The 122,605-nt window shown below is 53.5% G+C and overlaps 1 protein-coding gene across 2 annotated transcripts; it reads left to right on the top strand.

Moving 5' to 3' along the window:
• Positions 1-63,081: 63,081 nt before the first annotated feature.
• Positions 63,082-100,626, top strand: RUNX3 (RUNX family transcription factor 3). 2 transcript variants are annotated; one of them, XM_074926163.1, is made up of 6 exons: positions 63,082-63,342; positions 64,436-64,592; positions 69,447-69,551; positions 87,745-87,909; positions 98,411-98,459; positions 99,960-100,626. In XM_074926163.1, exons 1-6 carry the CDS (start codon positions 63,082-63,084, stop codon positions 100,624-100,626), a joined length of 1,404 nt encoding a protein of 467 aa, XP_074782264.1. The 2 variants fall into 2 exon arrangements, with proteins under 2 accessions (XP_074782264.1, XP_074782265.1); XM_074926164.1 differs by lacking the exon at positions 98,411-98,459 and having other exon boundaries at positions 100,103-100,626.
• Positions 100,627-122,605: the final 21,979 nt, after the last annotated feature.

Genomic DNA, 122,605 nt, shown 5'->3' with positions numbered 1-122,605 from the left:
ACCTGCCACATGGGCTTTTTGCGTGTCAGGAGGGAGCCGGGAGCGTGCTGGGGGATGTGATAAGGCCCCGGCATGCGGTGGCGTGAGTACAGCTCTCCTGCGCGGGCCCAGCAGCTGCAGGAGCCGCTTCCACTTCCTGCCCGGCCCTGCCTGTGCAGCGCAGCTCCATGCTGTTCAACAGCTGCTGCGCTCCATCCTGTTTCGTGATGAAAGGTGCTTTAGAAGCGGAAGAAAGTTATGATGATCAGGAGAAATAATGTACAGGCAGGGCTGGAGACAAGGCAAGCCTGCGCTCATCCTGGTCCCAGCCCTTGGGATGGGTGGTGGCGGCGGGGGAATGGACATCTTCAGCCAGGCAGTGGCACAGGGACCCTTCCCCACCTCTGAATTTGGGGGAGACCACAGGGGTGAGCATGGGTGGCACATACAGGGTTGGTTTGTTGTGCTCCCACTGGGCCAGCTCACTGCCGTGCCATCCGGTGGCGTGCTGACATCTGGGAATCTCAGACCCGTGGCCAAATCTCCTTTTGTCACCGGGATGAAGACTGGGGGGCAGGAAAAGAGGCAGCACTGGGGATACCCGCATGGCTGAGAGCCCCGGGGCTGGGACTGGCGGGGTGCTGGGATCACCCACACTTGGGAGGCCCTTTGCAAGCAGAAGCGCTGGTTTGGGTAAAGAAGAAGAAAACGAGACCTAAAACTTGCATAGGACCAAATCAAACTTGTAACTGCATTAATCCAGTGAAACGGGTGACTTACTAGTGTGTTGGAAGATAAGATTAATCAGAGCATATTTACATATTGGAACAGAGCTAATATACTGCATATTGCGTGTAGTCATTAACCATGAAGAAACTTGGCGAGAGGGTTAATGTGAAGATTGTTTGGTTTTGAGGTAAAAGAGAAGCTGGTTTTCTTTCAGTCCGGTTCCTTTCAATCACAGACAACCGTTTGTGTCCTGTTGGGTTGCAATTATAATCTTTCAGATCAGACACATAATCATTGGGCTGGAGAGCAAAAAGTACCTGGGTAATGTGCTTAACAGAAATTAACCTGGTTACATTCGTACTCTATTGAAAATGAGAAAGTGCTGATGGTCAAAATCAATTTCTCCCCAGCCAAATTACTGCAGGGCTGGCTTAGGGTTTCAGCTAAATGCTCAGCCCTCAAACAGTGAGCCTGATTGTATTGAATTAGGCTCCTGATCATATAGTTCAAATGATGGCAATGATTTGCCTTTAATGCTAGCAGCGAGCGGGTGGGCAAAATGGAAAATCCACCCCATTTTCCCCCTGGGACAGCACGGGGGGTCCCTCTGGGTGTCCCTGGTGCCGGCCAAACGCGGGGCTGCGGGCAAGCTTTGCCCAAGCCTTCCGTGTCTGTGTTATAGCCTGTTGGTCTGGGATCGTAGCTTGAACTGGGACAAGGGGCTGGGGGACGGGGGGTGGGATGGTTTGGGATTTGCAACCCTAAGGGCTGATAAATCACAGCCTTCCCAGGGCGGGGGGGAGGGGGGCAGTGGTGGTTCTTTTGGAGACTTCTTAAGTGCCTGGAGAGCGGGGCAGCTCTCCGCAGCACTTGTCAACTCCTGCCCGGTTACATCTTTTCCCTTAAAAGCCGGAACCTAGCAGAGTTTCCTGGATGAGAGCACCTCAGTCATTAACTGTGAATTTAAAATGAAGCAGATTTACAGTATATATCACAGAAATATGCCGGTGCGAGACAGCAGGAGAGCAGCCTGGGGCACTCACCTCTGTGTTTCTCCCCTCACCAGGCTCTGGCTGGGAAACAGCCCTGCCGAGGGGCGACCCTGGAGCATCACCTGCTGGCACGGCCACCCCGGTGCGGCAGCACGGGGCTGCACCCTGGACACAGCCATTTCAGGAGGTGCCAGGCTGCTTCTCCTTCATCCTGCGGGATGGGGACGCCTTCGAGGCTCCCAAAACCCAACAGCAGCAGGGATTGATTGCAGGGGGCAGACACCTCCCCGGGGGGGAATGTGACAAGTGGCAATTAATTAGCTGTCAATAATGGGGAAGGATGGGACCTGTGGTCCCGCTGTTGTGATTAGGAGGGAGAAGGAGGCCGGAGGGAGGGATGCTGCGAGCTGAGCAGCGTGGTGGGGGCCACTCCTGCTGCTGGTCCCAGCATGAGTATAATATGATGTCCACAGAACGTGGGAAACTCGAGAGTCTGCCCTGGATACTGGGGATTTGCTTTAATCCCTGCTGGGGGACACGGGGCTCGGTCATGGCCATCCCGCTGGGTGCACCCCAGGGATGTGCCAGGATGGACCCATCCCCGGAGGGCAGCAGGGCAGGGGGTGGCTGTGGGGGAGCAGCCTCTCTGGGTGCAGAGGGAGGATAACGTAACGTTTGCCCTGATCAATGAAGATTTTGGTTTGTGAGTTATTAGCCTGGTGTCATAAACTATCTCAAAACCACAAAAGTAAAATAATAAATCTCCCTGTTTACCTCCTGCACGTTGTTTTTAAGTACCAAAGTCCCTCCAGGCATCTGTTCAATATTGCATCGGCCAAACGCGAACACAAATCACAAAGATGAAGCTGGATTTTGGGGAATATTAGTCAGTCTTTGCTGTTTTCCAGCTCTTGGCAGTGTGCAGAGAAGCTCCCACGGGCTTGCTGGGCATCACGAGCAAGTGCTGACCTCGTGCTGAGGGCAGGGGGGCCAGGGCTGAGTGGGGCTGGGGAAGGGCTGGGCGAGGGCAATGCTCTGTGGCGCCTGGGGGATGTGTCCCTGTCCCATGTGGGCCCTATTTTAGATGACTCTCAGCCCTGCCTTGCTGTCCCCCGGCTCGTGCGCTTCTGCTGCTGCAGACCCTCCCAGTCTGATCATCGCTTTCTTGTAACCCCGCGGCGAACCCCCCCTGTGTGGGAAGCACACTTTAGCCGTCATTAAATATTAAAGGACAGCCGGTGCTGGTAAGCAGCAGGTACCTCACCCCCAAGCTGCTGTTCATCAGCAATGCTGAGGGGCCAGGGGCCAGCTCCCCCCAGAACTCCCAGTGCTCCCAGTAGACCGCCCCTGGGCGCACAGGGCAGTGCTGGGGGTCCATAGGGCGCCGATGCCAGCAGAGAGGCTGTGCCTCTCTCGCTCCCATCCTCTGCCCAGTGCCCCAGGGAGCCTGGAGGTGTTGGGGTGTCTCCTGACCCCCCCCAGCCTCCCTGCCCCTCCTGTCAGCCACAGGTTTTCTTTTTAAAGATGCTTCTGGTTGCTCTTCCCAGTATTTTTGTCTCCTGGCCACAGCCGCTGCATCCTCCCTCATCATTAACTGCCTGGGTTGGGTTGCTCCGTGGTTTTCCCCTATTCCAGCGGTCTCCCCCTCATTACCCACCAGAATAAACCATTCAAAGAAGAAGAAGAAAAAAAAAAAAAAAATGGTAAAGGCTATTTCAGGCAGGGCCAGGGCCAGCGGGTTCCCCTCCGCAGCCCTGGGAGCCAGATCTGGGGAAAACTTCCAGCTGCAAAGAGAAACCTGCCTGGCCACAGCCGAGACCTGGGAGGGAAAAGCAGATTGCAAAGGCAGGGAGGGATGATGGGGAGTGCGGGGGCTCGCCCTGGTGTGCTGCACAGCTCCGGGGAGGGGTGCTGGAAACCCAGCCTGCCTTTCAGGTGTGAAGCAATTAGGGTTGGGGTTTGATGGCTTTAGTGAGAGGAGTTCAAAGAAGAGAGATGGGGCCGCAAGGTCTCTTTCCTGGGGAGATGGGAGATGCACTTTGGTGCGTCGCCGTGCATCGGGGCACATCGCTGCCCGTCGTGGCTGGTACCCAGCACCGCGAAGGAGTCGGGATGCAGGCTGCTCCCCGCGGGACACCCCCAGCCCCACACACGGCCTCTCTCTTTGCAGCTGGCAAACACGGCGTTTCCCATCTCCACACCTGGATTTCAGGACCCCCCACACAGTTCAAAGCCCGAGAGTGGAGGAAGTTGGCCCCTTCCCTGACCACGGGGAGCCGGAGCGGGGTCCTGCTCCCTCCGTGCCCCACAAAGCCACCCCGTAGCTGGCGCGGGGTTTGGGTTCACAGGGCTTGAAAACCAAAAGGAGCTGAGTGGGAGGATTTTGGGGGTGCAAAGCTGAACTCCCCATGCTCCCTGGCCCCGTGCTCTCTCCAGCCACTGGCAGCGGGATGCTCCCCAGCCAGACTTGTGTCTGACACACCATAGCAAAGCCCCGCTACTATACGAGGGGTTTTTTTGTGGTTGCGGAGTCGGATTCTGCTGGGATGTAAACAGGTGCAGCTTATTGCATTTCTTCTGAGGCCTGATTTTGGCCCCTAAAGTGTTAAGTGAGTGCTAAGCCCCATAAAATTACCCTTTCAGCTACTATTTCTGCACAAAAGGCTTTCAGCAACAAGATATGCCAAAGCATCTGATGAAGTAATATGTCTATTCTCATTTGTGACATTTATTATTAACAGGGAAAAGAAAAAAAAAAAAACACCAGCCAGAAAGAACTCTTAATTGAAGGACTATTGTGCCGTGGTAACTGCTATTAAATTAATCTGCTGCATTCCTTTCCACCCACACACTTTAAAACTTCCTGGTTATAATTAGAACCATTTAAAACCAATTTGACACTCCTTGGATGATGCAGTTCAGCTGCTTAATATGGTGAAACTTTGGTGAAAGGAGCAGAGAGGGGCTGCGAGCAAGCTGGGTTTGCCCAGCTCTTGTGGAGGATCAAACCCAGGAGCTGCTGCTCGTGTACGGGGGTGTTCAGTCCTGTGGGGAAATTCAAGCTTCGGTCTGCTCCCCTTGGGGGCTGTAGGTCCCCCCTGAGCTGTGGCCTGTCTCAGTCATCTGCAGTTGTCCCATGGGAGATGCTCCTGCAAGAGCTGCCCAGAGCAGCCTTCACCCATGGGTGCTGGGAGGGTTGGGTGATGCTGGTCTGTGCTGGGGGGTACAAATGCCTTTCCCCTGTTTTGGGAGGCACCTTAAGTAGTTGCCTCCTCCTCTGTGCAAGGTGATAAATGCACCGAAGCAAAAAAAAGTGCCCGATGCAAAAGCGTTTGGATGTTCAAGTGTGGTAAAAAGGTATCTAACTGCAGGACCAAAAGGTTATTTTTGGGCAGTGGGAGACCTTAGAGGCGTGCTGATGCCTTGCACCGCTGCACCAACGCTCTGCCTGCCTCAAAACCTCGCTTGGGGTGAGGAAACCCTCAGAGGGTGCTAGTCCAGGGCTGGATTTGGGAAGGGATCTCTGGCTGTGTGGGAGCTGGGGCATAGCTGTTTGCTGGGAGAGGAAACAGAGAAACCACCAGGCCTGGCTGAAAACTGGTGCTGAGCCTCGGCAGGTGTCACTTCTGCAAATCTGTTCCTGCTCGGCTGCCTTTATCTGTCATTCTCGTAACCACCTGGGTGGCATTTCGATGGTATCTGCAGGGCCGTGCGTAGCTCTCGAGCACATCCCCAACCACCTCAAGGCAAAGCCAGTTCCTCTAACCGGCCTTGGAAGATCCCGTTAGTCACGGTATCTTTACTGTCACCTTCTGTTTCCTTCTCCATTTGGCTTTCAGTTTTGCAACATGTGTTAACCAGGACTGTGTGCCGGATCCAGACCCGGCCCTGCAGCTTCCTCACCCGCCGCTGGGACAATTTCCTCCTGGCACCCACCTTGCACCCTGTCCACTCAGCGACCAGGGTGTGATGGCTTCAACTCATAGGTTTTGGGGACAAAATAGGGTGTTTTGTGCTCTATACCCTCTGTTCCACGTGTTTTCCCTCTGGGGAAGGGCTGCAATGAAAACCTTGAGGGCTGGAGTGTTGTCCCCTGTTCCCTCTGCTGCAGCTCAGTTTCAGGTTCCCGCTCGGACGTTGGGGCCGTCACTTTTTGGACGTGCTCTGTGCAGAAATTCAGGCTGCCGAATTCTGCCAAAAGGCCCCAGCAGCTCCACAGAGCCTCTTAGTGGGAGCCAGTAACAGCTCCTGCTCCTGCTCACTGCTGCTGCCAGCTCACCCCCTGCACTGCGTACAGCTCCAAGCACATATTTAGCCATTCTGACCAGCACTATTCACCCCTTCCCCAGGGCCAGACCCCTTCCTTCCCATGTCAACACCTTCCCTTTTCTTTTACCTCACTGCTCTCCCTCTTGCCAATGTTTTACATCTCTCGGATGCCCTTAATCACCCTCAGCTCATCTTCATCTCCCTCCCTTGTGCTGCCCCATCCAGGGCTCAGCACAGTGGCACGAGGTGGGGACATGCTCTCATGCCCCATCCAAGTGAGTGCTGGGGTAGATCTACGAGGAACAACAGGGAGAAGGAAATGGGAATTTTTTCCCTCAAGCCTCAAAACCTCGCTCGGGGTGAGGAAACCCCCCGCTGTGGGGCAGGGACCCCCAGTTGGGGCTGGTGATGGGGAGCTGCAGCCGACAGGTCGTCTCTGCAGGGACGGAGCATGATGGGGCTGGCGTCACCGTGTGTGCAGATTTGTTTGTTGGTTGTTTTTTTTTTAATGAACAAACTCCAGTTTTTCAGATTTTGAATTTCCTCCCTCCTTCTGTCCTCCCCCTTCTTCCGCTCTGGAGCACGATCAACCCCCAAAGAACAGAGGTTATTTATGCATTTGTCTAATCTGTCTTGGTTGGGTTGGTTGGTTGCTTGGTTGGTTTTTTTTTTCCCTCTTGCTACTTTGTAATTTTTTCCCAACTTTGGAAGCGCGACAGAGTGGCCAAAGGAAAAACAAAACAAGGATATTTCTGCTACCCTGTAAGTTTGCAAAAATGCTGCGTGCCTGCGCTGGTGCGCGGCGGGGGGCGTAACGAGAACCAGGGGCTGCGAGCTCCGGCCAGACGGAGTAAAATTAGCCGAGGAGGCGGGAGAGGGGGAAACATCTTCATCCCGGGAAGCCTCCGGAGCCCAGATGGGTTTGTACGCAGCGAGCGGGATGCGGACTGCGCTCGCCCCTTGCAGCAGGGCCGAGCCGAGCCCGAGCGTGATCTACGAGTCCCCTCTGAGCGTTTAGCTCTGCTCGTTACAGCCTCCCCATCTGTCTCCCTTTGCCAGCTCTCCTCCCTTCAAAACCCAAGCCAGGGCTGGTTGTCTTTTGCTTCCCTCCAAGCTGCAGCATTTCCCCAAACTGGGCAGCTCAAGCCCTTCCTTCATGGTTGCACAAAGAGGAGCTCCTGGAAGGAGCCGCTCACCCACGGCCACCTCTCCTGGACCCCCATCTGCCCGGGGCCAAGGGGACCCCGTGGAGGGGAGAGGGGACGCCGAGTCCTCCCTGGCCACCCAGGGAAGTTCTTTCACTTGTTGTTTACAAGTGGTGCCTTGGCAGGAGGCGTCAGCTTGGCGGCTCTGCTAGCGTTTGTCACCGCGCTCACGCCCGCTGCTCGGCGGTGCCCATCCCGTCGGCGGTGGCAGTCCCTCTGCATTCCCACAGGCGGCTGGCTGTCCTCGGGCTTGTCTGCGTGTGCCTGTAAAATGTACTTGGATTTGGGTCTTGAGAAAAAAAAAATGAAACTAAAAACTAATCCAAGCTGTATAAGTTTAGGCGTAGAAATCTCTCTGGGTTATGGACACGGGGCTGTGCCAGTCTCTGAGACTCATGTGCGGCACTTGCTGGGGGCTTTCTGATTATTTCAGAGAAACATCATGGGCTGCGCTGTTATTCATATATATACATGTCCGTTAAAGTAAATGTAGAGATTAGGATGTGGATAAACGTGATTAGAGAATCGATGCTGCCAGGTCAGAGGTCCTGGCAGAGGACTCTACTGGAACTGATTTAGGCATGACAGAGGGTAACTGAATAGGATAAAAAGCCCGTGCTTTTTGGCAGGGGGATGGTAATTAAGACACATGGGTGCCCCGGCCAGTGCCTGGGTGGCACCGTGGCACTGAGGGTGCAGGAGTGGTGGTGGGAGCACAGCGCTTCCTTCCTTCCTTCCTGGGAATGGAAAAGAGGGATCAGTTGAAATCAAGGGGGACAAGGAACCAAACAAGCCTGTTCAAAAGCTGATTCGATCTGACATGGTCTTCTGAGCTCTCTGAGTGGCGTTTACTGCTAAAGATACAGCAGAGAAAATAAATCTCCCGGGCATGACAGCTTGCTTTAATTAATAACATAACCAACCGCTTGGCCAAGCAGCATGGGAGGGTCTTGGCACCGGAGGTACCGAAGTGGGGCTGGGTGATGGGTTAGCAGAGGGTTCATCAGCCCTGCTGCTGGGCCCTAGGGTGGGAAAAAAATAGCTAAATAAAAAGGAAAAAAAAATAAAAAGGAAAAAAAATTAAAAAGCTATGAGTGGACACTTGCGATGAGAAGTGCAAAGGGCTTGGATCCAGGCTGTGCTGTGTAGGCAGCTGGGCAGCCCCTGCCGACAGCGTGGGGCGGGAGGAAGATGCTCCATCATTCGCCTCCCGCAGCTGGACGCGCTTATTGATCACCGCCGCTCGCAGCCCGGCCCAGGGCAGGCGGAGCTGCTGCTCCAGACGGGGCAGCTTGGCTGAGCTCCCCGGGAGAGGGGGATAATTTATATTGGAAACAAGATGCTGCTGAAAGGGAAGGGGCCATCACTGGGAGCGTCCGGGTGCTGGGACACTCAGGGCTCCTGAGGCATTGAAATTCCCAGCTGCTACATCCTGCTAAAACCTGGGAGAAGTCCAGACCTGAGCATTTAAATAAATGTAAAGACCTGATATTCTTGTTTTCTCCCCTTGGTTCCAGCCCCACCGTGGTGCTGGGGCCCTGCAGCCCTCGCAGACCTGCCCAGCACAGGTGGATGCTGCTGTACTCCGGGAGCCAGCACATCCCTGGGCTTGCACAAGGCAGCTTCAGCCCCTTGGTCGCTTTGGGGCAAATTTTCCTTTCTCATACATCACAGCAGGGTGGGAAGGGTGCAAAGCCAGTGGTGTGCTGCGGTCTAGCCCCTTCTTAACCCCTTTAGGGTCCTGTGGACTCATATATTAGGCCCAGACCCACAGCCTGGAGCTGGCACAATTCAGGGGGTGACAAGAAGCAAGGTCCAACGCCTGGCACCTGGGCTGCCCTGCAAGGCAGCTCCAGCGGGATGGGGTGGAGGCAATTAGGGATTAATCAACTGCAGGCAGTGGGAGGGAGGGGAGTCGGTGGCTGCTCGGGATCCTGGCTGTGCTGCATGCCAGCATCTCTCCGGAGAGCTGGTGGAGGAGCTTTTGGCTGCTCCTGTGCTGCAAACCACGGGGGATGCTTTGGCATATGTGGGTCTTGAAAAGCTGTTGCTGCTTCTTGGAGCTGTTGTGATGCTGAAGTATCTCACGATACACTCAGGGTCTCTGTGCGTCAGAGCGCTGGGAAAAGCAAGGGCTGGCGGGCAGCAAAAGGGTAAAATTTGGACTGTTCTGGCCCAGGGCTGGTGCTGGGGAGCGGAGGAGGAATCAATTCATCCTTTGTGGTCTCTGGTCCAGCAGCTTTAGGGGGTCTCTGCCCACTGGGATGGGGTGGCCAGAAGCTAACCTTGTATTTGACTCCCTGGAAATACCTGCAAAGCTTTTCAGCTGACTGAAAAAAAAAAAAAGTCAAAGTGTTTTCTTTCAAACTGGTTGGAGAAGGCTTCTGGGCCGCTTTACAAGGCTGCTAAGGAGTTTTTCTAAGCATAAAAAACCCCAACATCTTTTCCATCAGAAAGTGGGAACAGCTTTATTTTGCAATGCTGACATAATGTGCTTGACAGTTTTTACTTTTAAGACAATCGCTCAGGAAACAGAGAGAAACTTGCAGAGTATTTGGATGTCACTAAATGTGCAGGTTCAGCCCAGCAGCTCCAACTGGAGCATCATCTGCAGCCGGCGTGTGGGGCCACACCAAGCCGCTCCCCTGGCTCTGACAAACCTCCAGATGAGGAGAGGGGGAAATATCAAGGAACCCGCTTATTTATTTGAACAAGGCTCTTCCATAGGACCAACTCCATGATGTACTTGGGCTGGAGAAACTTTGCCCCTTGTCTCTGAAGCTTGGCCGGTCCCAAAGGTTGTCACCCAGCGCGATGACACCCGAGCACTTAGTGGCCTGCTGTCAGTCCCCAGATGAATGATTTCTTTTTACTTTTCTTGAGTCGGATTCTCTCCATTTGGTCTATTGATTTGAGTTCTAAAGTGAGGGGGATAATGTTGTTTTTATTGTGCTGAGCGTGGAGCTGAGGATGCTGGCGGGGGGCGTGGGCACTGCAGAAATAAATTGAATTATTATTGTGTTATGGTGAACGTGAAGCTGCCGTGGTGGGGGAGTGAAGGTGATTTGGGTGGTTCAGCCTTGCAGAACTCTGGGGTGGTGGGATGAGATTTTCCCTGCTGGAAACCCAGTCTCTCTTGGATGTCCATAAATCCCTTTCGTCCCACATGAGGACCATGGGAGCAAAACCAACCCAACAAAGCCCTGCGCACCTTGGGTGGCTTTGGCATTAAATATATATGGTGAGAAAATTAGCTTAATCAAGTCGAAACAGAATTGATTAATATTTTAGTAAAAATGTCAAACTCATGTTTAACATACTGGTTAAATCTCAGCTGGAAAAAACCACTGTGGTTCTCCACTGTCTTTTTTTTCTTAAACCCAGGCTGGTTTCCATGGCCCCATCTCTGCCTACGGGGGCTATTGGAGCTGCCGACCTCCAGTGGGGTTGCTGGAGAGCATTAGACGCACGCAGCTTGCCGAGCTGTTTGCCCTTTAGCTGAACAGATAATTAGTAGCGGTTTAAAAAGGCCCTTTCTCCCCCTCCCTGCTCCCTTTTATAGGTACAATAATCAGATAAAATATTTCTGGAAGACTATTTACAAACTTCCCCATCCCCATCAATCTTACCGTTAAGAAGGAACGGAGGAAGATATCTAACCTCAAGAAGCTGCTAATGCAACCGAGCTATTTAATGGTGGGGTGGAATTTTTTTTTTTTTTCCTGCTGCCATTACTATGGAATACATAATAACATCAATAATTAAATATAAATTGGATTTAATATTTTATGCTGGCGACATGTAATTTACACTCTACCCGAGAAATCAAAAGGTCATGTCTGAAGTAAAGGCAAGAAGTAGGGGGAGATGGGCTCGTCCGTGAAATGGGTCCTGCCGTCCCTCTGACAGGCTCTAACCCTGCTGAAAGGGAGGCTCAAAAATTTCTCCAGGGAGGGAAATAAGAGCTTTGTTTGGGGGTAAAAAAGGGAGAGTTAGTGGTTGGATTGCAAGGTTGCATGATTCTTCCTTCTGTATGTGGTCCTGGATCTGATGGTTCTTGATGCAGTAACGCTCTTAGCTTGATTTTAAGCGTCTGCCCTAGGGCTGGGCTGAGAGGCAGGAGCGTGTGCTCCCTTGCAGTGCAGCCCCCTCGCTGCTGCTCCTGAGCATCCTCAAGAAACGCTGCTCAGGAGCCCGAGAAGATGCCGACGGTGTGGCAGGCTGGCAGCGCTCTCGCTGCATTGATTTTTGTGGGATTACGGCAGATTTCGGTGGCTTGCCAGCGGAGCAGTCTCCATTAACGCAGTGGTAATTCAGGAACTGCCTGTGTTATTTCTGGAATGTTTGAAAAATTTTCTTTTTTTTTTTTTTTTCTTTTTAGTCCCTCAGGTCATCGAACACCTTGTCTAATTTTCACATTCGTACATGGGATTTTGCACCCGCGCTGGGTCTCGGCAGCCCCAGCTCTCTTTGCCATTTGCTTTACATCTTTAATTAATTGAAAATCGAAAAAAATCAAACATCTCTTAGGCAGATGTGGGCTCTTCCAGCTTTCCAACTGCCGTTTTGCATCTCCTCCCTCATTCCCCTGGGTTAGGAGCGCCCTGGCAGCATCATGCCCTGGTTGCAGGATGAGGACCCCCTCAACAAGCCCTTAGAGCAGCTGGATGCACGAGCAAACCTTGAACCTTCCCAGGGGCTGGGCTGTGCTCGTCTCGCTGCGGTGTGATGAGAGAAGATCCCCATCGTGGCTGGGATAAATTATTGCTCAAGACTGTGGGCAGAGAGGTTTGGGGTTCGTCTGAGCTGCCCAAAGCAGGTTTCTTTGCAAGTGAGGCTTCTCCTTTTTTAAAGGTTGTGCAATGCATCTGGGCAAAGCCATTCTTGATTCTTCTTCTTCTTCTCCCCGGAGTGGGTTAAGCTCTCGGGTGAGACGAGGAAGTCGGGGGAAACCAGCCCAGATGGTGGTTGCTTTGGGTGTCTCACCTGGCACGAACATGGGGGAGGCAGGTAGCGCCGGGACGGGGCTGCACAGAGAGAGGCAGCGCCAGCGGCCAAGTGATGGGGGCTGCTTCTTACGTGGATGTGAAAGGTTCTGAGCCTGAAAATAAAGGTTGAAGGCTGGGAGGGGGAATAAATCCCTTTTGTGTGTTGGGGGAGCAGCTGCCCAGAGCTGCTGGCTGAGATTTGGCCGTCGCCTTGTGCAGGATGAAGTTCAGCTGCCTGTTAAAAGGAGGGCACGGCTGAAAAATGTGTGTGCGGATGCACTTCGAGGGAAATGCTGTAAAGGGGCCGTGGACAGGCGAGGAAAACCCATCCACACACGGGCACTGTGGGGTGGCCCTTGCAGGACGGGCAAGGGAGGATGAGGGTGGCACATCACCCACCACCCACTCGGCTTTCCTCCTTGGGGAGCATGAGATGCGATGCTAGAAATGTCTCCATTTTATTTTGGGTGTATTTTGTCCGGATTTAGTTACTACCATCAAATTGATGAGTGGAGCCTGTCCAACAGGGTGTGCTGCCTGTGACCGAGATGGAAAAATCCTCACTGATGCCTGTGTTAATTGAATGTCTATTTTGTTTTTTTCAGTCTCCACTGCCAAGTTAAATAAAAGCCCGCGATAGCCGACTTTCCACACCCTCCAGGAGTTATAAACCTGTGTTATGGTTGCTCTGAAGTGGGCAGAAAATGCCCTGTTTAATTTGGCAAGCCACGGATGTGGCCAAAACGTCTCTGTTTGGCTTTGTGCCGAAGCAGACCCCCACTGGCCGAAAGGACCTCAGGGGAGCTCAGCCCCGATGGAGACATTTGGGAAACTGCGCTGGCTGGGGGGGCTGGATCCTGCCTCCAGACCTGGATCCCCTGATGGGGTTAAACCTCATTTAGCTTTTTTCATCACCAGAAGGGTGGCAATTGCTGTCTTTTAGGGGCAAAGCCATTTCGGGTACCTTGTCGGGTGGCGTGGTCAAAGCTCAACAGCCCCCAAAGGTACTTGGGGCTGAGGTTTATAAGGTTGTTCCACTTTCAGTACCTTTTTATGAGGCTTTGGAGTCCACTTGGAAAAAAAGCTACTTGTTTTTTGTCGGGGCTAAATGGTTTTGATCAACAATGAGGCATTTTTTTATCCCTCCTTCCCTTGCCCGACCCACGGGTGAGATCAGCACCTGCCTCCGGAGGAGGAAGGATCTAATGAATTGCAAAAGGATGCGACTGTACCTGCCTTCTCAGGGCTACGCTTTAGTGGGCTCCTTCCATTTATTTTTTTTTTCCAAGTCAACTATGGAAAATCTATATAAATCCCCTATTCTTGTTTCTTATGGTGCCCCTGAAAGTGAAAACACCTGGTTTCAAAGGGCAATCCTGACTCTTAATTGCTCTTAATAGCATATTTTGATTTTATGGATAGGATAATGCGACTTGGGGGCTTGTTTACTTGGCAAAGGAAACACTGGGTTTTTCTGATGCTTTGAAGTTTGAGTTCAGGAAGGTTTTTGCTGGAGGAGGAAGGTTTTTGGTGGAAGATTCTGGGCCCTTTCCAGAGTGTCTCTGTCCCCTGTACAGGCTGCAGCAGCTTTTCAGGGACACAATCACAACAGACTCCTCAGTGGGGACAGGTCAGAACAAATTTCAGACTATAGTCTTCCACTTTTAATGCTTTGAAATCCAGAGGCATCTCATTCCATTCCTGTTGTGAAGGGCCGAGCAACTTTAATTCTTAAAAGATTAATACAGCAAAGTTGCAATACCATCGACATACTATTATTTTCCATCTTTATTCATCCCCAGATGCAGCAAGAATGGCTCCCTTCAGGCCATTCATAATTGGCAAATGCTTTTAAGACCTTTAACAGTCGCACACTCCATTTTGCAAGGTGCCTGGTTTATTGTCTGAAAGAGTCGCTCTGAGAAATTACTTCACTAATGTTTTGCAAGGGACCAAACTGAGTGATTGATGGACAGGATTCAAGTCACTGATAGCCAGTCACTTAATCTGCAATCAGGACTGTCCTGATCAATTTGAGAGGCAAAGGGCTCATGCGCAGCGAGGAGGAGATGTGCAGATTTACCTTTGCTGTGGTGGCTACTGAGGGATCATTGGCCAGAGCAACCAAAACCAGGGCCAGGTAGTCTGCAGGAGTCGGTGAGGGTAATCTCAGCAGAGGATCTGGATTTTTGCCTTCTATATTTAGGTTTAAGGATGCCGATAGCAAGGATGCTCTACTATGTCTTTAGCTGTGCCAGCAACACTGCTCTGCTCACCTGTTGCTCGTGCTCTTCTGATGCCCATAGACTCCTACCCCAGGTAAAATTTTTTCCATCACCTCTGCAAACTCCCCTTTGCTTTGCAATGAGTCTTTGGGTTAGAAATTTGGTGAGTTTTGACTTCCCTGCTGCTGTGAAAAATTCCTGGGCTGAGACAAGCGGGCTGGGGTGCAAGTACAGACCCAACAGCTGGACTCTTGCCTGCGCTGCTGGATTTTTCACCTTGATTTTTGAAGACTGCCTCAGAGGGGCTGAGGGACAAATTTTTTACTGCAGCACCATTGTCTCACCCTTTTTAACTGAGCCTCAAAACCAGTCCAATTTGCCTGCAACTCTTTCATTTAAAAACCAGCGGAGGGTGCGGGTAGCTGGGGATGCTGCAGTTGGTGTAGCTGGAGCTCTCAGTGGCCCCAGGAAGGTGCAAATCCATCCCCAGAACTTCTGCAAGGGTGGAATTGATGCCGAATTTCTACAGCAATTCAGGCACAGACCCCATCGGACACTTTCTGCTGGTGTTTAACTCTTCTTCCCCTTTGCAAAGAGAGATAGTCCCTGGCTGGGATTACTCCCAGACAAGAAAAGTTCAGCAGCTCTTTGTTTGGCCGCTGCAATCTTTTGCAACAGAAAGCAATTACAGCTAACGGCTCTAAGGCTTTACCTCCCCAACTTGATTTGCCTTGTCACGTCCCATTAACTTTGAATTCAGCACTAATCCCTGCCCTGAAATATATAATGAAAGACATTCAAAATATATCAAAATGGCATTGGTATTGATTTATTAATGCTAGGGAATGCTGCCCTAATTGAATTTAGGTCCAGGAAGTAAGTTAATGCAGCTGACAGTGATACAGGAATCCAATCTCCCCAGCGCACAGAGTTAGGAGGTTTTTTTCTCTCTTTGTTGTCAGTTGGATAAATAACAAATCAATTTAAATTTCAATGAGGTTGCTAAAAACAAGGCAGCACCTGCCTGGGCCAATCACTCGGCCGGGGTTTCGGCTGCTGGCGAAGGTCAGGGAGGTTCAGCAGGAGATGAAGGATGTCCTTGGGTCTTGCTGGGGGTTTCTTGGTGCCAACGCCTCCCTGGAGGCTGGGGACCGTGTTTCTCACTGGGGTCTGGATTCTGGCGATTTTGTTGATAAATTCTGCTGTAGGTAACAGTTGTTTTCCCGTTGCTCCTAACTCAGAGCACTTGGAGGCTTTTCCTCCTCCAAACCCCACCTGGACCTGGACCTGCAGATGCTGCCCATGGAGGCAGCAGATGTGGGGCTGTGCTGGGGCAACACGATCCCTTCCCTGGGCTCTGGGGTTGTCTCTCTGCCTGACCTGCCCAGAAACTTTTTTTTTTTTTGGGGGGGTACAATCAGAGGTCTCTGCAAAGCAGCAGGAGCTGCCATTTAGTGCTGCCTCAGGAGATGCCGTGAGCATCCCCATGGTTGTACCTTGACTTTCAGCTGTTGAACACATTCATTAACACTTGGTTCAAGTTGAGGCTAAACAAGTCACAAATGCTTGTTGCTAATCGGGTTTAGGACTAAGCAACCAGTATTGCTACCCTGGAACTGCAAAGCTCAGTCATTCAGAGTCATTTTTTTTTTTTTAAGCCCTGAGTATTCAGGGCTTGTGTTTGAAATTCAGCCCTGCTGGGGTTGGTATGGTCAAGAAGGCAGAGGAGCCTGAGTTAATTAAATCAACAGCTAACAGTGGAGGTTACCCACAAAAGTGAACCTTGGTGCCCCTAAAACCACTGACCAGAGAATGGCTGGAAAAAAACAAAACCACAGTTGGAGTGAAATGGAAAAAGAAATCTTCAGCTCTATATCACTTCAGCTAGCCACAGGTATCAGAATATTAATTGCTCTTTGACTTGATTTTGTTGTGGGATTAAGGGCACATTGTGGCTTATGAAGATATTCTAGGAGCCACAAGGATGGATGCAAAATCCATCTGTTAAGCATTTCTTTGCCTGCTGAAATCCAGGATGCTACTGCAGTAGCTCCAGCCTCCCGCTGCAGCCACTCTCCCGGGCACGGAGCAGCCGCCTCGTCTCTCCCGAACAGCCTGTTCCCCTCCGACAGCTTGAAGCTTCTTGTCCCTGATGGGGGAGATCGGGTACTGAGTGTAATTCTCCCTAAGGTTTCGAATGCAGCATTGATTTGCTTCTTTTGCCTGCAGTGAAAACTCTGGTTGGTGCAGGCTGGTGCAGGGTCCTGCCTCCTCCCTCTGTTCCCAGAGGTACAAATCGCTATGGATGGACAAGCACAGAAATTTGCAGGGAGGTGCCTGTGCCCGGGAGGCTATAAAACACGTGGGACACTTTGAGACTGGGATGAGCTATGCAATGGGTTTTCCTCTCTCCTGAGGCAGGCTGTCCCCACCTCTGGTACCGGTTGGTGCTGGACCACCCATCCCTTCTCCCCCAGCATCCCCATCCCTTCTCCCCCAGTGTCCCCATCCCTTCTCTGGCATCCCCATCCCTTCTCCCCCACTGTCGCCATCCCTTCTCCCCTGGTGTCCCCATCCCTTCTCCCCATGTTCTCATCCCTTCTCCCCCAGCATCCCCATCCCATCTCCCCCGGTGTCTCCATCCCTCCTCTCAGGCATCCCAGTGATGCTCTGCTCCATGCCAGCCACCCTGCACAAACGTGTTGATGGATGTGAAAAACGATCACAGCCCGAGCACTGCTCGGGCCAGCACACGGCCGGCAATGGGGAGGTTTCCTGAGGACAGAGGCAGCACGGAGCTGCTGAGCTGCAAACTGAGCTGCCTCCAGCCCTGTGTTTGCCAAGCTGGGAGCTGTGGAGGGAAACGGGCACCTCGGGGCCATGTGTCGCTCCCTGCCCAGTGGCTGGGTGCTGGAGGCTGCCGCTCAGTGCCTTTTTCAAACTCATAAATCCAAGAGATCAGAGCAGGGGGATCCAGTCCAGCCCATAATTCACGGGATGTCAAATAAAACCGTAGACGTTAAAACTTTACTGCAGTGAATAGTTTTAATTTCCTGGGTATAACAGCTGGGTTGACGCTAATGGCAGATGAAAGCAGAGATTTCCTGGTCGGTCCAGCCCCAGCCTGGATGGATGAAGCCAGGAGCACGGGCTGTTAACAATGCCGCTCTTTATCCCCTGAAACTCGGATCCATTAACCCCAGAGATGTTAATTACAACAGAAATTACCTATGAAAGACCTTGCTCAGGAGCATGAACATTTGCAGCCAGTAATAACTTTAGTTTTTCCATAATGCTGGTGCCATTTTTTTGGTGGGGCTTTGGGGTTGTTTTCATTGTTGGTTGAGGAGGGGTTTGGGTGTTGTTTTGTTGGTTTTGTTTTAAGTGTGTTTCACTAATGTAATAATTAACATCTTCTGCCTGGCTCTGACTGTGGCCCAGAGGCTTTGTGTCTGCCTCGGGGGTTCGCTGCAGTAGCCTTTGTGCCCTTCAGCAGCCTTGGAGGAAGATGATAAATGGGTATTTGGTGGATACAGAAAATATGTTGAGTATTTTGGGGTTTGCAACTGCTGGGAACTGCCATGGAAGCACCAGGGAGGTTTGTGCCACCGGCTATGCCGTGGGTAGCCCACAGGGATGCTCTGCAGCAGCATCGCCTGCGCCCTGGCACAGCTCCACGTGCAGCTGGGGCAGAGCAGGTTCAGGCTGGGCCGGGGTTGGCATGCAGGGTCTGGGGAGAGCTCAGTGTCCCCGAGAAGCCTTAGGGTCAAGTTCCTGCTCTGAGTCCTGTCCCTGATCCATATTGGGCCCTTTGTGCCACGAAGGACTTGCCCTTTGCAGGAGCTCTACAACCGTTTAACAGTTGGGGTGAGAGGGAGCTGCACATCCCGGCTCTCACCCGGCCACTTCTTCTCTATCGGGATTTTAGTGCTTCTTTTCATCTCAAAAGCCTGTGGGCTTAGGGCAGAGTGTGCAACCTGGGCTGTGCCCTGGCATGGCACTCTTGGCCGCTCTCAGCTCTGCCACTGGTGAGAGATGGTGACCAGGAGATGGCAATCGTGTGAGAACACCTTATCTGACAGCCTTTGGAAGAGGTGCAAATCTCCAGCTGACAACAGGGCTTGGGTCACACCCTCATTTCCTCCCAGACATGGGGGATGCTCAGAGGTGACCTGCTGTCCTGAAAGATGGACTGTTCGGTGGGTTGAGGTTCTCACCGGGCCTGTTCCACCCATGAGCAGAGAGGATGCTGCTTATGGAAGTGGGAGAAGAGCCGAGACACTAAAGAAGAAGTACAACGTCGGCAAACCACCTCGTCTGCCTTTGTCTCAAAGCACAACCCCGAGAGGCGGCTGCGTGGTGGGCGATGGTGACCCCGTACGCTGTGCGCTCGCTGGCGCGGCCGAGGGAAGTCACGTCAGTGCTCAAGGACTGGTTTTGGGTTCGTGGTGGCCCTGTTGTGCTCTTGTCCTGCTGAGCAGCCGTGGGTGATTCTTGGGACCAGTTCTCTTGGGCAACGGAGAAGAGAAACCCTTTTCAGAGGGCGCCCTGGCAGCTGCTCTCACCCTTTGCCTGTGCAAAGGGAGCCGCTGGGAGTGGGGAAGCCATCGGGTCGTGACACCTGCGGAGCTGGGGACAGGCGTCATCTCGGGCCAAGAGCAAAGGGGGAAGAAGGGAAAGGCCACCCCGCAGGGTGACCACTGGTGGGAACAGGAAAACAGAAGCGAGTGGCTGTCGCACGGCTGTGAGGGCTGCTGGGACCCGGTTCCTGTACTGGTGCTTTCCTCGCTCCAGCAAATGGGATGCAGGGTTTGGGACAGGCCAGTGGCCACGGCTGTGGCCAGCCCGTTCCGGGAGCAGCATGGTGGTGAGGGCTGGGTCTGTTCCAGGCAGGCCCTGCCTGGCTTTCCCAGGGTTTCCCAGGGCCGAGGGCAACCTTTGACCCAGCTCAGTGATCCCAGTGACTTCTCTTGGCCCTGGGGAAGGGACCTTGCTGTCCCCACACTGTTGGGGACAGGCAATGGGAGTGGTAGCACAGAGGCAGAGGTAGTCCTTGTCTAATTCTCTTCTTCCTCTTCACTCTCCCATTGCCACTTCTTGGGTGACGTTTCCCCTGCAAGTCCTTGTGACTCCAAGCCTGGTGTGAAGTGAAGGTGTTGATGTGCACCCAGCCCTGCCCTCTGCAGACGGGCATCGGCGTGGTGTCAGGTGATGCCATTTTACACCCAACCCCTAGTTAACAGACAGGGTCTCTAGCTCCTGGGAAAAGGGTACAACGTGGGCTCTGGAGACACGTGATCCTTGAAGCTGTGGCAGAAGGTGGCGGCCCAGACTGCCCACATCTTGCTGAACAGGACGGGCCCTGCCCACTCTCCTTGCCAGTGAACAAAGGCAATTCTCAGCCAGTACAAGCAGGATGACACACATACCCCATCGTTTTTCCGACAATATCCCCCTGTTATTAGAATACTGTTGCAGCTGGCTCTTCATTAGGTGCTCCTCTACCTTCCCGTGTGGCCGCAGCCTCCTTCCCCCGGTGCTGCAGACAGGTTCCCCCGTTGCAAATGCGACTTCAACCCCACTCGTTGGGAGTTAAAGGCTGATCTGCTCCTGGCGAAGCCGTGACGTCTCCCCTGGTAGACAACCTGGTCTAAAGTACTGACCCCAGTCAAACCAGTGAGGGTTCCAGCATGGAGCAGTGCTCAGCACCCGATGCAGAGCTGCACTGGCTAAATCATCAGTGGTTGTTAATTTTACCTTGTCAATTTTGGCTTTATTTTTTTTGGTAAGTAAAGTTTGCCTCTCTGGAAATATTGTCTGTGTGCCTGTGTTAAAATTGTGATTATGCACCTGAAAGTTGAGCTGCAGCACCGCTGTGACCTCCTGGTCCTGGATAGTCAGGACAGCAGCAGGAGGCACCTCCCCGTTCCCTTAGGTGATCACCTCATCCTCCACATGTGCTGGATATGGCCCCCACTGCCTGATGAGCGATTCCTGGTGATTTGGGGTGGTGAGAAGGGATCTGGCGTTCCCCAGCACCATTTGGGTCCTCCTGGCTGCTGGTGCAGGGCAGCAGAGCCTGACTTGTCGCTTGGGTTTAAGCATTAGCATCTACTATTGCAGAGCCCCCGGGGAGCTCGGAGTGGAAAATGTTGTGTTCCTCATCCCAGCCCACCCCTCACTTAATGAACGCATTAACAACAAGCCTCTGTTTATTTATATCAATTTCAAAATCTCCGAAGACGCTCCTATATATAAGCAGGGCATCGGATCCCATCCCTGTAATGGGTCATTAATGTATTTTAAGCAAGAGAGGCAAGTTTGCGTTGGCAGAGAGGAGGATCAAAAATGCTTTTATAGCAAAACGACCAAGAGTGCCTTTTTGATTGCCTCTAAATTCCCAGTGAATAAATGAATAATAGAAAAATAAATGAATAATAGATATATCAGTGGATTAGATATTGCAATGCAAGGATAATAATTCACCCTGTACCCCTGCCAGAATATTTGTTTAACAGGACAAACTGGCAAAGTCAATACAGAAGGTGTGTGGGGACATAAAGCTCTCCTGGTTGCATCACTGTAGGAGACAGAACTCCGGGTGCTGCTTCAGGTGGGAGATTTCTTGGGGTCCTGTGTCCAAACTGTGCCCTAAGAGGACGGCAGCCCCCTCTCGGACACGTTCCCCTGCGTCGGGACCAGCCGGACACGCCGGACAGCCCGTGAGTGCTGCTGTTACACTGCGGCAAGCTTTGCTCTGGGGAAGCGGCGATGCTGGCCAGTGCTGTGGGCGACAGCCAGCGCGGGTTCAGTGGCCAGCTGGCGGGCAAGGTGCCGGCCTTGGGGCTCCGGTCGCATCCAGGGGTGCCCCGGTCAGCGCGTCCCATCGCCGAGCTGCTCTGGAGCGATGTGCACTAGAGGGAGACAAAGCCCCACGCTCCGCTGGTGGGTGCAGGGTGCGCGGTGGGACTGGGTGCGTGATGGGACTGGGTGTCCCGTGGGATGGGGGACCCCAGTCCTGCTGCCACAGACACATGGCGAGCGCCGATGGGGATTTTCCCAGCCCAGGGTCCAGCCGGTTGCACCGAGGATGCTCCCACATGGGGCCCCGAGGCTCCTCGAGGGCTCAGGTGGGGATTTGCAGGTGGCCTGAGCTCGGCCCCGTCGCCCCTCGGATGGTGGCACCCGCCACCGTGGTCCCTTGGCAGGGTGCGCGATGGCACACGGCTTTCCCGTGCGGTGCCGGTGCCCCGGCTGCGGTGCCGGTGCCCGGGCTGTGCTCCCCGTGCAGCCCCATGCGGCCTTGGCTGCTGCTTCCACTGTGATGGCGATCGATGTCCCCAACCGCGGGGCACCCCGCGGGGCTCCTGGTCGATAGGCATTAGGGGCCAGGAGACGGGGCCGTTTGTGGCTTCCCCGTCGGAGCCGCTGGCCACGGCCGGCAGCGGCTCAAGGCTCTGAAGCCACATGGGAAACGCGGTCGGGGCCTCCGCGGCCACCAGCCCTGTCCTCTCCCCCCTCAGAGCACGATCCCTGATCCCCGCCTGCCCATCCTGCCCGCCTGTCCTGCCCGCACTCCAGTGAGGTTTTCCTGGGGTCTAAAGGGCTGAAAACCTGCGGGATTGGGTTTCTGCTCAGCCCAAGAGCGAGGCAGTCCCTTGGCAGGAGGTCGTCCCCACGTGACAGTTTATGACTGCTCTGCCAGAGGGATGCTCTTTTTCCACAGTGTGTTTTATTCCAAATAAATACAACAGGTATGGGTAAGAACAAAAATATTTGATTTTTCACTGAAATCCCTCTACACCTGACATCTCCCTCTGGTGCAGTGAGGCTGCCCATTTACCTGGCGCTTGGTTTGCTTGTGTGTAGATCACATGGTTAAATAAATACAAGTTTATTTATTTATTCTTTACGCCTCCACTCCCCCCCCCCCAAAAAAAAAAAAACAAAACCAACAAAACAACCAAAACAATCTAGAAGTTAGTCAAGGAGGTGGTGTTTCTCACTGCAGCACTCCTGGGTCGTCCCCCCCCAAAACACTTGTGTAAATTTGGAGCTTCAGAGAGTAATGCTGGACGTCACTTACTTTGACTTCAAGGAGGGTGATGCCGACTCCTCCCTTGGCTGATGGATGGATCATTTAATGAGATCCTTTACATCTTCCTGCTGACGAGTTCACCGGGCCGGTGTTTGTCAGCAGCCCCTTTTCCAGCATCTCCAAGGCCTGAATTGTGTCTGCGGGGATGTGCACTGAGAGAAACCCCAGGCAGGCTGTGCACGTGTTTCGGTCTGGTAAGGAGCAGAGCTGGCTCCAAGGAGCAACTTTCTCTGATCTGGGGGGGGGCTTTTGCCATTGGGAAAAGGCTCCTGAAGGGACAAGGGCTATCTGTATGGTGGAGGGCTGGAACTGCACCCCATGAAACCAGGGTCAGGTCTCTGCTTCACGTTCTCCATGTGAAGCCCTTTGGGGTTGAGAGCTGTTTTCCCACTGGCAGTGCTGGATTCAGTCTGAGCCTGTCCCCTCCTGAGTGCTCTGTGTCAGTGGGGTTGGTTTGGTTATTTTCTTGCTTTTTACTCTATTTCTGCTCCATAGAAAACCCACTTTCTCTTCCTGAGGCCGCAGTGTTGTCACCCTGCACGCTCAGCCACCCAGGGTGGCCTTAAAGGAAAAAAAAAAAAAATCACCCAGAAAGATGAGTAAAGTAAGCAGAGGCTGTTCTCCTTCTCACAGCTGAGGCTTTTCCCTTCTTTTTTCCACTCTTTGCCCGTGACCACAAGGTCAGAAACTGGCTCTCATTTCTGAACCTCTGTTCAGATGCTCAGGTGATGCTCTGCCATGGGGCCACGGCAAAATCGTGCTCCACCGACTGCAGCGCCGGGTTGCAGCAGCTCTGCTTGGCACGATGCAAACCCAACGCTGCCGGCAGTGCTTTGCTCCTGCAAGTAATAATTAAAGCAACGAGCACGTCCGCCGTGCCACAGCATCCAGGCGAGAGAGGTGGAAATGGCCCTCGGCAAGTTTTCTGGGGAGGGTTTGGAAGCAGCAGCCAGGCTGGTGTTTGGGGCACGGGGCACCCTGAGAGCAGGATTCAGTCCAGGTGTTAGACGCTGTCTCTGCGTTTCAGCCGAGAATATCCTCTGTGGTTTGTTTGAGGGCTGAGGGATGCAAACGAGCTCTTGCTTTAGTTTGTTTATTTATTTAGAGCTACAGTCTGTCGTTTTCTGCCTTCTAATTTGGACTCGTCCGAGCAGCCTCATTTGTTTAGACGCCCCATCTGTACCGGAGCTTGAAAAAAACCTTTTTCTGGGATGTTTTTCCTCAGCACTGAGCTCACCAGTGAAGCTGCCAGCTCCTGCAGGCTCCGTGTCAGCCATGTACCAGTTGGGGAGGACACAGGCTGCAGCGACTCCTCCAGCACCAGTATCCCGGGCCCTGGTGCCAGCTGTGGGTTTTTTGGACACTTAGAGAAGCCACATGAAAGCCCAGAGTCCCCGTGGCACAAGCAGTCCCCCCCCAGCACCTACCTGGGGTGGTGGGGATAAGAAACATCATTAAGACACCTCATTAGTCACAACCAAGATCTCCAAAGCAGCTCTTATCAGCCACCCCGTGTCCTCGTGTCCCTCCAGCCTTGTTCTATGGGACCGCCACGCCGTGGTGTCTGCTGGTGCCATCCTGAAGCCTTTCCCTTTCCCATCGCTGACGTGCTGGTGGTAACATCAGGGAGGGGTTTTCTAGCCAAGTCGAGGAAGTCATGGTGATGCTCAAAGCCTCTGTGCAAGAGAGCTCCCTCGCCGCGAGACCTGGGCAGCCTCACCTTGCATTTCAAGGAAAAAATCCCCACGTTGAGTCAGGGGAAAAGGCTCCGGTTTTCTATTTTCTTAATAGTTTGTTTGTACACTTGATGAAAATGGCTGTGTCATTAGAAACCACAGGTTCCCCACTGTTGACATCTCCATTAATGAAGAAATCATTTCTATTTGCAGGTCAAGAGCTGTGGTTTGCAACCAGTTACGCTAATGAAGACTGTGGCATGCCCAGCCTCATCTGGCTCCGCGCCAGCACCCGTGGAGAATTTGACCCACGCCACTGAGTGCTTTCCCCAATTAAATGGTGCGGCGGTGGGACTGGCGCTTCCCCAGTACCTCCCAGCAGGAAGGCTGGAGGTCGCAGCCTGGTTTCTCACAACCCCCGAGACCCCCGATGCATCCTGAGCCACGTGGCCGCGTGGGATGGTTTCGTGGCTGGCAGGGAGCAGCCATCCCCATCCTGACCTCGGTCCTCAGTGTGCTGTCAGTGGAAGGAGCTCTCGGGTAGGTTGAACCAAGGAAATAGTGAAGCGATGCTGCAAAATCAGCTTTTGAGGGGCTTCCCTGGGGCTTGGCAGCTGGGAGGTGGATGGAGAGGAGTGTGCAGCTCCTGGCCCCACGGCAGCTCCACTCATGGCCCTGGCACTGCTCTTGCTGCTGCCCATGTGGCAGAGTGCTCTGCTGGCAGGGACACCTGTGCTGGCCATGGCCTGGGGAGTTCCTCTACAACTGGGCTTGGCAAGAGGTTTCTTTAAACCACCCCATTCACCCTGTGTGTGCTGGTGGCATGGGGAGACATCCATCCACCCATCCACCCGTCCATCCACCCATCCACCCGTCCATCCATCCATCCATCCATCCGTCCGTCCGTCCGTCCATCCATCCATCCATCCATCCACCCATCCACCCGTCCATCTACCCATCCACCTGTCCATCCATCCATCCATCCATCCATCCATCCATCCATCCACCCGTCCATCCATCCATCCATCCATCCATCCATCCATCCATCCATCCATCCGTCCGTCCGTCCATCCACCCATCCATCCATCCATCCACCCATCCACCCGTCCATCTACCCATCCACCCGTCCATCCATCCATCCATCCATCCATCCATCCATCCATCCGTCCATCCATCCATCCACCCATCCACCCGTCCATCCACCCATCCACCCGTCCATCCACCCATCCATCCATCCATCCATCCATCCATCCATCCGTCCGTCCATCCATCCATCTACCCATCCACCCATCCATCCACCCGTCCATCCATCCATCCATCCATCCATCCATCCATCCATCCATCCACCCGCACATCCACCCATCTGTCCATCCATCCATCCATCCATCCATCCATCCATCCATCCATCCATCCTCCAGGTAGCAACAAAAGCCACATTCATCCCAGTGATTTTAAAACTTCATTTCAATCCACTGAGGACGTTTTCTCCTCTCGTTTCTCCTTTGCTGCTCCAGGCAGAGTTGGAGGCAAAGCAAAGCAAGCAGGTCTGCATCCCTGGGTCCAGCAGCCCTCAGCCCCCTCGCCATGGTGGGACATTGCCCCAGACCGCTGGGTACCTGCACGGGAAGCAAACCAAGCCCTGGGATTTGGGATCTTAATATTTAAGATTAAATACCAGTCACCCATTAGCCACGACCCGTGGGGTGTCCTGTGGGGAGGGGTACAGCCGGGGAAGTGACAGCTCCTTCTGTGATGTCCCCCCTGAGCCAACAGTCCCCTGCAGCACCCCAATGCTGAGACCCACCAGAACCCGACCCATCCCGACCCCCTCAGCCCCCCCAGCGCTGCGTTTCCTTGGGCAGAAGTGGAGTGAAGCCTCCACCACACCAACGTTTTCCTTCTCTTGGCGAGTGATTTGGGGCAGATCCACCAACCCCTGATGGGAAAGTTTCTTCTCATGGTGGGTTGGCACTTGGGGCCGATGGCTGGGAGAGATCTGGGGGGAGGCAACAGCTTTCTGTCTTATATCAGAGAATATAATTATGCATTTTCCACCCCTGTTTCTTAACACAAAGGAGGAATGTGCAGTTATGTGATCACAGTTTGCTGCAGTGAATTATTTAGTCAATCTGTCCTGGAGCATGTTGTTGAGGCTAATGTTGCTTGTACTAATGTAGGAAATCATTAAAGATCAATAAAGAAATCATTAGCAGTGTGACGCCCTTACCGAACCGCCTGAGCTACAGATATACCACTTAATCCGGCCATAAAAACGGCACCATGAGCTCATTTTAATGGGTGTCAGCAAGATTGATTGGCCGGGGGCAAAGGTTATAACAGCAATTTGGGAGCAGGACCGCTAATGCACTTGTAACTCTTTGGTACACTTTAATGCAAGTTAAACAGAAAATGCCCTAGAAACCGCATAGAGTCCTCTTGTGCAGACGGTTTAAAAGACTTTCAGTGTAATGCAAGGTTTAGGAATAGAAAGAGCACAATAGAGCAGATGGATTTTACTTAGTTAAAGCAAAACAAGCCGTAATGCTGCTCAACGGAGACGACTCCGAGCAGCCTCTGGCAGGGCTGAAGCCGCGGGGGATGCGGGATGGGGGTTTGAGTTGGGTCCCTGACTCGGTTGTCCCTTTCCCAGCTGCAATGGGGCTTTGCTTGGTTTACCTGCTGCTTTGGAGGGACGTCACAGGGCGTTCAGCTCTGCTTCACCTTACAGGTGTTTGCTTTTCTGCAAGTGCTGTGAGCATCCAGGAAATACCCCCATTTCTGGTGTGCTTTCACAGCTTTTGCCTTTTCCCAGATGCACGTTGGGCTGTGGGATGACCACAGGCAATTTCTTGCCAGCGCCTCAGTTTCCCCGTCTGTGAAATGGGCGCAGCGATACTTTGCGATGGGTTTTGCTGTCGAGCGGTGTCACCAACAGGTCACTTTGCAGCGCTGATGAACGGAGCTGGAGGTCCTCCAGGCACTGACGCTCCCCTGGCACCGAGATGTTTCCTGCGCAGGGCTGTCTTCCTCTTCTCAACGCTGAAGAAATACTGAAGACTCAGGAAAAAAAACGTATTTACATAACGAGGCCGCATTTCCCTACAATCCTGATGAAGGGCATTGGATTAAGCAGACAAATCCCAATACCGAGGAGGGGAAATTGTGGTGGTACCAGAAGCACACTAAAGCAATTAGTGGGCAGTGTTGCTGGGCTCCACCGTTAAATTCTGTGGTCACTCACATTTAATGAAACCCCATCCCAACGAAGACACATCAGCTGTGACCTCCTCATACTTCACGTTGGCCACAGGCACACCACAGCGGTATCAAGAGTGATTCGAGGCATTAAGGAAAATTACTTATTGCAAGAGAGCGCCTAATGAAAAAGCACAACCCCACTGACCAAACTTAGCAAGGCTGAAATAATGGGAGTGTGGTTTTTCTTTCCTCGCTCGTGAGGTTTAAATGACTGGTGGAGGGATAAAGTCTTCTGTTAATTAGTCTTTTCGTTTAGAGGTTTCTTCCTTTGGGGTGAGCAGTTGCTTTGGGAGGTTTTGCCCCGGTCCAAGATGCACTGGGATAAGTTTGGTTTTATTTTCCATGCCGCGGTGAGCACTCACATGCTGCGGCTCAGTTTCCATCAGGGAAACATTCGTTCCCTTCCCTGCCTTAAAACACATCACGAAACTCCCTTTATTCTCATATATCCTCTTTCTTGACGAGACCGAAGTATCGGAGCCGCGTAACAAATTGAAGATCAATTTGCACTTAATTCACTCAGATGAAATTTATGGGATTATTCCCAGGCAAGAGAAAATCTCAGCCTGTTCCCTGTCCAGATTCCCCTTCCTAATTGTTTCTTGTTAAGTTGCTGCTGCTCTCAAATGTGCTGGGAGTGTCCGTGTGGCCGTTGCTGCTCAGGAGGGGCCCTGGGGTTTGCTGATGCTGGTTCAGATGCAATTTTCAGCCCAAAATCTGAAGCTGGCTGGGTCCTTTCCAGGACAGCATGACCCATGTCAAGGGAAATGTTTCCTGTAGTGCTGCCTTCACCCTCAGCATCATCCCTGGGATGAGCACAAGCACCAACTTTACCTCTAAATCATAATGTCAGCGTCGGGGGCTTAGCAAAATCTGGAGTGGGATGAGCCATCGGCTCACCCATCAGGTTTGTCTTTTTGTGGTGGGGCAGAGAAGGCTGCTTTTCCCTGGGAAAAAATTCTTCCACTTCATTCAGAAATGAGACATTTCTTTTGGGTTAAAATCAAGCGAAACCATCAGGCTGCTCCAGACTGAGGTGCTGCTGTCAAAATGGTCACGTTATGAAAACGGCGCTGCTGGAGAGTGGCTCTGTGGGGTTTGTCCATGAAGACCCCGGGCACAGTGGGGGAGGAAGGCTGGGTTTTGCTCTGGTCTTTGGAGAAGCCCACGAGCATTTAATCTTCCCTGGCCGCTGAGGAAGAGCTGGAAAAACTGAAGAATTAGTCAAATCACCCAGTGGCCAAAGCCATGGGAAGGTGTTTTTGGCAGCACAGCACACACCGTTCACAGGCGGCTTCCCTGATCCTGTCGGCCTGATCGGTGACTACCACCGCTGTTTGCCACACTATATTTTAAAGCATCGAACGTTTAATTATAAATGGCACAATAATCCATGGCTAATGAAGTACAGAGCCCTGCGGATGCAGCGGATGCAGCTTGCATTAGCTGCCGCTCACTCCTGACAACTTAATAAAATACTCATTATCCGCTGCCAGCCAAGAGAAAGGTTAGATCCCTGTTTAATAAGTAATTTCTAATGAAAAGTTTTGGGCTGGTAATCAAGGAAATGCACTGGCCGCGGTTGCAAGTGTTTATGAGATTCTCGGTGAATTATTCGTACGGCGATTGGGCGCTGCTGCGGCTGCAGCCGTCGCTCGGGGTATTTGGGGCTGGTCACTTGTGCGAGGGGAAAAACCTCCCCACCTTGTGACCCGACGGGGAAACCATCCCCAGAGCTGGGGCTGGCGCCTCGTGCCGGGGAGCTGCCACGCTTTGGGCTAAAAGAGCTGCGGTTTTGTCGCCGTTGGCACAGTGCAGCCAGCCCGAGTGAGGCTGGGGGGGGGCTGGCAGCTGAGGAAGCCCCAGCGCCCACCCCCGGCACCCGTCCTCTGCAATCCCCAGGGGTGGGGGTGCAGCACTGGGATGCTTGTGGGGAGCACGGGAGGAGCAGAGACCCCACGCCTCTTGGTTTTGGAAACCATCAAAACCTGATGTTTTGCTTTGTTTCGGGTGGGTGGGGTTTTTTTTTGTTCGTTTGTTGGTTTAGGTGGGTTTATTTCTTTTGTGATGTTCATATCCTTTTGCTTTCTCCTGCAAAGCCAATGCTAGTTTTGGGGTTTGTTCCTCACTTTAGGCCAGTCCAACACCTTGGACCTGTGGTCTTGGGGCTCTGTGATGATCAGAAAGGGCCACCCCAAGTGCCACGGGGGTCCAGCACTGCGTCCTGGCCAGCAAGGGCAAAGCAGGGGGCTGCTGGCCCCCTCCCCACCACCACTGGCCCCCACCACACGCTGGGGAAGAGAGAAGGAAAGTGCGTAAATCCTCGCTAGAAAGAAAAATCCCCTCTGGGATCTACAACATTGACTTTTTCTTCAAGTCCTAGAGACCTGCAGGTGGGGCAGAGGGGGGGGTGTCACTAGAAGCCACGTTTCCTTCCCTCCTGCCAGCCCCCCCTGGCAGCATCATCTCCCATGTGGCCACCCTGACACGTTGGGGGCTGCAAACCACCCCGGGGCCATCGGCCACCGGCAACTTCCCCAGCACGGTGCAGACTTCTGCTTGGGGAGGGCAGCGGGCAGCCGGGGGTGCGTGAGCTGCTGTGCCACGGCCAGCCCCCCCGGCGCCGGAAGCTTCTGCGTGTTGTGTCTGATGCATCGCTGGGAAAAAAAAAAAAAGCAATTTTATGATTTCATGCAGCAACTCTGTCTGCTGGAGGTGGTGGTGGTGAGAAATCGCCCTCCTCCGCTTCCTCCTGGCCGTGGGGACGGGGGTGATGGAGTGGGCAGCACCGGGGGTGGGGGGATGCTCGGCCCTGGGGTCCTGCGTGCAGCCTGGGGGAGCTCCCCCATCCCTTCACCCCCTCTACATGATCCCCAGAGCAAACCCCCCAGCGGTTTTGGGGCAGAAATAGCGCAAAACCATCTTCACACTGGTCTGGTTCCCTGGCACTGGTGTCACCCCAGAGGGTCACCCCGAGCGAAGGCTGGGGGGTCCCACAGCCCTTTGCTGTTACAACTGGGGGGGCTGGATGGCTGCTCAGGGTGAGCCGGGTCCCGGCCGGCCCCTGCGCCGGGCTGGTTTCACATCACTTATCTGGGTCACAGATAAGGTGACTCTTGGCCCGTGTCTTTGTGTCACCACAGGGTTCCTGTGAAGTTCAGCAGTGTCTGCGGCCGCGGGGTTTCGAATCCTTCCGAGCGGTGCAGAGCTGGAGCCGCCATCCCTGTCCCCTCTTGGCACCTGCTCCTCCCTCTGCCACCACCCGCAGCGTCCCCCCCAGAGCACCCCACGTCACCCAGCGGGGCTGGGCTGCCCGCACCAAGGGGGATGTGCAGGTCATGCCTCGAGGGCTTACAGTGAGGAATTTGGATTTCCCTTTAGCCTGGTGGACGGTCTGGGGGAAGTGGCTTCAATAACTAAAAGTTGTTACTTTCTAAATAAAAACCTTAGAAAAATTGGTGCCTGAAATGAAGCATTTCCTCTCAAGCCAAATGCAAACCTTGCTGTAGATATTTTCTCCCCTTTCTCATCTGCTTTGTTGAGTTTGAACCCTCAATATTTTCTCCTGCAGTTCTCAATATTGTTCAGGAACCAGGAATAACTTTATTTTGGGTGGATTTTTGTGCCCACGAGGCTGGAGAAAAGCCAACACCTGTTTGCTGCCTCGGCTCCAGCTTGTTGCTGGAGTTGGCCATTGCCCGTTGCCCATTGCCCGTTGCCCATCGCCCATCGCCACCGTTGGCAGCACAAGGCCGTGTGTGCCCTGACCTTTTCCCTCAGTACCCCCCAAACATGAATGAACTGCTGTTTTGTGATTTACTTTTAGGTTTTTTTTTCTCCAGGTTGAGTCACCTGCAGAGGCCGTTCCAAAATGATTCAGAGCCAATTACAAGAATTCAGAACTTCAATCTGAGAGCGGTTTCGTTTCAGCAGGAGACCTGGCGGTGCCTGCGGGGAGGTGTGAGCCCCCGGCACTGCCTGTGCCCCCCGTGTGCGTCAGCAGCATCCGCTGAAGCCCCCATGACCCCACGGGTGTCTCTGTGCTGACGTTGTCCCCAGGAAAAGCCACCTCCAGGCTCCCGCTGCCGCTCCTCACGAGTCAAAGCCACCTGCTTGATTCCGCTTCTGGGCTCCGAAGCAAAAAGGATCCTGCATTACTCACGATGGCATTGAAAGAGACAGAAATGTGTCTTTTTCACCCAGAAAAAATGCCACTTCAACAGCCGGAGTGGCCAGATCTTAGAGCCACCCCAGGTTTATAAAGATGCTGCCAACCCACGATGAACTGGGAATGTGTGTTGGGTTGTGCCTCGGTTTCCCTTATTGCCACGACAGCAGCTGAAACCCTCTGCAGGGAAGGAAAGAAAAAAAAGGCCTTTAAAATCCTGGATGTGCATCCCTCCCCCAGCCCCCCACTCAGCTCCCTGCGGGGTCAGGGGCAGAGCTGCATTTCCCTGGGGACACTGGGGGCCCTCCTGGCTCGGGGAGGGGGCCCAGCCCTACGCTGGTGGCCGGGACCTCCAGGGTCCCTCCTTGGGGACGGGGTTGGGGATGCTCGACCTCGGCATCTGCCCAAGGTTCCGGAGCCACCCAGGGTCCCCTCGAGGGTCCCCTCTGGGTCAGAGGAGCCTTTAGCACCTCTCCTGCTTTCCTGCCCCCCTCCATGCGATACAATATCTGATAAGAGGTTTGGGGTTTCTTTCTTTGGTGTTTTTGAGGCAGGGACAGTTTTCCTGTTTGAAGACGAAAAAAAAACAACCCCTCTTTGGAGCTTCCTCCTCTTAAAAGATCTGACCTTGATCTGCTGCGCGGGAGATAATTGTGCTGCGGGTCCTCGGAGACAGCGACACTAATTGCCACTGCTGGGGGCTGGGGTTAGTCTTTTTTTTTTTTTGTTTCTCTTTTTTCCCCCCCCCTTCTTTCTTGCTCTGACTGTGACTCACCCGGCAGCAGCGAAGACACAAGTCCCCCCCTTTAGAGAAACCGCACGTCTGAAGAAGTTTCCCACGGTCTGCTCTTTAAATAGCTGCTGCGAGCTGTAGCTGGACCACGCCGGTGCTCGAGCATCGCTTCCCCCATCCTCTTCCTCTCCCGCATGCCTTCCCCTTTCCTCCCATCACCCCCAAAACACCCCACGAGCGAGTTTTTTCCCAGTGTGAACCCACCATCTCTTCGCCCCAAAACCCTCAGGATTGCCCTAAAGCCCCCCGGGACCCTGTGGTGCTGGCCAGTGGTTTCCTGCCCAGGTTGGTTTTTCGTAGCCATCCCCTGCCAAATCCTGCCTGCAGCTCTGCCTCCGTCCATCACCTGCCACCGCCTTCGTGACAAGCGTCCCGCAGTGCCGCTTCCGCCCGGGGCTCACTCATGACGCTGCTGAGCTCTTGCTCAAAAAGTTTTTTAAAAAATAAAAAAAAAAAAAGAAGCAAGCAAAAAAAAAAAAGCGGTGAGAAAGGAAAGAGCGTGCCAGGGGCCCTCTCCGCACCTCCTTCCAGTAAGTGAGAGCGGTGAGCGCAGGGTGGGGGCGATGGGCCCTTCTGAGAAGCCCGTAGTGCTGGGGGAGGTGGAGGGGGCACCCGGGGGCTGGAGGGTTTCTGTGAAAGCAGATGGCAGTGGGGAAATGAGGTGACGGGAGGTGGGGGTGGACGTGTCCCCTCCTGCACACAAGCCTCCCCCCCCTCCATCGCTGTTTCTTCTTGTGAAATGCTTTGGGCATGAAAGGTAAAATTTGGCTGTGTCCCCAGTGGGTGCTGGGGACCCCCAGCCCTTTGTGGGGACTCTCAGCCCTCCCGGGGTACCCCAGCCCCTCGTGGGGCCCTTTGCCCCACACGTCGTCGTGTGGATGCGAAACCCCACGTCTCACGGGGAAAGGCTGGGGGGTCTCGGGGCATTATCACCTCTGCTCACATCTTGGGATGCTGCAGCTAAAGTGCTAAATGCTCCCCATGCTGGCTACAGTGGGGTACCCACAGTAATAATAATAATAATAATAATAATAATAATAATAATAATAATCCCAATTTAGGCCACAAATTACTTTATATATATTTACAGAGGGTGAAATTTCACAGAATTTGGCAGACAGTGGCAAAGAGCCCCCGTCCTGCTGGGAACAGTCTCTGCATCCTGGCTGCTCCCCGGCGGGGATGCTCCTCGCTCCGGGCACATCCCCAGGGCTGGCAGGAGCCGACTGAGATCCCCCTGTCTCGGCACCGGCTGCGGGCTGCGCCCACTGCAGCCCCTCACCCCAACCACACACGGCGTTGGCATCCCCCTGAGCATCCCGCCTTGGTCCTCCAGTGTTTTTCCTGAGGTTGAAAGATGCTCCTCGGGTCTGAGTTGCCCTTTGCCTGTGTCGGTGGGTCTCCATCGCCTTCAGCAGGATTATTTCCGCTTTGCATCGGGGCGAGGGAAAGGCAGGTTTGACTTTTTGCTTTCCTGGTGCCAAGCAAACGCGTCTCTGCAGAAGCTGCCCACCAAACGGCACCCAGGAACCCGCTCGCCCCCGACCGCTGCCGGGCCACCAGCCCGAAGTGTCACGTTCAAACCAAAACCTGCCCGAGGTGACACAGCGATAGCCTCGAAGCGGGGGGATGTGGGGCCGCCTCACACTTCCCTGCCTGGAGGGCTGCAGGCTGGGGTGCAGCGTGGGTCACCCCGGGGTTGCCTTTCCTGGGCACGAGGCGTCAGCTCCCAGCTCGCACGGGACAAAGTGGTGCAGGGAACCTCTTCCTGATCTGCTTTTGGCCTGGCCCTGCTCTGCGGCACGCTGCCCGAGAGCTCAGATCGCCAAAGGTGGAGTAAAGGAAAATAAAAAGAAATCAAGAGTAAGTACCTTGAGCTGCATCTCTCTGTGCTTGCAGCCAGGTCACGGAGCTCCCTGAGGCAGGTGGAGCTGGATCCCACGGCTCTGCAGGTTCGGAGTCGCAGTGGGATGAGATGGGGGGAGGTGGGATCCAGAGTGGGGATCGCTCCCGGGACCTCACCTCAACCAGAGCCTCCTGCTCCCCTTACAGCCCTTCCCTCCCTCCCTGCCGCATCCCGGCTGCTGGGATCACCCCTTCCATTTTTCCCCCCTCTTCTGCACTGTCAGTGGGGGATGAAGTGCAGATTTGCTACAGATGTGGTCAAGAGAAACATCTGCCCATGAGGGGGGAATAAAGGACAAGAAAAGGAAAAAAAAGTAAGAAACAGAGGCAATGTTATTTTGTTTAGCAAAAGGGGTGTTGCGTGAATGGGAACAGAACACCAGGGGTTGAATCCTTTTAAATTCATCCCTGGTCTTTAAGCCATTAGTTCTTCTGGTCTGAATCTCTTCTCTCTGGAGGAAAACAAGTAACTCAGTAGTAATCCTAATAAAGATTTTTGTCTCTGAAATAAAACATAGTACTTGCAATATGGATGTCAGGAAAGAACCGGCGTCCAGCGGGTAATAAATTCTGTGTATTACCAGCATTACAGGAGCTTTTACCCCAACCCAGGAGGAATCAGGCTCCTTTCCGACACCCAGCAGAGTCAGTTGCTGTGTTGGAGGCTCACGCTGGGATTTCAGAGCTGGTCATGGTCAAAGCCTCCCGGGACTCAGAGCTTTGACCCCATCCTGCTCCCCATCCAGCGCTGCTTTCAGGGATGCTTTCTGCAGGGTGGATCTGAAGAGGATCTTGTTTCTGAGAGCAGATGCCCGAGGTCACGGCCGGGCTGGGTGTCAGATCCCAGTTTCTTAAATCCAAACCCACCCACCACCCTAATAAAATTTCACTTATTTTTTTGCTGCGCTGCTTGTACTTTTGAAGCGGGACAGGAGAAAACCTCCAAAACCCCCAGGTTTAACCTTAAAGCAGAGACCACCTCACTCCACTGGGGCAGGGCAGCTGCAAGGACTTTCCTTGCCCGTGGGTCTTTGCCGCAGCCGTGGCCGTGCTTTTCTCCCTTGACATCGCTGGGTTGAGCATCATTTCGGAAGGCAAAATACCGGCAATATCTGGTTAACAGCTCCTTTGGTGAGCCAAATGCACAATGTGCAAGTAGGATCCGAAATGATCGTCATGGCTTAGCCCTGGCAGCTCTCCCAGCACACCTGCATTCTGTACTGGTTTTACTGGCCTTAGGAGAGAAACCCTGAGACAAGTTAAACTAAGGCAATGCCAAATCCATCGTGCTGGGTATCTTGGAGCCCACTTTCAAGTGGATATTCTCCCCGTGGTGGTGTACCAGTACTTGTGGTGTGCTTGGATTTGGGGTGAAAAACCAGCCTGAATATGTTTTTTGTGGAAGTGAGGAGCAGGAGTCCGGCTTTTCTGACACCTTCTGCGCCTTCCCACCCAGGAAAGCATCTTCCAACAGGCAACCTCTCCTCCCAGCTGTGGTGCACTCAGATGTTTGTGCTCCCAGATCACTCCCATCACAAAAAATGCTCGGGAGCAATTGTTCTGTCTGAAAGCTGGGGAGGGACACTCATACAGGTGCCTGTTGGAAGGCAAGATTTGGGCTGAGGTTGCAAATGGAGAAGGCAGCAGCCCCCAGGCTGAGCGATGGCATCTGCAGCTGGCGGTGGGGCTCCTCCTTCGAGGAGGACTTGATTATTTTTAATGACTTGAGCAACAGCTAATTGGCTTTCCTAAACAGACCAAGAAAAATAACTTCAGTTTTCAGTTTAAAAACAAAGGTGAAACTTTCTACTTAAAAGAGAAAGAAATGGGTGGGTGGGTGGGTGTAAAATTAGGTTTTTGTGGAAAAAAACCCGATTCTCAGCCAAACTACAACCTGTGCTCTTTTGTGTTTTTTGTTTTTGTTTTTTTTTTTTTGTTTTTTTTTTTGGTTGGTTTTTTGGTTTGGTTTTTTTTTTTTTTATGAGCCATTTTCAGCTAAAAGTTTTTACTGGAAAAAGACGTTAATCTTATTTATGAGGACACTTTCATTGTGAAACGCTCTATAAATACCAGGTAATAATTCCAGTTGGATCACTTACAAATTCTGTGGAAATTCAAACATCTGTATATTACATATGCACTGTAAGAAGGGGCTGGGTGGCTCCTCAAGGTTTCTCTTCCACAATTCCATGACTATATTAATATACTGGTATTTTCTGGTATTTTCTACTATTTTGTGACCATACATTAAAAAATTTCCCAGCAGAGTTTTGCCTTTTGATTTAGTCATGGATTTTAAAATCAGAGAGAATGACAAGCCTGAGAGATCCTTAAAGCAGGAGGGTTGGGGGCTCTGGGACAAACATCCACCCATCCATGTTTATGTGTATGTGTGGGGGTCACACCTCCACTGCCTCCTTGATTTACTGAGTGTTCAGGGGTTACAGTTTCCACCTTTCCTCTGAAGCCCAGACTAATTACGTTGGTATTTTACATGAATCCTGTCTCCAAGCAGCGCAGGGCGTGCGGGGGGGTTTCCATCACCTGTGGAGGAACGCTCTGTGCCCACCAAGGCCGTGCTGGCTCAACGGCTCTGCTGAGCAACCCCCTAGGTGGTGATGTCTCTGCATCTTGCTCTTTGCTTTTTTCTCTTTTCTTTTCTTTTCTTTTCTTTTCTTTTCTTTTCTTTTCTTTTCTTTTCTTTTCTTTTCTTTTCTTTTCTTTTCTTTTCTTTTCTTTTCTTTTCTTTTCTTTTCTTTTCTTTTCTTTTCTTTTCTTTTCTTTTCTTTTCTTTTCTTTTCTTTTCTTTTCTTTTCTTTTCTTTTCTTTTCTTTTCTTTTCTTTTCTTTTCTTTTCTTTTCTTTTCTTTCCTTTTCTTTCCTTTTCTTTCCTTTCCTTTCCCCTTTCCTTTCCCCTTTCCTTTCCCCTTTCCTTTCCCCTTTCCTTTCCCCTTTCCTTTCCCCTTTCCTTTCCCCTTTCCCCTTTCCTTTCCCCTTGCCTTTCTCCTTGCCTTTCCCCTTGCCTTGCCTTGCCTTGCCTTGCCTTCCCTTCCCTTCCTCTTCCTCTTCCCTTACTTTTCCTTTTCCTTTCTATTTCTTCAAGGTGGAAAATGTCTCCAAATCCACCTCTGCCCCCAGGCTGTGGGGATAATACTCATTTTTCTAACCACTTCAAAAGCTCCCTGATAACGAGCTGTAGCCCACGCCTGCTCTTGCACGCTCTCTGCTCACCAGCAGAGAGAGAAGCAGCGACCGGCTGCGAAACACAAACCTGGCACATCCTACCAAGGGCAGCGGGTCCTTCACGAGAGGCAAAGCCAGGACCCTGACCCTCCTGGGAGCCCCCATCTTCTTCGCTGCTGCAAAACATGCCCTGGCTGAGCCCCAGCCTCCCTACCGGCTCACATCCCAGTCTCTCCTGCTTCACAGGTGCCCCTTGAAATGTGAATTATTGCTTTTGTTTAATAAAGTAAACCCAACCTTGTCTCCTGGGGAGGGAAACAGGAAGCTGGAAGGTGAGGGCAGTTTCCTCCAAGCTCTCCAGATTATGGGTTTTCCTTATTAATGCCCAGTCTTGCAAAATACACTCTTAAAAAGAACTGCCTGAGCCTCTCCCCACGGCCTCTGCTGCAGGACCCCCCTGCTTTTGGTGGAACCCATGGTGGGACCATGCACGGAGCAGGGTGGGGAATGGACCTCAGGCTGCTCCTGGTCTCCTCCGTGCCAGTCGACGTGGGTTGACTTCTGGCATGGGCATCCCTGGTGGGAGACGTGTGAAGTGAGAACCCACCAGTGACTGTCTGGGCTTCCTTGGCTTCTGCAGGAAAGTCTTCTTGGAGAACGTACGCTGCGAGACCACAGACCAGACACAAAAATTCACGTTCTTTGCCATAAATTGTTGTTTGTTTTTGCGTCACCGTTTGCGAGAGCGGCTGTTAAAATGGGTGGGCGATTGCTGTAGGATCCCCTGGGTATTTCAGAACGAGCAGATATATTTAAACCCAAAAGGGAAAGCGAATTTCCCCATGCTCCATGGATGAATTGAGGTTTGGGGGATTTTTAAACTTTCTCTCCCTCTGCGGGGCTGGATGTGAAGTGGCTTTGGCCCAGCAGCTGCATCCATGGGGACCTGCTGTCCCCGCTATTTGTTTGCTCAACCCCCTTGGAAATGCAGCAAACCCCCTTAATGCTGGTGCTGGGCGGCAGTCGGCACTTGCTAGGACAGGGTGTAGGACAAGACAGAGCTGTTGTCACCCAGGACACCGCCTGCCCGTGATCCCCAAGGTCGGGTGAAGGGTGTTGGTGTGACCACACTGTGCCGGCGTGTGACTGCGGCGTGACCCGGCGATGGCGCAACCCCGGCCCATGCGGGGATCTCCCTTCGGCTTCGCCCGTCCTCTTGGCTGAAACATCTCTGCTTGGCTGTTATCTCCAGGGGAGCTGCACGTCCCTCACCCCATCAACCCCCCTGGGGCCCGCTGGGTGCTGGTGGTGCCGTGGCAGAGGGTTGCCAACGGCTCGGCCGGTGCACGGATGGATGTTGTGAACCTCTCCAAGGAGCTGCTGATCGTCCCATGGGTCTGTCGGCATTGCACCCCCTCCCTGGCTGTTTTGGGGTCCCGCAGGAGCAGGAAGGAGCACAGCCAGCCTGTCCCATCCCTCTTGCCCTGCCCCGGTCCCCAGAGCCCTTTCGGACTCCAGAGATATCCAGGCAGACACCAGGTCTGTGCCCAAAGGCACTGCTGATTTGCCTCAGATGTTTGATCCCCTCTTGAATTTTCTTTTTTAATTTCTCCCTTTTTTTCCCCCCCTCGTCCCAGGGCTGTGGTCACCTCTGCGGACAATCCCCTGGACTCTCTGCAGCATTCCTCTGTCTTTACCTCCCAGCTGCCTCTGCATTGCCTCCGACCGCTTCCCATCTCCGGCACTGCCACAGCTCCACGCCAGGGCTCCAGGTCATCTCAGAGGCACCCACAGCTCCCAGGCTCGGGTGCTTTCCCTTGCACCTCCTGGGATGCACAGGGAAAACAAGGCAGCCGTGATGGGAGAGATCCCGTGGCAGGTCCCTGCTCCGGGGTCAGGAAGCATCTCTCTGCCGGCACCGGGGTTACAAGGCCGGCATTGTGCCGCTCGCCACACACGCGTGCCCGCGCGGCTCCGCGTGGCCGGGTGCTGTGCACCGGCTGGGGGCATTCCCAGAGCATCCTGGCGCCGGCGAGGAAGGGCCGGGGTGAAGTTCGGACAATGTGAGTTGTTCCTGGGTCGTGGCAGTTTTTATGGAGCCGATCACATGCCTCCTTTCCCATGGCTTCGGGCAGAGCCAGCGTGGGGCTGGGTGCTGGGACTGGAGGTGGAGCAGGGATGTGCTGCGGTGGCCTCGCGGCTCAGGCAAGCGAGTCCTGCCCTGGTCAGGCTCAGCTGGGGGGGTTGGAGAGGGTCATGAGCAGCCCCTCTGGTTTGGGACAGCTGGGTGAGATGCTGGCAGCTGGGTTGGCGAAAATGCTACATGCTGAAATGACAGAGCACATCACCGACACGCCGGGCTGTGCACTGCTAGGGGCACGACCTACCCGCTTTCAATCATCTCCCCAAATCAACGGACATTTTAGTCCCCATCGCCCCATGCCTCAATTTCCCATCGATAAACTGAAAGCCCCATCCTGCCTCCCTGCCTCGCACACGGTGTCACTGTCTGGGAAACACCGAGCCCTGCAGCAGCTTTCCCTACAGAGCAGACCCATGGGTGCTAAAGCCCTTCATTTTTGCATTTCCCCCCGTGTCTGGGTGCAGGGGGATGTGTGCGTGTGCGTGCATGTGTCCGGAGCTGCCAGACCCGCTGCCTGCACCTTTGGGAGCCGAGTGTGGCCGCCCCGTTCCCGGCGGTGAGAGCTGGTGGTGTGCAGCCAGGGGGGTGGCTGCGCCCAGCCGTGGGTTTTGCTGAGCCGTGGAGGAAGCGGCTGAGCTGCGAAGCCCCTCTGCCAGGCCAGCGCTCAGCACCCGCTGCACACACACACACACACCCCACCTGCTCGCTGCAGGGACTGTCACATCTTTCTTAGAAGCAGCTCTTTGCTGGGGATAAAAGCGGTGGGTTTGCTAAACCAGAAATGCCTGGGTGGTTCCGCGGCTCGCAGGCAGCGGGGTGCAGGCAGCGGGGTGCGAGTGCTGGTTGTTGTACCTGCGCTTTGGTGGGGAGCGTGCAGCTGCAGCCGGGCTGGCTCAGGGCTGGGACTGGTTTTTCAGAGAAGCATTAAATCTTGGTGGATTTTGGGGTTCACCCTTCACTCCCAGCAACGCCCACAAAGCGAATCCAAAGCTTCGGGGTGGTGAGAGCAAGGGAGAAACTTTGGGGCTGGATTCTCCGATTTACTTTTTTTTTTCTATCAGCATTATTAATGGCAGGAAATATTCACCCTCTGCAACGAGCCCGCTTGCCTCTAGCAGTCGCAGAGCTCTCCTTGGACACTCAGGGAACAAACCCACCCAAAAACCAGCCCCACACTGGGGCTGCGTGGGAGAGCTGTGCACCAGGGGCGACCATCCCAGGGGTGGATTAATTGCATGAGAGTTGTTAATCAGTTATTTTTTAAAACATGCCCATTCCCCAGCCATGTTCTGCAAGGACAAATAGAACAGTGTCCTTAATCCCTCCATCAGTTTATATTCCCTTGTACTTTCTACGGGGTAGGTGTTTCACCTCATTCTGGCTCCGTTTTGCAGCTCCTGTGGTAACACTGCTAAAGAAAAAAGGATCCATTTTTGTAACCAGATGTAAAAGAGCAAGAGTTTAACATGGGTTTGGTCCTCATATACTTCTGGAGCCTCCTGGGGCTTTGGGGAGGAATTTTGGATTTCCACAAGTACCGGCGAACACTAAATCATTGGGGATGTCCATGACTCTCACCTAAGATACAAATAAATGTGTGTAATTAAGCGCCTTGCCTGGGCTGGGTGTTAATGTCCCTGACACATGCTGCCAGCACCCCACCATGCCTAGATAACGTCTGGAACACCCTCAGGTTGTGGCCCCACAATGCCCCTTGCATCTGCCTGCGGGAGAAATTGGGAGAATTCTGATTTAAAGCCCCACATGAGGAAAAAGCCATGATTTGAGGGGCAAGAGGAGAAATTCTATGATAAAGGTTGATTTTGTGGATCACATGAGGATGATGACCAGGAGCTGAGGACCATGTCCGTGAGGTGGTACTGCAGTGATTTAGGGAAAAAAAGGGGTGGTGGGAGGATGATGGAGAAGAAAAGCCCCATCCAGAGCCTTCTCCTAATTAGTGCTGCTGAAGGGTGTTTGGTCGGGGTGTAAATGAGGGCAGCTGAATCAGAGCTCCCATCTGGCACCTACCAATGTGGGGACTGGGAAAATACCTTAAAACCACCTTCCTCTTCTCTTTCTCCTTCTCTTCATCCTGATTTTTCTCCCCAGTGGGACCTAAACCAGGTGAGGGCTGAGACTCCCACCCCCTTCCTGCAAGAAAGGAGCCATGAAATCCAAACCCAGCCTGAAAAACCTGAACATTGCCCAGGAGGTTTGTAATTCTGAGGCAGGCAAGGCTGGCAAGCGGGATGCTGCTGGGCTGAGCCACCCCGCTCCCCTCTGGCCCGCAGTGGGGGTCAGGGGACCACATCCCGCCGCTGCTGGGGGGGAGTAATGCCACCGCGCTGCTAGAAACAACCTCGCTGCCTGTAGCCACACATCCCGGGGCTGGAGCTGTGGTTGTGGTGGGTGTCTGGCAAGCAAGACAAGGCGATGCTGTTCAGTGCCACAGACCCCGCTCTGTGCAGCAGCCGGTGTTTTCCAGGCTGGGTTGCTTTTCCCTTTCCTTTTGTGCCAGCATTTGCACAACCTCTGCCCCTTTCACTGCTCTGAAACCACTTTTTCCCCCTCTTTGCTTAAAAGCAGCAGACAAGCAGTTTTCAGTCACAGTAAATATGACCCGCCTTTTTTTTTTTTTTTTTTCCCCAGCCTCTAATAACTCTGCAGAAATCTGTAACATCTTGGCCGATAACATCTTGATACGTCCAACCGCCAACATCCATCGGATGAAAAACTGAACTAAGAATGACAGCGGCGAGTGGCGAGGCGTGATGAGCACCAAACTCTCCAAATACCTTGAAATCGTGGGCCGCAACAGCCAGCCTTCTGCCTTGGGTCTTATTTTCCTGCAGATTTTTGGTCACTTAAGCTTAGTTTGCATTTGTTTTACTCCATCAGAGAGCTCCCTTCGCTTTTTCTTAAGAGAAGAAAAAAAGAAAAGGACAAATATCATCTCATATTTCAATACTACATTTCTTCCCATTTAGGGAAAATTCATCTCCAAGGGTGATAATGGCAATTTTCTATGAGAAAACTCATCAGCCCCAGGCGAGGGGGTCCAATGGCATCTCCTGTTCCACTGGGCACTGGCATTTCTGTGGTCCAGCAGAAATGGCATCTTCAGGTGCTCCTGGAAATCTGCTGTGCCTGCATTACTGAATTAGCTTTATTACTAAACCAAAAATATATAAAAATTGTCTGTTGTCATTTGGGCAAAGCAGGAGGTCAGCCATACCTGCTGCCTTCCTCCTCTTCCTCACCAGCCCTCTCCACCTTCCCTGGTGCCCCCTCCACAGCCAGCGCTGTTTATTCTGCCACATGTGCTTCATATTTTTGCTTAATACTAATTCACATAAAATCCTCGTGAAGAAGAACCACCCATCTACTACACATATGGAAACAGTCTCAGCATGCAGTCCCCATACCCGGCTGGGAGTCAGAAAGCCACGTACAGCTCAAAATTAGGATACAGACAAGTGGTGAATGTGGGAGAAAAGGCAGTTAAAAGGAGAAAACCACGGCATGTAAATGGGTTATTACTTCAATCACCCAATTAGAAATCTACGGGTTCACTTCTTTGTTTCTTCTAAGGCAACAATATAATTAATTAAAGAGAAATGTCTCCTCCGCTCCCGTCTGTCACTCAGCCATGAGTCCGAGCGAGCCTCCCATGAACCACCAGCTACAAACCATAAAATTATTAGTAAGAAAAATATACAGGGGGGGGAAAAAAACCCCAATGCCAGCACCCCGAAGCCGCAGCGATATCGTTGGCCTGTTGACGCCACGGATCAGGTGACGCCGCTCTCCCACCCAGCGGATGCCGAGCCGGCGGCTCTGCCGTGCCGACCACAGAACCACCAGCCAGCCGGAGGCTACCTGTGCCACCGGCGGGGTTTTCCTCTTCCTCCCACTCACTGCTGCCTCTCCCATCCCTCCTCTTCCTCCTCCCACTGGCCAGCAGCTCCTCCAGGAGAGCCGGAGCACGGGACTAGGGGGATGGCAACCAACAGCATCTTCGACTCCTTCGCCACCTACTCCTCCACTTTCCTGCGTGGTGAGTACAGACCGGGCTCTTTCGTTCCTCGGTGGCAGGAAACATTGTTGGTTTTTCTATTTATTTTATTTATTTATTTGCAAAGAAGCAAACTGGCAGCGGGCTCAATGCACCTTTGCTGGTACCTCACTCCTCGCCGGTGCCCACCAGGGTTTTCTGCCATTTCTGCGATACTCCAAGCTGCCGCCGTGTTTGTCCAGGTTTAGTGGGTGGTTTGCTCCCATTTATTTTTTTCCTTTTTCCTGCGTGGTTGCAGTGCTGGGAAGGGTCGGGGGTCCGAGTTGTCAGGCGGGTGCTGCGTGGGGGAGCAAAAATCTGCAGAAACGTGAATTGCTTCTAAAGAGAAACCAGTTTGCAAGGAGGGAAGAGCTGGGGGAGATTAGCTGCTTTCAAGCTCACAGTTTTATATGTTTACTTACATATAATACTCTAAATATGAAAACACACAGCCACAGTATATAGTGCTTTGCTAAATATATAACTCTGTTGGGTGATGAATTTGTTCAATCTGCTCTTCGCGGCCTCTCTGCACACCCCAAGCCACGACGGTTTCATCCATCCCGGCTGCCTCAGGATGGACAAACTGCCCATCAGAGGGGGTTGTTTCTCCCCAGATTTCTCCTCTGCTCAGTCCCAGCAGGGTCTCATGTCCCCAGAGTTGAACCCGCCTTCGTTTCACAACCACCATCCTCTTGTAACTCCTCTGCAGCAGGGCTGCTCGGGGTGAACGGGAGAGGCCGGCGTGGGCTGGAGCTGCTGAGACCAGGTGTATGCTGAAAATTTTTTGGGAAGGAGATGGGAATTTTCTAAGGTGTCAGGCAGAGCCCTGCAAAGCCCTGTCTTTTCCCTTCCTGATGCAGTTCAGGAGCAAAAGCTTGAGCTGGTCATGGCCGTGAGGACCCAGGTCCTGAGCGATGGCTCTGCACGTCCCACTGAACCCAAGCAGATCAGGGGAAGGCAATCATCAGCCCCTACCCAAAGAGCAAAATGCAGCCAGTCATCCGGAGACGAGTCACTGCAGACCAGATTTTGGGGTATTTTTGAGAACACAAAAGGTTACGTGTCCTTTTGAGGCGGGTTGGTGGTGTTAACCTCCATTACGCCAACTCCATGGCTTTGAGTTTTCTTCTGAGCTAGAGGGTGTTGGAGACGCAGCAGAAAGAGGCAGGGATGGGGATGGAGGGGGTGTAAATCCAGACTGGCTTCTCCAGCCCCATCATGGATACACCATGCCGGAGCACAAGGCAGAGAGGCAGAATAGCCACGTTTATCTTAATGCCCTCCACTCGGAGATGGTGGCATTATAAATGTGTCCTTTGTACTCCGTGCAGCTAATTAAAGGCAGTCCCATGGCAAGGAAATAAGAGAAGTTTATAAAAAACATTTGCATGGTTCTTTTTAATCTATACTTCTCCCTCCGCAAGCCAGATGAAGAAATGCCGGGGTTTAACTGGGCTTGCTCATTTAAAAATAAAAGAGAGTGAGCACCAGAAATATCACGTCTTGTATGCAATTTCCATACAAATAGGAACTCATAAAAGCAATAAACATCTTTGTTTCAGACATAATTTTTTATTAAATTGGGGAGAATTAAACGATTGCACCAAGGATGGAATATGGCCAAATGGTGAAACATTTGTTTAGTATTAGGACAAGAAATCCTTGTTTTCTTTAAGGAGCTCAGTGTGTCTTCTCCTGCCCGGCTAGATTTGGGTGAGTACTGCAAAACATTCACAAATGTTCATTTAAATTCCTCCTGGCTTTGGGGGATTCAACCGCATTCATAGTTTTTGCTTGCTTTTCTGGGCACATCCATGAAAATGGGTGTTTGTTTGCGCAAATATTTAAGGAATGAAACGAAAAATCCCAAAGGTATTCACTAGTTAGTCTGGAAACTCTTTTATTATTTTTTTTTTAATAGAAAAGGGATTTTTCAGCTTTCCAAAGGGTTGGGCAAAAGAGCCCCCACGTGGGAGAGCAGCACCAATCCCCGCTTGCACGCGCCAGATTCACAACTGAGTGAAATATCTGGTGGGGACTGAAATAAATTTGCCTCCAGTCAATGGTTTTGGGGATAGAAACCCCATTTTTGGCAGCCAGTGCTGCCTTGGCCTGGGGGCTGTCTTTGCGTCTCCTCGCTTCTCTTGGAGACCAGCCAGAAGTTGTAAGATAAACTGGTCTGAACTGGGGGGACTCTCCCCTGCTGCACCCAACGGCTGAACCCCACAGTCAGTGCCAGCATGAGGGACCCGCGCTCCTCCGCGGGGCTGACAAACACTTTCTATCCCTTTTTGCAAGGAAAAAATAACTACGTCTTTTTCTGCTCCATCTGAGCACTCTGTGGCTCGGCTCCTGGGTCTGGGCCATGCCCTCTCCTGGGACCTCTGGAGCCGCCATCCCGGTGGCAACCGGTTGCCTCTAAGTCATCAAAACCACAAATGTCACATCCGTGAGTCAGTTCTTCGTTACTGATGGCTATCGGGGTGGGGAGGACTCAGCCACCCGGGCTGGTTTCTTGACAGTCTTCAGTGGAAACCTGCAGGGATGGCCACGGGGTGTGATGCTTCATGGGGCCACCGAGAGAGGAGCGAGGTGCCGGTGGCTCGGGTGCTCTCAGACTTTTTGGCTGGAGGCTGGGAGTTATTTTGCCTCGGGGTGAGCCCTGAGAAAGTTTGCTGGTGGCCTAGGCTGGCTCTTCTGCTCAGGGTGCCCATAGCGGGCTCATTCACTTCTCCCTAACTCAGGTCATCAATGTTTGTCAATTTTCCCTTGTTTTTTGTAAATCTAAAGGCACGTGGAAACAGCTCGTAAACTGTCACGGTCTGTCCACGCTCCCCAGTGAAAACAAACCAGTGTTATATCACTATTTTTGCCTGTTTCTCCATCATGTTGGTGTCTTCATGGGTAGCTGCCCCTCATCTTGCAGCCTTCTCCAGGTGGCTTCATGCTCTTGCAAGCAAGGCAAAGGGCACTGAGCCTTGGTTCTGGCATCCAAGAAGGGAATTTTACTGTTTATTTTGCAGATGCATGAATGTAGACACACTCTCAGCCGTGTTTGGCCGTGATGCAGTGCTGCTCTGAAGGAACTGGGACTGATCCTGGGGTTCAGTCCCTGCTTTGCTGCTTCTCCTGGGCTCTCTGGGTCCTTGTCTCTGGTTGATCGTGGCAAATTTCCTCCTGTCTCTGCACCTTCTTCTCTGCTTTGCTAAAGGGAGCAGGTGGTCCATGGGGGTGCAGGGAGCCTGAGGGTCTCTGCCAGCCCTTCTCAGCCTCAGTTAGACTAACAAACAGCGGGGTTCTGCCTAAAGCAGGAGCGGAGGGGCTCAGAGGTCCCTGCAGAGCTGCTCTGCCCCAAGAGAAAGCAGTGGGGTTGTGGTCCCGTGCAGGACAGCCTTGCTGGGGGGGTCTGAGAACGTTGTCTACCCCATAGTGGCAGAAATGAGCTGTGATCCCATGGGGAACCCATCCCATCCCCAAAACATGGCAGCTGGGATGAACAAATTGACTTCTGGCCCTGGCCCTGCCCCAGTAGATGCTGGAGGAGGAGCAGGAGGGAACCCTGTGGTGGCAGAGCCAGTGTCAGTCACCTTCGGCTTCTGAAAGTGGGCAGTGATGACTGCCCTGGTGCGGGAGGTGGCCATCATTTCTTCTCTGGAAGGTCGCTGCGTCTGTGCCTTTTCCCCACAGATTAGTCAGAGTTTCACAACTGCTGTGCTGGGGGCTGTGGGCTTGGCCTGTTGCCACACGCCGAGGCTGGCACATCCCAGGGCACGGGGCAGCCCCCCTGGCCGTGCCCCAGCACGGTGCTCTCCTCGCTGCGCCCCCAAGCCACCAGCAGCTTTCCTCACCTGCTGGGGTACAGATGGTGGCCCCCAGCTCGCCCCAAGCAGAGGTTTCTTTTTCCACCCTTCCCATAGCTGGCCACCTCAGGATTCCCACTCAGCAAACTTCTGTTTAATGGATTTCTGTGTTTCTTCCTAACCACAGAAAACTGTAACCCCGATGGTATTTTGAGGCGTTTTTCCCTCCTCCTGCCACGCCGTGCTCTGGGCAATGCCTCCGGCAGAGAGTGGGTGAGTGGGCACCAAGTAACACCGTGCACGTGTAACGGTGTCACCGAGCTTTGCCATCATGTTTCCCTAAAGGTTTTGTTTCATCTGAGAGCACCCAAAATGTTTTGGGTTTTTTGGGTTTTTTTTTCAATCTCCATGAACGTTTGCATACCTGTGAGCTTTGCAGCACCTGTGGACGTTTGCCCGCCCGTGAGCTTTGCAGAACCCACGGATGTTGGCCTGCTTGTGAACGTCACAATTCCTGAAGGCATTTGCACGCCTGTGAGCGTTGCAATCCCCACGGACACATACACACCTATGGGCATTGTAATACCTGGGGGGATGTTTGCACACCCGCGAGCACTGCACACCCAGGACCTCTCCTACGGGCACAGCTCAGCCAGAGCCTGCTCTCACCCAGCACCCCGGGTCCCTTCACCCCCTTACCCCTGCGCAAGCCCTCCCTCTGCTCCCCCAGCTCTCTGAAGTTGGAGGGCACAGGGAGCCGCGATGCCGCCCCATCCCCGTGCACATGCGCTCGCCCACGTGCCGGGGGCTGGTGTGCAACACCATGTGGCCACGAAATCTGGTTTGCCTCCATTCATCCTCCCCTCCCGGGGAAGGCTTGTGCGCTCAGAGCTTGCTGGCTCCTGATTGACTGTCAGTGGCTTTGCCTTTTCCAAGGGAACCCCGCTGACTGGTGGCATGTCTTTTTTTTTTTTTTTCCTTTTTTTTTTTTTAAATATATTTGTGTATGTGTGTGTGTGGGAACGAGTATAAATCCATTGTCTCTCATCACCTTGTTATGATCTAATAGGGGTAGAGAGACAGTGGCGTTCCCCTTTGCTGAGCACTTTAATTCATGATGATTTCTTAGACTTGATCTCCTCCGATATGTCGTCAGTGTTTGCGGTCCACTGTTTTGGCCGCGTACGGTTTGGGAAACAAAGAATGAGCTGTATGTTTGCAGGCTCAGATCCACACATGGTCAGCATTAGGAGCAAGAATGTGACTTCCCATCCGAAGCGATGAGCCCGAGCCACGGGCCACACCGTAAATACTCCTCTAACGAGGCTGAGCAGCGGAGGGGAGAACATTGAAAAACCTGCCAGGAGGTCTCCAGTGGCATTGGGGTGCTGGTGATGGGGGCTCAGGGCTCAGCCCTGAGGATGCAAATCCCCTCTCCCTCCTGCTGCAGGGTGCATTTGCACCCAATTTTTCTCCCAGGTATGTCCAGAGTGAGAAGAAACTGTTGCTGCAGGGGGTGATGTCCATTAGCTGTGCAAGTGATGGAGGATCCAGAGGGCTGAGCTCTCCCCAAGGGCTTCCCATCACATTTTCATTTTCCTTGGCTCCTGCGTTTCATCCCTGATGTGCCCAGGTCAGGGCCGGCACAAAGGCTGGGCCTGAACCCTCACTCCCACCCCTTTCATCCCAGAGATCCTGGCAGCCTTTAGCTTCAGTTCTTGGCCAAAACCCTTTAGCCTTGCCCTGTCACTGGTGTGACCCCGTGGTGAGGTGAGACCCCACGCTGCCGGCCGCCTTCTGCTGACACCCCCCCAAACCGAGGCTGATCATCTTGCTGAGCGATGCCCGGCTGGGGACGTATTGGGGCGCACCAAGCTGTCGGGTGCTGATGGCAGCGCCCTGGGGTGGTGGCACAGAGTGGGAAAGAAAATTGAGTAAAAACCTGCTGCAAATGTGGTACGGTCCCCCTGGCTGTATGCAGGCTGCCGACATTTCTGCAGCACGGGGAAGCAACCCCAGCGTTAACACTGGCTCAAACTGCAGATGCTTCAGCCTTTTTGGTAGCAAACTCAAATCCTCCTCCACTCTCTAGACCTCTTGCCACTCTGTGCTTCATCTGGAAAAATTTCTCTCTGTTTCCACCCATTTCTGCCTCTTCCCTTTGCTTCCCTTTGCTGCCCCAGCCTTGCCGGGGCAGCTGCCGCGCCGGTGGCGGATGTGGTTTCCCGGCTGGTGGGGACGGCGAGGCCCTTCGCAGAAACATCCTGGGAGGGCAGCTCCCTCCTGGGCACCCCCCAACAGAGAAGGGTGCGTGGGAAAGGGGGGAATGGAGAGCACCCACCTCCCACGCAGGGCACCGGCATCCCGCCTCGGCTGCTTCCGAGAGGGCAGGACGTGGCCGTGGTGCATCGGGTGCTGCGTGGCCCATCGCAGCCTAAAGCAACACCCAGGCTGGCCACGACAGAGTCTGCAGGGTGCCAGGCAGAGCCTTCAACCACAGCATTATCCTCCTCGTCCTCCTTGGCTCTTGTCTTTCTAAAAATGCTTTAATTTTTTTTTTTTTTTTTTTTTCAAGTAAGTGGAACAGCCAACGCGTCTGCAATCTGGGGGTATTTTCCATAACATAAACATATTAAAAAGAAAAAGAAAAGGGAAAATAAAAAGAAACAATGATTTTCCATTCCCACTGGAAGCAGCTAGTGCGTTTGGAACATGAGGAACGTATTACTCAAGCTATTGTAAAATAAAATATAAAAACAACCAAAATAGGAGGAGAAGGGAGAGATTAAAAAAAAAAAAAAAAAAAAAGCCTCAGTTGGGAAGGGAGACACTGAAAAATGGGCTTTTTTTCAACAGTCTCTGCCGTGCCGTAGGGCCCTGTAGAGACGTAACCTTTACCTCTGGGATGGCCAGATCCTGGATGGAGGGATAAGAGGGATAAGAAGCTCTTGGGTTTGTCTTTCCACCTGGGGAGATGCAGCCCTCCCCGTGATGGCTGGGAAGGGACCTCCTGCCACCCCGGATGGCCCCATCACCCCAGCGAGGAGCATCCCACAAGGGATTCATGTCCCTGAGGTGCCACCAGTTTCACAGCCACAATTCAGGGCAGTGGGTGGCAAGGCATATGCTAGTGGTGCCCCAAGTCACGGCCACGTGTCCCCCCCAGCCCACTCCGCCAGGGTCCGAGTCACTGACACCCTGACTGAGGTTTCACCGGTGCCTTTGGCATCGTGGCGGGGTCTGACGTCGTAACCACGAGCTGTCGGCATGGGGAAGTCCGCAGGGAGACCAGATGGGAGGAGGCACCTTCCAAGGGTCTTTTCTCCTGGTAATGATGGGATTTAGGGCTCCAGGTCTGCTTTTTTTTTTTTTTTTTTTTCCAGTCGCTCCTTGTGTGTGTTTATGGCAGCTATATCGGGATGTGATTTCACAAGGCAGCATGGTTTTTGTTAAAATAGCTTCTAAAAAAATCAAAACAAAATGGTAGGAATGATGTTAACGGCACAACCCTGGACCAAAGTCTGCCCTGACTTCTCGCACCCTCTGCGTCTCCTGGGTCCCAGCCAGGGCTCAGTCTGGCACAGGGACAGACAGACAGACAAAGGGTGTCGCAAACTCCCCGCATGCCAATGGAGAGCACGCCAGTGCCCGTGGTTGTGGGATGGGCTGAGCTGGTCGTTAAAAGATACTCATTGTGTTAACAAACCTTGGCCTGGGCTTTGCAAGAGGTTTCCTGCACGGCTCCAGGTGCAGCACCAGCATCCCAGGACGGAGCTGACAGCACAGATTCCGTCAGTCCATTTGATGGGTGTTGGTAAAATAGTACTTCTCTTGCAGCTGGAGGGGAGTTTTCTTGGAGGGAAACTTCAGCAAGTGACTGGAGGGGTTGCTTTCTGATCTCTGGAGCGAGCACGTGGGTTATTCCAGGAGCAGCACGTTTCTTAACCAGCAATGCAGCCCGCGCACGCCTCCCGTCCAGCCGCAGCTGCTAGCGGGGCTGTTGCAGGAATATCCCCAGCTGTAACTCAATTTCTCTCCCAATGAGAAGCCAAAAATCCAGGGAGGAAGCTACACTCAATTACAGATACTAAAAACTCCCACAAAAATTGCCTATTTCCATTCCTGTTTGTAACGCTTACAAAATATTTAAGGGAATATTGCTCCCTGCATCCCCCGCTCAGCGATGGTGGGTGCAAGCGAGTGGCAAGGGGATGCTCGAGGTGGGAGCGGAGCCCCGCATCGGTGGGGGTGCATGGAAAAGCCGGGGAGGCTGTTTCTTCACAGCCTGGCAGACATTAAATGCCAGACATGGGCTGCGCCGTTTCCCTTTAAACTGGAAGCATATGCATGGAGATAATTTAATGACAGAGCGCGGTGCCGTGATTTCAGTGACTTGAAGTCAGGAATAAACTACTGAGCGGGGATTTGCAAAAGGCCGTGCTGGTTTCCCTCATTAGGAGAGAGAAAGTGCCGGCCAGAGAATGTAAAGACTAAATCAGATGTGCTGTTCCAAAATTAAGCCCTTGTTCTGCAGCTCCTTTGCACTGCTCTGCATTTTACTGGCCACTTTTGTGCCCAATTACCTTGAACCCTGTAATTAAACACCTTTTTTTATTAGCCCTGGGTCGGTTTGGAAAATCTCATCGCATGAACGAGCCTACCATGTTTTTTTCCATAAAACTCAACAAAAACTGCTGGGCTGGGAGGAATAGCCCTGGTCCTGGCTCCTTGTCCCTGAGCAGGGTGGTGGGACACCCACCAGCACCTCGGCCCTGCTCCCACGGGAGCTGGATCCCACGCACGGGCTTTAAACCCTCCTGCCTCTGCAGCGAAGAGGGACCGCGAAGAGGCAAAGCCTTTCAGACCCAGAATTACTCCATGTTAGTGCCATGAGTTTGTTTTGATGCCTTGAGCTGGGCACAGAGCTTCACTTCACTTGTTTTATTTTTTTCCCCAAAATACCATGTTTCTACTCCCTGTTAGCTCTGCGTTCACCAAGTCTGGCAGCCCTACGATCACAAGCTTGACCCGCTCTTGCAAGCCTGGAGGCTGCTGAAATCCACCACCGCTTGCTTTCTCGTGTTGATTTGGTGACTTTTGGTCTGTTGTAGGAAGAGCTGAGCTTGGGTCAGGATTACAGCCATGTTTTGTGGTGTGGTGGGTGCTGGTGGGACCTCAGCATGCACCAGGGTGCTGCTGGAAGCCAGAGCTGGGAAGTTCAGTCCTGAGTCCTCCATCCTGCAACACTCCCCATCACCTTCCTCCCTCAGATGGGGGTGGGTGGGATAATAGATGCAAACGAGTTAATTCCTGATCAGACCTCACGTTGGTTAACTCTTTTGAGCCCAAACTGTGCTAGCTGGCATCACCAACACACATTTTTCTCCTGTCATTTGCAGGAGTTCATTCCTGATTTGATGTCAGAGTTCATCTTTATTTACTCTGAGACAGCACTATAGGATATTACTAAAATGCAAAAATATTGCTCACGTTTACTAGAAATATGTGTCTATCCATCCTTTGGGGTTTGTTTTGCCCAGGTAGCCCTGGCCAGGGGGACATTATCCTTGAGAAATGTGTCTCTACATGCCGTGTTTGGATATGGTTGGGTGGAAGATAGATGGAGTGGGTTAACGGTGATGAAGGAAGCCCACAAAAATTTTTGAATTTGTGATGGTGGGAAGGATTGGGACCCACAAAGTTAAAGCTTTGGGTCTGTGGTGGCACAAGCAGGTTGCCTACGATGCTGGCTCCCAGAACCTCCATCCCGGCTGCACCAGAAGGCAGACGCCCTTCACAGAAGGGGTTAAATGGGACCGGCAGTGCTGGGATTCCTCCTGTGCAGCCTAGAAAGTCAACACAGCTTTGGTGTAGGAGGTGGATTCGCCAAACCCTTAAGGTGGCATCTTTAAGTTATTTCAAACTTCTTTGTACCTCGGCAGCCAGCAGGCACCATTTAACCCATTGCACTGCAGAAATCATCGCTCGGGTGGTCGGTCTGACCATCCTGCCCTGTGTCAGAGGAGATGAAATACCTTCATCATGTCCAACAAGAGCAAGGGCACTTGGATATGCTCCTGAGATGGGGAATTCACATTTATCTCCCCAAACTTTCACCAGAGACATCCCACCTCCCATCCCCGACCACCTCTGCAGTTCCACTGCCGCCAGTCAGCGGACAAGCAAAGCCAACCATGGCTGCTGGGAGATGACAAGAGCCCGATTCTGATGAAATCCAACCCTCTTGAGTCCCACTGAGATCAATGGGAGCACGGAGTGCTTGCTGGTGGCAGGATGGGCTTGTCTCCGTTGTATCTTGAATTGTCAAGAACGCGAGTGTGAGCCTGCCGGGGCTCACGGGGCTCTCCCCCAGTTAATGTCACGTCTTGGGGGGCTGGAATCAGAGGCTCCTCGCTGCCAGAGCTGGGATGCACACGTGGTGCCAGGACTGTGTTGTGTGGCAGAGGCTGGTGCGGGGGGTTTGCCACCACCAAGGGGTGGGAGATGCGGGGACTGAAGCACTTGCCAGGGAGCCCCGACACAGCATGTCTGGGGTCCTTGGGGAAGGTTGTGGTGGAGATGTGGATTGAACACAGACATCTTGCTTCCCCCGCCAATGCTTGCTCCCGGAGCCCACGCTTCCTGCCAGTGAGAGCCTGCCGCTCGGTTGGAGGAGAAAATGTAAAAACATTCTCGAGAACCACCCGTTTCGGAGGGTCAGGCAGGTGCCGACTGGCTCAGACCCCAAGACATAGCTGAGGTTGCATTTTGCAGATAAGATCCCCTCTCTCCCCGCAGAGCTGGCTGCTCGCTCAAGACCAAAAGCCGCTACCGTTCTGTCTGGGCAAGTTCTCCATTTCTCTCGTCTCCAGCCCCAACCTGTTGCTGAACCGCCCCAACTTCCCAGGCTGCTGTCTGGGCTGGGGCGAGGAGCCTGCTCGTGGTGTCAGCCAGCTGACCCAGGCAGACAGGCACCTCCTGCTTACATATGAACTTTTATAAGAAACTTCTGCAAAAAAAAAATGAGCTCATGCTGATGAGCACAGGGCTGGGGGTTTGATGGAAGCGATCAGGCGCAGTTCCCTTTCCAAGCTGCTGGAGATGGATAGTGAGTGACCAGTGACTTAACAGCGGTCCCTAAATAACATTGGGTTTGAGTTGTCAAAGTTCATAGTCAGAAACCAGAAAAGTACCTTCTGCGTCATTTTTTTGCCTGTGACTAATTCCCCCAAGTCTGGGATTTGTTCTGTGCCTAAAGGGATGCGTAAGTGCTGGGTGAATCCACAGGCTGAACCCTCTCGGGGGCTTGTTTTCTGGAATGACTCTACAACCACCAGGCTTATTGGTGGGGGATGTCGGGCAAGCTCACATCAGTGAGAGTCTATACAGAAGGGAAAATACGAAAGAAAACGTTTGCACCGGAAAAAAGAATTCAAGGAAGGAGCAGAAGCAACTCAACCCGGAGCCCGTTGAGTCAAAGCGGCCCAGCTGCAAAATAGCGTTGCCCAGATTTATTCATAGAAGTGAAAGTAGTGAATAATTGCAAAAAGCCAATGAACCTGGAAAAAATGGTGTGGGCCTGCAGGACAATTTGCAACTGGAACCAGAAGCCAGTTTTCTCAGAGTTACTTTGCTGTAAGGGGAGTTGTTGACATCAGTTTGAAGTTGCTCCGTGTCACTGCTGGAGGATCTTCACTGTTTCTCCTGCAAGTTGCCACCGAGTCTGGTGGCGATGGCAGAAATCAGGGACTGATCCCGTAGGGATGGTAAACACCTCGCACGGGAAGTGTCCTTGCCCAGCACCTTATTTTTTGTCGAAAACAGCCAATGCATCGCATTGACAGAAATGTTTGGGGTGCGATCCCGGCACTGGCATTGCAAAAGGGCTCTCAGCCAGCCCGAGCCTCATCTGTATCTCCCGCCCTGAGCTATGAAGCAGAGTCAACGAGTCGTGCGTGCCCGTGATTTCATGGGCGAGCTGCCTGAGGAGCAACCCGAGTGAGGCGGGCCTGGGGTGAATGCGGAGCCGTAGGATCTGCCCGCGGGGCTGAGCAGGCAGCTGCCTGCAGGCGCCCTGGGCACTGCCGGCAGCCGTTTGCTCAAGCTCCACACCAAGCAGCATCGCGGTGGGCTGGAGAAACGCCCTGCCAGACTCCTGGGCGCGTTTCTCCAGCTCTGTGCGATGCGGCTCGGTGTAGACCTCGCAGCTTCGCTGGGCTCCATCGCTGCAATCGGTCCCGTTCTTCCCGTCCCCAACTTCTGCCTTTAAATACCAAGTTTGGGGGCTTTTTCAAACCGTTCTCTTGCTGGAGGACAACTACCAGCCACCCTGCGCTGGTGCTGCTCTGCAAAGCTCATCTGCCCGCAGACAGGTGGGGAAAACCCTCGCGTGGATGAAAGCTGGTGGATTAGGCACATCTAATAAACCACGCGTTTATAAAGCACCTCCTGTGATCTGCCTCCCTCCCAACCCGCCGGCTCTGCCTCCATCAGGGCTCAGCCCAGGCAAGAGAAATGGGGTAACCACCTCGGGGTGGAGGCAGGAAGGGAGGAGATGCCCGTGCTGGTGTCACCACCGGCCACTGTGGTTTTGCCAGTGGCTCTCCCAGCAAGGCTGAGGTTTTTTTTGGGGGGGAAACTCTCCACTTCCTACAAAAGGACATTCCAGGAAGGGCTTTGGAAATTTAGCAAAGCTGCTGCGAGGCACCGCCGCTGCCCTCTGGTCAGCCAGCGTGAGACAGCACCACCCCGTCATCCTCTGGGGAGCAAGATGCAAACAACAGCCACTGCAGAGAGCACATCTGTGGGCGGTCTGGCTGAAGGGGTGTCCAGGGCTCCCAAATCAGCGGGGTGCCCTCAGGGTGACCAGGCTGGGTTCCCTTTGCCATACTGATGTCCCACAGTGAAGTTAAACAGATACAGTGCGCTTGCACTTGCCTGTAAAGCTGCTTTTGCTGAGACACGACCCTAAGATGCTCTACCAGACCTGAACGAAAAGGGAAACCGGAGTTCCCTGTCCGATGCCACTGCCCATCGCAGGCAGCTGCCAGACCCCTCCTGCCCTCTCGGGGGGGACAAACACCCATTTCTGCTCCTACATCCGAGAGGTATTTGCAGATGTTGCAGCCCTGAAGCAGCGAAACCTTTGGCTGAGGTTTCTAAGAGCCGGGTGCCCCTCGCAGGGAGGTAGGCGAGCATGCAGGAACGTGAGAGGTTTCCAGGGTTGATTTTTCTCTCTCTTCACATTTGACTTCCTTGAAGGGATCATTCATCAGTCAGAGCCCAGCTCAGCCTTGCTCAGGACCGTATAGATGCTTCACCACACCAGGGCTCAAGCATGAACCCCGGCCGCTGTTTCGGTCTGTGGGTGCAAGACCTTTCCCCAAGGGTCCCTGTTGCCCTGAAAACCTCAGCCTAGCACAGGAGCACTGGGCACCCATTTGATACCCAGCATCACCCCAACATTTTGGGTGAGCCTGTAGGGAACAGAACTGAAAACCACCATTGCATGTTCAGCCACCGTACGGGACAAGAGGTCGGTTCTCCCACCCCACTGGGGATGGGGATGAGCGATGGGGCAGTTTTGCCAATGCACAGCTATTTTCCCAGACAAGAAAACGCTTTCTGTAGTCTTTTTGTGTTGCAAGAGGGCTTTGCTTGGCACGTGCAGGAGGATTTCCCTGTGCCCTGGCCCTTGGTGCTCTGCCTGAGAGCCCTTCTGTGACAGGAACTCCTCTAACCGCCTCTCCTCAAAATTAGAAATCATATCGTGTTTTTCTGCGTCCACCCCGTTGTACTTTTCTCGTCGTCATGTGCCTTTCGGTTCCTCTTTCCACCATCCAGACATTTCCCCTTTTTCTTTCCTTTGGAATTTTTTTTATTTCTCCCCCTGTCGCATTTTGGGTTTTGAAGGGTTTGACGCTGCCCCGGGCCCCGTTGGCAGGGCGGTGGGACAGGCACTGCCCAGGGCCCTGGCGCTCAGTCCCTTCCCTCGTGGCTTTTGGCTGTGCTGGGCTCTGGTGGCTCCAGGGAAGGTCTGTCCAGGAGTCCAGGGAGCTCCCAAAAATGCTCATCAAAACATCAATCATCTGCCTTCCGACGTGGGGAGCGGACACATTGGAGATGTCTCCATGCAAGAAGAGTCCTCATTTCCCACAGGGTCTGGCAGGAGGCATCTCACACCCTCCTAAAACTCCTCCGAAACCCCTGAAGAGAGAGAAACTCCCATGCACTTGAATAGTTCTGAACAAAGCCCAATGTTTCCAGTTGTGTTATCCACCTTTGGGCATTTTTTGAGGAGATGGGATGTCCTTAGGTGCTCCATAACCTTTGCATGAATAGTTCCTTTTCTCTGCATAAGCACATTCTTAAAGGAGCATTGGGCTTTCATTCTCCACTTCAACCGTCGTACTTCTCTGTTCACTTGTTTAAATCAAGCATAAAGCTCTAACTGTTCTTTGAATATTTATGACTAGTTTTTATCTCATGCCATGCATACAAAACATACTTGATTTCTTTCCTAAAAGTTTTTTCAAGTGCAAAGTTTTAAAAACATGTGGCTTTTATTGCAGGCAGGAATGAATAACAGCATTCCACCAGTAACCACATTAAATGGAACAGTAATATTCATATGCGTAAGGGCAAAAGCTGCCTTGTTTCCTATTTGCAGTTGAACTCTGAAATTAATTAAGAACTAAAAGGATCTGACAGTCATTAGGATCTTTTAAAAAGGAGTGGAAGTGGCAGATGGGACCCACGCTCCAAAAAGCTCGGCCGTGCTATCAATAGCACAGAGGATGTGAGCCCTGAACATGCTCCTCATTGTCGGGCTGTTGTGGGGAGAGGAGAATCGCGGTCCCGGACAATGAAGAATGGCACTTTCGTGACTTCAGAACCGCAGGATTCACGTCAATCGCACTCGTGTTCCTAAGTCACTTCGCAGCTTTTGAAAACCCCATCTCATCCCATCGGCACTGCTCACGCTCGAGTATTTGTGCTACGCCCAGAGCGCAGGGCTCCTGCCAAAGGCTGGTGCTGGGGCAGAGGTGGGTCCCAACTCCCTTCGCTCGCTCTTTAGAGAGACAATAAATCCCCTGACAGCAGCGGCATTGCTCCCAGTTCACCCCAGCGTGTGTGTCTGGGGCTCCCCGCTCTGGTCCCCAAGTGGCCGAGGATGCGTGAATGGGAGCACATGCGTGTGGAGTCTACCAGTGCATAAAATCCACTGGTGTGGAGTAACATACCAGTAAAATACACTGATATAAATGGGTGTGTGGGTGCACGTGCATGTGGAGTCTGCCAGTGCATAGAATCCACTGGCATGGAGCAATATACCAGTAAAATGCACTGGTATAAAATGGGGAGAACTGGGAGGACAGGTAAGCCCCAAAGCTGTAGGGACAGTCAACGAGCTTCTCTGGCCGTGGCCTTTTCTAGTCATTCAGACGATGGGGAACAAAACCTGGCCCCAGGCAACCAGGTGGGAATCTCTTATTGATTTTCCCTGGTGACAGCATTTCACACCAGGATCTGAAACTCTTGCTGAAGTCTTCCTCCTCCTCCTCTTGCTGCCCGGAGCAAGGGTTCTGGATGCCAGGCGCCAGGGCCGCGTGTGCAGACAGCGAGGTGGATGTGGGTGCCGTGGCTCCCGCAGAGTTAATGGATGTCCCGCCTCAGGATTTGATGTCAGGCTGCAGCCCTGGCCCCGGGAGCGGGTGCTGAGAAGGGTTTCCCCCACTGCGGGTATCGCCCAACCCCAGGGCGCAGCGACCGCCGAGCAGAGCCCGGTGCAGCCCTGCTGGAGTCGTCAACAGGCCGGTCTCGCAGCTGGGCCCTCGCCCAAGCGCAGGCTTCCCCCTGATTTATGTCTGGGGCAGCCACTGTCTTTTCTCCTCCCCCCCCCCAGTTTCCCCTTATTTCTTCCCCTGAGCCCCACAGCTTCCTCCCACAGGAACCTCTGCCTGCAGCGCCCGTAATTGCCCCATGGGAGCCCGTTTTAGCGGTGACACTCAGGGGTTAAAAATTGTCACCGTCGCGCACCCCATTGGACCCAGCATCTGTTGTTTGATTTATGAATGAATAGCACGCTCCCTCCCTGCATGCTGCTCTCAGATCCCCTTCCCTTAACTACAAAACAGATCCAGACACCCGCATGGCCCTACTGAGCGCCGTGCTCCTGAGAGGTCTGAGGCAGAGCTCGCGATGAATTTTTAATAGAAAGCTTCCTATAAGCCTCTGCGCTCGCTTCCTTGCCGTCGAAACGAGTGGCTCTGCTGCTAAAGAGCAGCTCAAATGAATTAAAAACTACAGAGGAGCCTGTAAGGGAAGTAATCCCAGTGAGTAATGATTTAAAGAGCCGCTGACCTCCCTGTGATGTGAACAGTAGCTTTTAAGTATTTGAAAAGAGGCCCATGCAAATCCTGGGTCTTAGACTCTATTAACCTCCTCTGGAGTGCAGGGAGGGCGGTGGAAGAACAATCCCCACGTGCCGACGTCTCCTGGTTTGCGGGGGCCGAGAGCAGCGTGAGCTTTGCCCCCGGTTTTAGACTCTGAATCCCGCTGTGCTGCAGAGGATGATTTAAATGAAAGATAATTCCTGCGAGGGCACGGTGCTGTGGGTCCCGGCAGCTCGGGGTCGGCTTTGCTCCTTTCAACACCTTTTTTTGCAGAAAAAAAGCCGCTGAGTCGCTTTGCTGGGCTCTGCACCTCGGGGGGGGCGTCACCAGCCAATTTGGGGTTGGGGGGAACCTGCTTCGCCGCTGCCCCTGTGTTTTGGGTCTCGTTTTATTTCGCTGCAAGGCGGCAGCTGGCTTTGCCCCCACGCAGAGGAGAAGAGCGAGGCCATGCGATGGGTTGTGGGGGGGGAGGCTGCGCCCCAGCACCCTGAAGTCAAGAACAAATCAGGGTGGGAGGGCTCAGGGTGCCGGGGAGAGGGGCTTTTGGGGAGGGGGCAGGACGCGGTACCCTGCACACCTGGGAATAGATCAGTGACCGACTCTGGGTGCTTTGGGGAGACATTTCTATGTTGCTTCAAGGTCACCGAGGTGATGTAATTCGGGGCCTTTTCCAACAGGTTGCTCCCGGTATAAAAAGGGAGAAAAAAAATTAGAAATAAAAAAAAAATTAGAAATTTGTGGATAGCGGGGCCGTGAGCGGACACTGAATGGATAATGCACCCGAAGTAGGAAAGGAGGAAAACTGCAAACGGGCATCGCGCTGCGGGGAGGCAGCTCCGTCCTGCTGGGACCGAGCCCGAAATCACCCCGGGGGGGGCTTGCAGGACGGGGCGGGCAGCCCCGGCGGGGCAATACCTGCCCTGCGCGGCTGCGGAGCTGCAGCTCCCGTGGAGGAGGAGGAGGAGGAGGAGGAGGAGGAAGGCGGAGGGGGGTGACCGGGTGACACCCCCCCAGGGCTGCGCGGGGAGGCGGCGGGGGCACAGGCGGGTTAGCCCGGGGGGGTCGGTTGAGCAGCAGGAAGAGGCAGGAGAGGCACCGCCTGGCAGAGGGCCCGGGGGGGTGTGGGGGGGGTGTGCTGGGGGTGTCACCGGGCCGGGCCGCCCCGTCGCGGAGCCGCCACGGCGGAGCCCCGGCGCCAACTAGCGGCCGTGCCGCGGCGCTGGCGCATGCGCAGTGTGGCCACCACATCCACTCGGAGCCCCCCCCGTCCCTCTCCCGGGGGTTACCGGGGGCGGGGGGGGGGGTACCGGGATGGGGACGTGCCCACCCCCCCGCAAACCCCGGCGTGAGGCCGCGGCAGCGCGGCCCGGCAGGTTCCTCCCCCCACTCCCCCCGCAGCTCTGGGGGTTCGTGTGGGTCCCCCCCGCTGCTGAACGGGGGGCGAGAAATAGAACTAAACCCGGCGGCCGCTTTCACCTAAAAAGGGCAGGATTTCAGCGCCGGTAACTGCGGGAGGAGACCCGACACGCGGGGATGGCGGCCGCCCCCCCCCGGACCCGCCGCCCCCCCGAGGCCGGTTGGGTTCGGAGATGCCCCCGGTACCGGCGCGGGTCCCCGGGGACACCGGCACGGCCACCCGCGCTGCCCCGGCTGCTAACGGGGCGCTGCAGCGAGGGAACCTCCGCTCCCCCTGGCTTTAAAAAAAAAAAAAAAAATTTTTTTTTTTCCTTTTGAACGACCGGGGGTTTTCTGGGTCCTGCGGGCAGCGGGATGCGGAGCCCGGCCCGGGCTCGGCCCCCCGGGCCTTGCGGCTTGCGGAGGAAAATGTTTCATTAGTTTGTGGAGAGAGTTCAGGAAGAGGAGAATTATTTTTTTGTTGGTGTTGGGGTTTATTTTGGTTTGTTTTAAGGAAAATCGCGTTTCACACCGCGCAGCGTGGAGCCGGGAACGCTGCGGCCCGGTTGGCTCCGCACCGACGGGGCCGTCCCGGTTTCAAACCGCCGTCGGCTCAGCCCCGCCGGGAAAACGCCGGGCAACGAAACCTCCGCCTCGCCCCCCCGGTTCTGCCCCCGGTTCTGCCCCCCGCCCGCCCCGCGGTTCGGCGTTTCCGCGGGTGGGCAGCCGCGGAGCGGAGCGAACCGCCGCCTTCGTTCTTTTCCCGCAGAACCGGTGACTTCGCCACGAAATTTCTCACCAACGATTCCGGCCGGAGCCACCGGCCCTGCCCGCAGCCGCAGCCCCGGGGGAGCTGCCGGGAGCTCCGGGCGCTGCGGGCGCCCCGGGACCGCCGGAGATCGAGGCGGTTTTTAATGTTTTTAGCAGGGCGGGGGGGGGGGTTGGCAGAAGGCGGAGGTTGGGGTTTTCAACGCACGGCGTGGGGCGAGCCGCCCTCCCACCGGGGACGCGTGTGCCGGTGGTCCCCAGCGGCTTCCCCGCGGCCGCGGGTCCGGCCCGGCCCGGCCCGGCCCGCCACGGCCGAGCCACCGCGGGGGGCGCGGGCGGCGGCAGCGGGACGGGGGGGCGGCGGGGGAGGTGCTCTCTTCCCAGACGCGCAGCACGGCGGCGGCTTCGACCCCAAACCGGCCCCATCGCGCCCCAAAACCCTCCGGCGGCGGCGGCGAGAAGCCACCGGGGCCCCGACGTGCGCCCGCCCCGCCGGGCCAGCCCTGGGGGCGGGGCTATCAGCGGCCACGCCTGTTTTTCTTAGGACACGCCCCTTTCCGAGGTGACCACGCCCCTCCGCCCGGCAGGAGCCGGGGGGTGGGCGGGGAGAAGGACCCCCACGGCCGTGCCATTGGCTCGGCGCCCCGTCCGTCAGGGCGCGGCCCGCCCCCCCCCGGGGCCGGCAGTAAATACGGTACCGGGCGGCGCGGCTGACACTTGGGAGCTGGTTTCGGGGCCGCCCGGCGGAGGGGACCCGCCTGCAGCCGAGGGCGCCCGGCCGCGACGTGGCTCTACCGGGGCTCCGCGCCGCCTTTCCCCGGGCGGGGCGGACGGGACAGCAGCGAAACCACCGGGGACGAACCCGGGAACCGGGTGGGAGCGGACACCCCGGACCGCTTTCCCCGAGGACGGCGATTCGCCGGGACGGAGCGAGGCAGCGCGGGGCTCGGCCGCCGCTGCCCCCGCCGCGCCCCGCCGCCGCCGCCGCCGAGCCCCGCCGGGTCCCTCCTCGTACCCCCGGGCCGCGGCGGCTCCCTGACGCCCGCCGTTGTGATGCGTATTCCCGTAGACCCGAGCACCAGCAGGCGCTTCACACCCCCCTCCACGGCCTTCCCCTGCGGTAAGATGGGCGAGAACAGCGGGGCGCTGGGGGCCCCCGCACCGGGGGCCCGGGCTCGACCCGAGGTCCGCTCCGTCGTGGATGTACTGGCCGACCACGCCGGCGAGCTGGTGCGCACCGACAGCCCCAACTTCTTGTGCTCGGTGCTGCCGTCCCACTGGAGGTGCAACAAGACGCTGCCCGTCGCCTTCAAGGTAAGTCCCGGGCTCCGGGGAGGGCTGCGGCCGCGCAGGTAGCCCCGGTGGCTCGGAGGGACCCCTGGGCTTGCCCTCTGCCGCGACCCACTCGCCTCCTTCCCTCCGCCCCTTTCACTTTAACTCGCTCCTGACATCACCTTCAAGCGAGCCCGGTTTATTATTTTTAATCAAGTCTCCGCATTGCCCCGCGGTCACAGCATCTTAGATATTCCGTACAGTTAGGAGCTCTCAGGCGACTTTGAAGTTTAATGAGAGTGGAGGTTAATTACCTTCCTGGGAGAGGGAGGCAGGGAAGGGAGATCTAATCTGGAGAAAAGAAAAAAAAAAAAGAGAAATAAAGAAAGCGAAGAGCTGAAGCACCGGCACCGGGCTGCGCTGCCCGGGTTCCCCGCGGCCGCCCGCGGGCCGTCGGGGCACCCCCGGGCCGGGCATCCCCGCTGCGCCCCCGGGGCTTGGGGGAACGGAGCTGAGGCGAGGAAAGACAAAAATCAGCGGGAGGAGAGGCGGGGGCAGCCGGGCAGGACGGCAGCGGGGTCCCGGGGAGCCCGGGGGGGGGGGGGTTTACAAACGGGGGTCCCCCGGCCGTCCCGGCGCTGGGAGGTCGGGGCGCTGCTCCCCGGGCAAGGGAGAGGAAAGGGGGTGTCCCTTCTCTGCCGGACGGGCGCAGGCTCCGCGCTCCCCTCCGCGGCCGCTCAGCGCCGCCGACTCCCCCCGCGCTTCCCCTGGGCCGGGCGCGGAGCTCCGGGGCCCCGGGCGCGGCCGCCCCGCGCTCGGCGGCGCTTCTTTAACCCGTGAATCGAACAAAATAAAAGCGCAATTCCCCGCGACGGGGCCGAGGGCGGGCTGACCCCCCCCCACACCCCTCAAGCCCTTCCCTCCTTTTACACCCCGTTTTTTTTGTTTGTTTGTTTTTTTCTTTTTTTAGCTCATTTACTCCTTCCCCCTCCGATTTTCCAGCCCTTCTCAGGGGTTCGGGTTGCTTTTGGTTTTGCTTTGGTTTCGGAGGGTTTTGGGGCTGGAGGGGAACCGTAAGGCACGTCAGGTCCCACCGCGGTTAATTTTAGCCTAAAACCCTCTCGTCCTGCCCTAGGTCGTAGCCCTCGGAGATGTCCCCGACGGGACGGTGGTCACGGTGATGGCAGGGAACGACGAAAACTACTCGGCAGAGCTCCGCAACGCCTCCGCCGTGATGAAAAACCAAGTAGCAAGATTTAACGACCTCAGATTTGTTGGGAGAAGCGGCAGGGGTAGGTACTGGCCAGGAAATGGTTGCCCTTTTTATTTTTTTTTTTAGAGGGGAAAAAAAAAAAGAAAAAAAGAAAATTAAGTTTAGTTTTTTATTATTTTTTTCTTTTAGATTTTATTTTATTTTAACGGCGTATTTCTCGCGGGCCGGTGGTTTCGTTGCTGCGGGCTGAGCTTGTCGCGCGGGGAGGAACCCCCCAGCCCCGACGCGGGGGGGATGCGGGAGCAGCCCCGACTGTCTCCCACAGCAAAAGCGGCTCTGCCCGGCTCCTCCCGGAGCAGGAATTAAATACACCTCGTTGTAAAACCTCCGCGGCGAGGGAAAAGGCAGCTCCTCTCAGGTGCATGGGCTGGCAGCAGCCCGGCCCAAATCCGCCCGAATTTTCCCCATCAGCGAGGTGAGAGGAGGCGGCGGCGCGTCCCCTCCGCAGGTGACTGCGCTCGGGGGCAATGACCCACCCGGCAGCTCGTTTCGAAAGGGTGAAAATTAAGTGTTTAAAGTAAAATAATTACGCAGTGCTCGGCGTGAAGGAAGTGCAGCGAGTAGGGGTGCGGGAAGGCTCGTTTCTGTGCGGGGGGAGAGGGCGCGGGGCAGAGCTGTGGGTGCTTTTTTGGGGACAGGTTGGCTCATTTTCTCCACGCTTGGTGCAGGGAAAAGCGTGAGAGAAATTTTACCTTCTGGCCGTAGAGGTTGGCTCTATCATTTAGCTTTAAACGGATCATGCCGCTGGCTTTTTCAAAGCAAACCGTCAAGGAAATCGGGCTGTGCCATCCGAGGAGAGGGGGGAAAAAAAAAAAAAAAAATCCCCTGCAAACGCTGAACGGCAGCGGGTGCCGAGGGGGGCAGAGCCCTGCCTGCCTGATCCCTCGCTGCCGTCCTGGACCTGAATTTCAAACAGTATAAATAGAATTTCAGCGTTTCATCACCAATCCACACGGCAGATCGAAGCACTTGATCGTTCGTTTAAACAAAAATGAGAATATTCTATCTTAATGGCCGTATGGCGGCATTTTCTCAAAGGCTTCGAATATACACACACCCGATGTCAGATATATTTTGACTTCTCTGCATTAATTAAAAGCAGTGATGTTAGGAATTATTTGCATGTAATAACTGTTTACTTGTTCCTCTTTATGAAACTTGAATAGTTTACATTCTTTCATACATTTCCTTTTTCCTGTTGGCTCCTTCTCCATGTTGCAGTTTCTTTAAAACTCTCCACTTAACTGGTTGCAGGTTGATGGATGGAAAATGTTTTTCTTTTATGAATTACGCTTTCATTTCTGTAATCAATTATTCTGTTAGGCTCTTTTCTTTCTGCGCCGGGTTTTTTGTTTTGGGTTTGCTTTTTTTTTTTTTTCATTCTCCTTCATAAATTTCCAAACTGAATGCAACCCAATCTCAGCTTGACTCTTGAATTCATTATTAACTTTCTTCCTCTGCAGTCCCAAACTCTGAATTAACAGTAGTTTACAGTCTCAGAAAGCACTTGCGTGAATAGTTTCCTTCCTCGGGCAGAGTCCTGGCAAATACTCATTACAGCAGTGGCAACACCTCTGCTGCCTCTATAACAGGCTTCGGAGCAAGGAGTGTAACTGAAGTGCTGATTTATTTTTTTAAAATATATTGCTGTGGGATGAGGCTTTGTAATATTGGCAGAGAAATAACCCCGCTGGGGCTCCCCGGGGCTGGCGTGAGGGCGGCTCAGTGGGGTTTTCTCGCACCATGAAGCGCACGGCCGTGCCTTCCCTGCGAGAGGCTCTTTCAGACCTATTTAGTGTGAAAAATCGTTTCTCTTGAATTTTTATTCAGGGTGTCACACTTGCTTTCCCTTGTTTGGCTTAAATTTGTGGAAGCCCGGTGCTGGTTTCGTTTACTCTGGCAGAAATTTGGATTCGCTGCAAAATATTTTGTTGGGCCAGAGCTCTGCGTGTGGGTAAATATTTGTGTAAATCCGATGCGTGGCCGTGAGCATCTGTAAACATGCGCGTGTGCCCGAGCTGCAGGAGCCCTGTGAAATCAGACGCAGCGAGGCTCTCGTTTTGAAAACAGCACTTGAAATGGTTCAGAATTGGGCATTTTTAGTATTAACGTGATTGGGATGGTTTTCCAGCACTGTGAGCTGGGAAGAGCAGGTCCTTACCCGCCCCCCCCCCCCCCCCCCAAATTACCATCTCCATGTACAAGACAAAGGGAAAGGAGAAGGATGGGTTTCTTTCTATGCTTTAATTAAAAAAAAAAAAAAATAAAAAAACCCAAAACCAAACAAAAAAACCCAACAAAAAACAGCTCTTAGATTGCACTGTATAAAATGAAAGCCAAGGCCAGCGGGGTGCTGCGATGCCCCCCCCGCCTGCTCTCCCAGCCGGAATATCCCCACGGAGCCGTGGGGGCTCCCAAACCCACGAACCGGGGCTGGGGTACGGTGGGAATGAGTAACCTCAGCCCAGCTTCCTGAGAAGGCGGGAAATGAGTAAAAAAATGATGCTGAGTAATAATTGTCATTTTCGATTCATGGGAGGATTTTTGAGAGCTGTTAAGAGATGCAAAAATGGCCTGGTCGGCTCCGTGCCGCGGCCGTCCTCCCTGGAGAGGTGTTTGTGTCTGCAGCGAGGAGGGGGGAACTAAAATGCAGGGAAGTTATTTCACGTGGAGAATAAAAAAATTAAAATAATTAAAAATATATATATATATTAGATGTAGTAGTAAGTAGGGGAGCCGGGCTCAGCTAGGCTCAGCTCCACAGGCGTGCAGGAGACTTGTGTCGCTAAAGCCGGACTTGCCTGCACGCCGCTTGCTCCCTCGCTTGCAAACCAAGGGGCTCCCTCTCCTCCCGCGGTATTTCCTAAATAATTGCTTCTAATAACCCTCATCCCTTCACTCCGGTTCTGCAAACCTTTTGGCAATAAATGCTGGGTGTTGGTTGGTTTTTCCATGGCCGTGCAGGCGTCCTGGAGCCTTTATGCTCCGCAGGCTGCGGCAGCGCGGCTCATCCGTGCAGGTTGTCGGCGGCACCATTTCACCAGGGATTAAAATTGTGTTTGGGAGGGTAAAAAATAAAAAAAAAAAAATTCCTTTTTATGCAAAAAGTGAGCTGAAGGTTTGGGCGGTGTTTAGTCCTGTTTTGAACGCGGAGGGAAGGCATGGATTGGTGTTTGCTGTCTGCTTTAAAACCAGCATTTTCCCCCCTGATGCTCCCGTCGAGAAATTCTCCCACCTGCGATAATCGCAGGATGTTCTCCAGAGGAGATAATTCATTTTTCTGTTTTGCTTTGGGGTTTTGTTGTTTGTTTTTGGTTTTTTGGTTTTTTTTCCTAGCTGTATAAATAGTGTTTCCTTTTGCTATGGATATTCTCAGGTCCAACCCTGTAGATAGATGACAGTCGGGATCTGAAAACCCCTAATCCCTTTAGGGGAAAAGAGGAAGGAGGTGGTTTCTTACTGCATTTATTTGTGAAATAGAGGCTGGAGGAGCAAAGGGGCTGTTGCACGGGCATTTCCAGCCTGATTCCTGCTGGGGTTTATACCTCTGAAATACTCAATACCTTTGAAATCCCACGGTGATTGCTCCTGGAGGGTTGGTTAGAGCAGTTTGCTCCCGTGACTGTACAACCTCCTTCCTTGACCCAAGAGATTCCTGAATCTGGGGAGGCTGTGGGGGAGCAGAGCCCCTTCCCGGCACCATGCCGGCCTCCATGGGAAGGGCCTCTGCTCCCCCGCAGCCTCCCCGTGGGCTGGACCTGGAGGGTGTGATGGCAGCTGAGGTGGGGCAGGGAGAGGGCAGAGGGTCTGGGATGGGGCTGCCCAGGCTGCAGGAGGTGAATGGGTTTGGGGTCGGAGTGGGTGCTGGGAGAGGAGAGAGCGCTGGCGTGTGGGTGCAGGTGTGATAACACACTCCGTGATGCCAAAAGTGTTTTCGGACTGTGGTTGGAAACCTGCTCTGCTGGGGAAAGGTGTTGCTGGTGTGTTCTTGCAAAATTGCGCTCCAACAGCTTTTCACTGCTTTAACCCCTTTTTTTAAAAAAAAAAAAAAGGTGACAAGCTAGGTGCTTCAGGAGCATCCCTGAAAGCTCCCACGATGGTGTCTGAGCTCCGTTCCTGCTCTCTGGTCAGGGCTGGGAGAGGTGACAGTTGCCGCAGCTGGCTGGCTGGTGGCTGCTTCTGGTGGCCCAAGCTGACCAGATTCAGTTCCCATTTTGTAATTTCCAGTTCTTGGCCCTGGTCCCTGTCCGTGGGCTGCGGGTGCCCGTATGGCCGAGGGCCTGGCAGAGTTCCCCTCCAAACGTCCCTGCACGGATGCATCTGGGGGGCCAAAGACACCAGGATTCCCCCGCAGGCACCAGCACCCATCACCTGCGGGCTGATGCCATCTCCCCAGCTTGCTCCCACAGGAGCATCCCATGGGTGCCAGGACTCAAATCCCTCCCTCACAGAGGGGGTCCCATGTCCAGCGCCACGTTTCAGGGCTGGATTCCCATGGGAAAAGGGGAAGCATCTGAGCGGGAAGGCACCAGGAAGCTGCTGTGGGTGGAGGGTTCAATATGGGGACAGGGCAGGGGAGGGGGGGACAAGTGACTTTTCCATCCAGGAAGGTCCTGGCTCCCGCTCTGAACTGGGTCCAAGCCTCACTCTGCTGCAGCCAGCTGAACCCCAGTGGGAGCCGGCCGAGCTTTGTGTCTCGACAATAATGTCTCATAAAATTAAATGATGTGTGTGTTGGAGTTTGGTGGATGTGGATATTTGTGTCTGAGCTTGCTCCAGCAGGAGCCTTTTGCTCCCACAAGAGCTGAATCTATGTGAATATCCTCATTTCTCTTGTGTTGTTTTGTTTTTTTTTTTCCCCCACCCTCCTTAGGAAAAAGCTTTACCCTGACGATCACCGTGTTCACCAACCCCACCCAAGTCGCTACCTATCACCGAGCCATTAAAGTGACTGTAGACGGACCCCGGGAGCCACGAAGTAAGTGATGGGTTTTATCTGTCAGTCACTGAGCAGCGTGGGGAGGGAGGCAAAAGGGGGCTGAGTGCTTCATGGCCGGGGCTGGCACCATTTGCAGCTCTCAGAGCCAATGAGATGGTGCTTGAGTGGCCGAGCGAGCCCTGAGAGCGCGCGCTGCAGCGGGCACAGCTTGGCTGCTTTTATTTTATCCTCACAGCGGAGCGCAGCGTGTGTCCCTGCCTGCTGCTGGCTCTCGCCACACTCCCTAACCCCACCGTGGAGGGATGGTTTTATAGCTCCAGTCCTCCGGGTGGTTGGGATGTAGGGAAAATGCTTTGGGCTTCGACAGCAAAACGACAAGGGATTCAAATCCAGCAGGGCATTTCTGAGGGTGGGGGGAGGTTACAAAGCCACAGATGCTCTGCCCAGCTTTGGAGGCTGATTTGGTGATTATTAAACTCAAAATGTTTGCAGGTTTCCTCCTCACCACGGTTGTATTTGCCTGTCTGTCCGCACGGGCCCAGGAGGGCTCGGCGAGCACCTTCCCCTTTTGGTTAGTGGTGGTTTCGCTTTCGGGTTGTCAAAGGCTCCGGCTGGCAGCACCCGCGGCCGGGGGCTGCGTTGCTTGAGAAAACCAAAGAGACGATTCAACCGCAGAACCGTCTTTGTTTTGATCGAGTAGGCTCTCCTGGATGCAGGAAGGTGCCTCTTGGTTGAGGGTGGCTCTTTGCAAAGGCGGCTGCAAACCCGCCTCGCTGGGTTGGTTCTTGGCGTCAGGCTGGTTTGAGTTCACCTTGGCACCTCCTGTGATCGGAGGAGCGCGGGGAAACGCTCCGGAGCCGTCGACGGGAGTTGTTGCCTTTTGCCATGAGTAGTATTTGCTCTGTGGGATTCCCTGTGCGGTGGGACCTCGTCCCCGGGGCCTCAGTCTCCGGCTTTTTGCTCCAGCTTCACCTTCCTGCTTGCTCAGCACCACCCCGGGGACTATAAAGCAGAGTTTGTTCCCTTCACATGTAAAGCTGTCAGTGCCCAAATTGAAGGGAAACAGTTTGATCCTTCTAAATATGCTTTAGAAAATATTTTCTGTTGATGCTGTCGTTGGGCCATCGGTGCCCCTTGATGTCAGGCCAGGTGGAGGCTGTTACCTCGGCGAGGGGGTTTTATTTGCATCAGGGTTTGTTGGAATTTTTCTTCCCCCTTGATTTTTATTTTGGAGCATGAGAGGCTTTACAGGAGCCTGTCGAGCTGCCGGGCTGGATTTGCAAAGCCAGCATCTAGGCAATGCAACGCTGTTGGTTTTTCTTTTAAGCCAGAAAGACAAGGCAGGTCCCTGTTGTGGGGCTGCGGCGGTGCACAAACGTGGGATGTGGTGGGTGCTGCAGCCACCGGGAACAGGCTCGGCCCGGGGCCGGGAGGGGAAAGCAGGTAGGGGTTGGGCAGGGAATTTCACAACTCTTCCAGGTCAGGAATAGAAACCAGGTCTCCTGACTCCTGGCTCAGCCCCGTATCTGCTGCATCAGATCGCCTTTCTAATAATAATAATAATAATAATCAGGAATACATAAATAATAATACCAGGTGAGATAGTTACTACTCTTAGCGTTTGGTTTGCTCTGACTTCACCGATAGCCAGCGCTCCCCAAACCCCCGCTGAATCATACCCACTCCTCCTGAATTTCAACATCTCGGCCGATCGCTCCCAATCTTTAATTTAAATTTTTCTGATATGGAGGTGAAGGCTTCGTAGCCAGGCAGGGAGCTGTGGGGCTGAGCCGCGGGCTTGCTCGCCCTGCGCTGTTTGGGTTGGGGCCGTGCCTTCGTTTGGAGTAATTAGGTAAAACCAGAGGATGGAGCAGCCTGCCCTGGCTCTGGCTTGGTGTGCCCGAGGGATGCCTTGCTGGGATGCTGTCCTGGGCTGCAAGGTCAGCAGCTTTCTGAGTTTTGATTGTGTTTTTTTTTTTTCTGGTTTGTGGACCTGAAAATGTTTGTGCTGGAGGCTCCTTTAGGAGGTCTGTGTGGTGTTTATTTGTGGCTTATACTCTTGTCGTGTGGACCCCAAAGGTTGATCTCTGACCCATCCCTGCGCCATCACAGCCCATAAATTGAAGGAGTTTAGACCCAAGTTGTCTCTTTTGGGGATTTTTTTCAGATGGTCATAGATTTGTTGGCAGTACAGGTTGTATTTTGACTCCCAGTTTGACCCTGGGACTTAAATTCATGATTGATGACAATCCAGTGTCTTGCACTGGAAGAAAAAAAATTTTTAAAAACCTTCTTTTTTGCCACACTTTGGTTTGGATTTTCTAATGAACATGAAATTTTAAAAAAATTAAATAAAATAATGCCCTTTGCCCTTCCTTCCCTGCAGTCCTCTGCAGAAAGCCTTAGTGTGGAAATACCGGCTGCAAAATGATCCGGGCTCACTCATGGAAACCCAACGTGGTTTTCCTGGTTAACCTGCCACTGGGTGGCTCTCCGGCATAGCACCCCTCGGTGTGCCAGCACCCGCCGGGCTGCGGGAGCCGGTACAGCCCCGGTAATAACCACCTTTGGCCAAACACGATGGCTTGCACTGCCCTCCCCTGTTTGGCCTTGGGAGGTGAGAGCTGCCAGCAGGAATTGCAGTTTTTATATGTGTGTATATATATAATATCCACTTTTTAACATATATATGTAAATACATGTGTGTATATGTGCATATATATGTGCATGTGTGCCTAAAAATATGGGTTTTTCCCCTTCTTGGCTGTGATGTTGAAAACGAGTGGGACACAGTGTGTGTTGGCTCCTGTTGTACAGGATCAGCGCTAGACGGGGCTGGAGGCTGGATGTGGGGCTGGTGTGAGCGGGCAGAAAAGTCCCCTTAATGTGGAAAGAATTGGCCATTTGTCTTGGTATCCTGGGAAAGCCCTGGGCATCGTCTTCTCAGATGCGGCGAAATTCCTCCAGCAAATGTTCTCGTGGAGTTTTTGGGCCAGAAACGTGGCCAGGCTCCATGCCCCACCTCTGAGCATCCCATTCATCTTCCACCCCTGTCCCATCGCTTCATCTCAGCCCTTGAGCAAGTCTTTTAACTAAAGCTGCGCCCAGAAAAACTTCTGAGGAGCTTGAAATCGAGTCGAGATGGGTGAGAAATCACAGGGAAGAGGGTGACAGCCAGAGCCTGGATGGGGGCACCAGGAGAGCTGGGCCACGGTGTTGAAGACCCCCAAGCTCACCGGCAGGACCCCCAACCAAGCGAGGAGCAGCCTCGGGGCGCGCGTGGGGCTGATAATGGTGGCGGTTTTAGCTGAGCCACTGTCTTGGCTGCTCCACCGTGGTCCCCGAGCATCCCCTGCAAGCCTTCACACAGGCTCCCTCCAAGTGCCCTGCTCACTCGGAGATATTTTTTGACTTATGCTCAGGCTCTTTCTGGGTTAGATCTGGAGAGAAAAAAGACATTTTTTCAAGTTGACACCTTAGCTCTAAACAAATGGCGCAGCGGGTGCCAAGTGTTGACATACTTTGTACAAACAGGAAGTAATAAAATATTTGAACTTCCTGTGGAATTTCCTTCTTTTTTTTTCCCCCCCTTCTCTGCAGCTCTTTATTTAGCAAGAGCCCGACTCGGCCAAGCTGCAGCCCTGGTGCAAAGCCTTCTCGCATCCACAGCTGCTTGCAAAATAATTCACAGGAGGCAGAACGTGGAAAAATGAATAGCTGGAAGCTATACAGGGATGTTTAGTCTGTTCCTGGGTAAATGGGATCATCTCCAGGGCCTCCCCCATCACACCCACCTGCTGGCTGCCTTCCCTTTCTCTTCCTTTCCCTTTCCTTCCCTTCCCTTCCTGCTGCTCTCACCTCTCCGCTGTCTCTTTTGCTCCCCTTCTCCCAAGTCCCTCATGCAGCACCAGCCCCTTTCTACCCATCTCTTAGGAACCCTTGTGCAAAGTAGTTTTTTTTCTCCTTTTAAATGCCTTCCCCCCCCCCCCCCTTGACATTTTTCTTGCTGCCATTCAGTCTTCCTTAACTTCTCTCTCCTTTTTCTAAACCTCCTTTACCCTCAACCCGTTGTTTCTGATTTCCACCCCACCCCTGCTGTCCTGGCCACTGTGTGGAGGAGGAAAGGGAGACCAAGAGGCCTTGATCACCCACCGTAACCCTTGTGGGGAAGCACATCTATACCCAGCCCTGCTCACCTGGGGTAAAAACCATCCCTCAGGCTGGGAGCGTGCAGAGAGCCCCGTGTGCCAGTGCCAGGGAGGTGGGAAGGGGTGCAAGGCAGCTGTGCCGGGGTGTGCTGAGCCCCCTTCACTTGCAGGGTGAGGCCTGGACCTCTGTGAGTGTACAGTTGCTTTCTGAAGTTTAATACTTCATAAATACTTCAGAAATTTAAAGTTCACCGTTTGGGTGAACGGAGCTGTTTGTCTTCCTTGCCCCCTCCCAGGAAAGTGTAGAGGAGGGAGGGGGATGCTGGAGCAAGGCACTGGGGGCTGCAGCCCTCACCCAGTGGCACAGACCTCCCTGCTCTTACATTACAGTTTAATTTTCTCCTGTCCTGGGCTGAATGGTGAAATGGAGGGTGAGGATGAGGAAGGGCTGGGGGTTTCCACACCTGAAGAGCAAGGGGCAGTGAGGTCCCTGCATTCCCACTCAGCAGTGGGAACGTTCATGGAGGTGCTGGTGATGGTAGCTGGCATCTCCTGCGCTGCTCGTTTTGAGTGTGTGTGTCACAGGTTTGGTGCTTCTGGTCGTGTCCCTGTGCGCTGTGAGCACCAGGAGTGTGTCCCCATCCTCCAGCTTGGACCAGGGGGCTTGGGGATGGGGTGCCCCCAGCCAGGCAAGAGCATTTCATGTCCCCTCTCTCACCACGTTGTTCCTGCAGGGATTTTTCTGGCAAGGCCTCATCCTGCACAGGCACAAATCCCCTCTGTGGCCACTTTTCCCTCTTCAAAAAGCTCCTTCCCCTCCATGCCCCTGGGGAGGGAGCGATGGGGCCATGCCAGGAGCGGTGTCACCCCAGAGGGGACAGCGTGGTGACCACCGCTCTGAGCACCTGCTCCCCACTTGCGCAGCACATAGCTGGCGGGTGGAAAGGCTTCTCACCTCCCACGGCTCTGAGTCGTTTCCAAGAATTGCTGATTTTTGCTTTTATCTTTTCGAGATTCTCAGCTGAGTGAGGGTTTCCCTCCCCATCTGCCCCCCGCACACAACGTCAGCCTGAGCCGCAGCCCAGCCCGCCCTCTCAGCTGGGAAATGAAGAGTTTGGAATCTGCAGAGGGTAGAAACCCCCTTTTTTGTTCCTGTGCAAGGTGTGAGTGGCATCTGTGTTCCCGGGGTGCTGGCGGTCAGTGGATGCAAGGCTGTGGCTTGGGTGCTGGCTGCCCTTGAGCACCCTGTGGTTTGGGGTCTCTTGGTTTCAAGTATGGGATAAAAAGCCGAAAAACTGGGAGAAAGATTAACTGTAAAGTTGAAAATCCTGGCTCTAAATCCAGCCTGAAGAGGGCTTTGCTGCTGTTAATATTGGGGTGCTGAGGTGACTGTGGGAGGAGGGTGCCTGTGGCCTCGGGTGCCCCCAGCCCTGCTGTAAGGACGCTTCTTCCAGCAGCGCTTGCGCTGCCCGGGTGACAGCCAGGGAGGAGAAAGGGTTGTATCAGCACTTACTGGGGATGACACATGACTTGCTGTGGCTTCTCTATCCATCTCGAAGCCACGCTGATAAAAGCAGCGCCCTGAACCACCCCGTCCTGCGCCGGACCCGCCAGCCCCGACACACCTCGGCACCGCTGCCCACACCCCCGTATCTCACCACCTCCATCTCAGTTCTCATCCCACGCCCAGCGCCTCGCCGGCTCCCCGAGCCCTGGCACGTCTGCAAACCGCCGTGAAAAAGCCTTTCACATTTTTTTTATTTATTTAAGGTGCATCTGAATCCATTTTCCTGGAGTTCAGAGGAGTCTGCTGCGTTTTGGCGTTTTTTTTGTTGTCGTTTTGTTTTTATTTTATTCCTAGTGGATGATCCAGTTTGAGACTAGAGAGAAAACGTATGCGCAGGACTATGCTAGGAATACAAGCGATCCCCTGCTACTTTCCCTGTCCCTCGTGGCTGTACATAACTCTGAGATTTACTGCCAGAAATAGCAAAACTGAAATCCCATTTTACTCAGGGAAGGGAAAAGAAGTGCAATATTCCACCCTATTAATCAGAATGATGCTAACAACTAGTAATCACCAGGCATCCACTCTAAGACAGTGCTGCCCTAATTCAAGCCTCCCATCCTGCCCAACTTGACCCACAGATTTTTGGGCAGGGGGGGTGTGAGGCCGAGCACTCACATTTTTGCATTTGCCATGGGCTGCGTTGGGAAGCTTCAATGTTTTAACTGGGACGGTTGCCCGCGTGGAGTCAGTCTGTGTGTGTGTCCCTGCAGCGAACGGTCCCTCCCCACTACCATCTCTACTCGGCCCTGGGCTCGACCCCCAAACCAGCCCCCCAGCACGGCAGGGTTGTGTTTATTTGAAGGCAAAGGCAGCTTGCCTGGAGCCGAGGCCATGCCGCAGCTGGGTGAGGCCGAAGAGCTGAGTCAGCCCCTCCACGCTCACTGGTGGCCGCGCTCGAATTTGGGGGGTTTTGGTGGTGGGGGCTTCCCCGTGGTGCTCCTGTTTGTTATTCTTGGGGTGCAGCAGCCTTGTGCAAAATTGATTCCTTCAGCAATATCATATTTTCACGCCTTAATGGCTTAAATGCCATCAAAAATACAAAATGATGTGTTTAATATATTGTGGAGTTGGTTATTTTCTTGATAACATTTGGGCTGTAAAATCTTTAAAAGCATTGGTGGCTTCTGGCAAGATTTCTGACTCCTTGGTAGCTGCTTGTAACAAAGAGCATCTCTTCAGGGCTTCCCTCATTTGCACAGCTTTTGGGGGAAAAAAATAAAGAGAAAGACAAAGCAGAAACGTTCCCGTTATGTTTGAGAGAGGTGACTGATCCATGAATTCACATCCCGGCCCTGCCAGACGCTGCTTCATGGAAGGGAAATTTTGGGAAAGGCAGAGCCGCTCTCGGGGAGTGGGGCTGGGGCAGGAACCCCTCAGCCCGCTGGGGAATTTGGCCGACTTGTGCCAAATTGTCTCACGCAGACCTGTGCTGCAGTAGGATTTGTGTAGATTAGTTTTGTTATGAAGCAACTTTAAGAGGAGATGGGGACCTGGAAGAGCTCTGTGGGGCTCGGGTGCGCCGCGGGGAGGCTTGGGGCGATGCGTTGTGGCCCTCCTGGGTGCCAGCTCCGTGAATCTGGATGGTGAAATAAAACCTGTAGCTTTCCCATTCCTGGGACACGGGGGGGAATCGGGATCTACCGCATGGCACACGGGTGTGGGTCAGCGAGGGGCAGCCTGAAATAGCTGAGGACGAAGCAGAGGGAGTGGGGCAGTCGGACGGGGTTACAGGATGGGAGCCAAGGAAAAACAACGGCAAAATGATCCCCTATTGCCGTATTCCTACGGGTAATTTTGGGATCCCGCGGTCTGCAGCATGCCTGGGGCAGTGACACCCTGTGTTTGCTGCTCCTTTTACCCTTGGAGATTTGATACTGCTTTGGCAAGTGTTTGGAGAAGAGAGAAATTAATACAGGGTCTTGCACATCACAGAAACTCGAATGGAGACCCAGGACGGGGGCTGCGTCGTGCCAGTATTGTACAAGTTCAGATCTTTATCTTGACAAAAAAGCTTCCTTGTGGGGATGCGTAAACTTGAACTTGAGATGTTTCTCTAATTAAAAGCAGGCTCAGTGCTGAAGTGCTCCCGTGGGGTGAGAGTTTTGGGTATTATTAGGGCCTTTTGTTTTATTTCCCTGCTTGTCCTTAGCTAGATATAAATACACAGACATTTCCCAGTTTGTCCGGGAATTAGGGGAAAAAAAAAAAAAAAGGAAATGGTGAAGAAAAAAGGAAAAATAAGAAGAAAAAAAAAAAAAAACCCTTAATCAATCAAACCAGCAAGGTCATTTAAATAAATAAATGACCTCACCACTTCCTGGACAGTTATATGTCAATTTAAAATTGCTATAATTTGTTGTAATTTAAAATGCCATGTTTAAAATATGCTAATTTTCCACTTCTTGAGACCTGTCCCTTTCCCTGGCGAGGAAGAGGAGGAAATCCTGAGTGACATTTACTTGCTTCCCTATTAACTCTCTGCTCTGGACCAGGCTGCAGCCATTTGAGGTGGATGTTTAAAGAAACCCTGTGGGCTCTGTACGACTGCCCAGGAGCTTCCGCATCGCTCTTGTGGGTGGGGGACCTGCCACGGTGCTTCCCCGTGGTGGCCCTTGAATGATACTGCCTGGGGACATCAGGCTAATTCTGGCTGTACCCCAGTTTTGCCGAACGACTCCTGTGCAGAGCTCGTGAGTCTCTGCTTCTCCCCGTGCTGATCCAGCCTGGTGAAGGGCCCTGCCTGGAGGACCAAAAGGACTTTGGATGGGGCATTGGCTTTTGGGGGTGTCCTGAAACGAGGCAGGTGTGGAAAACCCTCAGTGGGAATGCAAGGTATTTTAATATTTTCGTTTTACTGGTGTTTTCTCTGCTGTCCCTCCAGCTGCCGTTGGGGTTGTTGGTTCCTGGGATGGGGCACTCACATGGATGGTGTCCAGGAGCCCCGGCCACCCTGTTCGGCTCCATCCCACCCTGCCCTGTCCTGTTTGCTCTTTGGATGGAGGCAAATAAAAAGCAAACTCTGGCTGCGGCGAGGGGCTGGGAGGATGGCCCAGCACCAGTGCCATCACTGCACACCCCACCAGGCAGCTCGAGCTGGGCACACCACCCATCCTCACCCTCCATCTGCCAGATTCCCTAAAACCCTCCCTAACAAGCCACTAGCTTGGTGGCAAGTGGCCAGGTGGGAGGCAAAGGACGAGGTTGAACCCGCGTCTCTCGGAGCACGGAGGAGGCCCACGGGTGGGGAGAGATGAGGAGATGCCGGCGCGAGGCTCGGGGCTGCCGAGTTCATGCAGGAGCCCTTGCAAATCAGTACTTGCTGCGAAGGAGGGTTTCTGTGTTTGTATTCCCATCGCTAATGTGTTTTGATCCCAGCGGGGAAATTTGCACCCTTTGGTATCTGCCGAGACCGTCCGGGGCATTATTTTCTTGCAGAGGCAGTTTGGACTGCTGTTGATACATGCATCACCAGCAATTATGTTAAACTACCTCCTCCTCTAATTTCTTATAGGCACTGCTATCCAGTTAACCCCTTCAGGGCCCAATCCTGCCAAAATAAGGTGTGGGGGAGTCAGGGCTCGGCTCTGAGCTGGGATGGATACAAACCCCTTGGGGAGGAAAGCAGCCCAGCACTGGGTTTCTGGTTGGGCTATGCAAGACCCCCAGCCCTACGTGGGACCTGCTGGCCCCTCAGCAGGGCACAGGGACACCCAGGTGCTGGGGGCTTGCAGAATGTTCCCTGGGGAGAGCAGAGCGGGGACAAAGGCTGCCCGACCCCAGAGCTCAGAGCAATGGGTTTGTATCACCCGGGCCTTTGGTGCTATAGCTCGAGGCTGTAATCCCGGCCTCAGAAGAAGTATTAATAGAGCAACCAAAATTATATGGGCTCCAGTAAATTCACTCCTCTAATTATTTTATTTGCCGTGTACAGTAAATTCTACCTCTCATTTTATAATGACCTGGTGCATAATAACTTCAAAATCATTTCACTTAAAAATGACCAATATTTTCTAAGCGAAGCCATATTGGGAGCCAGAACAGGGAAATTATTTTTGCTTGCATTGTACAAAGAAATCTTTGTCGGAATTGGTTGCAACACCTCCTGCTTTTGAAAGCTTTGGGAAAACCCCAGGGCATGATTCTCAGCTGGGGTGGAAAAGGCATACCTGCTCCTGCTCTGGCTTTGAAAATAAATCAGAATCGGAGAAGTGGGCATTGATAGTGTATATGGAAGAGATTAAACTGGAGCAAAAGGATCCTCTGGTGGATGGGGGGATGTTTGGAGAATTAAGTTTTGTTGAAGGCTTCTTCCAGAAGGATGTCAGCAGTGTCTCGATGCCGGGCCCGGGGGTGAGTTGTGCCAGGAGCTGCACAAATAAACAGCAAAAGAAATTCCTGCTGGGTCCAGTGGCGCAGCCCAAAGGGACCCGTGCAAAGGGATGAGGGGGCTGGGATGGGATGCAGGTGACAGAACACGCCGGCACTAGATAGGATTATTTGTGAACATTGCAGCAACGATACTGGTGAGATTTACTCCTTTGAGAAGGGGCAGTGTTTTGCCCCGTGCCTCAGTTTACCCCTTTGTAAAGCAGATCTAACAACGTGGTGGGCAGCAGGTGATGTGGGAGCCATGTGCCTATGCGGAGGCTGTTGTCAGTGAGGATTTATCCTGCTGGAGCTGGGACTGCATGTTTCAGGGTTATTAATGCAATGTGGCCCCATTTCCCTGGGCAGGATTTGCGAGCTCAGGAGGACAGTGCAAAGGGTCACGTATTGGAAAAAAAAAAAAAAAAAAAAAAAAAAAAAAAGGCTAATACTAAAAGGCAAGTTTCATTTCAGGGAAGACAACAGCTAAAGGACCAGAACTATCAAACAAAACCACAAGATCACATCAGATGTCAGGGCAGGACACGTCTCGTTTCTGCCTCTCGAAAGGGCTTATCAGCGCAACCAATCACTTTAATGATGTGGCAGAGGGAGGAAGAGGATTTGACTCAGAGTGAGATGAAATTTAGTTCCTAAGACCCTTCTCTTCCGCTGCCGGAGACCAGTCACCTGTTCTGCAATCAGCCAGAAATAAATCATATCCTGCAGCGGAAGGTGCTTAGACATGATTTTGCATTATTTTATCTTACTCTTTCCAGTGAATCTACGCACTGTAGTGGGAGAGGGGGAGAAAAGGGAGGAAGAAGAGCGACCCAGCAAGCAGAAAGCATCCTCAGTGCCTCTCTCAGCCTCCGAGCCCTTGCGCTGAGGACAGTGGCAGCGGGAAGGTGCTGAGCAGCCGAGCCCTGTCCTGCCGTGCCTCCTCTCACGGAGGTTCCCAGCCAAGCACATCCTGAAACCACGGGCAGGAGCAGGCAGCAGCTCGGCAGCCCCTTGCTGCCCACAGCCCGGCCAGTCCCCCTGCCTGCGGTTAGCCTCTGCACAGCTCTGCTTTTTTGGCTTTGGAGGAGCAGCGTTGCAGAGAGGATTAAGGGTGCCGCGCAGGTAGCGTTGCTCTGGGGCTCTTGCTGATCAGCGCTGTGCTCTGCGTGCTGGCAGAGCTTGGCAGGAGCTGTAATTATCCGACACACCAGCCAGTCTCTGGAGATGGAGCTTGGAGCTCAGTCCTGCGACCAGGGGATATTAACATTCAAATGTCAGGGCTGGGCTCCAGCTCTGTCCCAGGGCGAAGGGGAAACCCAGCGCTCGGCATCCTCAAACCTTGGGAAAGGTTGGGTCTGATCCGGGTTGCGCTGTGTTACCGAGGACGCTGCTCTACCCAGGTGGCTGCCGCATGGCCCCGCAGCATCGGGTCCATCTCATCTCCATGAGCTGTGCCACGGCACATTCCTCTCACAGGTCTGAACCCAGCAGATGGGCCTCCCCATCCTGGGCAGAGTATCCCTAACCAGTGTCACCCAAAGGAATTTGATGTGCTTGCCCTAATGGAACTGGTTGTTCACTGGGAAAAACCAGCTATACTGGTACCACGCAGGTCCCATTTCAGGTTGTTAGATAGCAGGCATTAACTCACTGGAAATTGGCATCACTCCACTGATCTATGCAGCGACAGCTAATATACACACTCGAAAATCTGATCTCAGACGTGACTGAGGCAATACCAGCTGGATGTGCTTGAGATCTGTCTGCTTCCTCCCCAAGCACCCAGCTTTGAAATCTTTGAATCAGGGGCTTTGCCTAATTTCGTGAGCACTGGATCACAGCCCATAAGTGAATTTTGCCTTCCTGGAAATGGGAGCAACTGCAGAGAAGTCAGCAAGGCCAGTGGTTTTTGCACCCTGCTATGAAAGCTGCTGTATTTCCCGCAGATGTGCACAGATCTGCTAGTTTGTGACACACGGGGTGAAATTTTCAGATCTGTGAATCAAAACTTCTAAAAACCACCTAGTTCACTCTGCAGCCTCGGGGTCGGGTTTTCAGAGGTCTTTAAGGAGGGAAAGATGAAGGAAAGCGCTTGCGGGGATTTTCAGCAAGGCACAAGTGGGCTAAATGCTTAAACCTGGTTAATTTTACCCTGTCGATTGCTGAGAATGCCCCCACCTCTCCCTGTGCTGTAAAGTGCTTTAAATTCCTTTGCAAAGCCAGAAAGACTCAAGTCTCTCTGCTGAAACCCTGGGAATGGGGAGCCCATGTCCCTCAGGGATTTGTGCTGAAGTTACATAGAGATTTAGGTGTGAGGTTCCTTTTGATTTGAAGGCAGGCCACGGTTCTCTCATCCCAGGAGCTTTTGGAAATGCTACCCTAGATTTCTGTTTAAATATCTTAATTAACGCTCTGCTTTGTTTTCCTTCCAGAGGGCTTAAGTTTTGGGGGTTCCCGGTATAATAAAAGGCCACAACAGGATTTATCAGAAGCTGCCCCACTTGCAAGGCCTCTCGTCACAGGGTGGGCAGGGAGAGAGGCAGAGACAAAGTCGAGGGACTAACCCGTAAGTGAGAGGAGATTAGGGGCTTGCAAAGCCAGTTAATCAATACCAGGCTGCCTCGAATGAACATCTCTCCCGCTGCTGGAGCTTCAGACAGTAAAAAACCTACTGTAAATGCAACATATCTCTGTGCTGCCTGCCAGCTGGCCGGGAGCCAGCCTATTTCCTTCAAAAAGAGGGATATTTATTTTCATCCTTTTAGAGGCAGCCAATTCATCTCAGACCACCACCAGCTAAAAAAGCTTTATAAATTAGCAGCCTTTTTTTTTTTTTTTTTTGTAAATTCTCTCCCCCACCCCCTTAAATATTATTTTCCTTTCGTTGTTGAAGTCGGTGTAAATCCTCTGCCAGGACATGCGAGCCGAGGCGCATTGCGACACACTCCCCTTTCTCTCCAAGCTGGAGAAAGACAGTAGCGGTAGTGTCTCACGAAAGCCAGAGGAAACCAAAGCAAAGCCTCGCCGTGACTGATTCTCTTTCCAAATGGCGTAAGCAGGCCAACTTCAAACATGTGAATAATGAGTTATCTGTGCTTGACTTTGTTCGGCAGCAGAAGAGACGGTTTCCTCTAACATTTTCCTTCTGCTCCCTCCTGTGAACTTCTGGGCTTCAACTTTTAGAAGTGGGTTGAAGTAGTGTTGGCACTTGCTGGCTGCTGCCGTTCACCGGAGCTCGGTGGACATCTCCATCATCTTCCACGGAGACGTCATGTTTGAGTCCCCTCCAGCTGCCGGCACTGCGGGCAGCTCGGTTCCTGTCTCCACACTGCCCTCCCCTCCCTCTTTCACTGGCCGTGGGGCTCCACCAAATTCTTCTTGGCCGGGAATTTCCCATGGCGAGTTTTGAGCCGGAGGTGGGTTTCCAGGGAAAACCTGAGGGATGTTCATGTCTTGTGTTATAGGTGTGCAAAGATGAAACCACCCAACATCTGCTGAAAGGGACAGGCCCGCTGTTCCCATAACACAGGAGTTTCACATGTGGCTTGTTTCTGGAGCACATGCTGGGACTTGATAGTCTAGCCGAGACTCAGACTGGGAAAAAATTCAACCCTCTGTAGAGGATTGGCGTGGCTGTCTGAAGTACCTATTTTGAGGGCTACAGGAGGGATTTGAAAGGTGTTTTGCGCATTGAGCCAGAGTTTTATCCACTGCTGATTGCTTTCTTGTGGTCCATTCTCACGGACATGTAGAGACTAAGGCACAGGGTTGTGTGTGCATGGCTGCACGGGCTGCTCTGGTGAGCTCCTGCTTGGCCAAGCCATGGAGTTTGGCTTGTAAATATTTGAGCAGAGCCTTGGGTGGAGGATGGGGGGAGCTTGCTGGTGGGATGCTCAGACCTTGCTTTGAAGGTGGAAGAGTGGGGGCCTCTGCAGCCACTGATGGCTCGGCTCCAGCTGCTGCCCCAGCCCACGCTACCATCTCCTGGTTCTTGTCTCCTCCTCGGTGGAGCTAAGGAAATGATCTGCAAATGTGTGTGTTAATGAACATCCCCCCCCTCGAGCTGAATCGCTCCGCGTTTCCTTCGCTCCAGCTTGCCGCCAGCGTTTCGCAGCAAGACGCCTGGGGAGGGCCAAGCCACTTCCCACCATCTGCTCTCCCGTCCTTTGGTAGCACGGGGATACAGCGGGGGACGGGGACAAACGTGTCACCTGAATCCAAACCCGCGAAGTCAGGGAGCAGGCTGTGCAGCTCCATGTCTCTCCCGACTGTAACCCCATCTACACCTAAACACAGATCAATCAGAGACCCCCAGACACCCCAGAGAGTGTTTTTTTCAAATCAAATCTGCCAGCTCTGAGATTTTGGCACCACTCTAGCCATGAAGTTCCCAAAGCCCCTTTCTACCTTTGCTCAACATTATATTCTGCATCATGGTAATCTGGGGAAATAAACTGCTTTTGGTGAACACCCTGGACACCCCCCCACTGCCTGGAAACCCCATGCAGGTCCCAGCTTCGGAAGCCACATCAGGTTACACACTCCTAGAAGGAAGAGCAGGGTCTGTTTGGTCTTTAAATGTTTTAATGCAGAAAGCATGTCTTTAAATCATAGCTTTGAGGGCCTGAGCTCCAGTGCGGCACACACTGTTTCGCTGTCTGCAGTCCAAGGAAACACCCAAAACTTCCAGTATGCTTCTTATTACTGGCCTAAAGTGTCAAATTCATGTCGGCTCTTCCAGCTGGGAAGTGTTCAATGGGATCGTTTGTTTGATATGCTGATACAGATCTTGTTATTACATCAGGATCGTAGGTGATCTGTCAGTGTTTACATCATGTCATGTTCAATATCGGAGTTAACTGATTCAGAAACCCGATCCAGCGTTAAAATCCTTGCTCTGTTTACAGAAAGTGCCTAAGGTCAGTAGCTGCCATCATTTTATAGTACTAAGGACTGTCATTTCCATAAATATTAACCTGCAAGCCAGTGCTGGCACAGCTGGAAATACAGTGTGAAATCTCCAACCCAACAGCGGGTTTCGTGCCCCAAAATTCAGAGGTCAGGGTGATTAAGACTTCTCACACAGATTTCTTAGGATGAGGACTGCAGCTGTTTGAAGTCGATTGAAAAATCCACCCACTGGCTTCAGGAGGCTTTGAGTCAGTCCTTGGGTTAAGCTAGAAACCACCTTCCTCTTCTCTAAGGTATGAGCTATTGTTCACTTGACGGCATTGGTTTCCTCTCCGTGACAGCTGTGGGTAGATGGGGAAGGGCTTTTAATGAAGCCAACCGCTGCAGAAATTAAAAAGCTCAGGTTGTACTGATGAAAGAAACCCATTAATAGCGATTCTCTCTTGCGTGACAAAGTCTGACGTCCCTAGCTCTAAGTGACAAGTGGCAGGAAGTCTTGGGGAGACAGCCTGTACCAAGGAGGGTTGGCAGTCCAAGTTGGTGGTTTTTAACTCATTCGCTGCCTGGTTTCAGATGGTTTAGCACTGCCGGGTCCCACCCGTGGAGATGGGGTGGGATAAAAACCAGAGAGGGTCTAGGAGAGCTGGGAAGGGTCTTGACCCCACAGCAGCTCCCCTCTGGGCTTCCACTCCTAAATGAGCCTCCGTGTTTGCCTTGACTCATATTTGCATCAAGTTTTCTACTTTCTTTTTATCAGGATAGTTTTAGGTTTTTGGGGTTTTTGCTGGTAATTGCTGGGTCTCCCCACAAACCAGCCCCTTTTAGAGGGTGTAAGTACAACACTGCTATTTACTTGAGGCTTAAAAACCCCACGGGGCTGCGCCCGCGCTCAGACAGTGTGGGGACTGGAGCAACCACAGTGCAGCATGATGCAGCCACATGAAGCCCTTGGTTAAGTCGTACGGCTGAATAATCTTTAAAAACATTATCAGCATAGAGATCACTTGATTTATTTTTCAGGATTTTCTCCGTCACATGCCAGATACTACCGCAGGATAGGGTTTCAGCTGAGATAAAGGCAGAGAATTTAATTTCCATTAAATTTCTGTGGAACTTGGTCTTTGAAGTCCTTTTGGCTTCTCTGCTAATCTCTACTTCAGAAAACTGGTTAAAGGAAAAACATAAACCTATTTTTCTTCTTCCGCGCTCAAATGTATACTGAAATAATAAAATGTGGATCAAAACAAGACACCTCACTGCACATGCTTTTCCCCTTGGGGAAAGCACAAACACCATGTGACAGATGCTGCTCACGTCTCTGAAGGCCCTCAGATAATGCGGAGATGCCCCAAGGCCTAGGGACACACAGAGATTAGAAGAGATCGTCTAGGGTGTTGATTTGAGGTTTCTTTGGTTTACTTCACACAGCAGGGAAAATACATTTTCAAAATACCACTGGGTTGTGCTTTCAGCTGGGAGCTCGTCCTTACCAAGTTTTGCTCTCTGGCGTCAGCACGTTTTCATTCGGTTTGGACTTTAACACACGCGGGAGCCTGGGGAATATAGAGTTTGGGGGGGGGATGGTGGGGTTCACTCAGTTGTGGAGCTCCCAGGGGAGGGTCAAAGCCCCTCAGAATCTGTGGCTGGAGGCGGTTTGCTGTTGGGACACCCGTGGAGCGCCGCCGTGGCGGGGAGCTAAGCTGGGAGCGTGAGATCCCCTCCGGAGTCGATGCTCTCCCCTCCCGTCCGAGCTATCCGGCGTCTCCGCAGACAGCCTGGCAAGTGCAGCCTGAGCTCGACGAGCCAAGCAAATGCGAGATCAGAAGATATCAGACATCAGATTTAAAGAGGGGGAAGTCTGGGGACTTTCTGTGACTTTGCTATAAATTGACACTAAGCTCACGCTACGCAGATGTGAGGGGGGAAGGGAAGGGGGGTGCGAGCAAGAGGTGGCTGCATCTTTTGCCTTTTAAACGTGTCGCTTTTCTTCTTAAAAGCCACTGAGAACTGAGCTTGACTTGATGGATGTTGGGCCGTAGGGCTGGATCTGATAAGGCCCAGCTCTCAGAAGAGCTGCAGAAGAGTTTCTTCCCAGCTCCTCTCCTATCTCCCCGACGTGCCTGCACACCTCCAGTGCCCCCGAGCTCTGCTCTCGATTATGCCGGGATAAGGTGTTTGCCACCTTGGGAAGGTCCTTTCATGGCAGGTGCAAAGAGCTGGGGGTGTTGCACGGCCGTCTGGCTCCGGCAGGTAAAGAGCAAGGAGAGTCCAAGGTCTGAACCCGGCACTGATGTAAAACTGAAGCAGCTCCGGCTTCTCTGGAGTCCCTCCAGCTTTGTGCGGGTGTAACTGAGACTGGAATCTGGCCCAGAGAGAGTGAAGCCGTTTGGTGATGATTAATATAGTAAAATGCGAAAGTTATGTATCAAGTGTATTTCATGCGCCTCTCGCCTCGGGACAATTAGCATAAATTTAATAATTATTGCCCTGTGCCAGCAGCTGCTACCTAAGGAGCTGGGAGTGCTTTACAAATGCTCATTAGTTGCTACCCTGCCTAGAGGAGGTAGGTGAATAGTCTCCCCATTTTACGGGTAGGAAAAGAGGAACAGAAAGAAGCAAAGTGAGATGGCCAAGGTGCGGTACCAGGGCGGGCTGTTCCTGCCCCTCCTCCTGTGCTTTCTCCAGCCCCGCTTGGCTCTGACCCCGTTGGGTGAGCAGAGCTGGGGAGGGGGCTGGAATAAGATGAGAGTTTATTCTTTGTGCATTGAGCAAACGCCGTAGAAAATATTTAAATTTCAGTGTTTCCTTTCCTGGTTCCCCGATCACCACCCTGCCAGGAGATGGGGTTTCTCCTGCCTTGCACATGTCTCCCCTCATTGTTCAGAGCGAGCGAGGGCTGGTGTAGGCTGGTCGCTCAGGCACGGCACTGGGCATCCCGACCGCTGCTCCTTAATCGGATGCTGACTTGCCGGACCATCTGGGGCCTTCCACGTGGGTCAGTTCTGTGTCTCTTCTTTGGTGGGTTTCATCTGCCTGAACCGTGAGGCCTTCCCGCACGCGTGGGCTGTGCAAAGCCCCCCGAGAAGCCGATCCCTGCTGGGGCTGCCACACATTACCCATCTGTGAACAGTAGCAAACCGCGAAGATATGGAGGCTGCGTCGATTTTGTGTGTAACCAGGGTGCTCTAGCCAAAGAGTAACTGATTAGATATCAGACTCTCTTATCATGTTCCAGGGCACAGACAAAAGCTAGAAGACCAAGCCAAACCCTTCACCGACCGCTACGGGGAGCTGGAACGGCTGCGCCAGTCCATGAGAGTCACCCCAACAACACCCAACCCCCGCGGATCCCTCAGCACCCCAAGCCACTTTGGGTCCCAGGCTCAAACTCCAATACAAGGTAACTGGCTGGGTGCCCCAGCCTGGCGTCACCCCCCGAACCCTCGCTGCCGACACGGCCGGGCAGGGAGCGGAGCCGTCCCGGCCGAGCCAGCTTCCTCGGGATTGTATTTAGGGCTGGAGTCCAGCTCTCCCCGGGGTAAGGAGCCCTGCCTGGGGGACAAGCTAGGGAGGGGTTTGGTTGGGTTTCTTGACTCTGGAAGCCTTTTTGCACCCATTAAATCAGCAGATCGCTGCTGAATCTTAAACCCAGGTGATTTCGCTCTGTGCACCATTAGATATGGGGGTTTAGGAAGAACTGAGCAGTTTCAGCAGGAACATGAGGGAGATCAGAGCAACACACTTTAAATCCAGTAGCTCAGTAGCTTCTTTGACATGAAGGCACCCGTGTAGACGGTTAAGCATCAACTAGAAAGGGTGTATTATACTTTACATGCTAATCCAAATGGTTTCTTATCTTGTTGCATTGTGTTTATGCCAAGTCTGGTGATCCATCACCCAGCTCCAGCATAATTCCCCACACGTATGCACACCTGCATGGGTGCACGCGTGCGCACACACACACACAGAGCCTTCGCTCTTCCCATATTTGCCCTCAGCATAGCTGAGCCCTCGGGCATTCCCCGTGAATCTGCATCGTTAACTCGTTGCCAGGAAAGAGTTAGGAATTGCCACCAGTTACCCGAGAGAGGTCAGTGTGTTAATTCCTATGCGCCTGAATTTCAGCTCCAAACGGAGCATTGCATTTGAAAATGTCCAGCTGCCTCGTTGCTCCCGGCTTTCAGCACTTCTCAGCTCTTCTCAGCTCAGCCAGATGCCATCGGGATGTATTAAGAGAGACCGTTCTCCTGTCTGCATGGGAGACGTGCTCTTTTTCCATGAATTTTTAATCTTGGTGGTGTTTTCCCTTGAAAATCAGTAGAACTACTAATGGAGATTTAAGGGATAGTATTTAAACTGTTTGCATTTTGAGTTATGGTGGAAAATGGCCCTTCTTGGAAGGTTTCATATGAAAAGCTCCAAAAGCCTTCGTGTTGCATTTTCAGAAGTGACGTAGATGTTTGAAAACCTCAGTGTCATTGGCAAAGAAGGTGTCTCAGGCACAGAAACATGTTTGAAAACGTTACCCGAACTGTAAAAGCTCCCCCGCTCCTCCCAACCCAAAATTACAGTGAAAATTTAATTTATTTCTCATTGAAATGCAAATATTTATGCTTGGAATTTTCATTGATATTAACACGGTTTATGAGAAGAACCCGGGCATTTTGTGTAGGATTATCGTTTGAATTTTGTTAAAAAAAGGCAAGAAGGAGAGAGAGAAAGACTTTTATAGGCTCGTCCCATTGGCTACATAATAAAGAAAGAGATTCTTGGGGGAAGAAAAAAAAAGATGCGTATTTTAAATTAGCACAGTCCCCTGCAGTGCCAGAAACCCGAAGAGCGTCGTTTGGAGCAAAGAATCAGGTGATGACACAAATTCAACAAGAAAAAAAATGAAACTGGCCACAAGCTACCGCCCGTGCCAAATTCCCAAATGTCAAGTGACAGCAGGAGTGGAGACACACAAAATTAGCCATTTAAAATCATTCCTGCGGAGTGAATCCAAAGTACCAGGAATGCTGCAAAAGGCAGTTCGTGCACACTCTGCTCTTGGCTCCCTTGTTCCTAAGTTGAAGGAACCGTCTTAAAATTACTGTGGGTTCTTACCAGCGTAACTGGCAGCAGAATCAGATCAGTAATTTTAATCTCAGCCCTGTCCTTTTGACACAACGCTGACTATAACCAATCATAATAATAATAAAAAAAGCCCCCACCTCTTTCACACACACACACGGCTTATTCACAAAGATCATAATTTTTACCCCAGCAAGTGGAGCCTGGCCCATGCCAAGAATAACACAGGAGTTAACAGGCCTGTAATTCTCACGACTTGGCACGTTCTTAGGTAACACACACAAGAAGCCGATTAGCAAAAAGCATAACGAGATACCGGTTAGGAGGGACGAACGGGGCAGGCTGGAGTTCATCCGGCCCTCATTACTCTTTACCTGGGTTCTTCCCAACCTTAATGTTTTTAGCATCCCTGCATCCCTGTGCGGGGATTAAAAGGGGGCCAGCAAGAGGCAGAAAGGCGGGTCTTCCCTCCATGATCACCTACGCCCAGCAGCCTTCAGCTCATGTGCAGGAGGTTGGTTGGCCTCCTGGTTCTGCTGACCCAGCAGTTTGTACAAACACTTCCTAATCCCCTTCTGGCAAAACCAGGCTGGGGAGCCGAGATGCTCAGAAACAGCCTCAGCCACCGAGGGGGGATTCAGGTGCCTCAGATCGCTGGACACAGCACAGGCATGTAGGAGACAACGTTCATCTTTGGGAGGAATTGGGGTCCTTTGGAGATGTGTTTGCTCTGGCCCAGTCCAAGCTTTCTTCCTGGAGAGTGAAGGCTGTGGCCATGGTGGAGATCACAGCAAGGATGCTGGTGTAAATCGGAGAAGGATCTGGCCCTCAGCTGTTTGCAGTAGACTTTCAGTAAAGCAGCCCCGTGAGGTTATAAATAGCCCCCATGTAAAATGATCATCCTGAGGTTAAATGGTCTCAAACCAAAAACCTCCCGGTAAGAGAAAACCGATCGTTTCTGAAGGGCATGCCAGGAAACATGGGAGGAGAGTGTGCTCAGCACCGTGGCCGAGCGGGTCAGATCCTGCTCTCAGACTGGTTTCCCACTGCCCAGTGTCAGTGAATTCCAGTGGCTTCAGTCTTGCTTTACCCTGTGCAGACGGGCAACCAATCTCTTTCCATGTCTGCCTGCAAACAGGACAGACATTTGCATCCCTCCACACAACAGATTTCATTCTCTTTTCCACTGCTTTGGGGGAAAAATAGGGTAATTCTGGGTTCACCCCTGTGTATCTGTGAGGAGAATCTGGCCCAGTAGCCAGGCAAGTAGGACGGGCAGACCCTCATGTAGCATCAGCTGGTGCTCTGGCTTCAGCAGAGCAGAACTATTTGCCCCCACTGAGGATCTGGCCCAATACTTCTCCAGTGAGGTCTGGAAAATCTGAGGTTTTGAAATCCCAGCTCTCCCATCTCCACAGTGAGACACCAAGCTGTCATTAGGATGGCTTGAAATGGTTCCTTATTACGGGGCACGCGAAGCCAGAGCCTTGCGTGCTTTGCTTCTTTTCAAGTTTTGTCTTCTAGCTTAAAAAAAAACAAAAAAATCATCAAGTAGCTCTCAAAAAGTGAAGCAAGAGGTTAAAGGAACTTGCTTCTGCCTGCCTTCAGCTGCTTCTCGAGGCCCCCTTGCTCTGGGGAAGTGGGATGGTGACAGACACGCGTCCTCCCAGGGAGAACCAGGATGGTCCTAGCAGCTCCCAATCCTCCACACGACGCTTTGCCCTTGCCCGTGTTCCAGCAGTGGTTCATACTGAACCATTTTATTCCCAACACAACAGAGGAGGACCGCCCATGCAGCCGGCTCCTCTCTTCTAGCTTTGTAGTGGAAACATTTTCAGCCACTCAAAAGCAATTGTGTGTGCATTGTCCGGCAACATGTAGGGACCCTGTGTACACAAGGACAACTGCAAAGTGATTTTAAATTTGATCTGCTCAGTAACAGAGCGAGCTGTTTTGATTAATGCACTTAACATCCCCTTGCACACTCTTCATACTGCTCCAGTGAAACCAAATTCCCTTGACTTCACAGCAAGAACAGTAAACGCTGGATCCTTTTGCAAACTTCATCCTGCCTCTCCCTGCCTTAGTGTCTGCTGAACGGTTTGGGAGACACTGTCTTTGCTGGTGAAGAGCTTTCGTATCTCCTGCTCTGGAAACAGCTCAGCTTTAACCAGCTTGATTTCCAATCCATTACTTGAAGCCAGTGCAATGGTTTTATCGTAGGCCAGTCATCAGCAGAATGCTTCACCATATGCATTTAAAGTCAACTCTCTCTCTCTCTCTCTCTCTTTTTCTTTTTAAATATACATTTTTAAAGGATTACATTACTTTTAAGAAGCCTCTTGGCATAGGCAGTGAGTGCCCTATTGTTTCCGAAATGCAACGTGGCTGCTCTGAGGTTAAGTCCTGAATTATGGGCCCAGCAAATACACTGAATTGCTGCTTCCTAATCCCTGTCCAGATCGACTTATGGTTTCTTTAAAATATCCGTTTCTTAATGGATAAAAACATTCTACCATGGGCAGAGGCTAAATTGTTTCCAAAGGAAGGTAGGCAAGCATTAGTGGGAAGAAAACATATTGTGGGATTCAGCTTCAGCCTCAAAGGAAGGAACACGCTTAAGATGGGTTTCCTGCCTGCTTTCAGGCTCCGCAGGCTTCTGTGCCTATCTTTAAACTGCTTTTCTGCTCCTCTCAATTACAACTGCCCGCTGCGCAGTGGATGTCCCTTAAATGAATTTGGCGTGTAACCGTCAAAGACGAACCACAGGCCAGTGCTGGACGGGAGCTTCCCCCAAGAGAGAGGCCAAGCACCCGCCACCGCTGCTTCTGCCGCTGCCGTGCAGCCGCCTCGTCTCCCAGCCTCAGCGCAGGGTGCCGAGGAGCTGCACTTCCACAAATAGCAAATGAGCGACGTAGCAGATCAATGAGCCCGGCTGAATTTCCCTCAGGCTCCAGGGATGCCATGTGCCTTTGACAGGGGATTTTTGCTCTGCTGGGATCCTCACGGAGCCTCCAGGCCGGGGTCCCACTGCAGGAGGGCACTGCCAGGCTGCTGGGCTGTGGTGCAGAGCAGGGCTGGAGCCCCCCCTCCTATCGCCCCATCAGCCGCCCCTATCAGCCTGCTGCTCTGCAGTGGGTTTCCCATGGCAGACTTGGCCTGGTCCAAACCTGCTCAGCAGGCAAGGTGGTCTAGCTTCAGGCGGGGTTGTAAATTCAGCAACTTCCTTTTATGTAGTCAGGGCTTGTTAATTTTTTTTAATACCCTTTGAATACAGGTGAAGAGCAAAGCGCGGGCAGGCCAGAGGGAGTGTCTGCAATCAAGGGAGCGTTTCCCGTTCAGCCCACCCACCCGCTCCAATTAGCACCGTTAGCTTATTCATTAGCTTTGTGGGATGGAGCCTGATGCGGTTCCTGCCGGGCAGGGGGATGCGGGCAGAGGAGGGCTCTGGGGATGGCGAGGGGAAGAGAGAGGCTGTTGCGGGAGAGGAAGCTGGGAGAGCCTGGCTTGTTTAGTCTAGCAAAAGGCAGGCTGGGAGCGGAGCTGATTGCTCTGTATAAATACATCCAGGGGGTAAACATCAGGGAGGAGAGGAGCTAATGTAAGCTATGAAGGACAGTGCTGGCACGGGAGATGGGGCTGAACTGGCCCTGAATAAATCCAGACTGGACGTTAGAAGCAGGGTCCTCCCCAGAAGGGCAGGATGGGTCTGACAAATGGCTGGGAGCATCCAATAGACCTTGAAGAGTTTGCAGAGGACGTTAAGATGCGGTTCATGATTCACTGAGCTGGGAATACCTGGGAATTTCCCTGCCTCTCTGCCCTGCCTGCCTGTATAGACCAGGAGGCTGTTGCCCAGCATATTTGGGATCTGACTGAAAGTGCTGGGGGAGGACCCAGGAGAGCGGAGTTAAGGTTTGCGATGCTCACCGGAGTAGGTTTGGGGGTTGAGCGTCTGTCTGCACGGCAGCACACGGTATTTGAAGAGAATTAGAAAACTGAGCAGCAAACGTGCTCGGCAATCTTGAGGTGGTGCCTCGCGATGCTGTGATAAGCAAGTGTGTGGTGTTGTGTTTTGGTTTGGGGTTTGGGTTTGTTTTTTGTTGGGTTTTTTTTTTTTCAAACTCTGCAGAGGAAGTACTTGCACCCAGTTCGCGAGCTGGTTATATCAGATACAGAACAATTGCTCCATGGGCGTGTAACAACGGATGCTGATCACACCTTCATTTTTTTTCAACACCTCCCCTCCTCCCCCAAAATAAATTTTGCTCTATTTTTTGTGGGGTGGGAGGAAGGGGCCGTTTTCTTTTTTAGTTGTCTCTGACTTGGAAACGAATGAACTTGTTAACATTTGTGACAGAGGCGTGAGAGCGTGCCTGCATGCGTGGGTGGGGACGAGAGCGGCGCCTGCTCTAGAGATGAGCTGGGTCTTCAGAGATCAAATGCATCTTGTGCACCTTCCCATGCAGAGCAGCTTCTCTCCATCTTTGGCCACCTGCCTCTCCGTGCTCCCACATGGAGCCGTTATGATCTGGGGAAGGAAGCAGAGAGGAAGAGAGGTCAGAAAAATGCTGAAAGACAACTCGGAGTTCCAAGCATCACAGAAACTAGTAAAAAAAAAATAGCCAAAGGTATATACAGAGAGAGAGAATTTCTGTCCCCGCTCCATCTCACACATGCATGAGTATTATATACATAAGCATAAAGTATCATTAGTGTTTACATTGTCGTCAATCATCATGGCATAAGACAGGAAACAAGGTGTTTTTTTTCCCCCGGGCTATATTTTTCATTACAATTTTGCAAGGCACATATATGCATATAAATGAAATGGTGATATATGGCCAGGCTGAAGATATTTATATATTCTATACACTTGGAGAGTGCCACACTATCAAATTTCCTCTAAATTTCCTTTATTCTCTCTGTGTGTACCACACACAATGAGTATTTTTGTGTGTTGCATAATATACACACTTACTTAAGTTTACTGCTGACTTACTGAATAAGCCACTGCATGCTCCCCACATCTCTAAAACAGGGACCAGAGAGTGATCTCTTGGGTGCTGTGGAATTGCTCAGGTTCCCTACATCACTGCACAGCCCCAGATGATCTGATAATCTCCTACTGCTGTACATCGAGCCCTGGTGCCGTGCTCTGCGCACAGAGCTGCTTGTTTAGTTGTCCCTCACACCTCTTCCCTTTCTGCAGCACTGAAGAGGTCCTGACCTTGCTTTTGCTGCCCTTTCCTCTCTCTAAGCAGAACAGATATTTTCCTGGCTTAGGAGGCAGTGGAAACCCCCACCACTTCTCTGGGATGGATGCATGGCAGTGCTGTTAGTCCCTAAAACCTCCTGCAGGGTCCATTGCCTCAGCTGCCCGAAGGCCTCCAGGGAACGCAGAGCAGATCCACCAGTCCTGACCCAGCAAGGGTGCAGGGACCAGTTTCCCTCCATCCGAGGCAGCTCCCAAACCCAGCATGGTCTTAAGGGAGGCGGCTGAACACACCCAGAGAAACCTCTGTGGCCGGCAGCCTCTCGGATCAGCCTCCCCACCTCCATGCTCATGACCAGCCCTCGCTGCCCTGCCCGGCTCTGCCACAAACTGGCAGAGGTTTAGCTCCCATCGCCATGCAGGCGCTCAGAGGTGGCTTTTTGCGTTTATCTCCTTGCCATCCACCCAAGAAAAGACCCATATTGTCTCCAAGGTGAAAAGAAAGCTGCTGTGTTGTTTGAGCATGGGTTTTTTTTAATCTAGAAAGGGGCTGAGTGGCTTTGAAAGTCTGTTTCTATCCAGCTCCACATGCGGGGGGACTTGGGGGTCCTCAAAAGGTGCAAATTGCAGCTGCACAATTAAATGACGGGGTGTGTCCTGGCCTCCATGGTCCCCTGGGCAGCACAGCCCTAACGAGGAGACAGTGGCATTACTAATCAGGGCTTTGACCTTTACATGGCTTTTATTTAATACACATTCCACACTTCCCCAAACTCCCATCCAAAACATTGACATTTCCGCTGATAGATTGGGTCAGATTTTGGAGTAGTTGGGGGACTCAATTCACTCTTACAATGGTTAAATTCTTACAGCTAAATGGGCTTATTCAGTTAGTGCAGCAGCTGGTGTGATTTCGAGAAGAAAATAAACATTTCCTTCAAATATTTTGATTGGCAACTGGACAACTGAAATACTCAAGCTCAGATTGCCAGGGTCCAAAAAAGCAAATGGGGGCTGGACGGCGAGTAAGCGAGGCAAACCGTAGTAAATCCTCCGAGGCAGCGCTACCACGCAGATGTGTGTGTGAGATGCGCTGGAGAAGGGGACAGCGAGACGGGATTTTTAAAGTACGTGGTCGGCTGTGATTTCAAAGGGAGCGTGGGGCCCGAGGGTACAACTTCACCCGCTCCTATTTCCCTGGCATTTGCTTAGCGCGTTGTTTGCTCCAGGTTGCTGTTTGATGGCTGGCTAAGTGTGATGGAGGGTTGCTTTGCTGCTGAGTTAGGTGGTTATGGAGGGTATTAATAGCGTTGTTTTATTTGGATCTCGCTGGAGGTGTTTCAGTGTGGATCTCCTCGGTTTCAGGGCAGGAGGGGTGATGCCCCTGGGCAGAGCTGCAGGTGTGGGGCTGTGTTGGATCCTGAGGTGGAGGGGAAGCCCCGAGGCGAGGGCCAAGATGGACAGACAGCCCTGAGGAGAGGGCGCTGAGATGGAGGGACAGCCCTGAGGAGAGGGCGCTGAGATGGAGGGACAGCCCTGAGGAGAGGGCGCTGAGATGGAGGGACAGCCCTGAGGAGAGGGCGCTGAGATGGAGGGACAGCCCTGAGGTGAAGGAGCTGACACGGAGGGGCAGCCCTGAGGCGAGAGTGCTGAGGTGGAGCGGGAGCCCTGAGGCAAGGGAGCCGAGATGAAGGGGCAGCTAGCTCTGGGGTGAGGACTGAAATGGAGGAGGTGAAGGAGCCGAGATTGGAAGGGCAGCCCTGAGGTGAAGGAGGCAGGATGGAGGGGCAGCCCTCAGGCGAGAGTGTTGTGGTGGAGGGGGAGCCCCGAGGCAATGGAGCTGAGATGGAGGGGTAGCCAGCCCTGAGGTGAAGGAGGCAGGATGAAGGGGCAGACCCGAGGGGATGGCGCTGAGGCGGCGGCCGAACCCCGCGGCGCTGGCGGCCCGGGCCCCGCTCCCCCGCCCGCTCCCGCAGCCCCGAGGCCGGCGCGGCCGCGGCTCCCTCTACCGGCCGCCTCCCGCCCGCCTCCCGCCGCGGGCCCGGCGGCCGCTGCCCCCTGCTGGCGGCGGGACGGGCCCGCCCGGGGCTTCCCCTCAGCCGGCGGCCGCCGCCCCCCGGGCCGGGCCCTGCGCGGAGCCGGGGCCGGGCCGCGGGGAACGTGGCGGTGGTTTAACGAGTAGGCGGCGGGGGGGGCCGGTCTCCGCCAGGCGACGGCCGCCTCTGCCCCGGGCGGGCCTGGGTGTCGCGGCGGGGAGCGGGGACGGGCGGGCTGTGCCTCCCCGGGCACGGTAAAACGGAGACCAACGTTATACCCCGCCTGGTGTCTGTTTGCGCAGCCTGGGAAGGCCGAACACCAACACCTCCCCTCCCCCAGATAACACGGAGACAAAATACACAAGTGGTTTTGGTTTTGGGGGTTGTTTGGGGTTTTTTTTTATTTTAGCCTCAGACTGGTCGGGGAAAGCTGGAGCTTGATTCTGAGCCAGACTTTAAGCCCAGGGCCCAGTGAGGATGAAAGCGGTTGGTCACGGTCATTTGGCTGCCCGACGGGCCCTGCAGGGCACCGGCCGGGGCGGGCACAGCCAGGGGATTTGCTTTCCGAGGGATTCGCACCCACACACGCAGGTTTATAGCGGCCCAGCCCTCGGAGTGCTGGCGGTCAGGGACCGGCGGGCTCAAAGCCTGGCACCCGGAGAGCTCGCCCGCTGCCCGCCCCTGTTCTGTAGGCAATAGCTGGAGCGTCTCTAGACCCAACAGTACCACTGTGTGCTCTGCTCCATGCACAGGGCCTGTAATTAACACTCTTACACACTTGTGTCTGAATTAGTAGCAAGGACACATTGCCAAACATTGCAAGTTCAGGCCAATAAAACATAGCCTCTAAAAAAAAACCACCTTTGAGTATGTTACAGAGGGAAAGGGAAATGTGCCCTGAGCACTTACGTTTTATTTCGATTTGCATTTTATAGAATATTATTTATAGACATGTGAAAGGAGGCACGGTCTGATCGCTGGAGATTGTCATCTGCTCTCGGGAAGGTAGCGAGCAGCAGGCCGGGTTTTCTGGGGGCTGGGGGGGGAATTTTGCGACCGCTTTCTCGCAGCGCGTGGGCCGCAGTGGCAGGGCTGCGTGTGTGTGGGGAGGAGGTGTTCAGAGAATAGCATTTTTTCCTCTCCAGTCCAAGTTCAGCCAGGATTTTGTCCCGTGGTCCTACCTTATGCTGGGATGCTACTGAATCGATAAGGCTACAGGCTCTGGTCAAACTGCTTCTTGCAGAGCTGATCTCCAAACCTCAGCGCATGGCACCTGAGAGCAGTTTTGGTGCTGCTTTCACAGCAGCATGGCTTTGGGATGGGGCAGAGCGGCCTGCTGGCAGGCTGAGGTGTGAAATCAAGTTGGCTTGGTCAGCTGTGAGCCTTTTTTTCAGTGTTGTGCTTTTCTAGCCAGCCCAAGCACGCTACCCCTCCACACAGCATCCAAGAGGGGCGGCCCTGCGGCCAGGCAGCCACTTCCACGCTCGGCTCGGCTGCAGCCAGCCCCGGGTGTGTGCAGAGCAGTGCTTCGTGACAGCTTTGAGCTGCTCCTCTCTTATCTCGCACCAAAGCCGCAGCCACGTTCACAAACCAGGTGCTCCCCCGCCTTTCTCCTCCATGGAGCCTGCGTGGGAAGGCAGGCGCTGCCGATCGCCCGCAAAACGGCTGGAGGGGAGGGAGGAACCTTCCCTCCCCTTCTCCTTCCAGCGGCTGATGGCTGAAGGACTCACCTGGGATGAGAAAGAGGGTTCAGATCAAATCCCCTCCCTATCTGCACCTCCAAGAGCATGCCCTTGCCACTAGTTAGCTGGAAGGGATTAGCTCAAGTATTTTTTCCTGGGGAGATGCCGCAGGGCCTGGAACACCAGCCCTGAGAAGTTAAGAATGCCTCATCATAATAAATATATATAAAACACAAATCCCTATGCATGCATAGCGAATCTACAATCGTATGAATGTGTGTGTCTGTATATATATATGCATATCTAAAACCAGCAAGCGTGTTTATCATACTCATCTCACACATTTTCTCGCTCTGAGTGGATTAAAAATTCAGCCAAAGTGACAAAAAAAAAGTCGCTGCATCCAGATCACATCCCAGTGGCAAAGCAGAAAGTCGCAATGCCCCTGCTTTTAACAAGGGAAAATAGGGATCTTGGGAGTAAACAGGAAGGATGAAGAGCCACTTCCAGCTGGCCAAAGCTTTGGGCTCGGTGCACCAGCCAAGCGCTTTGGGCTAGAACTGCTCTTTCTAGAGATTTTCATCTCATGAGGGGTGTTAAAAGTCTGAGAAAGGCACAGTCACAGTGTTTCTATCCATGTCCTCCTGCATAACTACTGACAGAGCTTGGCGTGGGCCATGGAGGTCTCAAGGACAGAGGTTTCACATCTCTCCTTGGAGACCAAAACTCATTTCTCTCTCTCAGATATGCCAAGGCCAGATGTGCTGGGCTCTGTAAGAGAATGGCACCAGCCTCGGCACAGCTGAGAGAGCCCCAGAACAGAATTGTGTCCTCAAAACCTCCGCTGGTGTGGATTCCCATCTCTAACCCAGGCTTCCCACAAGAAAAGTCATGGGGGGGCTCCAGCATCCGAGGGAGCTGCGTAACGTCCCCACCACGCTGACCCAAGTCTCCCTTCCCCCAGCAGAAGAAAGCCTGAATTTCTCACTCCCTTTATCCTCTTGGAAGGAGAAAAATACACAGAGAAATCAAGCCGAGGGATGTTGTGGCTCCTAGCTTGGGAGTTTTCAGCTGTGTGTTTATCAGCCCCATCCCCTGATGGTATCAGCACGAACAGGCCACCCACAAGAAGGCTTAGCTGGCTGGTCTGGACTCCAGCTTTTCCTCTCCGTCTCCGTGTGTGTGTATATACACCACCGACTATCTCAGGGACTGGCCGTCTGGGGCCTGCATCCATTTATTTACTACACAGCTGATGTAATGACTAAACATTTTTTTTCTGTGTTTATGGGGTGTGTTTTTTTAATCTGCCAGAGATGAATAGACCCCTAGAGAAGTCAGCTTACTCGTGTCCCTTCTTGGATAGGAAACAACAAATTTTAGGACAGGAAATGGGAACAACTTAAACAAATGGGTTCAGGATTTTTATATTTAAGTTCCCCAGCTCTCTTCCCTGGAAGATCCAAGCAATGCTTTTCCCTCTGATTTTAATTCCTTCGGCAGGGGATGGCCCAGGCTATAGGGCAAACTCTACAAGCCTCAAGGATAGTGCTCTAACCACCCTCTTTCTTCCTCCCTCCCCACCAGGCACGTCAGATCTGAGCCCCTTCTCTGACCCCCGGCAGTTCGATCGATCCTTCCCAACGCTGCCGGCTCTCACCGAGACCAGGTTCTCCGACCCGCGGATGCATTACCCCGGCGCCATGTCCGCTGCCTTCCCTTACACCGCGACACCCTCCGCCACAGGCATCGGGGGCATCAGCATGACCAGCATGCCCACCACGACGCGCTTCCACCACACTTACCTGCCACCCCCCTACCCCGGCTCCACACAAAACCAAAGTGGACCCTTCCAGGCCAACCCCTCTCCCTACCATTTGTACTACGGCACGTCCTCGGGCTCCTACCAGTTCTCCATGGTGGCGGGCGGTGAGCGTTCTCCCACCCGGATGCTCTCTTCTTGTACAAGTGCCTCAGCAGGGAACAACTTAATGAATCCCAACCTGGGCAATCAGAACGACGGGGTGGATGCGGATGGGAGCCACAGTAACTCACCGACGACCATGACAACTACTGGGAGGATGGATGAGTCGGTCTGGAGACCCTACTAGGAGGAACTCAACTGGGCACCGGTATCTTTAACTTAATCAGCCACCGTTACGCTACTCCTTTTGGTAGTGAATAAAGCAAAATGATGCCTAGGGAAAAGGTAAACCAAAGTCTCCCAAACCAAAAGCAAACCAGGATCCTCTGCATGCAAGCACGGGCAAACATCAAGTGAAGATGGACGGGGACCTACGTTACATTTCAAGATGAACATCCACGAGGCTTGAATTTGTCGCTTGATGTGGTTCCTTTCGTATCTTTTAAGCATGTGGATTGTACATAGGGAAAAAACCAAAAGGACGTATGGAATCAGAAGTTTGTTTCTTGCAGAACACTTCTCAGTCATCTCACTCGCACCTCTTCCCCACACAAAGCATTCAGAAGTTACAAAAAGCTCACCCTTCTTCTGCAAAATGTTTCAGAGAAGAGAAAAGACCAGGGAGTTGTCCAAGCCATCTCTCTGCCAATGCAGAAAGACTGAACTGAAAAAAAAAAAAAAAAAAAAAAAAAGAAAAAATAACCCTCGTTGTCTCCTCTCCTTCCCTCCCAGCCAGTGTAGGGCCCCTGACCACCAAAGAGCTCCGGGACGACGCGCGGCACGTGAGAGTCTGGTTTACAGCACAACCGCGGGGACTCGGGCACGTGCGGGGGCTGCGTGCTCCTCGCGGGTCGGCCGGCATCAGCCATGTGAACAAGAGCTGTGATGTGATTATTATTATTTGTTGTTGACGACAGAGGTTGTATTGTTCATTTTTGTTGTTGTCGTCATTTTTAAAACAGTAACGTGGCTGATCCCGTGCCTGACAGACCCCCCTTTCCTGTATGTTTACATGAGATGTACTTTTTACGAGACGTGTTTTGTTTTGTTTTGTTTGCTCTTTTGTCCTGACCTCACCATTCAATTCTTTGCTCCTCTTAGCAAATCTCAGTGATGGTGGCTGAAATGAAGGCGGCGTTCAGGACAATCCAAGATGCATGAGATGCACTTCCAAGCGCATTAGCTGCAACAGGGACTTGGGAACCTTTGGCATTACCCTGCCACCGGTCTCTGGGTCTTCCTTTCATCCTCTCTGAGTGGCGACACGTGCAGCTGGTGGCAAAGCATCGTATTTCTGCTATGATTCTTTCCCGTGTTTTCACCCAGACACGTGATGACTTTTTTGATTCAGAAATGACACACACTTGTCGGTTCATACTGAAAGCTCTAACTGAGATTTGGAGAAAGGAGCAATTTCTACTCAGTCCCTCGGTGGTGGGAATATTGTAAAGCAATGGTATCTGGCCTTTTCCATCCCTTCACCCCTCTTGGCGTTCCCCCAAGCGTCCCCAGGCTTGCTGTAGATGCATAAGCCAAAGAAGGGGCACTAAAGGTACCGCCAGCCCATCGGTATCTGGTTGCATCACGCACCGTTTGGAGGAACCAGGTCTCCCAGGCACCACACACCCTCGTAGCTGATACCAAAGAGATTGCAACCTGAACGAGACCGTGACGGGAGGCCATAGGCAGCGGGAGAGGCAGCAGGAGACCCCCAAGGCTGGGTTAGTGGCCCGGCTCATGCCGCAGAGTTACGTCTCTTCCCGCAAGCCAGCTGTGCTTTCTGCTGGCGTGGGAATTCAGGCTGGATTCGGGATTCCTCGTGCTGGCAGAGCTGAGGATGCATGGGCAGGTTCTCAGGGAGCACACAACTGTGGTACCTGCTGCTCTCCAGAGCCTACCCTGCAGCAAGGGGATGCAGCCAGCCCCCAGCCCCCAGTGCCACCAGTAACCAAGCTTTTTATTTTTTTTTTTTGAACATAAGAAAATTCAAACCCCACAGCTGCCCTCCCGGCCCCTCTGTCTCAGTTACACCCTTACAGCCGTGCCGCCTCTCACCAAATCTCAGTTGGCAGCTCGTCAGCACTCGGTTGAGGTACAGAGCGTTGTAATTGCACTACCACGTCAAGACTGGAGCAAGACATCCTGGCTTAGTTGGAAAGCTGCGATGACCACTCACGAGTTAAATAAGCAACAAGAAGAACAACTTTTAAACAATAATAATAATAAAAAACCCTACCCCAGCAAAACTGCAACCTTCACTTGCCTTAGCGACAGCGAGCACCCCTCTGGTGCTTGCCAGCTGTAGAAACTGGACCACAGCAGCCTGTGTTTTGATGCATTTATCACCCGATTGCGCCACTGATTGAAAGCACAAAGAAAACAAGGCATTCGTAGTACTAGGGTTAATTTAAGACTGTTCGTAGTGAATTTAAAAAAAAATAAAATAATAAAAAGAATGGCAACAATGTTGTTTTTATGACATATTGTCATGTGAAGGTGTAAATATATGCACCTCTGTTGTATGCAAATGGTCACAAGACAGGCCAATGTTTTTTGCTTTGCACTATAATTTGCTTTTTTTAAAAAAATGCACAATTGCTTGTACAGTAAAACCCCTTTGTCTGGCTCACAGAATATTTAACTATAAAATCTAATTTTTGGTCTTATTTGTTATAATAATATAATTCTTAAATGTGTTGAAGGATCCAATTCTTAATAATGCTTCTAATACTTGTATGTGCAGGGTAAAATAACAACAAACAACTAAGGAGATGAGAACAAAGATCTTTGTAGATAAAGAAGGCTAAAGTTGTTGGGTTTTTTAATGGTGTCTTACGATGGACATTAAAAAAAAAATGCTAGTGATACCAAATAATGTGGTTATTTGTAATATACCAGCCCTACTTGAAGGTAATGCCCTATATTTAATATGTAGCCCATCTTTTTAACCTGTAGCACTTGTCACTGGGGAGGGGGGGAGGCGGGGAGGGAGGGAGAGGAAGAGGAGGGTCTGCTCCTGTTGAAGTCATTGGAAGAAGCTCTTGCTGGAGGAGTCTCTGCTGCGCTGGCATCAGTGAGAACAGAGCCGGGCTCCTCCGCGAGCGGGTGGAAATCGCGTTGGTACGAAGCCATAGCAAAGTGGTCAGCTCTGCTTTTCTATTATCGGTGTCAATGTTCTTATCCAATGTACGTGATTATATCGTCAGGCCTCCGTGTAATCATTTTAATGACTTTCCATGTGGAATAATAAACGTACGGTTACAAGTCTCCCCGGTGCCTTCCGCCTGCTCACTTCTCGCTATGGGGAGCAGATCTGTGCCCCGGTACAGAGGAAGGTTCATCATGCCGCTCTTTCTCCAGGGTCTAATTTTGGCACCTCTCTGAGGACCCCAGTGCCTGGATCTGGGGTCTGACAGAGGCCTCGTGGCTGCTTTTAACCTCAGTTTGGCCTGAGCAGGCATTGCAAGGGGTCCAGGGGCCTTCACAGGGATGCAGGGAGGTGATGGATGGGTGCGGGGACCCCCTGGGCTGTGAGCTCTGAGAAAACCCCTTTAGGCGTCTCCAAGGTGGGTCTGGACCACTCACACTGCTCCGAGCTAGACCTGGCAGGTGACCCCCTGCATCTCCAGCCAAGCACCCCACACCCCAACTGCCTCCTGTCATCGCCGCGCCGCTTCCCGAGACACCAAAGCTCCGGCGCAAATCTTAAACAGGACCCAAATTCCCAGGCGGTCCAAACTCAAACCCCTTAGCACTCACCACTCGCCTCCAGAACCCAAATGACAGCTGAAAGGCAAAAATTAAAAAAAAAATCCCAGCCTACAATAGCGCTGTAGGCTGGGGGCTCCCGAGGAGCCAAGCCACTCAACGCAGGCGTTATTCATGAGCGGAGGCCCCAGGCGTGTCGTGGCGGGGCGATGCCAGCGCCTTGCCCATCGAGCAGGGCAGACGTGCTGGGGTTGAGGCTCTGCCCCTTCCTTGCAGCATCTCCGTAAGTGTAGCCCTTAGCGGCGTTTGTACAGAAAGAGAAAAAAAGAAAGGAAAAAAAAAAAAAGAAAAGGAAAAGCGCGAACAAAACCACAATAAATGCTAATATGGGTGAGAACCGGGCTCTGCAGCCCTGGCCGGCGGGAATATGTTTCAAGTCAAACCCTAGACATGCCCGCCTTTTCTTCACAGCTACTGGGAGAGGAAACACCCCGAGGTGTAGCTATTATTTACAGGAACTTTCCATTCCAAATTGATCCGCGCTTTACTCGCAGCCTCGCTTAAAGCCTCAGTGAAAAGACAGAAGAAGAAGAAGAAAAGGAAAAAGAACAAGAGGACAAATAAAAAGGGCTTTGTTGAACCAAGGCGTGCTGGGTCACCCGTGGAAAAGGGGCTTTCGAGGGGTGCATCCCCTCAACAAAGTGGTTTTGGTGCTGATGCCGATGGGGTGATGCCTGCTGGGGAGCGAGGCTGTGGCTGGATCAGGCGATGCTGGACCAAACCCATGCTGGGGGGACACAGCAGCAGCTAAAATATAGCTGGGAGGCCCAGGTAGCTCAGCGAGCTGATGGTGTTAAATGTACCCAGCACCTGAGGGCCAGATGGGTGTTATGTTTATGTGGGCGTTATTTTTATATGGGCCACCTACCAAGCACAGGATCCAGCGTTCTGTGGATGCTGGGGCTGCATCTTGCTTATACACACGTTTTGCACTAATTTAATGGGAAAGCTGGACCCCAGCATGGCGGCGTGGGATGTGGGGGCCGTCAGCCTGTCCCAAAGGCCCTTCAAGAGCCGAGAGCCATCACAGATGCCCGTCCTGAGTCCCAGAGAGTACCCGAGAGCTGCCACTGTTCCAGGGGATGCTGAAAAATAGGGCTGAAAGCAATAGTGTGGGGCAGTCAGAGCAGAAAGGGTTGGTTTTTCTTTTGCAAAATGAAAACTGAAAGGGGGGAAAAAAAAAAAATCACTGGGGCTTGGATGACTTTTTTTGAGCATTCAGATATTAAATTGAGTGAGGTTTGGGCTAAAAAAATCTCCTAGGAAAAGTGAAGAATATTTCCTTTGAGAACAGAGCTAACAAAAGTGTCAGCAAAAATCTTATTGTATTCTCTTTCCAGACCAGACTCTAAACCCCAGCGTCTATTTTAATGTCTGTGTGTGTCCAAACTGCCTGTCTTTGTAAATAAACTTTCAACTTGCAGAAAGTTTCTAGGCTACGCAGGACATAAAGGAAGGAGTCGCCACGGGGTCTCACCTTGCCCACACCATCTTTTTCCCTCGTCAAGCCCTTAACGAACTTTGCATCATTAAGGCACAATCCTGTTCCTCTGAAATAGTCCTGTGAGGTACCTAGCACCCTTTCTGCACCCCCGGGAACCCCCCCAAACCTGCAAACATCAACCCCCCTCATCTGCCCATCGCCTGGATCGGTGTGAAACGGAGTCACCAGCTCCCGCTTTTGGCATCGTATCCATGAGCATCCATGGGGGGTTAATCCTGCTGCAGGGCCATCCCGCTGGAAAGGATGGGTGGTTTGTTGAGGTTGGGGTTTTTTTATTTTTATTTTTGAATACTGCCTATTTAGAAGCTAAATGGTGGAAAACATGGAAAATTCATTAGGGTGTCTGGGAAAGTGTTAGGTTACACGTCATTCACATCTACTTACTCAGCGGGACCTCGCGCCTTGGGGGAGATATATATTTATATATATATTTTATATATATGGGTTGGTGGGAGGGTTTTTTTTTCCCAGACAGGCACAAAAATGAGCCCTTTTGCTTCTCACAGCTCTTCAAAACTCACCCCCCAAAGCGGAGCTGCCCCCCCTTCTCCTGCCCTCGCTGGGGCTCTGCTGCCTTCCCACCCCTCTGGGGCCAGCCCTGATGCTCAGTGGCTCTGCGAGGTGACCGGTGCCATTCCCACCCGGCTGGAAAAGGCAGGAGCTGTTAAACCAAGGCCAGTGAAGGGCAAATGCGCAGCCGTGCCAGGACCTGCTGGCAGCGAGCCTCAGCTGGCTGTTTCTTCGGTGCTGGCTGGCAAGAGGCTTGGCGAGGATGGGAACTGGGAGAAGAGCGGGGAGGGGTGGAGAACTGGTTCAGTTCCCAAACTGTAAAACCCCAAAAAAACAATCCTTCATTCCTGATCACTCAAAATTTCTCAAGTTTGGTGCAATACAAAACCAACCCAATAAAGCCATCATTGCGGGGTCACAAGAGCTGTTTTGTTCAGCTGCAGCCAGGATGTTTCGTTTTTCAGGTCCACTATAGCTCCTCTGCTGAGCTCTTTCTCCTCAGGTTCATCCAGTCCTGATGCCACCATCCAGTCCTGAATTGCAACTTATTCAGCTGAAATCAACCCCAAATATTTCCATGTATCCATGTATTGCAGAGGAGACTCTCAAATTTAAAAAAAAAAAAAAAATGCAGGCTGTGTTTTCCCATAAATAGGACTCCAAAAACAAATCCTCGCTGCTCGGCTCGTGCCAGGATGCCTGTTTTCCCCGGCGCCTGCTTGCTCCCGGCCGGGACAGCCCAGCCCACGTGCAGGGAATCAGGGCAAGGGCTGTCCCCGAGGCACCCCCGGCCTTTGGACACTGGCTGGTGGGGAGGAGGGGGCAGCCAAGGCCAGGGCTGCTGGGGGATTTGGGATTCCAAGGGTTAATCCTGCTCCCCGGGGTGCACCAGGGCTCTCCTGGGTGGAGAATGGTCCAGTTGGAACTGTTTGGGTTCACTTTTAGTAGATCTGGGGCACTTCTACAATGCCATCCCAGATACCCACTTTGAAAATCTCTCCCTAAAGCCAGTTTGGGATCAAGGCTGCACTTGGGCCTAAAACAGGCAAAAAAACCCCAGCGGAAATTAAGCATCCAAATACTTTTGCAGAGCTCAGGGGTCTTTCCCAGTGCCAGATTTAAACCCAGTTCCCTGGATCCCCATCGGCTCCTCAATCACTCCCGCCGGGCAGAGATGTCACCAAGTGGGACCGTGTCACCAGGACACGCATCCTGATGGCACCCGAACCCTCACGCCAGTCCTGGCTGCCCCGCTCGGGTGGCAGCTGCCCCAAGAGCAGCTGCCACATCTCGAAACCGCCCAGAAGCACCCTGATGTGCCAAGGACTGCTATTTAATAACATACTCATTTTTATTGAAGCCACACAAACAAAGTCACCTGTATAACTGTTAATTCCCTGACAGCAGCAGGCTGAGATGCAGGGAAGGTGTTTTCTTGCGCAGAGGTTGGGCTGGGCCAGATCAAAAGCGTTTAAATTTAAATAGGCTCATGCGCTGTGAGTCTTTAGTCTTGGCTTAACCCACAGAGGCTAAAAATGTTAGTGACATGGTGCTGGGATCCCAGCTCGCTCCACTGAGCACCTCCTACCACCGTCAGACACAGGGCAAGGAAAGCTGCTCCACTTCAAAGGGCCGGGGCAGGGGAGGATGGAGAGCGAGGCCTCATTAACCTTGGAATCACATTAGGAGGGGCGATAGTGGGCTTTAATTAAGCCAGGCGAGGCGGACAGGGGAGATGAGGCTGCATCCCGGCGGGACTCTGTGTGTGTGTGTGTGTGTGTGGTGCCGTTTCGGTGCACCCCCCCAGGTGAGCGCCCACAGGCGTGCACCTGCCTGCGTGGGCAGAGAGCACACGCGTGATGGGGCATGTCTGCGTGGTGGGGGACGCATGCCCCGCGGCACCCAGCAGCACCCAGCAGCACCCGGCGGCACCTGCCACCTCCCGCCACCTCCCGCCAGCCCCACTCGGGCACCTCCAGCCCGTCAGGTCCCCGCAGGGATGTGCTGCTGCCCCCGGGGATGCTCCTGCTCTTGTAGGGCAGGATCTGGCCTCGGAAGCGGGGCAGAGTGTCACCCCCCTGAGGGGTCGGGGCCAAGCAGGGTGCTAAAATGGGTGCTGCTTTTAAACGTTTGTAACGTACCCCGGGCTCCTGGCAGGCAGCACATTGTGTGTCTCTGTCCCGACGGTGGGCTCCACGGAGCACGGGGCTGGAAATCCCACTGGTGCTCTCGGGTGGGCACGGAGCCTGGACGGCGCTGAGGCAGAGAGCGGGGACGCACCGGGGTGCTGCCCGAAACCCCTGCCCGCAGTCCCACCACGCAGCAAAGCAGGAGGGACAGGAGAACTCCAGCCACCTTTTTGGGCTGGATTACCCAAATCCTGGGGATGCTGAGCGGGTGGGTGGCCAAGGACCAGGTCAGGCTCTCCATCACCGCACAGAGCTCTGGTGATCCCCCTCCCGTGATCCCCCAAACCCCGTCTCCAGCCCCCGCCTGGGCTCTGGCTCAGCTCCAGGAGGGATATTTCACACCGGTGCTACCAGGCAGCGTATTTCCTTTCCATTCTAGCGACTTGCAAAGCCCCCCGGGTCCCTGCAAACATCTACAGCTAATTTTTTAAGATGGGGAGGAAAATAACCGTAGCAGAGCTGGGTTTGGCTGCAGAGAGGGGACCTGGAGGTGCCGTTCCCAGTGTTGTCCCCGGGGTGGCTGCAGCCTGGTCCCCCTCTTGGCAGGTTTTGCTGTTTGTCTTTGCAGCCGGTGGGTTTATTACAACTGGGAACACCCAGGTTTTTTCACTGTCTGCCATGAAATCGATACAGTAATTTCATTTCTCAGTCATAAATGAAATGAGCTGTAAAGTAAAGTTGGGTGTTTAAGCCAGAGTGAAAGAATGAATTGTTCTAATGGGGGACGTTAACGAGGGGATTAAATATTCCTACAAAACCTGGGGGTCCCTGAGCCACCCCAGCCTGCCGCCGGGTGCTTTTAGGGCTCCCCGCACCCCTCCCTCATACCACCTTGGAGCTGTGTGGTCCAGCTCCCCCGGCCAAGCCACCGCTGTCCCCACCTGGGTGGGCGACCACACTTTGCCCACTCACCAACCCCGTGACCCTCTGGGGACCCCACTGGGCACAGGGTGGTTCCAGAGGGCTTTTGGGGTGCTGGCAGCCAAGGAAGAGATCCAAGGAAAGGCACTTATTGTGGGATGGGGCCGTTGTGGCAGCTCTCCTGGCCCCTCTTCGCCATCACCCTCATCCTGACAATGGCTCGCTTCCACATGGAGTTAGACTAAAAGCAAACGGGGGAAAAAACAACAAACCAAACCAAAAAGATGTTTCTTAACAACAACCTTTCAGCTGGCCCAAAGCAACTGGTTTTCTACCCAGAAATTTTGGTGAGGGGGACATAGCCTGCTGCTTTCCAAGAAGGGTGTGCAGCGGTTTCCCCTCCCAGGGCCAGGCAGTTTGCGGCACATGGGAAGTTTTCCTCAGGGACGGAAGGCAGGTGCTGGCCGGCCCCTGGGTGCCTGCTCCCTCTGCCCGTGGCAGGGTTCACCCAGCTTGATGCCATTAAATATTAAGCCCAAAATTTGGTCTTTGCTTTCCTGCCCACAGCCTAGCAGCCAGACCTTGGGAAGCCTTCTCTCCCAGCAAGCGACTGAGACCCCCATCTCCCCTCCTGCCCCTGCTCCATCATTTATTTTCCAGTGAAAAATAACCCAGCGCTGATCCAGGGCAAGAGAGAGCACTTTGGCAAGTCCAAAAATACGAGGGCCATATTATCTTTAAACCATTGAAAAAAATCCCACAGTGAAAGCCCTATTGGACTAGGAGAAACTCCAGCCAAGTTCCCCAAGTCCGCCCCCCGCTTCAGTTGTATTCCCCTGGAAGTCCTCGCAAAGAAAAACACAGGACATGAAAAAAATTTGGTTTTCATTAAAAACCTCGAATGTGAGGGGTTCTGTAGCTTTCAATGGGGCTTTGATTCCTATAGATGATGGAATGTTTTGAGAACATTTAAAAAATGTTCTCCACCTTTCTATCTTATATCGGCAGAAAACTGCGCTGGCGGGTTTTTTTTTCCCCCCACCCGGGTGATAGAAGTGGCGAGGGCTGAATGCAGATGCAAACCCCTGCCTTTATTTACCTTGAGGTTTCGTTTTAAAAATACAATGATATTTTCTTGTGGCTTTGGAACCAGAGGAGATAATCCACGTGGGGGAAAAAAAAAAATGTGTGGAAAATGCTGAGGGAATTTTCTTAAAGGGGATTTAAATTTTTTTTTACATTGAGAGAAAGCAGGGTCACTCAACACTTGCAGACACCCACGTACCTCCCTGCGCACCATCGTCAGGGAGCAGAGAGGCATTTCCAGCCCTCTAAGTCATCGCTGGCTTTGTGGAGATCATTGTCTTTGCCTAAAGAGATTATTTTATTGCTGTGTTACATCACTGCTCCTGAACGTGCCAGCTGGTGGCTTTGCTAAATGCCCCTTTACATGGCAGCAGACTTTTATTTTATTTTATTTTATTTCATTTTAGTGGCTTTAAAAGTAGGTTTCTGGCCTTTGTTTTTTTGATGGTGAGATTTAAAGGGCTGAACTCGGAGCGAGCCAGGGGAGAATGTCTCTTCCCGTTGTACCCACCTCCGCCCGGTGCCAGCAATGCCCCAGGAGCCCCGGGATGCTGCACTGCTGCCCCGGTGCTGGGCTGGGACAGCCACATGTCCCCTCTGGAGCCAGGGCTCGGCCCCACCGAGCACAGCCCCATTGTCCCGGGTGTCCCCAGGGCTCGGCTGCCCACATTGTTCTCTGCAAAGAGATTTTTCCAGCCGTGCAGCCGGCCGGCTCCTCGGGGCCAGTGCCGCAGTCCAAGCCAGGCCATGTCACAACCTCAACATCACCTTCCGCACACGAACCCCAACCGAGCTGGTGTTTCGGGTGGCTTCATGCTTTCTCTTGTAAGAAAAAAGCCCAAACAAAACAAAAACCTTCATGCACTTTGGCATCTCTGTGCCGCGTTAGGGCACGCGGCAGCGGGGAGGAGGTGTGAGCCCAGCCCTGGGTGGCTTGTGCCGAAATGCGGCACCGGGCACGGGCTGGTTCAACCGGTCGGGCTGGCTGAGCAGCACCCGTGGCACCCAGACACGCCACGTTCACCCCTATCTCTGCTTCTTCCCCCCCCAACCTTCCTTATGTCAGCTCAGCTGCTGGGGTATATGAAAGCCTCATCTCAATTACAGGAGTCATTAGTCACCACCCAAGAAAGGGCCACCCAGTCTGCGGTGGCAGGGTGCCACCACAGGTACCCGGCCCCGCTGTCCCACGCCCAGCAGCGCTCCCAGCCTCTATTTATCAGCGATTCCTTCCAGAGGGATGAGAGGAAGCTGAGGGATTTGAATAAACCCAAGGGAGCTGTGCACACGCTGCCACGGAGGTGATGGATGCCAAGCCCCGAGGATGCCGTCGCTCCAGCCCTGCCGCGCTGACCTGACGCCTTCGGAAAAGCAGCCGCCGGCCGGTTTTGTAGCTGCTCCCCGAGTCGGTGTCCCCGCACGGCGGCGGGGTCCAGCCGAGCCGCAGCGGCCCAGGGAGGCACCAGCAACGTGGGCTCCATGCCTGGCCATGGGGCTTCGCCTGCCTGCTCTTCTGCAGGCAGCGACAGGCCCGCTCTGCCCGCAGGCAGCTGCCGGGCTGCAGCGTATCAAAGCAGTGGGAAGCAGCATAGAGTTAAGGCTTCGCCTTCACCCCCCCGGGGGGGTCCCCGGGCTCCCCCAGCCCTGCCCAGGGGGCTGATGGCCCCTGCCCGGCCCAGCGCCCAGCCCCGGGTGCCGAGGCTGCAGGAGGTGGGGGAGAGCCGTGCTCGGGCCTGCCTGCCTGCCAGAGCTCACGTAGGCAGGAGGTGCCGCCGACCTCGGCTGCCTCCTCTCGGGCGCGGGAGAGGACGGGGTACGTCCCCCTCGCACAGCGAGCAGCCACCGGGAGCCAAAGGCATCGTCCAAAGGAGATGTGGCTGGTCCCCATGTCAAGATGTGAATGCTGACAGCCCCCTCCCTGCCTCCTGAGAGCCCACGAGCAACAAGGGGCCAAATAAAAGCTACCCAGCTCCTACCTACCACAAGAAATACAAACATAATTAATTTTTTTATATATAATGAACTTTTAATGTGTTACCCTTGCGCTAGGAGTACAGTTACCACCTCTGCGGCTGTCACTTCAGCGCTGTGTGTAAAGAGGTTATAGAACACCCTCACGGAGTCGTTACAGATCCGAGGATCCCTGTTAATTAGCACGCAGGGGTGGGCAGGGTTAATCACCGAAGACCTCGCACATGTGCTGGCTGTGCACCATCACAGCATCCCGCTGGCCAACGGAGGCAGATGCTGGTCTGGGCGGTGTTGAGCCCCCCCGGAGCTGGGGAGCCACAGCTGGGGCATGGCTGAGCCCCATCGGGTCCCTTGTGTGGCTCCAAACAAGCTGAAATTATTCAAGGCAAACGTCAAAGGCCCCTCTATAACCCGACGCAGGGTTGATCTGTGCCTTGATGAGCTCTACCACTTGCCTACAGGGAAAAAAAAAAAAAATGAAAAAGCTTATTAGATTAAAACCAAGCCCCTCTTCATGAATCCTCTCCCTCTTCTCAAGCCCAATCATTCTAAAAGGCAGAGATGGAAAAAAAAAAAAAAAAAGCATAGCTTTAAAGAGACTTACCCCTTCACAGGAGATACTTCAGCCTTCTGTAACTTTACAAATAAACTTTGCTTTAAAAGTTTGACTTGTGGCACAGTTTTGGCAAATTCAGACCCCTTAAATACACCGTTTCCTGCATTCTTGATTGCTATCTGAAGGCTTGTGAAAATATACAGGTGGATGGAGTAAATTTTAACTCTTTGCTCCCAACCTCACCCGCCAAGTTGGGAAGCTGCAGGTCTAATGCAGAGCTCGGGGCTGCTCCAGATGGGACCGACGTTCCCAGCTGGGGACCAAATGTCCATTCCGGCAGCCCAGGGAGATGCTCAGGACGGGCTTAGTGAACAATAGGAATCGGGTCTAAAGGAAAGGGCTGGAAATCAGGCTTAACCCCAGCTTTGGGCTGCCTGCACTGCCGAAAACCTGAGGACAAGCGGGATGGAGGGGATGGAGACTCCCTGCTTCACCGGGTGACTTGGTTTGCCTGTCCATGAAAGGGCCTCTCGCTGCTGCAGGCAGCCGGAGTCAGTTTAATGCACATTTACAGAAGTCCTGCGAGGCTCTCGCTTCACAATTGCAAAGGAATTTTTATTCTTGGGGAAAAAAAAAAAAAAAAAAAGGGTAATAATAATAATTTATGGGATGCCGGGCTTGAACCTCTCCCAAGCCCAGGGATGGGGAGGCATCCGCCAGTGCCGGTGTTGGTGGTCCTCTGTGGGCAGAGCTCCATCCTATCCCGTCCCCACGGAGCCCCCACGGCATGGGAGGGGCCGTGGGACCAACCTGCCCCCAGAGCTGCACCGAACCAGCTCCAGCTTTTGGACCAGGATTAACTTCCCCCGGAACCACCCGACCCCTTTCCCCGTGGGGCAGAGCTTTGCTCTCAGCGAGATGCTCACGTTCAAGGTGCTCGTCCCCAACCCTTTGGCTGTGACAAGTGGCCTGGCAGGGTTGTGCCCAGCGAGGTGCCAGCCTGGCTGGGAACCTTCCCCCTTCTGCTGGCATCAGCATCCCCAGGGGAGAGTGAGGCTTGGACCTGTTCTATTTTATGATATATATTACAAATAATTCTATTATTTCCTAGTTATTTCCTCTCCATCCACCGCTCGGACGCTGCCAGGGCTCTTCCAAAAACCACTGGGGCTGTTGGTGTTGGCTCCTCTCTGGTGTTGTCTCTTGGACCAAAGGGGCTGGGGGGGTCCCCAGCCCACCCAAAGGTGCCCGGGGATGGAGCAGGGGAGGGTCGGGGCAAGTGATGCTTTGGGGAAGCGGGCGCTGCCGGCACGGGTGTTCCGGCACGTTTCCCCAGCACCGTCTTGCTGCTAAAGGAAACAACCCCTGCCGGTACAGGGAGCAGGGAGACTTCAATCATTTAAATAAAAAAAAGAAAGGAATCAAGGAAGCCGTTCCCCGCCCCCGTTCTCCTGGACAAACAGCCTTTCTCAGCCCACATGCAAGAACTAATTTCTTTCTGCCACATCAAGATACTACGGATCTGAATCAGCTGTTTTTACAGGATTCTTTTTTTTAATTTTTTTTTTTTTTTTTTTTTTTTTGCATTTGCATTTGCCAACAAAAGTATTAAGAGGTTCAGCTCTGGAGATGAAAAATGAGCGGCTGGAAGGAAACGCAGCCCGAAGCCACAGGTGAGGCATCGGGGGGGGATCTGTGCTGCTCAGAGCAGGCGCCTCGACAAAGAAAAGCCGGGCACTGAAAGTCCAGTTTCATTTCCATGGGAGCTGCCTACAAGCACCAGCAACCCTGCTGGCCAAAGCCTGTCTGGAAAGCAAAATAAACACAAATAAAATAATAACAAAAAATAAAAACAAACAACAAAACACCAAAACAAAACCCACCACACAAATAAAAAGCATCAGCCAGGCCTTTTGCTTAAAGGGGACCCTGGGAGCTGCACATATGAGGAGTCTCTGGTTTTTGTCTGCACCACGAGCCCGTAATTCAGGTGGCTGCCCACTTCCCCCAGCGCAGGCAGGCAGGGGATGGGCACGCTCCTTGGCTCCTCGGCAAAGGCAGAAGCCAGCTCTGGCTCTGTCACCACCTCCCTGCAGGGCTTGGACAAGGCTCTCCCTCCCCGGGTGTGCAAAGGCAGCGTGCAGCCCTCTCCTTCCCCTCTGCTTAGGCTGCAGGATTTTAGGACAAGCTTTTTTGCTGCACACCAGCGCCCGTAAGGAAGCTCCTTCTTAACCGTGCGTAGGCACAAGGAGCTTTGCAAGAGTCAAAACTCACTCTTGTTCCCACCCTGCTGCTGTTAGCCCGCAGTCAGGGTCTCTTCAACTCAGTGCAAGGTCTCTCCTCGAAAGCTGTGCTTGTTTTCCACGTTACACGTCGGGATGGATTCAGCTACAACCCGTTACATGCCTGCGGGTGATGGGCCAAGACACCAGCTCAGCCCCTGCCCCAAAACACCACCATTTCTGCTCATGGGGGACCGGCCCGCTTGGCTCTGCCTCTCCCTCCCGGCTTGGCCAGGCTTCGGCGAGCTCGGTACAATAACGCTTGGGTTGCCAAAACCACAAGGAAAATAAACATCTGCGTAAAAAAAGAAAAAGGGGGAGGGGGGGGAACAAAAAAAAGAAGTCACAGTGCTGTTCCTTTGGTGGGGGCCAAATCCAAGCCAGCGTTGTCCCTGGACCAGGAGCTGACCTCAGGTCTGGCCCAAGCAGGAGGAGGAAATTCCACCCCTCTGCTAGTTGCCACCACAGGAAGATGCTGAAGGTGCTCAGGAAGACGTTGGTAAGTGCTGTGCAGAGGCTTGGCTGACCAGGAAGGATGTATCTGCGCTGGGATGGCCCGGCTGGGTCTGGCCTTTTTGTCTTTTTTTTTTCCCCTGCAAGCCCAAACAGCAGCTTTGGCCTCGCTCGAACACAGGGACAGAAACACGAACAGGATCTGGACATCTCCAAGTTGGCCAGGAGGTTGCTGAGGGATGGAGGTGTGTCAGGGAGGTCCAAACAGCCTTCAGAGAGGAGCAGGAGCATCCAAACCCCCCACAGGAGGGTGAGCGAAGTCGGCAGGGATGTGGGGTTGGGAGCAGGGATTCTCTGGGCCACAGTGACTTTGCTGGCCCCTTTGACTCCAGGGCCACCAGCCTCGCAGAGAAGCCATTTCCCAGCGTGCAGAGACCAGGGACAGCTGGTGAGGGAGGGGATTAGTCATCTCCAACGGGGTTTGTGGCTCCTGGGGAAAGAAGGCTTGTTTCCCTCCCCTGCCCCAGCCTCCCCTCCCACCAGGGATGGGTTTTGCCTCGCAGAGGCCAGCTGGGACCTCGCTGAGTCAGGCAGGCGGGATGCGGCCGGTTCCCATGGCTTTGGCACGGAGGGAGCCGGCGGAGCATCGCTGTGGAGCAGAGCTTCGCTGAGATGGGCAAGGGTTTGCAACGAGCATGAGACCACACTGGGACTTTCCCAGAGCGCCAGCTTCACTGAAGAAGGCAGACAGCAGCTCCAGGCTGACCGGAATATCCGCATCTAGTGGGAGTTCTGACAGCGATGGGAGGCTGGACAAGCCGTTCGGGTGCAGGCACTGCGCTGAAGCTGGGGACATGAGCCCACCCTGAGCATCACCATCCTCAGGGTGCTGCAGGGAGCCCAACATCTCCCTGGCAGTACCCACTCATCCCCTCCCCACAAGGGACAAGGACACGGGGCAGAGATGAGGCACATGCTGCCAGTGAACCTTTGTCCCGCTCCAGCCTAGTGGGGGGAATGAACAGAAGCCAAACACGGCTCTTGACGCACCCCTGTTTCCCCAAGAAGGGCCTAAAGTGCTCAGGCATGGGTGCCAGAGAAAGCCCCATTGCTCCACAGCTCAGCAAAAGGACCTTGGCTGCCTCCTGCCCACCTCGGGCACCTCTTTAATCGAGGTGACAAGGACTCTGCTTTCCCACCCGCTCCAAAAGAGCACACGGGACGCGGCTCAGGCGAGGGATGACCCTTTCTGTGGCTGGAAAAAGGTGGTGGGACCTTCCCAGGATGCCGCTGGCCCAGCTCCTGGGAGCGGAGGAGATGCTGGCCTCAAGCGGTGAGAGCTGGCGTGGTGCACATGAAAGCACCCGAGAGTGTTTCAAAGCCATGGACAAGACAAAGGGAGAGGACGAGCAGACACAAACCTGCCCCAGATCAGCCGTGCTGGGGCTGGGGTGAGGATGGGGAAGGTGCACGCTCGGATGTGAGCTCTGCCCCAGATTTATGGAATGACCTCGGGCAACCGCTTTCATCTCGTTCCGTCTCTGCAAAACTGGGTTAAACGGTTGCTGCTTTCCTCCTTGTTTGTTCAGATGGCGAGTGGGCTGGAGCACGGGCCGGCACCCAAGTCCTCGTGGGGTTGGTGCCACGGCTGAGCTGCTCCAGGTCCCTCTTAACCTGGTAGCCACTGGGCTCAGGCATCCCAGCACACCACATCCACTCACTGCACAGCTCTGGGAACATCCCAAACGCCCACATTTCCTCTAAAAGAGAGTAGAAATACAGAATCGATTCTGACCCTGGCTTTTCAGCATGGGGAGGAAATCTGGGCATCAAAGGGGCTCCCCTTTTCTCCTTTGCTAACCATCAGCCCCCTCCTCACTCCATCTCCAAGGAATGGAGAAAAAGTTGCAGAGCCCCTCCGGCCATGTCAGGGAGCAGGACAAGTTGCTGGGGAGCAGGAGTAGTTCCTTTGGAACCCCAAACCTCAGGGGCTTGCACTTGGGGGTTCACACGCACCCCACTCTGCACCAGCTGTGCTTCGCCCACCCCCATCTCCCAGCACTGGGCCCCATCCCACCACCCAGGCGTGGATGGGGTGGGTGGAGGTGACCAGGCCGGACCCAGCTGTCCCTGACACCCCGCTGGGGTTTGCCAGGAGAAGAAGAAATCTCAGCCCACCTCATCCTACCCCCCCACCCCGCCTCACAGCCTGGGAAAGGGACTCGGCTTATTAATGCAGGCGTTGGAGGGGAGAGAGGAAGAAAAAAAAAAAGGAACCTGAACCCACACACTGCTGGTTTATGGGAACGGTTTGCATTGACCACAGGAAATAACACACACGTCCAGGCAGCCTCCCCTGCCAGGCTCTGCAGGGCCCTCACCACCGTGCAGGCAGCGCTCGGGCAGGAGCTGCTGGGGTCTAGCCCAGCCCGGCCCGTGGCCGAGGACGTGGCCCAGTTGGCCCCGCTGAGGAAAGGTGGAAACACGAGGAAAGGTTCAGGAGGGACGCGCCAACCCCAGCCCCATCGCTTTGCTACTGCGCGGAAAAACCTGACAACACCCCCTCTGGCATCCCCTCCGCACGCACCAAAATTCAGCAAGACTTGTTCTACTTGGAGAAGCCCCCACTCACTCCAAGTGCTGCTGTTTCACAGCAAACCCAGCGCGGTTTGAGCACCATGGTGCAGCATCACGGCCGGCTCAGGCAGAGACATCTGCCAGCGGCCGGGGAGCAGCGTGGTCCCCAGTGTCCCCTCTCCCCGCAGCCCGGCTCAGCTCCGTGATCTGGTTTTCCTTGGCCAGACCCATCGCCCGTCAGATCACGGAGCTGATCTGAGTCACTCAGCGGCTGCACCATCCCCGACTCGCAGGGAAAGTGGGAGGCGAGAGCCGCGGCCAGCGGAGGGGAGCTTGGGCCAAACTCCCCAGGCACACGGCCCGGCCCGGGGCAGCGTGAGCGGGTTGTGCAATAACACCCCGGTACCAGCCTGGCTTTGAAATGCAAAGGCAGAAAGATCTGTTACGTTCAGGTAGTGCTGTTGTGGTCTAAGGCAAACAAAGTACACAATATAAATTGGCTGCAATTGCTAATCAACGAGCAGATTCAGACCAAGAGGCATCTCGCATGTAAATCAGATTTACCACTAATTAAATGCACAAAGAAGATTTTTCCAGGCATCCAAGGTTGCTTCTGCAGAGTCTGAACACCCACACGCGCACACACCCAGCGCCTCTGCAAAATGACGACTTTTTTTGCGCACAAAGCAGTTCATTTCCATGCGCGTGGATTGGGCAACGCCGCCGTTCCCATGTTCCCGCTCCCGCCAAGGGCACGCGGGCTTACGGGCTGCGTGGTGGCAGCACCCCGACCTGCCGCCGGCTCTTGGGATGCCCAGTGTCACCCCGACCTTCATCTCAGGGCACCTGGGTGGGAAACAGGGAGCGATGGGACAATTTCAGCCCGTTTTCAGGTTTGGTGGGGCTGGGTGATGTCTTGAAGGTGCCAGGCTCCTGCAGGTTTTGGGAGAAGAGTTGGTTTGAGGGACAAGACCCAAGAGGTCCCATCTCCCAGAGGAAACCCTGAGGTCCAGCCACTCGCTCTGGCCAGCCGGTTGGCTCATGTACCACAAGGTGCTCGTGCCAACGGCTGTAGGAGAAAGTCACCTGCTGGCATGAGGACACATCGCCAGTGATGCTCCAGGTGCTCTGGGTCCACACCCGGCCCAGTCAGTGTCTCCCACACACCAAAGCGAGTGCTGGAGAGGCATTAGGAGATTGGAGCTTTCTTCTTCCCGACCAGCTTCGGGGTTGCCCTGAGTGGATACTGGCCAGGAGCTGACCCAGCCCCAGCACCCTGCTCCCAGCACGAGGGTGGGTGGGACCGGAGCAGGACAAGCCCCTCCATTCGACCTGCTCAGTGCTCCACTCGGGAGGCTGCCTGCAAGCTAACCCGGGTAATTTGGCAGAGGAGAGCTTGGGGTCAACGAGCAATTCCCTGCGGTGCGCTGTCATCCACGCGGGCTTGCGAGGCAGCCAGCCTGCAGGACAGAGTGGCGAGCGCTGGCTTTAATGGGTGGTGAATATAAATCATCTGTTAACCTTACCTGAAACTACAGTGACTTCAGAGCGAGGAGGAGGAGATGGTGGTGAAACCAGGCTGGCCTTTTCCTAGATCCTCTCCTGGAGCGGTTTTACCGGCAGAGCCCCACGTCGCCACTTCGCCGACTGGACGGGCAGGACGGGGCAGTTGACCTGGGACTAAGCGTGGAGAGGCAGCACAGCCCGGGACGTCGCAACCCGCTCGCCCTGGCTGCACGTGCAGAGCACCAACCCCAGCGCTCCCAGCGATGCTGAGCACCTCGGGGCCACCCACACCCCAAAATCCCACTGCTGCTGCCCTGGGGTGGGGGATGAAGGCTCCTGATGCTTCAAGGCACAGGGTCACCTCTGAGCATCACCTGGGCTTGAGCTGAGCTCGCTGGTGTGCCCGTGAGCGATCACCACACCGTGAGGACGCCGTCACACGCTGGCCCTCGTGCAGGACACGTTTGGGAGGTGTTATAGTGGGGGGTGTCAGCGCCAGGCAGCGCGGCAGCGAACGCTTCAAGGCCCAGAGCTGTGGACAGACTTTCCTGCTGTTTCTTGACACAGCAGAGCCCTGTGTACGTGTGGTGCAATTAGGGGAACGATCAAACGTTACGTCGAGGCAGTGGGAGGATTAAACTCCTAATGCGGAGCAGTGCTAATGCTCGAGGGGTTCCGGCAGTAAGTCTGCAAACTCGTGGAGGGGAAGCTTCTCCATGCAGAGCAGTTAAATGGTGAAACCAGCATCAGGGCTGAGGGTGGGAAGGTTCAGAGTGGCCAGACGAGTCACGGGGATTCTGGCAGCTTCTTGTCCCCAGTGGTGAAAGAGGCTGAGCTGGACCTGCCCTGATCACCCGCTCTGGCTCCTCGCAGAAGCAGAGCAGGGGAGACAGCACGGGGACAGCCCCCCCCGAGCTGACCTGCAGGCTGAGCCCCCAGCAGAACTCACCCACAGCTCCTTCCTCTGCCACTGGGGCAGCCGAGGGGCGACGGCAGCACCTGCAAACCACCCTCCCCAACTTCCACCTCCTCCCAGCACACCCAGACCCCCACAAATCCATCCCAAAACCCAAACCTCCTCTTTGCAACGGCGGCTGCTCGCAGCCTTCCCACGGGGCAGAGCCGAGCAGCACCCGGGGGTGCCCACAGCCACGCGCGGAGGATGCACACGGGGCCCTGGGTGCTGCTGAAGGCAGCTCTGGAGGGGGGGGCAGAGGGAAACGCAGCCCTTGCACAAGAGGCAACGGGGTTTGTAGTGCTCAGCAGGATGGCCACGGGTGTCATCCCACCCCGCGGGGTGATGGCGAGGGGCAGGGGGGACAGGCCTGCAGTTTTCCGAGCCCACCCCGCCCCAGGGAGACGCAGGGGCCGGCCGGCGGCAGACGCTGCCGTGTTTCACAACTGCAAAGGGCTCACACTGCCTCCCCCCTCCCCGCCACCACCCACATTTGGGGTGTGTTTGAAATATCTAGATGTCGACTTTGTATCTCCTGCTCATCTCCAGTGGAAGCATTCCTTCTTGTTTACTGGTCCTCTCCCAGTCACAGGATGCCAGTGGAGCGAAGGAGCCTTCATTTCCTAGGCACATCTTGCATTCATTAGGACATGTTGTTATTGACTTACAAGGCTGCTAATTCTCAAGGTCCAATTTAGCCCTCAAAACCACTAACATGTGTGCTGGGGAGTTGTTCCATCACTGCCATCAGCCGAGTGTGCTCGCCAGCACAGCAAAACCGGGCACAAAGGGAGCCCCAGTTTAAAGCCACCTTCTCCATCCCCACGGTGGGGTGGAGGTTTGGGTCCTCTCTGCTGGTGCTCAGGAGCTGCAGCCCTGAAGGGCAGCTGCACCTCGCGCAGCGGCGGCTCTGCAGGAGACACGGCTGGCAAATAAGCTCAATATTTGCCCTCTGCAAGTGGAAACAGTCAATGAAGAGCAGCTGAGATGCCGTGGGGTGTCGGGGACACCCGGTCCTCCACACCAGCACTGCTGGGGGGGCCACAGGAACATCCCACGTGGCTGCAGGCACAGGGGACACACGGGCAGCCCCCCGAATTAGAAGCAGAGCGTGAACCTTTGGGGTGGGAGGACAAATCCTGGCTCCCAGGGCCGATCCGCCCGCGAGCTGCACACCACGAGACAGCGCCGGCAGACGCCGTCTTAAGCGCAAATTCAAGTGGTTTGAGAAGTTGCCTCAGCCACAGATGAACTGCAACAACTGACCACAGATGGGCTCCTTGTCTGGGCCCGGCCTTAAGTAGAACAGGTTTCCTTAACTCCCCATCTTGGGGTATTTCTCCCTACCTCTGGTACCCGGGGAGCCAACGGGGAGGGGCAGGTTCCTGAATTGCCTCCTAGCAGCCCCACTGACTATATATAGTGAACCCAAGCTCTTAACTTGAGCCCCTGGGGGCACTGACTCATGAACAGAGGTGGATTAAAGTCGGGTGGCTGAAGCAATTACAGCCCCCAGCTGCCTGCCCCACCCCGGCCGGGAAGCTGCAGCCCCCACAGCGGCGATGGCTGAACCACACTTGAAGCAACGCCTGAACCGCCGTGTTTACAGGCTGGTGAATGAAAGCGGCGCTGGGCTCCTCGGCCCAGCCAGCCCGCGAGCCACGATGGCTACCTGATTGCACTGGCGGGGCTGGCAGCCCCCAGGGCCCGCCGGTGCGGGGCGGGTGCAGCGAGGCTGGTGGGGATGCAGCTGATGCACCTGCAGAAGGGCGACTCTTGTAAATGGCCACTCTTGGCAATGACCTCTGGACTATACAAAGGGTGGTCACGGCCTTGAGATGACTTTTTCCTTGGTAAATAAGAAGGTGAGACCCCGCACAAAGCTAAAAAAGTAGAACTGAACCTACAGCCTCTGGCTCCTCACTGAGCTGATACAAACCACGTCCCC

Source organism: Athene noctua, chromosome 24, assembly GCF_965140245.1.
Source record: "Athene noctua chromosome 24, bAthNoc1.hap1.1, whole genome shotgun sequence".
Lineage (NCBI taxonomy): Eukaryota > Metazoa > Chordata > Aves > Strigiformes > Strigidae > Athene > Athene noctua.
Note: the sequence above shows the minus strand (reverse complement) of the source record. Positions and strands in the feature narration are given on the sequence as shown.

Excerpts from the sequence above, each read along its gene's own strand:
- RUNX3 (XM_074926163.1), top strand. The coding sequence starts at position 63,082 with ATGCGTATTCCCGTAGACCCGAGCACCAGCAGGCGCTTCACACCCCCC. Across the intron at positions 63,343-64,435 it reads CGCTGCCCGTCGCCTTCAAG|GTCGTAGCCCTCGGAGATGT; the intron begins GTAAGTCCCGGG and ends GTCCTGCCCTAG. Across the intron at positions 98,460-99,959 it reads CTTTCTCCTCCATGGAGCCT|CTCTCTTCCCTGGAAGATCC; the intron begins GCGTGGGAAGGC and ends TAAGTTCCCCAG.